This window comes from Eschscholzia californica, unplaced genomic scaffold (genome assembly GCF_041429995.1).
Source record: "Eschscholzia californica isolate CP2 unplaced genomic scaffold, dmEscCali1.0.p SCAF_1, whole genome shotgun sequence".
Classification (NCBI taxonomy): domain Eukaryota; kingdom Viridiplantae; phylum Streptophyta; class Magnoliopsida; order Ranunculales; family Papaveraceae; genus Eschscholzia; species Eschscholzia californica.
The window spans coordinates 77,854,374-77,995,155 of record NW_028238198.1 but is presented as its reverse complement, the minus strand read 5'-3'; the positions used below and the strand labels follow the sequence as shown (position 1 = coordinate 77,995,155).

Sequence of the window (140,782 nt, the reverse complement as noted above, 5' to 3'; positions counted from 1 at the left end):
TCTATCATGTCAGTAGATCTTACAATTGTTTGTCTTCGAAAATCGTCTTAAAAAACATAAGATTGGTTAGTTTAGTTTGCTATCAAGTTGAAGTCAAGCAAAATAGACTTATTTTTTTTTGAATATTAACTAATGTTCATTACAAAGACATTTGATACATCGATACGCAGTGATAAACACGATAACTGTCGAATTACTACTGATCTAAAGCCCGACGAAATTAAATGACCTAAAGCCTAGGGCTGTTCATCGGTTGGATAACAGATTTTTTCGGCTTATCCATAGACCGAACCGAAAGTCTCGGTTATTGGAAAGTTTTAACCGAGCCAAACCATCGGTGGATCGGTTCGGTTATCCAACCGAAATCTACATGGCCGGTTTGGTTCGGTTGGATAACCGAACCAAATCTCCCTCTCTTTCATAATTTCCATTAACAAATTCAGGGAGATTGTGGTCTTGATCGAATGGGAGGGAGAGCAAAAAGCTAGGGTTTGTTTGTTTTATATTTATTTTTGTGTTTGTTCTGATGTATAAAAGTTTTGATGTACAAAGTCAGGGATTAAATCTCAGCCATCCATCCATCACCCAATCATAAATATTTATATATTTATAATATTAAAAGTTTAAAAGTTTTAAATACCGGTTTGGTTCGGTTGCTTCGGTTATCCGACAACCTCATCCATTAACCGATCCGAAGGCTTCGGTTTTACTAGCCGAACCAATCCGAAACACTTTTGGATCGATTCCCGAACCGCCCAAATCCGTTTGGATCGGTTTGGATTGGTCGGTTCGGATAATAAATGTTCACCCCTACTAAAGCCTACAAAAACTACTTTAAATTCAATATTCCTAGATTTGTACTTTCATGAGATCGAACCTGAGTCTTCCGCATCGCATAATAGATACACTTACTAAACGGGCTACCAGTTGTTGGCCAAGCAAAATAGACTTGGCTTTGCTTAGATTGTGTCAAAATTATTAGGTATAGTTTGGTTGGACGTGTTTGGGCATTTTGCCTCTTTTTTCAAGGGTTCAGGGCTTTGGGGTTTTACATTTCTTTAGGCGTCCTCTTCTTCAACCATAGTTACCATACCAACGCAACGACGACACTTCTTCTTCAACCTTGCACCAACGGCACTAGCCGCACTACCCTCTGACGCCCTGAAGTAAGTTAGAGAGAGAGAGAGAGAGATGTGGTATCTGTGCGTGTTCTTCCATAGATTGTTGGATTACAGAAGAGCAGAAGTTGAAGCTCTTGCTGAACTATTTGGTGCTTTTGATGATGAAAACGATGGTGGTACCCATTCTTTACAATGGAAACTTCCACTACTTCACCACCCTGATTGTCCTTTCCATTTCGTCAATCTTCCTTCTGAGCAAATCGCAATGAACATTGCCAAACGAAGTAATTTCTTCTTCTTCTTCTCATTTGCTTTCTAAGTTTTTTTTACTTGATCAATTTATTCTTTCAGTTTTGATGCATATTTTAATCATTACCCTTAACTTATAAGGTCCAAGTTAGGTCACAACTATTAACTTGTGAAGTGTTCTAATTGACAAACAATAAACTTTAAGTTAGCAAACTAAACTAGGGTTACTTTTAAAAATACAATTTTTCATAGAATGGAGTAATATAATCCAATGGCATTAGCCTTTGGAGATACAATTAACTACTAACCATGAAAGAGAAGAAAAAGAAAAGAAAAGAGAAAATTGTGCTTAGAAGCTACGAATACTCAAAAATGGCTCCTACATTAGCACAACCAAGTGCCAAAAATCTGAACAAATTGCAGTTGGAGTGCCCACTTAGACTATCACTTTTTGTTATACGTGCTTAGATACCGAATCCTTGAGATCATGACATATTAGGGATCCGTCGAAGATCCGTCGCACTAGGAATGAAATTCGAGGTGTCAAAACTTCGACCTTCTATTGTTCAGCACGAGAATATACAGACACGTCGATAAAAGAATTGTTCAAGCAAATCAACTGTCAAATAATTTAGACACTTCCTTTATATTATCAATTGACCAACTGCAGGTATCCTTGTGAAGGGAATGTATGAACTCTGGGGCGAAGGAAATAGCTATGAAGAATTGGAAGAGGCTATTAAAGGTTATCCAGATGAGCGGAAAGTACCATATTTGACTCCAGATACCACATTCAGGATAGTTTTTGATAGTTTTGGCAAAGCTTTCAGCTTTCAAGAGCAAAACGAACGTATACGGAAGTTCTCGTACATACCCTTCAAGGTGTTTCTCCTGTCTTTGAGTAGTTCCAAGCATAGTTTCTAAGAGTTATGAGCAACATGGCTGATAAATTTCTATAGTATCTGTTTTGACAACTTCATTTTAAACTGCACATCTTGTGCCGCTGCGACCATGATGTTCCCTTGCCATGTTTCTGAGGCAGGTCTTTAATTTAATATAGCTGAGGATGTGCCTTAAACATGAGAATCTCTACGAAATGGAATTGAATAGCTGATCAAGTGAAACCTTGAAGCGAAAAATAAAACTGGCAGTACCAAATATATATAGATATTGATAAAAGTTATCCATTTATTTACGAATTTCTTTGTAGTGGCGTACAGCAGTATTTTCACTGTTATCGTACACGTAAAATAGCGCTAACCTTTTTCTCGCTACAATTATTATCTTGGAGTTGTCTCACTTTCTCTGGCCTCAACTATTACTTTAAGACATTCTTTACTTGTGCTATATTTTTGTAGATCTTGACCAATACTTTATATGGTTCGCAGTCTTAGTAAACTTTTTCAGTTTCAGTCGGAAGATTGCTTTACTTTAGTATTAGATATTTTATGATTTACCTAGTACCACTTCTCATGTTCTGTATATTTTCAGGGCCGAGTTAATTTAAAGAATCCTGATCATAAGTTTTGGGTTATGGAAACTGATGATTATGGATCAAGCAATGGGCTTCCACCTGTTGCTGGAAAGAGAATATTTTTTGGCCGGGAAGTTGGGGTAGCAGATAGGAAGCTTTTGCCAACCTATCAGTTGAAAAGCCGGAACTACTTAGGTCCCACAGCCATGGATGCAGAAATGGCTTTTCTTATGGCGAACCAAGCTCTGGCGTCCCCAGGAAAACTTGTCTATGATCCATTTGTTGGCACAGGGAGCATCCTTGTTGCTGCTGCACATTTTGGAGCAATGACAATGGTCTTACCTCTCTGACTTCTTTTTTTATTCTATGACTTCTTCAAGGATATTATATATCTATCTGTATCACTTACACTCTTAGCAATTATTTGTCTGAACTGAGCTGGCGTGAATTTGTTCAGGGTGCAGACATTGACATCAGGGTAGTACGCGATGGGCGTGGTCCTGATTGTAATGTTTGGAGTAATTTTAAGCAGGTAAATTTTCTCATTGTTTCAAGAGGTCGAAACATGCTGTGCTGTCAAACTGTCATTGCGCCCCGCATTCACTTGTTCACTCATCCTATGTGCCCGTTGGCAAAAATTGTTTCTCATTCCCAATTACCCAATGAATTGTAGAAAACAGACACTAAATAACCTCTCTACCAACCATATCTTACAAATGTTATTTTAGATGACGGGGGCATATTGGTGAATGTGGAGTGATGTAAAATTCTTGGTGAAGCACCAGTCTCTCGTATCTTCTTTTCTTTTGGTATGATTTCAGCTGTGAGTAGAAAGCTTGAGAAGCGCTCATAGACCAACCTATGGTTTCTTATGTCTTCTTGTTTTTTTGCAGTATGGGTTACAAATGCCAATTTCTCTGTTGAGAGCGGATAATAACCTTCCTCCGTGGCGTTCTGGGCTAAAGGAGGTACGGTTTTCTTACCAGTGCTTGTCTCGAAGTTTGTTATTTTTCTCATGCAGTAGGTAGATGTGGTCCTCTGTTTTGAACAACGCTTAAATATGGTAATTTGGTTAAATAATTTTGAAACTGCATATACGCTCCTAACTCTTTAATATAAAAGAATTGATGTTTTGAGCGTCAGTGTGTTCTAACTTTTAAGCTTCGTTTTTGCTAAAGTATAGTACTCAGCAAATATGCACGAGTAGAAAGAAATCCAATTGAAGTCGAACTTGTAAAGGAAAAAAGATGAGTTGTCTTCATTTGGAAACAAAAGACTCCCTCGAGTCCCTCCTAGAGTCAACTTTATTTACTTTTTCGGAAACCTAGAGTCAGCTTTATTTTTTTTTTTGGAAACCTAGAGTCAGCTTTATTTTTTTTTTTGGAAACCTAGAGTCAGCTTTATTTTTTTTTTCGGAAACCTAGAGTCAGCTTTATTGTTTCTGCTGTTTGTCTTCATAAGCTCCCCAGAGTCGAGTAGTCGACCATCTTACGAAGTGGGATGCTCCAACTTGTGAATAGATGCATTCCTTCTAAGGAGCAGGAAGAGACAACAGACCACCTTTTGGTGCATGGCAAAGTGGCTACAGCTTTGTGGTTCAACTAAATTAACGCCTTCTGCATTAGTTGGAGCCCAAGGTCAATTGATTGGGCAATTATTCAATGGCAGAATATGAAGAACCCGATGGCAGGAAAGGATGCTTTGAAACTGATCCACTTTGCAATCATTTGGCGCCTTTGGAAGGATTGGAATTATTAGATTTTTAAGGAATCCAGCCACCATAATGTAACAGAAGTGGAAGATTTAAAAGGGTTAATATTCCATTGGAGTAGTGACTTGAACTGGGCTAAGTCTAAATCGTATTACGATTTTGTCCACAATTGGGAAGCTATGATGTTATAACATAGCTGTCTGAGTTCGTATTTAGTCTAGCCAATCGAGGATCTATATTTAGCAGCACATAGTTCATGTTTTAACTCCTTACCAAGAACAAAGAATCTTTAATGGTATACTAGATGCCGGAATCCTGATACATGCAAATATTTCTCTCGACATTGTTACCTATCCTCATTGTTTTCTTTCAATTTTTGCCACAGTTGTTAATATTTTTGACTTACTCTTTGTTGTGTCTGCTACACTTATTAGATGTTCGATGCAATTATCTGTGATCCACCTTACGGAGTTCGTGCTGGTGCCCGTAAATCTGGAGGAAGAAAGCTAATGAAAGGTGTAATTGGTCCATACACGGTTCCCGATGACAAAAGGGTAGATCACATACCGTCGACCGCCCCTTACTGCTTAGCAGAATGTGTTCACGATTTACTTGACCTAGCCGCTAAAATGCTTGTAATGGGAGGAAGACTTGTCTATTTCTATCCGGTACTAAGAGACGATGGTTCAACTGAACCCCATTTCCCCGAGCACCCCTGTTTCACCCTGGTTGCCATTAGTGAACAAATTCTAAGTTTTCGTTATAGTCGATATTTGTTGACAATGGTGAAGACAGGATTATACACCACAGAGATTGCAGAGAAAGCTAAGGTTATGCATTTGGATTTCAAAGAAAACCATCTCAAGTGGTTGGAAGAGGGTAATCTTCATTCTGCTGTTTTTAGCCCTGGTGAGTTCCAGCCTGATGGGGCAGGAGAGTTGAAGCCTAACAATGAATCAAAGCCGAAGTACCGAGGAAAGTACGTATAGTCGAACTCCTCACGATCTCTCCATCTCTATTTCTATAGATCATTGAGTCGATTACCATGTGTATGTTAGTCATGAGATTAACCGATACGGTTACTCTCTCTCTCTATATCTAGATCATTTAGTCGATTACCATGTGTTCGTTAGTTATGAGATTAACCGATACTGTTTTCTCTCTTTCTTATTCTAGACCATTTAGTCGATTACCATGTGTACGTTAGTCATGAGATTAACCAATACGGTTCAAGTTTTTGTAGGAAGTTAATTTATTCTAGTGTTGTAAACCTTTATAATTTATATTTCAGATTTTAGTGTTTTCGGAGAGTTTGATAGTTCAGATGAGACTATGTTTGCATGAGCCCTTCTGTTGTTTACTTGTATGGTTCTTTCTTTATTCTAATTGTCTCTAATCTCAATTGACTTATTCAGATAAACCTGAAATCAATCGAACTCAGACGTTCCGGTGAGTATAACAGAGTAAATGTGGGTGCTCTGACGCTTTTTTATAATGTTTTTACAACAATTATAAATAAATGGGGTCTGATTTAATAAGCTCAATATCATATATCATAGTTAGGATTGGGTAAATCAATTTTTCTTTTTCTGTATTTTGTAGAATACCAATTAGTTCTATATGTTATATGGCTTCTAACTATCAAAAAACAGGATTAGCTACAAACTTCGTTCCTACTATTCAATTGATTGAAATCCAAAGGGTAATTCAGAATGTTCTCTGTTTTGAATTCTAAAATTCAATTTCAAACCACCCAGTAATCAAGAACTCTGTATTTGTCAGAAGTGGGCTTCTTCTTCTTTCTACGACCTTGTATGTATTTTAAAGAATTCCTGTATGTCGATTTTTCTGCTTCGGATGGAAAAGGATCAGCTCTGCATTTTGTCGAAAATGGCAGTTCAAAACATTTAGGATTATCCCTTCTGTAACTCCATTTGATACCAGGGAAGAAGGTGGATGTTTTGTGTAATGTTGATGATTCTGAAAATGGGTACGTCGATTTTCGACCAAAAAGAAGAAACAGAACAGAATTAGCCCTAGGGTTTGGAGGGGCAGCATTATTTTTCTCAGTTGCAGTGACTGTTGGGATCGTTAGTTTAGCCCTAGGGTTTGGAGGGGCAGCATTATTTCTCTCAGTTGCAGTGACTATTGGGATCGTTAGTTGAGATCATTAGTTGGTATCGAATAGGAAAGAAAGGAAGCCATGATAGAAGAACTGAAGCTGATCAGAATCTCTGCACAACTGAACAGAACCAAGTATCTAAAAGACTATCACTGTCTGAGATAAAATCAGCAACAAGGGGATTTCATCGGAGTAAAATCATAGGTGAAGGCGGTTCAGGAATCGTTTATGGAGGATGTCTTGCTTCTGGTAAAGAAGTCGCCATTAAACAATTCAGTCGGATAAACAACACCCACCCGTTCAACGATCCATTCAATAATGAATTAGCAGCCATGATTGGTTGCTTAAAACACAAGAACTTACTTCAGCTTCAAGGTTGTTGCGGTGAGGAAGAATGAACTGGTTCTGGTTTATGAATATATGCCCAATGGAAATCTCAACAAGTTCTTACACGGAGCATCTGGTTCGCCAACTGTGTTGGGAAGACGGGCTGAAAATTGTTCTTGGAGTTGCATCGGCATTAACATACTTGCACGAAGAATGCGAAAAACAGATAATTCATAGAGATATCAAGGCTTGTAACATAGTGCTCGATGATGGATTCAATGCCAAACTCGGGATTTTGGTTTAGCAGAGCTTTATGAACGGAGCTCAAATGCAAGAGAAGCAACAATTCCGGCAGGAACTATGGGTTGTGTTGCACCGGAATATGTACATTCAGGTGTACCAACTGAGAAGTCGGACGTTTATACCTTTGGAGTGATGGTGTTGGAGGTGGCTACTGGAAGACGACCGGTGGAAGATGACGGAAATATCCTCGTCGATTGGGTATGGAATAAGTGGAGTAAAGGGAAACTGATAGAAGCTGCAGATTATAGATTGAGTAGGTTTGATGAGAGAGAGATGGAGAGAATGGTAATGGGTTTATCTTGTGTACATCTAAACTGCATAGAGAGGCCAACTGCGAAGGAAGCAGCTAGGGTTCTTAGGGGAGAAGCTCCATTACCTGTCTTACCTGCAAAAAAACCAGTTGTTAGACTCAGTAAGTCATTTACCCGATGATACCGAAGAACTACTTCACCCTAGAGAAGGTATAAGTAATGGGAATTAAAATGTATGTTTTTCTGATACGCCATGGTTAACCCCTCAAAGCACTTTTCTTAGAGTAGCCAGCTATCCAATATAAGTGATGGAAATCAAGATGTCTGGTTTCTTGTAGGCGTGTTCATTTAGTATCCGAATCCAATCCAAACCGTTTTGGACGGTTTGGGGACCGATCCAATAGTGATCCGGATGTTAAAATGACAAAACCGAGATATTTGGATCGGTTTATGGATTTGGTTGACGAATAAGCAAACAAACCGAACCAAACCGAACCATTTATTGTTACTTTTTTTTTTATGTTATATATATAAATATATATGATGGGAATGATGGATGGGTGAGATTTAATAGTAAAGTTAGTTCCATGTTTGTTGATACTGTAGTTTAATGCATGTGTAACAGAAAGTAAATGGCCTGGAGAATTCTAGCTTAATTCAATAGTTAAGTTAGTTTCATGTTTTTAAGTCGAAAATGTGAAATTTTGTTTATGGTAAAATGTCACAGGTGGTTCGGTTATCCAACCGAGCCAAACTGTTCATGCATAGTTCGGATCGGTAACCGAACCAAACCATGAACGGATTGGTTCGGATTTAGATTTGGAAAAACATGACGCCTCGGTTTGGATTTTGGATTGGGCCAAAAAGTCGGTTATCCAACCGATGTTCACCCCTAGTTTCTTGTTTATCTCTGTGTAAGATTTTCTTCAACTCTTAGGAACTTTAGTAGTAAACAAAGAAAAGATTAAGGTGTCGTTTGACAACCAAAAATAGAAGTTCTTTTGCTTGTCGTAGAAGTTCTTTTGCTTCAAAAAAGTAAACAATTATCAGAAATATGTTTGAGGAAAATGTTACTTATAAGTAAAAAGAATCAAAAAGTTAGTTTGATAATGTAATTTACTTTTCTATTTTCTTTTTCTTATAGAGATATCTGATTTCAATTAAATTTATTTATGACTAGGTATAACCCGTGCCTCCGGCACGGCAAAACTCGTTAGTCACACGATTTAGTTAGCAAAAAAGTGTGCGTATTTGTATACTCTATTTATTCATTTTTAAACCGTTTCGATTACTTTAAATGAAATCATTAATCACATCATTATTTGAATCAAAACATAATTTGAATACCTACACTGAACAGATCCAAAAAAAAAAATTCCATACTAATTTAACAAATGAAAAGAAATAAAAATTTAAAATATAACTGCGAAATTACCTAAAAAGATCATTTGGAATACATAATTTTCATTTTACATATAAAAGTGATCACCTATATTAATTAACACCTACACATAAACATATACAAGGAGGGTACCGGTGACCAATGTGAGAACAATAAAAGAATGAAAACGATAGTCTGCTCGAACATTAGGCCCGACCGTAGCTAGTCTGTGAAGTAATTGTCGATAAAAATTATATAATATAGTAAAAAATCAATAATTTGTATTATCATAGAGATAAAAATTTGAAATCAATTACTTCATAGAAACAACACCACAACCATGAGACATGCAAAGAGCAAGCTGATATTAAGCACGCACATGACCAATATTTGAAGCTTTCAACAACCATTTTACTGTCTCCTCCGAGTTAGGAGGTTCCGCTGAAAACACATGGAAAGTGACAAAATGGAAATTACAACATGGAGGAGAAAATAAGAACACTTAAGACATGGGGTTTCTTCTGTAAAAAAAAGACTGTGGGAACATGGATTTTTTCTTTTGTTAAAAAAAGACCATGACAAACTTTTGCGTCCTAATAATTAAAAGCCAGGTATCAGGAAGTTATCATTGAGCAACTTACAAAAATATTTGTTAATATAAAAGTCTCAAAGACATAAATTGAAGAGTGGAGTGATCCCATTTAAATCTTGCTACACCATCTTCCATCATTACATAGTTCCCCTGGAGTAAGCAAAAGATACCTGAGCTATTTCTTGAAATTTACTTATCGTATGTGATCTTCTCTCTAAAAGAACATCAAACCCCATATCTGATAAAATGACACCAAAGAAATCTTTCACTTCCTCTCCCTAGAAGTTGACTCCCTTTTGAACTCCAAAAAAATTCCTAAAACCCTTTTTGAGTATGTGAAAACTATTTCTTTTACTCAGATTTTATTGAAGAGATGGAGTTTTCAATCATTTGACATTCCAAAACTGATGGTATGAGAATACAAAGGAAATATAGATGTAAGTGAATGTTCAAATCAAAAAAGTAAATGACACGGTGTTAATGAGGAGAAGATGTGATCTAAACGTTACTATTAGCCAAGACTATTTCCAATAAACTACAATATTTCTTAGCAATAAAACACATTTAATTCACCATTTAATGTTTTTATCGTGTAGATAGGTCTAATGGATCTAAAGGCTACAATTTAGGCTGAAATAAAACGGATTTATCATGGGACAACAGACGGCTAGATTTATCTCATTGTTTTTCTTTTGTATAGATTTTTGTTTGTCCCCGTCAGCATTCAACATCCTGTTTTATATAATAGATTTTCATGATTACCCTTTTATAAGAGGTGGTGGTGATATTGGTGGTAGTGGTAGTAGATCCTTCGAGATATGGTGATGGAACCGGTGCTGGTTATGATGTGATTGAGGTGTGGTGGTGGATCCTTTGAGATATGGTTATGGAAGCAGTGGTGGTTGTGATGTGATTGAGGTGTGGTGGTAGTGGTGCAGGTTCGATGGCAGGGATATGGAGGTGGCGGAGGTATGGGATGGTGGTGGTGGATGTATGGGGATGGTGTTTGGTGGAGGCACGACGGTGGTGGAGGTATGGTGCTGGATGTACGGTGGAGGTATGGAATAGCGATGGTGGATGTATAATGGTGGTGGTGGAGGTACGGTGGCGGTAGTGGTGATGTGGTGGTCAAGATACAAATGGTGGTGGTGGTGGTTGAGATACAGTGGTTGGTGGTTGAAGTATGGTGGTGGAGGTGCGGTAGTGGTGGAGGTTGTGGTTGAGATACAGTGGTGGTGGAAGTTTGATGTTTGGTGGTGGCGGAGGTGTATAGTGGTGGTACAACGGTGTGGTGGTGGAACGGAAATAAACAAAGAATTTATTTTGATAAAATAAGATGACCAGCGCTTTGGGGAAAGCTAAATAGTTTCCGGGGTGTGAAGACTTGGTTAAAAATTGGTCAATTTTGTTTGACAATTTTATTTTGTAAGTTGTCAGAGGGAAATAAAAACCTCCACCTCACCTCCCTCCACCTCACCTCACTCTCTCTCCACCTCACCTCTCTCTCTCCCACCTCACCTCTCTCTCTTCTCCGACCGAAAAATTTCCGACCGGCGACGATGAAAAAAAAAAATCACTCTCTCTCTCTCTAGAAACTCCGGCGAAGGGAACCCCCTTCACCGGAATATTTTGAGAGAGAAAGAGGTTTTTTTTGGTGGCCAATACGCGGACAACCGATTTTCTTATATGGACAACTATTTTCGGGCCCGATACCAGTCAATTATGCTTGACTTAATTGACTTTGATTTAATAGGCGGACAACTCTATAAGGTTTTAATACTAAAAACAGTAATTAATATGAGGACCTAAAAAACAAACCAGATTAAAAATAGAAAACCTCTTGTTATTCATCTTCTTCGCTAATACAAGCAGTCTTATTCGCGGCAAGACTGAAAATCTTCTAACCAACCTCACCTAGCAGTAACAACCATCATTTCAATATATCTTCTCCTTTGAATAGGCAAGCAGACTTCTGTTTCAGAAAATGTCAAATGAGTCACTGATAAAGATTCCAATTAGAACACGATTTCAGAATGATGGTGGGTAGATTTTATCCTTTTCTGAAATTCTAGTATAGTTCTTACTGATCTTATAGGCTTTGTATTAAGTTAGGAGAAGCAAGTTTAATGCATTAAAGATGGTAGAAGAGATGTGAAGCTTTTTTATGATTCTTTTACTCGGGTCATTGCTTCCAATAGCTCAGGTGACGGTGCCTCTGCAACTACAACCTAAAGGAAGAAAATTTTAAATAGAAATCAAAGTCCAAAAATCCTTCTCTTTCTGAACTTTTACCTCTTTGACTTTAACTTCTTTTTAAGGTCTTTCATGGCTGCTTCATAAGGAGCAAACTTCTGGGGAGGATTTAATCATTTCATCAAAATTTGATGTTGTAAGCAAGAGAGTGCTACTCTATGAATCAGATCGGACAAATTGGGGACTCGGTTTGCAATTTTTTCTTTTGATTCTTCGACCGTTTCCGTTGATTTTTTTTCTTTTGATTCTTCGACCATTTTCGTTGATTTTCTTGGTGTCATGATCAACAATGTCTCCAAGGTTTATCTCTACAAGTTTTATTAGTGATGAAGAAGTAGAAGAAGAAGATTAGGGTTTATGGAAGAAAAGAAGGACTTAAAATAAAAGTTCTTATTTTTAAAGGACATGAGTGAAAAATAATAGAGTGATGTCCCCTTAAAAACTATTGTCCACATAAAATTTTGAATTGTTCTAGTTGTCCACATAAAATAGTTGTCCAAATAAAATAATTGGTTGTCCATGTATGAGCCACCTTTTTTTTTAGAGAGAGAAAGAGGAGAGTTTAAGAAAAAAAATTATGTTGAAGGTCGCCGGCCGGAATTTTTTCGACCGGCGACCTTCGTCGGAGAAGAAAGAAATGAGGTGGAGAGACATGTGTGGTGGAGAGAGGTGAGAGAGAGAGGTGAGGTGGACAATTTCCCCATAAGATATATTTCCCCAGAAAATTTTCAAAATTTTACATATTCCCTTTAAAATTTCACACCCCGGAAACTATTTAGCTTTCCCCAAAGCGCTGGCCAATAAGATTTGTGCATATGCTGAAGAAAAGTTGCTTAACTTTAAAATCAAATCTCCAAAAAAACTACTTTCTCTCTCTAAAGGTAACTTCCGATCAAAGTCTTTTCATAGTTTTCTGCCTAATCCTCACCGGATCCGGCGAGGGTTTCGAGCAAGCTGACTCTCTTCTTCTCGTCTTTATGTTGATATGGGTCTTATTTCTCTATCTTTCTCTCTAATCAAAGTTCCCGGTCAACATTATCGCATATCCGGCAAGGGTTTCGAGCGAGATGATTTTATCGATTCACAGGTATTCCCGGCGTTGTGGCTACGTGTGTTATGGGTGTCATTGTGGTGAGTATGTGGTGGAGTGTAGTGGTTTGGGTTGTTACGACTTCGTGGCAATGGTGGTGGCAATGGTGGTATTTTGTGGTTATGGTGGTGATTGTGTGGAAATGGTGGTGGTGATCATCTAGTTTATGGTGGTGTCCATGGTTGGGTGGTACTGGTGGTGGGTTTTTGTGGTAATGGTGGTGGGGGTTTGTGGGGGTGATTTTGTGGTAAAGCTGGTGGTGGTTTGTGGTGGTGATTTTGTGGTGAAGGGGTGGTCTGTAAGGCGATGGTGAGACGTAAAAGGTCTTTCTACAACACAAGGAGATAGGAATAGAAGACGGATTCGTGCAAAGAAAGGGGATTGGAAACATCTTGATTAGTTTTTTATTAGTATTACTGTAATAATTTTGTCGACCTTTAGGGTCTTTTCATTCTCGATCTTTAGGATCTTTTGTTGGCCTTTAGGGTTTTTTCTTTGAGTCAGTGTCGAGTCAATTTCTGTCCCTTCATGAGACACTTTACATTCGAAAGTTCTATGAACTTTTCTTATGTAACTCTCATAAAGTTGAGGAGAGAAATAACAATTGTCTACCTTGTATTTTCGTGTTGTTTATCACTTATGAATGAAAGTATGGTTTTACTCAAAAAAAAAAACTTTAAAATCAGCAGAGGGAACCCGAGCATAAATACGACTTGTGTTCTATGTAATCTAGAGGCAGAATCAACCCAGCACCTCTTTGGCTCATGTTCAATATTCAGAGAACTCTTGTATCAAGCTTCCTCCCATGAAAATGTCCCTCAACATGCAGATCCAGAAGAGATAATAAGAGAGATGATCAATACCAGAAAAGAAGAAAAGAAAGTCATGTTCACAGCTTACCTTATCTGGGGTTTCTGGAAGAGTCGTAACAACAAGATGTTTAAAGGAAAACCAGTAAATCTACAGGAAATCATCCATCAAGCACAGATCAGAGCAAGAGGTCTTCTTAATAGTCCAGCCGTTTCAACCAATGTAACCCACATTTCAGAATGGCTCCCTCCACCAGATAACCATCTCAAGATAAACTTCGATGGTGCTTTCTCTCAAAGGGGATCGGCGATTGGAGTAGTGATTAAAGACGGTAGAGGAACAAAAATACTCGAAACTGCAAGAAGAATAAATAGTAGCTCAACCATAGAAAGTGAAGTTAAAGCCCTCTTGTTGGCGCTGGAAGTGGGAGAGGATAGGAGTAATGACCTTCTTATAGTGGAAGGAGACTGTAGGGTTCTTATTGATGCGGTAATCGACGGCCAGGATTTAGGCCCATGGAGAATTAGGCCTTACATCCAACTAGCTAGGACTCTCCTCACCAACCCTAATCTGCAAGCACTCCAACATTGGCCCAGATCAGCTAATTCAGAAGCCCACTCAATGGCTCATTCGGTTCTACCATCACCTCAAATTGAGTGATCTTCCTCTTATTTGTACTAAGCTTTGTGTTAGTGTGTCAACTTCATTTGTAATCTCATTTGCCTTTTGGCCCAATGAAGTTTGATTCCAAAAAAAATAAAAATAAAATTGAACATATAAATTTTAAAAGAAAGTCAAATTTTAACTTAAGAGAAGTCTGAAATTTCCACGTTACCTAACTAACTTTTTTACTTTTCTACTTAAATAAGCAAAAATAACTTATTTTAGTGTTGACAAACGACACCTAAGTGCAAAACAATTCCATAACCAACCTAGATAAACTTATATGTACATTATGAGCAAAACTCGGACAAACGTTTGTACCATCCACACTGGTATAAGCCTATAAAGCCTCGTTGAGGCAGATAACTATAAAAGCCAGTGAACTGCAGCAAAACTTGAACACAAAACCTTCTACATACATCGACCTAGTATGTGAAACTTGCTAAGCTATACCATCTCCTCTAATCTTATCATGCATAATTTACTGAAATCAAGCGGCAAAATCCTGCACATAGAAATGCTATAGTTAGATGACAAAACCACAGGCAGATTTCTAATCATGTCAAGAATTCTAGACATGTACATACAGAATAATGTGGCACAATTTTAACCTTTTTATTTGATCATTTGGAATCACGAGTTAATGGTGCAAGAAACCCGAAAAAATATATTGAAAGATTGGGTGCTTGTCAACCCGCCACATCAGTCTGTATCTAGGTAAATTTTTAGTTCATGTCAAATTAGCATATGGTACATACAATAACCAACTTACAGAGTTGAGGGTTCAATACGCCAATAGAGCTGGTTACGCACTTGGTAGTTAGAACTAGAAATGCCGCCTATAAGGGGACGATATATTTCTGCAGCTACCATGTATATCCTGCCTCTCATCACAAACTGGTGAGCGTTTCGAATATACATAAGACGGAGGCTTATAGTCATTTCCTCTATTTACACGACTCCTCTTTGATGATTTACGTTTCACTACTTTTCGCTTTCGCTTTCTCTTCTTATTAGATTTCTCCATCTCCAGCTGAGCTACTTGGTTTTCAAGACGATCAAGTGGGTACTCCTCTTCAAGCTTGTAATCTTTTACGCAACTTATCACGGCTCGCAGAACAGCGGGCTCCTTCACATTTGCTTCTTCCTGAATTGCAAAGAACAGATCGATTAAGTAATAAAAGCCAAACAGGAAAAAAGAAAAGAAAAAACAAACACTAAATTTGGTTTACAGCTTGTAATGAGGCTGAGATGGATAAGGACCTGAAAGCCAACGGCTCCTCCTGCATTCCTACTTCCTTGTATAGTTCTCGAGTTGTTTAAGTACATCTTCAGAAGAGGCACAAGGGGAAATTTATCAGTGAGCTTGAAAGCATGAACGAGACGAACCGCATGAATATGTCTCCCTCCATCAATCAACTTTTCAACTATGGCTGCAATAACATTAAAATGGCAGTGCAATTAGAAAGCCTTCTGGGGGGGGGGGGGGGGGGGGGGGGTTCCTTTTTGTTTTATCTAATGTTTTGTAGGCAATTTTGTGAACTCTTATTCATTTAAGTAACCTACTCTTCTTCTTTCCGGAAGAAAGTAAAATTAAGCATTGCCAAAATAACCTAAACACAAAAAGTAATCCCCAGCAACGAGCAATAGGCAAGAACTAATAACCAACCTGCCATTTTGTGTGGTAGTCCAAGAGATCGACATACGCCGGGTATCTGCCTGAACTTAATAACACCAACAACAAGCTCCAAAAGTTGTTCTTCATCAAAATCTGAAGCAATCTTAAACGTTGTAAGGAGCAGAAGAAAAGCCTGAACTTCCAATCGATATACATTGCAATTATCTAAATCGACCTCAGCCAACTTAGCCTTCCACCCATCAGCAATTGCCTTGGCTCGCTGCTTTATTTCAGGGATCAAAGAAGCATCGGGACCAGGGCCCGACTTTACCAGCAACAGGCCCAAGGATTCTAATAACCTAACACATGTCCTCCGTGTATGATGAAGGAATGCATCCGTCTTCTTACCTTGACGATATGTAGTTAAATTATGAGGGTAGAACTCCCCCAATGAATCCAGCACTAACTGGGCAGGGGCAGTTGCACTTGCCAAGGCAACAGGAATCTCCTTAAATATTGCACCGATATCTTTCCGGTTCTCATTTATGAAACTCAAAAGCCCCTTTACATCCATCTCTTTGCAAAATTGGGTCAATACTGAACGGGTCTGAACATCAGAAACAGCCTCAGGGTGTTCGACACATGTAGAAGGAGAATTCCTTTCCATTCCCGCAGCAATAGGTGAACGAGGATCGACACTGAATGAGTTACTGAAGTTTGTATTTTCTGCATTATTGCTAGTAGAATCAACGAGCTCTGGAGAAGCAGGCTTACAACTCTTCCGTGCCTCCAGAATAGAAGCAACAGCTTTGTCCTTTACTTCCTGAATTCTATCGACCATAGCTTGTTCTTTAGAAGCAACACTTGCTTCTCGCTCAGCTACCAGCGCACGTGTTTCAGATTCTTTCTCCACTAATGCCTTCTCCTTCTCCTCTAAGTCATTGAGTTGCTTGTTCAACAACTTTCCTACTTCACGAAAGTATTCTACAATTACCTCCCACCGAATCTGGTGATCACAAGCACCAACATGACCTTCTAACTCGGCAAGTACATTGCCTAGCAGCTCGGGGATAGAAGTTGTCGGTTCTTCAACATCTAACTTAACTGGCTCTTCAGAAATCATGTTGACACGGTCATCAGGTCGAATTTTCTGCAAAATATTCTGCCCACTGAGGAACAAAAATAGACATCAACATAAGAAATCTAGTGTATAAAATTGCTTGACTTCTTATACTTTTATGAAACATGTTGTAAGAGATAGTCATCTAATATCTAGAGCAGTACAACTAAGTAAACCCATCCTTTTTCCATAATCAACCTATATCGCATCTGGACTGCAATAAAAGATATTAGCATTTACCTTTAGTATTGAACTTGCAGTCAATAGAACTATATTACTAGCCGACAAGTCTCTAGTTAAATGATACTGAAGAGTCAACAAACTCGGATGTGGATATTATGTGACTTACCTTCGTGACTGCAGTTTAACTGTCACCATTCATCACTGTGTTTTCGTTAACACTTTGACTATATTTAAGTGTTTGGTAGTAGATAAATGATTTTGTTTTGTTGAAAAGTAGATAAATGGTGTTTGATGACTCGTATATTGCGTTTTCCTTAAGACTACAAAGATTATATCACAAAAAAAGTGGAATATTTTAATCTGTAAACTGTATCCAGAGTTTATTTGGGGCAAGGGGGCAAGAGATGCAGAAGATTGATATTGAAGATCACAAAGCAGTAAAGAATAATGTATACTTCAAAACACAACCAAATCATCTCTTCTTCTCTATCGCGTTAACATGTCACTAGACAAGAAGATAAAATACCAAAAGAGAAAGAAAAAACAAGAAACTAAGAAAGAAACTGAACACCTAAGATCTCCTAAAACAGCACCCAGAAGTGTCTGATTTACTGAACTTACACACACCCTTCTCAGTTACTCAACACCTTCCATAATTGAAAACCTAAGAGTATTACAAATTGAAGATAAGAGGATAGGCGTTCAGATCCAAAACATGGAACTTGTTATGCAGCTGCGGCACCCGCCATGACTCCTAGACTGACTATTCTTTCTTGATGCACCTAACCAAGGTGTAATCTAATATTCGCTTAACTACTTCATCTCCATTTCTATACAACCAAAATGTTTTTCACTTCCAAAAAAAAAGCTCCGCTGCTCCAGATTCCATATGAGTCTGAGAATTTATAAATGCAAATCTCAATAACATCATCCTCCTCCACATGTCAGTTTCGCATTTTCAGCTCCATTCGCGATGACCTGATTTTCGGAGCACAGTCAGGGGAAGTGTGGGAAAAATAGAATATATACATTATGGGCTATATGCTGTAGATTTGAAGGCATAGTAGGGATTGCTGAATCAGACCTATAAGAACTACTGGTGCTATAGGACTATGAGGAGGCAACTGTTGGGAGCTTTCCTTTAAATACTCCCCAAAGATAATGTTTTCCACAAAATCCTGCAAAAGATTTAGTAGAACTTGTTGGAAGTTGGAACTTATAGAACTACTATCTGAATCAGAGAAGAAAGATTTATGTAGGTTATATAGTCTACTTCAGGCTTATGAGCTTACTCCAATAATGCCGTGGCAATCGATCAGAAGAGAAGATAAGGAGTTCAGAGTTCTCGAACACAGCTCTCAGTGCAAGGTCCAGATCAATCATCTGATGCACCAGGTCACCGGTAGACATAAAATCCCTAAACAATTTTTGAAGGTCAACAAGGAAGCAAGAGGAAGAAAAGAGGATGGCATGAAGTTGTGGAGGTGAACAAGAGACACCTTCGATCTTCATGAAATAAGTAAAGAGCAATATTGTCGTCGGTGGGTGGTGATATATCAAATCTTTTGGGCCATACATCAGTCCTCGATAGCAATTCCAGGCGGAGCATGGGAGGCATCACATTTGCCCCCTTCCACACTTTTAAGCATGCTTTACTTGATATATGGGCCGAAATCATACCATAGAGTTCATTACTTATGTCAAAACATCCCCTATAGAAAAATAAAATCAGTAAAGCTCCGGCACTAACATTTTGTAGCAAAGCAATACCTATATAAACCAAGATAACTTCACAAGACTAACCATGATTCAAAGATATTAATTAGAAACTGAAGGTATACAAAAGAGAAAACTATAAAACAGCCATACCTCCAAACTGGGTCAACGACTGGAAGTCCATAATCAGTGGATGCATTTGTCTTCTTTGAAGCATCTTTACCATTGAAATTTTCGTTCACTTTGATTTTTGTTTGCTCATTTTTCTTGGTAGGTTGCAAGTCGACCTTGTCAAGAGAAAGTGCATACAAACAGTCGTGGCATGACCATATCACATCTTCATCTGGTGGTGGCACTTTAGGCAAACAATAACTGTAAAGGAAAATTACAACAACAAAAAAAAGTAACAGACATTAAAACACTCGCTGAACATAGACATTTTACACATATGATCAAGACGAAGAGAACTACATCTCCACATACCGGTGCTCGGCGGAAACTTGACACGCATCGCAGTAAACTAAGAGCTCTTCGTAGCCTGTGACACCACACATTTGACAAATATTCACCTGCATTGACAAACGGTAAGACGCTAGCAAAACCCATATAGAGCATATCTTAAGGGATGTTTATCAATGAAATTTCGCACTTATAACATTCCAAAATGCAATTAATAGTTTTAAAGAAACACAATTTCATTGTCTTAAAACTTATTAAGTGGGAAATTCACGCCTAGCAATCAGTATCTGATAGTAAGTCATCTTCGTTTCACCCTTTCCTCTCATTGCTCACAACTTTCATCAACGGCTTCAACAACCCAAAATAACTAAAACCCATCGGAGATATTTGAAAACCTTCTAGTGAAGTCAATTCCAAGAGGGTTTATGTCTTTTTAGGGTTTCAAGTAAAACCCAAGATTGGGCTTCAATTTTAAGTTTTTTATATGGGAACAATTGAACTATCCTTGGGTTTGAAACCATTTTCGAACACAATTGAAATAAGGGTTTAAGCAGTTTCAGGAAGTTCATTAACAATATAAAGAGAGAGAGAGAGAGAGAGAGAGAGAGAGAGAGAAAGAGAGAGAGAGAGAGAGAGAGAGAGAGAGAGAGAGAGAGAGATTCTTACACGGTGGTCCATGGAGTTAGGTTGGAAATCCATGAAGAAGAAAGGGTTCAAATGTTCGGAAGGAGGAAGGGGATGACGCTGCTTCTTTTTTGTTTTAAGTCGTTATCATCTAATTCTAAACTTTATTCTGACACGCCATGGGTTAATTCGAGTTTTGCCCCACTAAATATGACCAACTCGCCATAATGATCCCCTAAAGATGACCAACTTCTATTTTGACTCCTTTTTTATTTTTCGGTTAGTCAACTTTAACAGTAAACATGGTTTTTTACTTCTTGAACCTTCATTCTGAAATAGGTTCATGCATTTTCTTTTTTATATTTCTTCATTGGAAATGAGATCGCCAGCAACGACCGATCGACAACTTGTCGTCGACCCCATTACCTAAAAAAATTCTTTTCTTTTTTCTTCATCTTGATTCTCCTAAACTCTGGAGTTTATCTCTACTTCCTCTTTCTACCTTTTATCCTACCACTATAGGCAGAAACTTCAATTTTTTAAATCATTGATAGAAATCCTTAATTGATATTGAAGGAACAAGAAAAAGGAGGTCTTTCAGTGTGAATTTAATTAAGATCAATAATAGCAGCCAACGCCAGTTACTCTTTCAGTATCTTCCAAATTCAACTTCTATTGTTTAGATTACTACTACCTATAAAACATTGGAGATACGAGTTTTATGAATTTTGATCTACAGACTAGAAGGTTCTACAAATATGCAATCTTTGTTAGGATGAATCTTTGAATCAGTTGTGTAAAATGTTTTCTAGGTTACCCCAAAAATTCCACCCTTTCCCCAAAATTTAGTGTTATTAGTTGAGAAATCATGGTGAGAAAACGGAAGGTTGGATCTTTTATGCTCAATTACGTGAAGCAACTTCTTTTTCAGCTAGTAATCCTCTATTAATGTTTCCTTCAACATCTGATGTCGATTTTCTCTGTATCCTAAACATTATATTCATGTGTTTGGAATCTGATTCAATCAGGTATCCTTGTTACCCAGTTTCATCATTTGGAGACATCTCACAAATATGTAATTCTTCTTTTTCTTCCCATGATAACCCCATTTCCATTTTTAAAATATATAGAGGATGTTGCCGAGATCTTCGTCAACGTTTATCATTAGGTCCTTTAGCTAAGAGTTTTTGTTGTTGAATCACACCATGTTATCGCCCCCTCCCCCCCCCCCCCCCCCCCACCCACCATTATTGATGTATGATTAAAGAGAATTATGAAGAACAGAATACTCCCTGTTGCTGGAATAGTAGAGTGAATGAGAAAGAAGAAGGGATAAAGATATCAGAGAGAAAGAGGCAGAAGAAACGAGAAAGAAGGGATAAAGATATCAGAGAGAAAGAGGCAGAAGAAACGAGAAAGAAGAAGGGATAAAGATATCAGAGAGAAAGAGGCAGAAGAAACGAGAAAGGTAGAAGAGATGTGATGGTGGTTGTTGTTTGGTGGTGAAAGGCGAAGAAGGAAAAAAAAGAAAATTTTAAGGTGATGGGGTGGCCGACAAGCTATCAGTCGTCGCCGACGACCTCATTTTCGATAAACAAATAAATAGAATGCCAAGAATGAATGTCTTTTTAGAAACAAGGGTAAAGAAGTAAAAAGTATGTCGATTGTTAAAGTTGATTAACAGAAAAATGAGAAAATGGGTCAAATTATAATATGTCATCTTTAAGGGACCATTTTGTTAAGTCGGTCATCTTCATGAAGTCAAAATGAAATTAAGCCTGAAATGATAAGTACAATTTCAAGGATTTTTCCTTCTAAAATAATATGACCTTTAATTCCTAAAACTTTCCATTTTTGAGATTATTTTGGCGCGAGTGCGGATGAAAACTTATGGCTTGTTATACGTTGGACCTAAGAACTTCCTTTTTGGCTAGCATTACTCCTTCTATATGAGTAATGACAGAGAACAAGAAAAATTGGCGAACTCTTAGTAGAAATCTTATGTAGATTGTAGTGATTTGTGTTTTTTATGATTTTGATCTATTAAACAAGGAATCAAGGCAAACCACATGTAATTTATATCCAAAGTCTGCCTAGTCATTACGGTAATTTCATACGTTAATGTTTAGTGATGGTTTATTTGTTTATTACACATTTTATTATGTAATGATATTTCATTTTTTTTTGTTAAGTATGTAATGATATTTCATGACATTTATATATTTATTCAATCATCTTAAGTGTTAGTGTAATATTAATGTAATATGATGCAAGGACTGCAACCACAAGAAAATTGTAAAGAAAAGCAAACTCAATGTGACTTGATCCTTGGACAGATGGGTTGCACACAAGTGGACAAACCAATCGACAAACTATTCTTTGATGTTAGTTATTGTGAAAAAGTAACAAAATAGGTCCAAAATACTAAGTCTGGAGGCCTTTTAAAATTGGAGGTCCAGAATCACACCTTTAAATTTGGAGACCTTGGCTTTGGGCCAAAGCCATCTCTTGATCAGTTGATCCCTGCATGTATATGTTGTGGTACAGGAAGCATATTTTTTTTTCTTGAAAGGATCTATTGGTTGATGAAATGAATATTGTATACATTATTACGAAAATAGTCTACAATATAGGTAAATTGTTTTTATTGTATATTCAACGAAGATACATCCCCTTGGTTTGTAGTAGACTACGACTATAAACCGAATTTTTCATTTGACAATGAAGAAACATATATGTAATCATCCAACTAAAGCAGACTCCACTTTCATTAACTACGTCAAATGATTAGGTAATTTCCTGTTTAGTCTTATGGTTTGCTCTCGAGTCAAGTAGTCAAGTGAACGCGGTGTGTGTCCTAATGTTAAATTAAGATTTGACTACTTTAACGTTGACCCGAATTATATTGTAAAGGGTTAGGAAAATAGGAAGGGAATAGTAAAATGCAGTGAAACCATCAAGTGATTATTATATAAATAAGTCATGTGATAGTTGACCAAAAAATATTAAATATTAATTTATAATATAATATTAATATAGAAAGAGCTATTTACTCAAAATTTTAATTTTGGAAACAGTACAAAGTAAGAAAATGATCCAAGTCCAGTGGAGGTGGTGCACTTATTTCAAGAAGGGATGTATAACAAATTTCACCCATTCGGGTCATTTTCTTTTCTGTGGATTTTTTATCAGTTGGACATCGACCCAGCTCAATCCTGTTCATTGGGATACGTTAGGTTGGTTGATATTAGATATATAATGGTAACAGATTTTTAACACAAATGTTTTTCAATAACCTTGAGTTGTTTGGAAATAGTTTTCCTAATATCCAACACATTTAAAAGAAAAAAGTTCTAAAAATCATAGTTGTTAAATAAAATAAGGTTTTTTTCGTTAAATGTCAAAATATGGGCAATTTAATTTTTTTTAATCTACAATTGACATCTCTAAAATGCTTCTATTCAATTTTAAACTCATAGGAAAAAAATAGTTAAAAAACTGAAGTTTCTAGGGGAATTTAGGGATACCCACTCACCTCTAATGTCCAATTAGCGATACCCATTTTCGATTGGATATTAGTGAAATCTTTTCTTTCACACTTAAAATTACGAAAATAGTCTTACGAGTTATAATTTGTAAGTTCAATTAATAATTTCGGTCTTTCCATAAATTAGATATTAGTGTAATTTGGTCTTTCCATATTTTTTTATCTAATTTGTAAGTTCAATTAATAATTTCTCTTCTAACATTTTTATTTTCGTTCAATTCGTAATTTCAATTTGCATTTGTATTTTCTGAATGTATACGAGTTATAATTAATAGAAAAAACAACAAATATCAAGAGGTCTTTTCAAATTGATTACACTTGGAAACATTAACTTTAACATACAGCAAAGAACAAATGAAAAGTTCAAATACTTTGTTAGAATTTTTTTATTTCGAATTATTGTGATTTATTATTTTTAAATTTTTTATAAATGTTGTGGTAAAGTAGAAAAAAGATAGATAAGAGAAAAAAAAGTAGGTGAGAAATGAGGATACGTCGGCAAAGCATCGACGGAGTCTAAGAGATCGAAGAAAAAGATAGATAAAACAACAAACATAACGGTGTTTTCGTACTTTTAAGTGTAAAAAAAAGCTAATATCCAATTAAAAAAGGGCAACAATAAATTAGATATTGGAGCATCTGCAATGCAAAACTCAAAAAAATGTCATTAGGTTATGTGTCAACTCTCAAGAGATTCTTGGCTGACTTTAACGTCTTTAATAAAAGTCCTTCTCAAATGCAACACTCTAAAATCTCTAATAATTACACATGTCACACATACATTTAATAGGAAAAAGTAGTTGAGAGAGAAACAATTTTTATTGGTCCTAAATTAAATTTGATGACTTTGACACTTAAGACTCTCAAAAGAGATTCAAAAATAGAGTTTAAATTAATTACTTCCACATCATTTTAAGATCTCAAATGAGTTGCATTTGAGGGGTTTTTTCTTAAAAAAACTCTAAAGTCCTTAAGATTGAATCTTGCATTGGAGATGCTCTTCGTAGTGAGAGGGTATCCCTAAATTGTCCTAGTTTCTCTTGGTTTAAGAGCATCTCCAATGAGACCCTCAATCTCTAACACTTAGAGTGCCACATAGACTTTTTGGAGTTGTTGTTAAAAAATCATCTCCAATGGAACACTTTATTAGACACTCTAATATGAGGTGGACACATTTATTATAAAGTGTCTAGAGAGAGAAACTCTAAAATGAGAGTGTCTACTTGAGACTCTCTAAGTGTTACTTTTAAATTTAAACCAATAGAGAATCTTGCTTTTCAACTACTTTTTATCTATTGAATTGAAGAAGGACATGTGTATTAAGTATAAACACTTTAGAGATCTCCATTGGAGATCAACAAAAATTAGAGTGTCTCTATATTGACATTTAGAAAATTCAAGTTTTAGAATGTCAGTAGGTGACACTTAGAAAATCAAGAGGACACTCTAATTTTAGAGTGTCTCTGTTGAGACTCTCTACAACAAATGCATCCACCTCATAATAGAGTGTCGAACAAAGTGTCACACTGGAAAATAATTTTTAACAAAAATCTAAAAAATCATATGTATCACTCTAAGTGGAAGAGTTTGATGGTCACGTTGGAGTCTGGAGATGCTCTTATAACCACACATCTTCAATCTAATTTTGGAGAAATGGTGTTAGCAAGAATTGCCACTTATCGACTTCTCAGTACCAATGAGTTATCGTCAAGAACTCAAAAGATTTGAACCACTCGGATTGCTCACGAGCTCAACAGTTGGGCTTATTGGGTCGGACATCGGGTGAAGCGTTCTGCCCGTGTCCCTCCCATGTAAGCCCACCTTAATGGTCCGCCTCAGCTCAATTTTCTTGCAAGCCTCTTGCGGTTTGGGCAGACACTTTCCGGTAACAGATTCCCAGACCGTTTTCCCAATTAATACCTGTCATATGATGTAATGAATGATAATCCTTCGGAAGAGCTACCAAAGGCACTCACTTTTGTGTTGTAAGCGGAAGGCTTTATTAGCCACTAGATTATTTTTCGAAAGATCTATGAGCACTACATTTTTTCTAACAAGCACCTATTGACCTTCATACGATACATATAAACGTCAAATAATGAGTGAAAATCGGTAGGGAATTGATGTTGATTATTTTCTAAGTTTTAGGAAGAAAAATGAGACGAGAACACTTAAAATATTGGTGCATATAAAATGTTCGCGTTAATGTTCATTGACAGTAGTCAAAGTCATAAGTCGTCTACTTATAGCACAAAAGTATGATGCTTTCAAACAAAAAAAAATGCTAATATCAGAGCAAGTCCAACCATGAGAGGCTTAGGGCTAAAATCAAATTTTTTTTATTTTAATTAAATAACCAAAAAATTCAACTCCAACCATGAGGAGTTTAGGCCTAAACACATTTGCGTATGTAAATGACACATGTGTGGTGTTTTGTGTTTGTGCGATCTTGTGCATGTGCGAAAAACATGTGTCTTTCCATAAACCTTTCCTCAGACATTTGTTGCACATCGAGAGAATCCATTAAATGAAGAAATCGAGAAAAATGAGATGAATGAAAAAAATTGTAAGAAGATGAAAGAAAATGAGAGACAAGAGCGATTTGTGGGTTGTGTATGGTTAGTTTCCTATTTATAGGGAACCAATTCGAAATTGGACCGTCCGATCTGTTCTAACAGAGGGAGCCTGTACAAAATTGGACTGTCGAATCTGTTTCAACGACTATATTTGATCTGCCCAGCTGAATTGGATTTCGTCTAACTAAGCTGGGCACCCACCAGTCATTCCAACTCAGCTGGCCACTCAATATATGAGCGTTGGGACTCCCAACACTCATATGTAGGGAGGCCTGTAACCCATTTAACCGACTCTACTCTTAGAATCGACTGAACTTTTCTTCGAGACTGAGCCTAAGTTTATTCCAAAGAAAAGTAGGTCGGAGCACGGGGCTAGGCTGAAAATTTGACAATGGGACCTGCTCTTACAACCTGAGAGTTGGTTAATTGAATAGATCATGAAGTACAGGATAAAAACTACAGTAGAAATGATTCAATATCATTCCTTTCCTTCTTTTAAACGGTTCAGGAACCGCCCACGATCATCCATGCGCCTTGCACTCCCCACTTCCCCACTTTATATACTCTCTCTCTCTCCCCACTCCATATCTTACTACTCTCCACTCTCTCTCTCTCTACATTTCTTCTTCCTCATACCCTTTTCTTCTCTCATCAATCCAATTTCCATTCTTGTTATTAATGGATCAAAGATGGAGACCTCAAGCTGAAATTGCACCAAATTGTCCAAGATGTGATTCTTCAAACACTAAATTCTGTTACTACAATAATTACAGTCTTTCTCAACCTCGTTATTTTTGTAAAAGTTGTAAAAGGTATTGGACTAAAGGTGGTTCTTTACGTAAAATCCCCATTGGTGGTGGTTGCCGGAAATCTCGCCGTGGTAAAACTGTTAATAAATACAGACCCGATCGGAGTTCCTTCATGGGTTATAATAATAACAACCCACAATCTGATCAACCCGATTCATCTTCTATTGATGACCCATTTCATCATAATTCAGGAGGAGGTTCTAATATTGATCTTGCTGTTGTTTTCTCTAATTTCTTGAATCCAGTCGGGTTTGTTTCTGAACAACCCGAACCCGAATTATCGAACTCTACTAATTCTCTTCATACAACAACAAATAATGATCAGTCCTTATTCCAGCAAGGACAATTCGGGTTTGAGTTGGATTCGGATCTAACCCGATTTAATGGAGATCATTATAATCAAGGAGATAAACTGATGGAAGATGATTTAGTTACCGGATACGGGTTGGAACAGTTACCATTTGATGGGTTTGATCAAGATGTTTTGTGGTCTGATACTTCTATGGTAACCGATTTTACCTGGCAACCCGAACAAGTTCAAGACGGGTTTGAAGCGGGTTTTGATGAGTTTACTTCTTACCCGAACAATATTCTTAACTGGTGAAGGAAAAACTTTTGTGAAACAAAATTGTTATGTAGAAATTTACAATAATGCCCATGCTTTTTTACTAGTTTTCTTTTGTAATGTTGCAATTCATACTATGGGTAATTAAGGAATATATTTATACAAAGGTTACTTTTCCACTTGTAGTCAACCTATATCCAAATATTTGCACTTTTAATACCGAAAAGTATAAGTTTGAAAACTAGCTCATCATTCTTTTTGGGGAAAATAGCTCATTTAATAATCAACTAAAATTTATTCTTCCATTTGTTTGATTATTCGACAAAAGTGGCAATAACAAGCAAATAGCTAAGTTTCGCTCTCGCACGAGATCAAATAACTATAGTTATGACGTGCCCACAAGATTGTAAATCCAAAACTCCTTCTCTGGCACGCTCATGATATAACTAGTGAAAGATGAAAGTAAGTCAAATAGGTTGAAATTCTCTTGATGACACCAACATATGCCTAAGATTTGTGCATTTTGTATGGGACACCCTTTCTTTTCTTCGTTGAAATTGGTACACCATTTCTAGAGTTGAAGAGGGGAACTGTTTCCATTTTCTAATTTTAGGGCAGTTCGGAATTTTTTTTTCGAAAATGTAAGATTTAAACCGTAATAGTTCAAGTGAAGAAACTAATATTTGATTATCCAACCAAAATGGGTTTGGTAAGGTTGTGTTGTAGAGAAAAAAAAGTACACTCCATTGACACAAAATAAGATCTTGCATACACAAATATGGTCCCCTAAGCAAACTAAAATGGGATTGAGTCCACATAAATCAACTTAATATCAACCTACTCCCCATTTAACAAATCACATGGCCTTGGCTTTTCAAGTACGTCTACGAAAATGACTCAAAACAAAATGACATCACTGCCCCTCAACTTATACGTGTATCTCACCACTTTCCCATGGTAAATGTTGGAGGGCACAAAAGTCATTGGCTATGCTTCATGTTTTCACATGCTCCCTCTACCTTGAGAAAACTTGAGTTATAAGTGTCTGGGCCGTAAGTATGCACATGGAGACAGTAATGTTTACATCAACATTTACTAGTTTCATGTATAAATCCAGAAATATGAACAAATTTTAAATTAAGAGTAATGCCGTGTTTAGTTTTTTTCGAGAATGTGATTTGACTTCTTAATCTTATTTCAATTTAGTTCACGTGATTTGTTCACAAGACTTTTTTTTCTTCTAACCAAACAGACAAAGCTATCACTGTAATGATTTTATTTGACTCAGTACGTTTAGATCGTCTGAGTGACTGAGTATGTAATGTTTATTTAAGTCATTTAAAAAAGTCTAAATGTAAAATCCATTACTTTAAACACCCAAAACGACTATTATGCCCTAAACAAAACAAGTCAGACTCGGACCCCTTGGGCTCATGAGAATATACTTCAGATAATTAGAAAGAAAAGCTACTAGGCTGTGATCATTATAATAACAACTGACTCATTTGAGTCCCATGTTGCATTAGAAAAGAGAGTTTCCGAAATTAAACACATTCAAAAGACCGACAAACAGATAGATGCAATTCAAGATAGAAATACTTGAGCACAGAAACAGTATACCCGGAAAATATTTGTTTCAGTCAAATTTAGTCATCGTGGGAGTAAATCAAATTACAGAATGAAACTCTATAATGTTGTAGGCTGCTGAAAGACGTGGGAACAACACGAGTAAGTTGAGGAGTCTAGCAGAAGATACAAAATGTTCGTATACTATTTTTTGTCGGTCGTATTTGGATTGCACACCTTTCACTATCTTCTCTCATCCATCCTATTCACCTCTATATATCTTTGAAGAAGAAAAAAAGAAGAAACGATAATAACTGTACATTACCATTCATCGCAATTCAAACTGAGAAATTTATGAATCCGTGTTGTTGTTATCAGTGTTGTTTAATGAAGCTACCTGCAAATATATATAAGGGTTTTAAGTGCACCTCCTGTAATATATTGATGAAGGATTAGAAGAATGATTTTACCTGAATTTCTTGGATGAGTTCTTCGAGTTCAATTATTATCTCTGAGAAGGAAGGGCGGTCAGAAGGAACATCTGCCCAACATCTCTGCATTAAGTTTAACAGTCTGGGGTGTCCATTTTCAGGAAGAGTTGGTCTCAAACCCTGAATTCAGATGCATACAGTAAAATATGAGACCCACACTTAATTGAACACTATATATTGATTAGCGAACATGATTAAATTTCTATGTTCTACGTTGCTATCGTGATTATATTACTAATTGGTCTATGATATCATTTAAGTCAAACAACGATAGGAAGTATAATCAGACTCTTCACTCTGAGTTTTCAGCTGTGCTTCCTTTTTTCAGTTTCCAACTCTTTGAATAGTCGATGTACACAAAGACTTCATTTTATATATTGAGCAGTATTTTACTGAAAGAATAAATTTTCCAAATTCACAAACCTGTCTAACTCCTAGGGCAGCTTGCAGAGGAGTCATTGTATCATATGGCACCTGCAATGGGGTAAGGCCAATATCATGGTTAAACATCCTAACCAAAATAAAGCACCGTATTCAAACTCAATAGAGATTGTTGATTTAAAGTTATGTACAACTTAGAGAAGTACCTTAGCTGTTGTGAGCTCCCAAAGCACAATAGCAAAACTGAAAACATCTGCCTTCTGATCATATGGCTGATGGTTTATCACCTTCAATAATACATATGCAAGCGAAAGTGAGATGTATATTAAATTTCGTTCATCACCATAAGTGACAAATATTAAAAGATGGTTGTGACACTCATGCATCAAGAAGAAGTTGTAAATCCTAAAGCTTTAATTAGAAAACTAAGATGGAAGATTAACATTGATATAGTGGTTGGTTGTTTGTATCTCTTCACATAAAAGTAGTAAAGAACTAAAGATATATTATTTGAACGGGAAGAAGAAAGTCAGGGATATGAGGCTGGCCTCATGTTTAAGTTCTAAGTATGTTGCCTTTTGTGCCGACTAAGGTATGTAACATGGATGCAGATAGAAGGTGTCCCCATGTCGGAATGATGTAAACACGTAGGCAAAAGCTTCAAAGAAGGTCTAAACTCTCGTGAGACTGCTTATAAAACTCCAATTCACATCATAAACTCCGTAAGAGAAAACAATGAAAACGGAGACATGGCAGTAGACTATATACATACATATTTCTTGTCTAAGCTATTTCAGAAAAAGTATCATAATAGTAAATTAGTAAGGATAAAATCATTTATATATTCTAATTTAGTGGGTTCAAAAAGTGTTAAATGGTCATTGACTCTTTTCTATTAGATTGCAGATGGCACCATCCTTGGATATTGTTTCCTAGTATACCTCCATACGAATGGCTCATGAAGTTCAGTAGAACAACCTAAAGAAGCTAGGACAAAGTTAGGGATAGTGAACACCTCAGGAGCCATCCATCTGTATGTTCCTGTTTCTGCTGTCATTATCCCTCCTTGGTTTTGGAATCGAGCTACGCCAAAATCTGCCACTTTTACGACCTTCAAAAATCAAAACAATTAATTAGCATTACAAAGCACAAAATAAATCAATTTCGGACCCAATTCAGTTGAACTTCCTACATTTATAGACCAGGAAAGCATGAAGGTGGAATTTGAAATACGATTATGTTTTTAGATCTGTTAAAAGTGGAAATATCTAACACAAATAAAAATATACAGCATTTTTTCCCTTTTGAAGAAAGGTGAAACAATATCCACAATCCTTGCCCATATTTGATATAGAATTTATTCAGCTAACTATTATATAAAGAACTAAATTTGGGTTCGATTAGGTACAGTATGCTGCTACTGATGAATCTGAATCTTGGAAATATAATTTATGTCTTCATATTTTCCAGCATGATAAAACGCTTGATATTAGAAAGCTAAAAAGGAATACCCAAGATTTAGAGTTTAACACTTAATGCGGCAACGATATCACCACTATTGCATGGACAAGTCTACACCAAAATTGGAAACAAAACATCTTATGGATTTTTTTACCCAAACAAAAAGAACTCATTATTAGATTTATTAAACTTGGGCTATGTGGTGGTTAGCACAGAACTTCCCTGCTCGAATATGAGTTGCTTCTAATTCTGAACTTCCCTAATTTTATGGAATTCATAATATTGTTACACAATTTATCGATTTCACAAGCAACTAGGTAAACTAACAATTAATGTGAGTACTGAATACCGATATTAAACAGGCCGAAACTACTTAAACAGTATACCTACATTGTCAATATCCATCAGCAGATTGGCAGTCTTTAAGTCCCGATGAATTATGTTTTTCTGGTGCAAATACTCCATCCCTTTGCAGACATCACTTGCAAATTTCAACAAAAGAGGAAGTTCCAAAACATTATGATCTCTATGCAGAAAATCATAAAGACTTCCCCCTGGCATAAATTCTGCAAGAAAGAATGACGATCATAATGCGTTAAGTATGAAATACAATTTACTTAGAAGACCTGCCCAAGAAAGGAATCATTTCAAGAATTAAACTGAGACCTGGCAGGACAGCTTTTGATATTGTTAGAAAAGCATCAACTTTTTAAAGCCGATGCCAAATGGAATACCATCGATTAGAGGCAGTGGTCCCAAGAGAGCATTTATCAATATTTCCACTCAGCTGCTGATCAATATTAAAGCAGGTTACGGTTTTTGTATCTCTTACTAACAAATTGTTTTTACCTGTCACTATGCACAAGTTCGGAAGCTTTGTGCAGGCACCAATGAAACGAACAACATTCTTATGCTGAACCTCCCTGCAGTTATATATAGATTAAAACTTGGACTCTAGTCAGAGTAACCTACATAATTACAAAAATGAAACTAAAAAGAGGATGTGGCTCCAGAAAGTAAAAAAAAAAAAGGATTTCTACGCGGATTAATAGTTGGATATGAAATAGGACAGTGCGCTTGCAACATATGTTAATGAGAACCCAATGACTGGCAACAATAGATTTACACATCATCTACATTTAAAAGCAAAAGCTATTTCATAGATAACTCTGAGTTCTTTCACGAGCAGAGGTTTAATTACTTAGTATGATCTTCTCTTGATGTATTTGTACCACTCAAGTGGTTCCTGATAGTCCTAAACAACTATGGCTTGACCCATATAACCGGAGAGGCACTATAAGACCACACAAGTTCACCAACAGCCATCCTAGGCGGTCGCTTTTAGTTTCAATGTCTTCCACATCTGTGCTTACAAATATCTGAAATGTTTTATGTTGACTAAATGACAAGGATGGATCATATGACCGCAGTTGACGTCTTATACATGACAGTTGTAATAGATTTCGATTGAAGCTCTATCTGCCAGGCGGCCAGACCTCTAGAAGTCCTTGAAAAACGTGTATTACTTTTAGGAGAAACCTGATATTAGGACGGCACCTCCGTTGGCACTAATCACAAATTCACAATCATGAAATCCTTCTTTCGCGCACTCTAAAACGAGCTTGGTAGTTTTCGATCAGTTTTTCAATGTTGTCAATAGATTGATTCATAGGACTTGGATAATCAGGAATTGTTGGTCGATAAACCTTGATAGGAGTAGGGAATGATGCCCTACAGTCAATTCTGTTAGATGAAGTGGTCGGATATTGACGAATACATACGCTACCCAAGTATAAGCAATATGGTACTATTATCTTCCTCAAGGCTTGACCTAATATGGAGAGCTACAGTCAAAGTTATGAGTAATCATCAGTTCGGGGAACTTATCTTATCATTGAACTAAATGGTTATTTAAGTGATTTTCTGATTTTAATCCTTCTGGAGCAACCACTTGGACTGTCAATTGTTAATGAATTCGGGCAGTTCTCTAATTAGATTGTGGTAAAGAGAACGTAATTGTCGGTCATGTTTGCATCATTAAATCAAAGAGGAAGAATGCCATGATACAAAACAATGAACTAAGAAGCGAATTAGCCACGTAAGATTGATTAGTAAAACAGTATGTATATAACAAAATGTAACTGAGGAAGTGGCCCAGTTAACTCACCTTAATATTGTTACTTCCTGAGCAAATTCTACCTCCACTGCTTCACTTAAATGCTCAGCTTTAAGAACTTTTACAGCAACATCTTGCCCTAGATAAACTCCGCGGCACCTACACGTAATAAATATACGAGTCATGAGCAGTGAAAAGATGGTAAAAAACAAAAACGTAAAGGAAAGAAACAAAATACTGTAACAAGTTAGTTGCAACTCACAAGTCTCCGCAAGATCCCGATCCTATTTTTTCTCCTATCTTCAACAATCGTCTATCAATCTCCCAATCACCACTCTTTGCCTCTATCGCCAATGCCTTTTCTATGGCTGAATGAGACGGGGAACAACCAGACCATGACCCCTACATACTCAATATACTGTTTTAAATTTCTGGTGACCTATACAGATTATATAATTATTGATCGAGAAGATTGACTTCAATCCGAATTTTGAATTTCACTTGTGAATTGTGATAAAAAGAAGCACAAGTAATGCATGGAGGCTTAAGCACGCGAACAAAAAAATGCTAAAGAAAAACGTTCGACATTGAGCTTCAGAAACAGCAAATAAAATTACACCAGACATGTGTTCCTGGCATATGATGAATATAAGTTTCTTTTTCAATGATACGAACACAAAGCACACTCTCCAGCTGAATAAGAAAAAGGACATGTTTGCCAACCCAAAAAGACCCAAAATCTGATATGCTAATCAGCACGATATCCTAAGGAGGTCTCATAGTAGAAAATTATTGTCCTATAGTACTCAAGGTACAGTAAATTGAAGCAGAGCCAGCTTCAAGCAGCTGCCTCAGTGGCCAACACAGGCTGGAGATAGCAAGCATTTGAAATCCTGAAATTATTAATTATTTCCTGCCTAAAGACATAGAGTGAAAAGTAATACTTCCAACACAGAAGCTCCCTCTTATCAGATTCAGTATGGAATGAAACAACTAAAGGTCAGCAATAGAACCAACCCAAACACAAGGAAATATGAAATAGGAGTATAGGACTACAATTAAAAGTGAAGACATTTTACCTCACTTCCAGCAATTGCTTTCTCCACAGCTTCATGCAAGCCATCTGTGTCCTGACCACATTATTGCAAAGTCAGCAACATTTGGGCTTGGCAGAGATCCTGTCATAAAACGAATAGAATCACGATGCCCCTTAAGAAATTATAATGGCACGTCCTCATAGGCTAACGTACAGGTTAGCCATAGTAACTCTAGTTGGTTACCATATTACCAGGCCAAGGGCGCACAAATTCATGTCCTGATTAAAACAAAAGGCAAGACACATCACAAAATGCCGATTTATCTGAAAAGCCTCTAATTCTCTAGATATAAACTTAACAACTCAAACACCATGAAACACTTGAACGCATGCACAAACTCCAAAAGATACATAAAGATCATCCAAATATTAACATAAGGTTTACAATTTCAAAGGTACACTGCATTTAAGAGGACACACTATCAATCCGAAATCCTTTTACATGTAATGTTGGGCAAACCCCTGTTAATCAATGCAGAGGCAACTTCCTAAATTATATGTTGGGAAACTTTTGCGACGATTTATTGCAATAATTATCTGAAATTTTTTGTAAGTGGTCTCCGAAAGATTCTTGTTAGACTAAAATAAGTCTCTCTTGAACAACTACTTTGCCAGTACAATTCGGTTACATTTTTGGACCTTTAATTGGTAACAGATGATATCTCACAGCAGTACGTGGGAACAAACTAAAATTAAGAAGTTACATTATACAAGGCAACATAAAATAATAATTTATTAGAAGAGAATAGGATCTATTACAACTACAATATAGAAACTGAATCTGTTTCTTAGAAACGAGCTAAAAAACTTAAAATTAGTCGATAAAAGAATATCTACCTCAACCTGCCATCCATCTACGACAAACACGTCCAACGAGTACCCATCAGTAGTCGAGAACACATGAGCTTCCCGTATATTTAGTCCTATGTCGGAAAGCAAAGCAGAGAGCTAGGAAACAAAACACACGGTAGAAACTTTAGTTGAAGTATCGGTAAAAGTCAATTGGTGAAAATTGAAATTGCATTTTTCACTTTATATTACTTCACAAGAAATGCCACAAAATGTACACATCGACATAGAGAAAAAGAGCAAAGTCAAACTTTGCAATAGCAGAACTGCAGTTTGAGTGGGAATGTAAGTCAATGTTTTCTTAACCAAAAGCAGATTAAGAAAACGAAAATTTATCTCCATATGCCTCCTAGTGGTCTTTCTAGTTATTGTTTTAAAGGGAAGTAGTTACAGAAAAGAAAAGTCAACAGAAGACATATCTTATAAAAGTCATAATGATAGAAGTCCTATAATTCTTATCACACGTACCTGACTAAGAAGCTTGGGCTTGTCAGTGGTGCAAAATATAATTTCGTGTACTGGAGTATATGACACTTCCTGCCTACATGACAAATCCACCATTGAGATGTTATTCTTTTGAGCTCTTTAAAGATGAAAAAATGAAATACGTTAAACAAAAAATTGTAGTCTTTCTCTATACATTCATAATTGTCATCGATTTGGCCTGCAATCCTACATGTACTATTTTTCCCTCTTCACTTCTTTTTCTACATGGGCTCTTAAGTCTTAAGCCACCTCCACCTTGCAGTCTAAATCATCTTTGCATACACTAATCACATCTTGCAGTACAGTGGTAAAACAATTGATTTACAAGCACCAGCCTCAATAAATAGCATCTTTTACAGTTAAACTTCTGGGAAACCAACAAAAGCTAACAACTTAAAAGAAATTACATACAGAACGCAGAAAAAGTACCTTGCGGACAAATTTTCCAAGGCATAGCCCCTGTCAGTGTCATCATCACTATTTTTAATATCCAAATTTAAGTCCTCAAGCTTTGAACAAGGTTCGACGTCAATATGAGTGTACCTATTTCAATTTAGAAAAGCCATAAGTTAACAACAAAAAGACTCAGGATTGAGCAATATAATCAAAAGTTAAAACAAAAACCATCATAGAAAACTATCACGTCGTCATATAAGTCACAGATTCAAAAGAAAAGATTAGTATCCAGCTATACGAAATCACTTTCTCATTCAAGATTAAACGAAAGACAGCTGAACAAAAAGATTTCAAAATAAAAATAAGACCAAATACCTGTTATTTGATGGAAGCATTCTGTCAGGTTCTGCATTTAAGGTGGACTCTGAAGTGGAGGCAACTAATATTGGTTCAACGTCGCCATTTCCATCTGCTTTTGTCAGTATATTCTACAAAAGATATAGAAAAAGATCAAACAAGAAACAGGTAGTACTTCAACCAAACAGAACTATAGAGGACCAAATATTGGGCCCAACAACTCACTTAATTCAGATGCATAAAAATGAGTACGTAACTCGTGAACACAATTAAGCAAGAATCAAGTAATGCTTACTCCGAACTCCTAATTTTTCTCAAGAACTACTTGAAGACAAAAATGCAACAACTAAACTACTAAAGTAAGATGGGGAGGATCAAAAAAATCAACACAATGTATTCCACCATTCATGTAGATTGATGCTGGGCATCCATAGCATCAGAAATGCAGTTTAGCATTACCATGGATGCTTGGGAACAAACATACATGTAACTTGTGTTGAAGCACAAAGTAACAATCTCTATCAGACAAACAAACTGCTTGTCATTGATCTTCTGATTAAAACAAAAAAAAACTATGCTCATACAAAAGCGAATAGTGAAGTGAGTAAATTCCTCTCTTAAGAAAAGGTACAAGAGACACCATAAGCAAAAGAAATGGTTCCAGTTCAGATAACTACAGGTAGTGGCATTTGCGAGGTAAACGTTGTAGATATGACTCACATCAATCTCCAAGAAGAAAAACCTTCATATAACAACCTATCAATATTACAGTCCAACAGTGACCAATTTTACCATTTAGTTTGAAAAAAATTCTATAGGGTCAATAACAAAATACTACACGATTAACTCAGTGACTACACAATCAATGCAGTGACCAACAAGAGCTTGTGTAGACCTTCAGCAATCTGGTACCAATTGTATAAAAGCAATACCTCCAAAAAACGAACATGGAAAACAGGACACCTGCCTGGGTCCCCTGCTTGAGCAAGAAGCTTTTGATGTAACAATATGTCTTCAACTTTATCCATATTCACATCTAATCCGTAGCTGCAGCACAAACAAAACAGAAGTAACTTCCACTCGCAGTTTACAATAATCCATCCTCAAAGTAATACAAAAAATGCTCCAGAATGACTTCACAACAAAATAAGAATCATCAGAAAAAAAAAATTTGTAGAGATATGCACCATTCACTGTAATACCTACGCCTTTCAGATCACATATTGAAGGTGGTATGGTAATGGTTACTTGGCCACTACAAACCCTAGCCTACACCCCCTCATCCCTTTTAGTTCTCATGGTCACTAGATTTTCTAAAAAAGGTGACAAAGGTGTGTATCAGTTATCAAGATTTCTATTAAAATTTGATTAGGTCTTCAGAATGAAGTTAGGTTTCTAAACTTGAATAATGGGATGTTCACCCTTATCCATGAACCAAGCGGAAATAGTTTCTATATGTGCAGTTTAACCTGCTACTTTTAAACTTGTCATGGTACCTTACATGCAACTAAAGAAATAAAAGGAAAACATCAAATCCCACAAAGAGAGAATCACTATAGCTGTACTAGAAGCAGAAATGTTAGTATGATAGTGGAGAGAGTCGGATTTTGTCTCCTAAAATTTAGAGAGGTCAATAATAGAGTAGTATAACTACTTTTACTGAATCAAAAGGAAAAAAACTAATGGAAATTGGAACTTTTAGTAGCTGTTTACTTTCTAAGACTAGGTTTACAACTATTCCAAAAGAAAACCAAATAAATCTTATTATCAGAAATTTAATCATCATATCTGAACTAATAAAGTGATGAACTAAAAATCTATAAGTGCAAGTATTTCCAAATCACTCTAAACACTGAATAAATCAAATCAAACGCCAATAACTAACAAATTTGAAGTTCATCAAAAAGGAAATAGTGATTACCGAGCAGGAAGACGATTAAAATGAGCATCTAACTGATCACGAAGGTCTGGATTACGAACTACTTGTTCATTTCCAATCTCAATCAATCGATTATAAACATCGACTCTTATATCATAACTAGGATAAGTTCCAAAACAAGTTCGTAACGGAGTAGAACTCTCTCCAACTCCTTCAATCAACTCCATATCTTCTCTGAATCACTCTAAACACTTTTTCCCTAAATCAAGCTTAAACCGCTCTTTAAAAGCTGCAACAAAAACGAAAATGACACAAAAACAGTCGATTCAAGCAAGAAAACAATAAGAAATAGAAAATCGTAAGATCTAATAGGTCGGTCAACGAAGATAGAAGAAACTTTGACAACTATAGTAATAGAGAATATGTATGATACATTAGGTATTATAACGAAATATGAAGGGTAAAGTTGACCGCCATTACTGTGAAAACGAAGAAGCTTTCTCTCTCTAACTCATCTGTTTCTTCAAGATAGAGAGGGAGAAAGGAGGGAATTCTAGAGAGAGAAAGTAAGAATGTTTGACGAATGTCAGGTTTGCTAAAGGGTGAGATAGAGAGAGAAGTAGACAAAGTAGATGGTTTTTTTTTCCTTTTATTGGCGCGATGGAAATAATAAAGGTCTATGGATTATGGATATGGTTTCCAAGTTGAGATAAATAGTGTGAAACAGTTTTTTTTCTCGTAAGGACGGTTTAGAATACCACTGTTATTTCTTTTAATTACGAAACTGCCACTTTTGTTGTATGTTTATTTTTGGTCGGTGTTACGGGGAATAAAAAAAAATTTCGAGGTTTAAAGTTTGGGTGGAAACAAAAAATGAGATTTTTTTATTTCCCCCAAACAACCAAATCTTTTTGAGCTTCTTATTCCTTTCACCTACCACCACCATCTCTGGCAACTTCATCTTCTCCGGCGACTTCCACCATCTCTGACTACAACTTTTTTTTTTTTCTCCTGCTCTCCATCTCTGGCGAAGGGGCTCCTCCCCTTCGCCGGAGATGGAAAGAAGAAAGAGAGAAGAAAGAGAAATAAAAGTGAGAGGAGAGAGAGATAGAGATAGAGAGAAAGGGGAAAGAGAGAGATGATGATGATGTCGTCGGCCGTCGACTTTCTGCCGACGACGTTAAGGTGCGTTTGGTTTCATTTTTTTTTTCCACCGTCTTCCTCGAAAATATTTCTGTTTTCCCCAAAGCGGTGGCCTTATTTTCTGTCGGACAAGAGAGGTATTCTGACCATGTATAATGCAACACTCATACTCTAAAACTTAAGAATTTTTCTTTCAAAATCATCTCCAATGTAAAACTCCACATGAATCTCTAAAATGATGTGTCAATATTTATTTTGAGATTCTTAAAATATATTTTAAAGTTTTTCTAGAGTGCTGCAATGGAGAAGGTTTTCTAATAGAGTATCTCTAACTGGACATATTTGAAAGAGATCGTTTAGAAATCCACTTTTCTTGAGTCTTGCATTGAAGATGCTCTGATTCCAGAGTTCGAGTTTTTTCATATTTCAAAAAGAAAACAAAAAGTTAAAGTTTTCATAATAATTTGTTTTACTCGTAATGTTTAAATCTCCTTGCAACAAAAAAAATGTTTAACTCTCATTTGTATGGTCAGAATAATGTTTTCTATTTGGTTGAAAATGATTTAGATGCAGATAATACGTAAAAAAATAATAACTAAATATGATTCTTAAGCAAATATAATGACATTGGCATACTACCTCAAAATGGAAATCAAGAGAGAGACCAGAAAAGATATGGCACGAGGGTGAAAAAAATAAAAAAGTCATAGACGGGGAAGATGAAGATGGTAGTGGTTGCTGGTAAACGAAAAGATGAAGAATGAAGAACACGATGGTTTGTAATGGTTGATCATGGAGAATTGGAGACTAATGGCCAGTGGTAAATATCGATGGCCATGGTGGAGATAGGTCGATCAGGTTGCCTACCATAAAAATAATTTCAGGTAACTTTGCGTTTACAAAAATATATTATGTACTTGTACAAAATACTTAAGGGTCTGTGGGTGATTCGTCAACAAATTTAATATAAAATTGGTAAAACGTCCAATTTTTAAATATTTGTTTTTGCCTCGTACAAGTACACAAATGTATCACTAATGTGTTGATCATTTAGTGAATGTGTAAATATGTTTAAGAATAGATATGTTTTGTACGCAACACTGACCAAATGACGTGAAGCTCAACAGTAAAATGTATAAAGTTATTTACATTTTGTTTAATGCAATAAGATAACGATGTCATGCAAAACAGTTTAACATTGACATATCTACCATTATATGGTTTTATTCTTATGTTAACCTGTCCCAAACATGAAACTATGTTGATAAAATTAAAAAACAATTATAACAAAAAAGATGATTGTTATTATTAGATGCAAACTGCAAAAACAGAGAACCTATAAAGATACCAATATAGATTAAAAGCAATAGAACAAGGAGGTTGATAATGCATCTCTAAGCCATCACTTTCCTACCTTTTTATTAAAGTATGTCCCCTTTGTTTTAACCTTGAATTGAATAGTTGATATTTGGCCATTTGGGAGATAAAATAGAAAAGAATGACTTTGGGATGAAATTGAAGTCTCGTTCAATTAACTTTGTAATGGAATTGGTGACAACCAAAGATGGATTTTAGTGGAAGCTTTTGTGTATTAACTCTATTTAATCTATAAAAACCCTAATCTCCCTTGAGTTAAATTGTTGATATAATCACTACGATTGTTTATATGTCATATTCAAGAAATATTTCATGTGATTGACATAGTCACTTGACTTATCTACTGAAATTTATTTGAATTTTGAAATGCTATTATTGTATCAAAGAATCTCTAGTCTAATTGTAATCTTATCTTATGATAAATATAAATATATTCAATCTGACTCTCTTTGAAAGGTATGGAGTAAAATTACTTGAATGGTATTGAATATATTTATATTTTGGCAGTAATCTTATCTTATGATGAATATAAATAGATTCAATCCAGTAAATTTACTCTTTTGTTAATAATATATAGAGTATATTATATCTATTATATAAAAAGCGATGGTGTCTTTTTGAGATCAATAATCTCTAAATATTCATGTCCTTAGATTTATCTCAAAATAAAACAGATACCTGGAGAAGAAATGAAAACAACGATTCATGCACGTTTAAGTGTATGTTCGACCCGAACTTACACTTAATATTATAATATGTTTGATCATAACAGATACGCTGACAAGTCACATTTTATAACGTAATGTACTGATAACGGCGCCCAAACACATCTAGTATATAATACACACACACGCGTAAGTATCATTCTTTTCTCTGTTAGAATTCCAAAATTCTAAAGAAAAGAAGTTTTTTTTTTATGAAAGAAATAAAAGAAGTTGATATCCTATACAAAATGCTGGTGTATCACTTCTAGAACAAAATTTTAAACAAAGGCCCAGTTATACTTTTCTATAATCCTAGGGAAAAAAAAGTGATTCTAAAGTGAACTCATGTGAACTAATTCGACTATAAGTATATGTCTAAGTGTAATCAAGATTTAAATATTCATAATCTTTACAATTTGTTCTTAATACCCCATACAAAAATATTCATCAATATATGCAAGGAATAGCATCCAATGCATTTCTTTACCAACATCATACTAGATTTTAGAATCTAATTTCTAAGAAAATAGTTTATATTTCTAGCTACACTTTTTTTATTCAAAACTACTTTTTTTTTATGAAGGATATTCAAAACTACTTATTCTTTAAAATTTTGTTTCGCATGAAATGCCGATTATATTTCAGAAAAATTTTGTCTTTGTATTTTACGGGCACTTAGTTTGCAAAATCTAAATACACCTACCATTTTTTTTTAAACCGTAAGAATGATGTTTATCATAGTCTTTATTCTTTGAAGATTTTTCTTTACGTCCCAAAGTCGTGACAAAAAAATATTATAAATGGTGAAGAAGTCGGCATTTTTGAGTGATTTTGGATTTTCATAGTGAGATGGAATCTGTAGTATAAGAGGTCATTATCCGGTATCTGAGGCCAAAAATGATTTGAGAGTTACACTTTGTTGATTAAATACATGGATTCCATCAACATGAAGGTTTTTTCGTGGAGAAACTCTTAATTTGCTTCAAATTCATTGTAATACAATAATATTTGACATCTATGAGGACAAATTGAACCAAGTGGAAGAGGTACTAGTTTCTTAATAGGATGCTACCAAAAAAATAGTAGTTTCGTATTTTCCTCGAATTGCTATAGAATTACAAAGTTTCAAATGATGATACCGAGTGGAAAAGTTAGTAGTTTCTTAATGGGATGCTGCCAAAAGAAATAGTAGTTCTGTATTTTCCTCGAATTGCAATAGAATTACAAAATTTCAAATGTTGATACTGAGTGCACTAAACAAAATAGAACTTACTTTAGTTATTTTATAGGATTTTTCAGCAAAAAAAACATTTCTTTAAGCAGAAGCCAGCCAGAGAATGTTTTGTATGGAACCGGATCTTTAAGTAGAACCCTCATTTTCTCCACCAGACTCAGGTGCTCCCCCTGTCAACCATAAGAAATATTTTTTCCCGATCAATTTCTCTCTCTTGGAAATATGAGATAAACAAGTCGATCATCTTCTTGTTCTCTAAAACAACTAGTGTCGTTTATTTGACAAGTTCGGGCAGTTCTTGAGTCTCTCTAATCACACAGTGATGTTCTTCACATGATGTTGCGAACTTCTTGCTCTCGGACAATATTAAAATTGATAAATAAGTACAAAGAAATAAATTAAAAATATCCAACATAATATATAAGTAAATAACTAAAGGCTAAAAAACAGGTATCAAGAATTGGATCAAAAAGTTAAATTTAAAAATTGATATGTTAAATAAAAACATAAGATATTAAAATAATTAAGTCTAAAGATATTAAATAAAAAATATCAAGTCTCAAAAAATGTAAAAGGAAAGAAGTTAAATTAGAAATTATGTAAAATATTATATAAATAAATAATTAAGGCCGCGACTTGGGGGAATAAAGAAAATTCTCCCGGGCATAAAGACTTTTCTTAAAATTAGTCAAATAAGATTGACTTTTATGTTTCTTTTTATTGCTAAGGGGCTTCTGATTTTGGGAGTTCAAAATAAAACAAATTTTAGAAGGCTCCTCCATCTCATCACCTCATCTTCACATCATCTCATCATCTTCTCGGGGAAGGTCGCCGACCGGAAACCGGCGACCTTCAAATATTTTTTAAAAAAAAAAAATTATTTTCTCTCTAGATCTGTTCTAGAGAGAGAAAAGAAAAATTTAGAGAGAGAGAGAGAGAAAATAAAATAATTTTTTTTTTTATGTTTGAAGGGTCGGCGACCTTCGCCGGAGAAGATGATGAAGTGGCAGAGAGAACAGATGAGATGGAGGAGAATTTTCAAAAAAATGTATTCTGTATTCCCCATAAAAATTTATTCCCCGGAGAACTTTCAAAAAAATCTGGATTCCCTCAAGAATTTATTTCCCGGAGAATTTTCTTTATTCCCCAAAGCTGCGGCCATAACTAATACTTAAAAAACATATGAATAGTTTTATATAACACAAATACAAAGAGACTAAAGGTTATAAATACTAAACCTAGAATCACATTTTACAATCTGTATGAAGCAATAGTGATGAAACATTAAAAACATGAATCTCAAGCTTACTGCCTTCGAATCTATGATTTAGGACCTCCCATCTAGAATTACAAGCAACATCTACCACTGCAGACGTCCTGTAACTAATACAGATTGCCGAAGAAACAAGAGAGGCTGAGATTACATCAGATTTGTAGAGTTTGCAATGTTTACTGTAAGCTATAAATAATTAAAACGAAAGTTACATTTACTTAAAAACTTTAAATATTAAAACGAAAGTTATATACTTTTAAGATTAAAACTTTAAGTAATAAAACTTTTAAGATTAAAACTTTAAGTAATAAAACTTTTAAGATTAAAACTTTAAATATTAAACTCTGTAAGCTATAAATCAATTGTTGCAGCCCTATATGGTTAGCTATTAGTGGTAGTTGATTATATAATCGATCATTATGCAGTTGTTGATTACCTTGTTCTTGTTGGTGGTTATTTGGTAACCGATCAATTAAAACTCTGGAAGCTACATATACCCAAATCAAAACCCTCAATGGTACAGGTTTAAGGATAAGTAATTATTTTTCTAGAGAAAGTAATTTAGGGCCTGTTATTCGTTAAATTTTTTTTTATTAGATTTTTTTTGTTCTAGACCTCCAAAGATCTTAAAATTTATAAGAATTCTGACACATAAATGTTTAAGACTTTAAAGGTTCGGAAACTTTACAGTTTTAAAACTTTTAAGGGGTTGTTGGGACATTAAAAGTCTTAGATCATTAAGTTCTCAGACTTTTTTATTAAAATTTTAAAGATCCTGAACTTTTTGTTAGATTTTTAAGGGATTCGTTCCAAATTTAAACCGTCCAAACTCATAGCTGAGATTAAAACGAATGCTATATTATTTTAAGAGATAAACTTTAAATATTAGTTGTTTACTTCTCTTGTTTATCTTACCAAACACCACTATTATTTTAAGATTAAAATTTTAAATAATTAAAACGAAAGTTACATTTACTTAAAAACTTTAAATATTAAAAGGAAAGTTATAAACTTTTAAGATTAAAACTTTTAAGATTAAAACTTTAAATATTAAACTTTTAAGATTAAAACTTTAAATATTAAAACGTTTGAGATTAAAACTTTAAATATTAAAATTTTTGAGATTAAAACTTTAAATATTAAAACGAAAGTTATATTATTTTAAAATTAAAATTTTAAATAATTGTGGAGGTAAAGAGTATGTAAGTTGTTACTTGTTAGGAAGAAAGAAATGACTCAATAACACCAAACTTTGAAGTTTTTTAAAAAATATCTAAACGAATAACACAAAACTTTAAAATTCTTAAATAAAGTCTGAACCAATAACAAAAAACTTCGAAGTTCTTAAAAAGGTCGAAACCAATATCGTTAAACTTCAAAGGTCTTAACAACTTTAAAGATCTAAGAAAAGTTCCAAGTGAATAACCCCCATGTAAGGTTTTTACCTCTATTCTCAGCACAAACAATGATCGAGTAGTCATTGAGAGATGCAGAATCGATAATCGCGGAGGCGGTAGTTTAGGGTTTCGCGAGAGATATGGAGAGAGAAGCCCCGAAAGTATCGAGCGGGAATGCGGGATTTAGAAAATAATAGGTTTGTATAAATGACTCTTGTTTAGTCCTTTTTTTGTTGATAATCTTGTTTAGTCCTTAGTCCTTGTATTGTTCGCCATTCTGACTAAAACTAACATGATTACAAATTACTTTTTTTTAAGACATGCTACTATACACAACTTCAATTTTACTAAAGACAACTATGGGACAATAGTAACTAAATAAAACTAATTATAATAGTGTCTTAAATTGCTAACCAACACCATAAACAAAAATTAAGTATAACCGAATTTCTCCTACATTCTACACACAACTAAAAAAAAAAATTATTAGACAAAAATAACTAAATAAAACTAATTGAATATTGTCTTAAATTGCTAAACCAACCCATACAAGAGAGAAAAAATATAATCGAATTTTTTCTCCAAAAATCTTAGGTTCAAATTTCTATTACCATAATTAATTATTCATAAATAAAATTTATTCGAATATTGATTAGAATTTTGGTTTATCAAGTCCAACGGATATTGTTTAACAAAAAAAAAAGTCCAACGGATATTTTTCAACAAAAAAGAAATCCCAACGGATATTCATAAAATCATACTACATTAAATCACTATGTATCTTCTATACTCCTAACTACTATGACTTAGTCAAGCTTAGTTTAAACCTTAATAATGTATATTTCATTAAATCAAACGGGTGACCTAATAGGTCTAATAGTTTATGTTTGTCGGGTCTAAATTGTAGTAATGGTTTTTTAGATTCTCAATATAATATTTGCTAGATAACACTAATACAACCAATTTTATTTTTGTTTAATAATTTAATAAAAAAAAAGTTATGTACAGTAAATAAATTTGGGAAGTTAAAACATAGTTGTATTTAGCAATCTAAGATTCAAAAAGTTATTTGCTAGATAAAATCAATAAATCGATATTTGGTGTTGTTTAGCAATTTAATAAAAAATAAATGGTTGTGTCTAGCAAATAGCTTTATGAAGCAATTATGCAGCTTCGTTTAGCATTAATTTATCATGGAAATATGGGCACTTTGTTTTTTGGTTGGAGAGAAAGGGAGCGACTAAAAGCACCTGTTCAACATGTTGTTAGCACCCGCCCTCTATTAGCCCCCAGTACGAATGTGCAGGAGGCACCCGTACCCACCAGTTCCAATCTCGCGCCCAAATCTCCACCCTTCTCATTCTGCCTTAATTTTGAAACTGAGAGCTGCAGAGACCGAGAGCAATCGTTTCAACTCGATTTCTTCATCTTCTTCCTAAATTTCTTGCTCGAACAAGAAGTTCCTTTACCTCTCGACCTTTCTCTTGCACACCTTGCTTCGTTCGCGGTGTAGAAGGACCTTCAATCTTCATTTTAGGTAAGAGTATAAATTTTTAGTTTTTCTTAGATTCATCTCAGTAAAGGAAGTTTATTTCGGATTTACATGTTAATAATACTAGGTAGTACTTGTATGATGTTTGTTCATGGAAAATTTGTAGTAATTTTGGGTTGAATACTTTCGATTGTAAATCTGTGTACGATGGGACTCGAATCAGTCCGAACTGTTTCAGAGAGGTCGCCCAAACTGTTTCGGAGAGGTAAGTCTGAACTGAGTGTGTCTTGTTCCATTCCCTTATTTGTTTTTCTTAGTTGTGTTTATTCTCCACCCTAGGTTATTCCTTTATTTCCATGGTTGAGCGTGTTCATCCCTTTTGAAGATTGATGTGACACTAAAATGTCACATTTGGAGAGCCTAATTTAGACTAATTATTCATTTTCGAGTGTTATCAATAATATTTTATGTGTTTTTAATGTTAGGCACCTATTTTGAAGTTAGACATGAAAATCAGAATAAAGGGAACGAATTGTCACTATCATTTTATGTGCCGAAAATGAGAGAAAAAGACTTCAAGCAAATCAAATGACAAGTATAGTCAATGACGAGTCCGACGGTGAAAACGGTATTCAATTCGGAGTTCGGACGGGGAAGATATGAAAGAAAGAAGTCCGAGGGTATTCTAGTCCTTTTTGAGAATTTGAAGATGTAGAGACAAGGATGGAGGCACTCTCTTGGTTTCTAAATCAAAGCCCAAGAGCCCAAGGAAGAATTATATGGGCACCCTCTCTTTATGGATCCAAGTCAACATAGTCTAAAGAAGTTGACTAAGTCAAGGGACCTTAGGGTTTGAGTAGTAAACACAAGTTAGAGTTACTATTCATCATCTTCTACCTTGGAAAGAAAGAAACAAGAGAGAAAAAGGAAGAGGCAAGACGGTTGGTGTTCTTCATCAACTTCTAGGGTTTTCAAGTTTGAAGAGAGGGAAAGAGAGAAGAAGGTGAAGGGGGCCGGCAAAGCTTAGGCCGGCCAGCACTAAGGCCGGCCAAAGCTTGGCCGGAACAGTAGCTAGGGCTGCACGGGAGGCTACAGCAGCACGGGACAGCAGCTGCTCCGGCATAAGAACATCACGGGAGCAGCAAGGTTAGCTCGGGTTGCTGCAAATCTATGCACGGGACAACCGGACGCGTCCACGGGAGCTTCCACAGCAGCAATGGAGGTCGCACTGCAGCAACGCACAGCAGCTGCTCCGGGGCGACAGCAGCTTTCGTAGAAGCTTCCCATGCTCGGATCTGCTCGGGATAGCTGCTTCATGGCTTAGGATGTGCGGCTGCGGCTCGGACTAGCTATTTTGGCCGGGAACTCCATGATTTTGGCCGGATCTTGAAACTTCTTTGGCCGGAGATTTCTAAGTTTCCGGCCATAATCTTGGCCGGGAACTCCATGATTTTGGCCGGATCTTGAAACTTCTTTGGCCGGAGATTTCTAAGTTTCCGGCCATAATCTTGGCCGGAAACCATAAGGCTTTTACTCCCCATCACTTTGTCTAGCTTCCCATGTTGTTTGATTTTGGTTTGGTTTGAAGATTGCTACAGAGAGAAAGCTAGGGTTAACTTTAATGGTGAATGTTCTTGAGATAGAGAAGATGATGATGGTCGCTATGGGGAACCCAAAATTTTGCTAAGGGGAGATCGGCTGCAACTAAATACTAATATTTTTCGACGAACTTAGCCTCGAACCACATCGAAAAAGGGGGATTCTCTCATCATTTTCTTTTCATTTCTTATTCAATCACCATGCTTAGCTAACTTTAGTTTGTCGATTATATGAGATGAAATGTGATGAATTCGTGACTATGTTTAATATGATTTGATGTTTTGATTATAAATTGATGTTCATTTATTTCGATTATCGTTTTGATCGTATTTTCGTGTGTCTTGTCAAGCACTTTGCATAGTTAATAGACAAAACGAAGTATTCGATATCGATCGTAGTCTAAGTCATAATTTCATGTGTCTTGTCATGCACTTCACATAGTTAGGCGACTATACGACACTTTCGATGACTCGAGATTAACCGATTTAGACGTTTGTTTGACTAAGTATGATCTCCGGATATACGTAGTACTTAGAGACATCTACTTTAGGAGTCGAATATCGATTGTACCTCGACACATTAAATCGGACTATGCATAGTCGTAGGTTTATCATTACGGATTCCCAGACTTCGACACCTCTCTCACTTATTTGTTGCCCGAATCGAGTCTTATTGTCTCCCGACTCTTGTTCCTCCGACTCTTCTCTCGAATCTCTCTCGCCCCTTTTACTTTTATTCTTTAGTTTAGTTTATTTTACTTGTTTGCTTTATTCTCTTATCACCTTATTCGATCAAACCCCCATTTATCTTTGTTTCCTTTCCTTTTTAGTCTAAGTTAGTTTGAAATATCTAGACCGATGGATAAGACCCTTCGATATCCAAACTACCTTCCTATCCTTGGATCGATCCTGGCTTTGCCGGATTACTACTTGATACCTCCGCTTGGGTGTGCAACCTTTTCGGGTGCATCAAAGATAGACCCAAATCGTACCACTTAGCTCAATGAGAATCAGATGCAGATTATATGGATTGGTTCCGTACTGTCTCCCATCTCAGGGTACAAAACTCTCTCTTTCGGAAATCGGGTCAAAAACCGTACTTAGGAGCGACATAGTTTTTGTTAGTTTTCTTAAGCATCATTCATTTCCGTTCTTTTAATTCGTATGTTAAGATATTGAATTGTTGTATTTGTACTTGTCTTTTAGTTGGATGGGGTTAACAGGTGTATCACTTCACTTAATCTCAATAAATATACAAATGTTCGGGAAACGTTGGAGATGATGAAGGCTCAACAACCCCTTCTTAATATTCCGACTACCTCTCAGACAATTCAGCAATCTCAACCTTCAGAGAGTCAGAGGAGGCAAGTTACACAGAAAACATTTGTGAGAAAGAGGTTGAAAGATATGGATGTTGATATGTTAGATGACATTTTGGATGACAATCTCAACTCAGCAATCTCAACATTTTGGATGTTGATATTTTAGATGTTTTTGGATATTTTGGATGGATGTTGTGGTTGAATGATATGGTAATTTAAGTTGATGTAATTATTTTTTTATATTTCTGGAACGAGTCCCAGTTCGGGCTGATCCAGTCCGAACAATGATAATATCAAAATCCGAGGCCTCCCAATTTGGGGTCGGGGGGACAGTCCGAACCAGTTCTGATAACAAAATATTGATAATTTGCAAAAGTGATTTCATTCTGATAACATTGAACATGTCTTTTAAGTTAGAAGAAGAGCATATGATCATCTCTTTTTGTTATTTGCAAGAGATTCCATTGATAACACAAATGAATATTGCCGCAAGAACATGTAAATGGAGTTCACAATAGGCACACTAGTAAATACATATGATGATAGATAAGTTTTAAAGTCAACATAGGGCGAAAGTCAACATAGGGTGAACTCAAAATTCAAAAGGTCGCGGCTTTGGGGATAAATAATAATCTGCAGGGAATAAATTCTTTAGGGAATCTATTTCTTTTTATATTTTGGGGGAATATTTTTTTTGTCGAAAAACTCACTTGAACAAACATTGCCCTCTTATCTTATCCTCTTTATCACCTTCACCACAACAACTTCCCACCACAGCCATTCCGGCCACCACCATGCCGACCACCATTGGCACCTCTTCTCTTTCCTCTCTTCTCCTCTCTAACTCACTATTACCTTGTCTTTTTTTTTCTCTCTCTCTCTCTCTCTCTCTCTCTTTCTTTCATTGGAGATCACTCTCATTATTTCTCTCGTTGTAGACATATCTTTCTCTCGCAGTCTTTATATATCTTTCTCGTAGTCTCTGCCCCTCTCTCTCTCGGTCTGTATAGATATCTCTAAGGAAATCACAGAGTTCTTGACCACGAAACGTTTTGTGGCCACGAAATGGTTATGGCCACAAATGTTTCGCGGCCACAGAATCTTCGAGGAGGGCTTCACTAGAACCTTCGAGGAATATTTCACTAAAGGCCTCCTCGATGTTAGCTTCCGGCGAGAGAAACATTTCTTTTTGTCGAAGCGGTGTCTTTGTGAGAGAGGGAGAGAAACAATGAGAGATCGATTGAGAAATAATGAGAGATTGAAAGAGAAATAATTAGAGATCGAGAGACATGGACAGTCAGAGTAAGAAAGAGAGATAATAAGAGATAGACAATGAGAAATCGAGAGAGGGACTAAGAGAAGAAAATGGAAAGAATAAGAGAACAAGAGATAGATGGTGCGAGACAGTGGGAGAGAGAAAGCAACATAAGAGAGAGAGAGGAGAGAGAGAGGGAGAGAGAGAGCGATAAGGTGGAGATTAGGGCACAATGTTTATCAAGTCAATTTTTGCACTAAACAAAAAATATGCACTTAAGTCAATATTTATTCACTAAAATCTTTGATCCACGGAGAATTCTTTTTATTCCCCAAAATCGTTGCCAATTCAAAATCATCTGTGTCTCACGGTTGGTGCTAATCCTAACTCACTAAATCAGTAGGTTAAATGGTCCGTAGTGATACTATTTTAAGGGCACCATTACATTATGTCATTATAACAATAACCAGGGTATAATCTGTGGCCGTCGAACATAACTAATTTTATCAAATACGTTAGGTGAAGTGCGTATGTAAAAATAGATCCCACTTGTCTAATTCATTTGAGCTATTACATTAGCACCAAACAGACAAATCTTTCTAACACCACCAAACATGTCAATAATCAGTTACACATTTAAAAATTTCATGTTTACTTTTTTTTTTGAAAGCCAATAATATATATGATATAATGTTACAAAGTTAGACCAAAACCACAAACATTACAAATCCGGAGACTAACTAGTAATCTGTTAACATCCAGTGGCTAGAACATAAACTTTAGTTTCTTGAAGGGAGGACTGACTGAGCCAGGTCATGTGCCGCCCGATTCGAGTCACGTGGGCAGTATTGGAGATCCAGCTGTCCATCACGCGCTTTCTTCCTGAGACCGTTGATATTGTGTGATAATCTCCATGGGATGTCCGGATCAACGGCTGTCATCCACTCCACCAAAACCCTAGCATCCCCCTCTATTATAAGAGGTCGGTTGCTCCACACTTCAGCTAGGGTTATCGCTTCTTCTAGAGCGGCGATTTCGGTGATCAATGGGGACTCCGGTTGGATCTGCTTCGTTCTTATACCTAGTATCTCTCCTTTATCGTTTCTGGCTATGGCAGCGCAGGAAGCTTCTGATTCTTTGAAAGATCCATCGAAATTAATCTTAATCTTACCTTCTTGAGGTGGTATCCAGTTAACCTGCAACAAGTGGTTAGTGTTCAAATCAGAAGGGGAGATTGATATATACCTGAGGGATTCCTTCACACTCCACCAACATCGTTCCAAATTTGGGATCTGATTCTGAAAATGGAGGTTATTTCGCACTTTCCACCATTCCCAGTAAAGATAAGTTACTTGATACCAAATCTCTTTTGAAATATTTGTGTTAGTAAGTATATAGGTCATGGTTTTGATTGGATCTTCCTTTATAAATGGCAGCTCCTGTAGACCTGCATAGTTTATTAATCGATGGAATACTTCACATTCTGCAAATAGGTGGTTTGTTGATTCCACTTCTCCTGTCGAACAGAGCATACACTCCTGATCTATATGAGGGACTCTCATACCTATGTTGGATAAATGAGGTAATCCTTCGTGAACTAATCGCCATATAAATTGTTGAATTTTAGGAGTCATCTGTTTCTGTTTCCAAAAATGTTTCCATGGAAATTGATATGCTTGCTCTCCTATTATTGGGTTCTGTTTGATTTGGGTATAGAATGATTTACTGGAAAATTTACCATTTGAAGCAGGGCACCATATTAGTTTATCTTCCATATTGTTGGCATGTATTGGAATATCTAATATTGTTCTGGCATCATCTTGATTAAAATGCTCTGTTATGACATTTGAATTCCACCTCCCTGTTTCCTGTTCAATTAGATCAGAAACTTTAACGAAATTGTTAGGTAATGTATTAATAAAAGTAAGCATATGATTAGGAGTTGATGGGATCCAAGGGTCCGATCTAATATCAATGTTGTTACCAAACCTTATCTGCCACAGTATGTTACCTTCCATGAGATTCTTAATTTGGTGAAAACTGTTCCAAATATGTGAGCTACCTTGTTTACTGTTGGTATTCCAAAAGTTATTGTCCTTAAGATACTTTGCTTTTAGTAATTGGACCCAAATATCCTCTGGATTGGTTAGGAATTTCCAAACCAGTTTTGCAATGAGGGAAAGGTTAGCCTCTTTTATCGACCTAATACCCAGGCCACCTCTATGTTTAGGGCTACATATGATATCCCAGTTAACAAAATGTAACTTTTTTTCATCCATATTATGACCCCACCAAAAACATCTCTCTATCTTCTCTAGCTTGTTAATGATACCTGCAGGCATAATTTGAAAGCTTGTAGCATAAGTACAGTATGATGCTAGAATGGACTTAATTAATGTGGTTCTGCCAGCTTGTGTAATGAACTTTTGCTTCCATCCTGAAAGACTCTGATTGAACTTATCAACTAACCAATTGTGGCTGTCTATTCTGTTTTCCTTCTTGAGTATGAGGGCTCCTAGATACTTTTCTTTATCAAGCATTAATGGAGCATTGAGATGATGAACAAAAGCATTTACCATATGCTGGGGAACACCTCTACTAAAATAGAGAGAAGATTTAAAGAAATTTACCTTCTGTCCAGAGAAGTAGCTATAGTGATTCATGATTTGTATTACTGCATTTAAGTTTTGTTGATTTGCTTTACCAAAGATTATGAGATCATCAGCAAACAGTAGATGGGTAACACTAGGAGCTGCTGCATTGATCTTAAATCCTGTAAATGTACCTTGATTCTCATAATAATTGAAAAGGAGTGAGAGAGACTGTGAGGATAGTATAAACAGATAGGGCGATAAAGGACAGCCCTGTCTGAGGCCTCTAGTGGCCGTGAAATCTCCAACATTAGTCCCATTCAACTGAATGCTAAATCTAGCAGTGGTAATACATGACATGATTAATCGAAGGATGAGGCCATCAAGGCCCGTAGCTTTCAAGACAGTTTCGAGAAAATCCCAATTGACCCTATCATAAGCTTTGGCCATATCCATTTTCAGAGAGAAATGGCCTTTCTTAGCTTTAGATGAGTTCATAGAGTGCAAGAGTTCCTTAGTTACAATAATATTATCTAATATTTGGCGGGAAGGAACAAAAGCATTTTGAGTCCACATAATGCTATCTTCTAAGTAAGGTCGGATTCTGTTTGCGATCAATTTAGTGATGAATTTATACACCGAATTACATAAGGAGATAGGTCTGAACTCCGAGGCTGAACTCGGATTCCTAATCTTTGGGATAAGGGCAATGGTAGTCAAATTCAACTGAGGGTCAATCATACCTGAAGCAAACGTCTGTTGGATGTATAGGATGAGTTCTGTCCCAATTGTGTCCCAGTGATGTTGAAAAAAGTAACAAGGTAACCCATCTGGGCCGGGACTTTTAATAGAGCCCATCTCCATCACCACTGCCTTTATTTCCTCAGAAGACGGAATCCTAGAGATATTGGTCAGTTGTTCAGCAGAAAAAACCTTATAGTTATTAATAACTTCGGTGGGTGGGGGCCCAACTGGTTCTGCCTTGAATAAATTCTGAAAATACTGAATGAATTCCTCTGATATTATGTCCACATCTCTAGCTACCTCCCCATTTGCAAGTGTAATCTGATGAATCTTATTCTTTTGACGCCTGGTTGACATTGCTACATGAAAGGCTTTAGTGTTCCTGTCCCCATTTTGAACCCATTTGGTGCGTGCTCTTTGTTCAACTTTTGTACGTAGAAGTTCTTCCAAAAAAATGATTTCCTCTTGTATTCTACTCTCTACTTGCAGCGTATCTTCTGTCGGAGTTATTGATTGTATATTTTGGAGTCGCTTCCTTAGGCTATTTAAGCGATTCTGTATGACTCCAAAAGCTCTTTTGCTCCATTTTTGGAGTGAGTCTTTTACCTTATTAGTCTTCTCCAAAAAGGTACCGGTCGACATCTCCCATTTTTCTGCAAATATATTATTATAGTTAGCATGTCGAGTCCAAAATGTTTCAAATTTGGATATGGTTTTGACTGGTTGTCCATCCACCCTAAGTTTAAGTAGAATAGGGGCATGATCGCTATTATAGCGAGGCAAATGGAAAACTCCTGCATCTGGAAATTTCATCAGCCAATTAGGGTCGCAAAGGGCTCTATCCAATCTTTCCTTTGTAAGATGGTGCATAGCCTTATTATTGGTCCAAGTATAGGCCGGACCATTAAAACCAAGATCAATCAAATTAGCATCATAAATAAATTTCTGAAAATTATTCAAAAATGGGATGCTTGAATTGCCTCCCCATTTTTCATTAGGGTTGCAAAGAGCATTAAGATCCCCCAAACAGCAGTACGGGTTATTGGTACTACGAATACGACCAAGTAAATTATTCCAAAAAGTTGCCCTATGTTGTACATTAGGGGGACCATAAATGCAGAAAATGTCCCACTTATCATCCGAAGAGGAAGTAATAGTTGCATGGATTAAATTATGAGAAGAAAAATGAACATCTAAACTAATATCATCAGACCAGTGGAGAATTAAACCCCCACTGCGACCAAGGGAGGGAACAAACATATAATGTGAAAGATTAAACTGCTGAAAACAAGCAAGAGGGATATAGTTAACAATCTTCGATTCAGAGAGAAAAACCAATGACGGTTTAATGGCTCCCAGGAACTGTTTTAACGTCTCTTTTGTCGGGGTGTTCCCAAGCCCACGACAATTCCACGCGAATATCGTCATGGAGAATTCGGCATTTGGGTTGCCGGCACCCTTTCTTTATCTAACACGATTTGATTAGGAGTTCTTCTATAATACTTCAATGAACGTCCTTCAGCGAATTGCCCTTCTGTTTCCATACTATCTTCTGTTGAGGATGGACCTACTACCATTCCTGGGCGTGATTGTTCACCATGGTACTGCCTATTAGAGTACAAACCTGTGGCTGCATAAGACAAATCAATTCCCCTTTTTCTAGTTTTACATAAATTAGACAATACATCTCCAAAATTAGAGTGAATAGAAAAATCATTATTAATACAAGCTTCGCTAGACTCTTCATTTTCTTGACCGAAAGAGGCAATTTCTTTCAATTTATTTCTAGAATTGAAGGGAACCTTATACTCCTCACTATAATTCGGTGTCATGGCTTTTAAAACCTTAGCTCTTTGTTCTTCCGTAAGGTTTTGTTTAAGAAGATCATTAAAAGCCAGCATGGTTGGACAAAATTTAATTGTATGGCCTGTGAATCCACATGAAATACAGAATCTAGGCAACTTTTCTATACGGATATGGACTGCCACCATCTTATAGTTAGTTAGTTTCAGATAAACAATGGCCGGAAACTTGCTTGTCAAACTTAATTCTATTCTAACTCGGCCAAACAGATTCCACTTTTTGGCCTCTTCCACAGTAGTAGGGATAAAGTTCCCTAATGGGGCTGCCAATCTATTAATAGTTTCTGCAGTTAATCTAGTAGGTGGTATTCCGTGCATTTGCACCCAAAACCAGGCCGACTCGAACTTCTGGTCTGCCGGTAACACATCTGGAATACATCTTTGTAGGACTATGAGTTCGTCCTGTATGACCCAAGGAGCACTCTCCATAGCAAGATCTAACTCCGTGCCTGTAGCAAACTTGATGAGATAAACATTATCTTTAACCTCTGCCAAATGAAATTTATGAGGACCGTGTATGACCCGAGATAAACGAGATAAAGCTTGAAGAATGTCAACCAATTTTGTACTTTGAAACCAAACTACTCCTTGCTTTTCAATATCTACCGATTGGGATTGCATATCTTCCCCATCGACCGTTATCGGAGGCTGTTCCTCGGTAGACAAGGCGGCAAATTGTTCTAGAAATGATGCACTTGGTTCTCCCATCGTAAACGAGAAATGATGACTAGTAATTCGAACTGAAAACTAAGACTGATCTCCTAAAGAGCGACTGATTGTAGACCATGTTTACTACATATTGTTTGATGTATATTTCGATCTTCACAAACATAACGACCACATGTTTGTAGACCATGAGACGGTTACATATCTCACCCCTTTTGTCATTTATTTTCTATGTTTCAAATAATTATGTATATAATAATACAAAAGGAAAAAAACTGAGTGGGACAGACATCACTTTCTTAATAGAAAATATTGTCTAGCCACCCTTCCCAAAGTTTACAATGTAGTCCTTCTTCGATTAGAAAAAAGTTCACGTAAATTGGTTTCTTGACTTAATATATACTCGGCCAAATTTATATTGTTTTATTTATCGTTACATTTCTAAATTTATGGACTTAATATGCATGATTGACATGTGTGATTTCGTTCCGACCAGTCCTTCTTTCAAAATAATGCAACGTCACACTGGAAACAGTTTCTTACACCATAATCTTTGTGACATTGGAAGCGGTTTCTTTCATATACTAGACGAGGGTGGAACCCGTGGCCACAGGGCACGGACAGTAATTTCGAACGATATGCGAGTTTGTGTATTTCCTCTTTTGATTTGATTTTGCAATTTCACAGGAAAAATAGGCAAAAGGAAGTTTAAAGTGCAACTTCAGGAATATAAAGTTTAAAGTGCAATTTCAGTAATAAATTCAAAACTAATTTAAGTAAAAATATTCAAAATCAATTCATGAACTCATTTCTTGTTGCGGGGGACATTGAATCTTCGTCATCTTCATATGCCTCTAGAGGTTGGTTCATCCTCATCTATTCTTCGATGTTCACAACTTCTCAGGGTTGGATTTGATGAGCAGCAACCTACTGTCCAAACGGGTTAACATAAACTTGGGTGATCCTTCTGCAACACTTCTGTAATCGTCTCAGATTGCAAACAAAAGAAAAAAGTTCACACCATTTCTAGAACCGACATTCCACCATCCATATCTTCATCTTCTTCATATGCCTCCAGAGGTTGGTCCATCCTCATCTAGTCTTCGATGTTCACAACTTCCCAAGGTTGGATTTGATGAGCAGCAACCTACCGTCCAAACGGGGAACACAAACTTACGTGATCCTTCTGTAACACTTCAGTAATTGTTTCAGGTTGCAAACAAAAAAAAAATTCAAACCATTTCTAGAGCGGACATTTCATATTTGAAATCCTACTTCAGATCTGAAGACTCAAACCTTATTTCAGAATAGTTATTCTTTATATGACTCGTTTGAATATAACTTAAGACTCTTGGTTCATCTAAAACAAACATCAGAGTCAAATTAAGAGCTCCTTGTCTACAATAACCTGACTCAAAGTAACAATAAAAGACCGACTTCACCTGTAACACGTAAAGAAAATGAGAGACCTAATGGAATGAAAGCTAATATTCTGTTGCCTCTAGCCTCCTGAAGGACACAAACTGACAACCACATACAAACACCATTATCTTCTAAGGAGTAAATGTGTACCACATACAAACACCATTATCTTCTAAGGAGTAAATGTGTTAGTCCCTTGAGGACGCAAGTCTTTGCCATTAATGGTCTCCCTGAACACCTTGGCAGTCCGGACACTTTAATAAGGCACCAGATTTTGACCATTTTTGAAAACATAATAAAATTTAACATCAAACATTGACTTTAAACAATTTACATCACCCCAAACTTCAAAACTTTGATACTTTAACACAAAAAGATGCCATGAACAATATGAGTCAAAATAATACCATTGACAAAAAAACAATGTTTCGAAGACTTACCCACTACATTTGGAGCAAACGACATTTCTAAAGAGAGAAAGTTTCTTTGATGTGCCACTGTAAAGATCCTCTGTAGACACCTGTAAAGGATGCATACGATCTTGTCCCCTCATCTGCTTATGCTGCTGCCACTGCCTAATATGAACCAAAAGAACTGTTCGCAATGTTAGTAATAATCACTTACCATCAGTCCAAGAAAATCAAAGAGATCGAAGAACTCTTAACCCTTACAACCACAAAGATTTCCCCCACCAAAGAAGAATGAGAAGATGCGAAAGGGGTCATGGCCAGCATCACGTCCGACCATTCCTTCCTTAAGCCTGTGCTAACTCCTTGAACTGGAATCATAAGTTTCATTATCACAGACATGAAGTGTAACAACAATAAGTTAAAACTCTTGGTCCATCTAAAACAGACATGAAGAGTCAAATTTGATGGCCCTGGTCTTTGTCATCAATGGTCTCTCCAGTTCTCTTGACAGTCCGAGCACTTCATTGAGGCACCAAACTTTGACCATTTTCTACAACAAAATCAAATTCAACATCAAACACTGACTCTGAATAATTTTCACACCCCAAATTTCAAAATTCAAATACTTAAACACAGAAAGATGTCATGAACAAAGTGAGTCAAAATAACAACATTGACAAATGTTATCAAAGACTCACCCACTGCACTTGGAGCAGATGACATTTCTAGAAAGAGAAAACTTATTTGATGTGCCACTGTAAATTTTCTATAGAAACCTTCAAATAACACATAAAATTTTCTCCCCTCCACTGTTGGCTCCTTCCTCTGTTGCTGTCGCCGCCTAAAATGTAACCAAAGAAATTATTGACAATGTTGGTAATAATTACTTACCTTTAGTCCAAGAAAATCAAATATATTGGAGAACTCATGACCCTTACCACCAAAGGGTTTCCACCACTAATGAGAAGATGTCAAAGGGGTCACTGTCACCACCACCTCCAACCACTCCTTCCATAAGCCTGTTCTAACTCCTTGAACTACAATCATAAGCTTCACTATCACTCTAATTGGTTTAAACTACCTAAACAAAGTTCATTAGTGTAAGAAGAGGTGGCAAATCAAATGCTGAAAATCCTATAACACAATATCATGCAGCCAAATAGAGAAGCCTATGAACTCTCTAGTATGGATTCCCATTATTGTAGAAATCCCAAATCAAGCAATCTAACATCGAGATACCCTCCTCCCTTATTATATAAATTTTTGACTTAATATTATATTGCTTAATTACCAATGCTCAAACATTCCACAAAAATATCAATATACTTCTTTTCTTATACTCATGTGCCTTCATATTCAGAATAATGTATGTTTGTTCATAATCATGTATGAACGTGTAATTTAAATTTTAAACCGTTCAATAAAGATATCTGGTAGCTCTATGATCAATATAATGGCCTTCAACATTATCTCATTTCGACGAAAAATCTATTACAACAATTATTTGTCTTTACCCATTTTACGTGGTAATTCCAATTTCTAATATAGTAATTGATAGCTCTTTCAAATGCAAAGTTTAGTTTATTTTTCTATTTATCTCTTTCATATAATCTGACTAACGGTGGTTTGGAATAAACAATTTGTTGAATATCTGACATAATTTCATGAGTTATTGTAAGTATATTCTAACTTTATTTCCATCTCTACAATTTTCAACTACTAATAAAATAAAGGTCTTCTAATGTAAGTCCTATTTGCTAGTCTATGTTAGTTTGTACTAATGGGGTTGATAGTAGAAAACTAAATTTATTTCCTTAATGTGAGTCCTATTTGTTCGTCTATGTTAGTTTGTACTAATTTTGTTGATAGTAGGAAACTAAATTTATTGTGGTTTCCTATGCTACTTTTCTAAAAGAGTTAATTCCTATTTGGTTCCCTACTTTGTGATCAGCTTTCTTTATGGCCTCATTTTTTGGTGTAAATGTCATAAGTACCCTTTCTATATATGTTTTTTTTCAAAATAAAATTATTTCCAAAAAAGAAAGGGTCCGTGGGTATAAGGCCCAAAATAGTGTTCAAAAAAGGTTTATGATCCAATCTTCCCAAAAAATAGATTTTTAGTCCTTCTACATTATGGACAGAAAAACCCATACTTTATGAAACAACTACCGCCTATGTCCCTGCTACAAAAATCGCGGGATTTTGATTTGGGAGGACTGGATCTGGAAAGTTTCTTCTTAGTTGGGCCTGATTTGAGGGGTTTTTAAGACAATAACGGTATAAACCAAAATCGATTTTTCTGTCTCTTCTAAACCGTTTTGGAAAACAAATCTCTTCCCCAAGTCGATTCAAAACAAGACCCTAACTTAACTTTCAGATTTGGAAATAATATATTTTTTGAGATCAATTAGCTTGATTTTGGGTTAATATTCAAAACGTATATATCACTTTCTCTCACTTAACTTTCAGATTTGGAAAGAGTATATTTTCTGGGATCAATTTAACGTGATTTGGGGCTTTATATACAAAACGTATATATCACTTTCTCTTGATTAACTTTCAGATTTGGAAATAGTATATTTTTCTGGGAACATTACAACAGCATTTGTTTTCATTTTTACTCATACATAAATACACATTGAATACAAATTATGAAACAATTACGTAAATTATGTGTTATTTATGACGAGGAAACCATCATTTGTCATGTACACAACGTAATTTATCAAATGTATGTGTGTCATGTTCAATTAATTACACATAATTTCTTTTACATTACACATCGTTTACATTCTGTTACGAAAAAACGTACAAAATCTTCTCTGGTTCAAAAATGGTGTCCATCCATGTACTCTCCATTTGTAGTCTTGAGTAGGACGAACATCAGTAACACTATATTGTCGAAGAGCATGTCGAAATGCTTTCGCACCACCAGGAAACAACTGACCAAATTCAGTAAATATATTATCCCAACCATCAGATTTTAGTTTTGTGGTCTTACTTAAATTGGATGATTCTGTAGGAAATTTCATAAGTAACAGCAAAACTACAAAAAGCACATAAATTTGTCAACAAAACATATAATTTACTAGAAACGACATGTATAATGGAGTAAATTATGCATACTGTTTGTTAAACTTCATAATGTGTTGGGAGACAAACAGAACTTTAGTTTGAATCAAAAGGTCATTGTTATGTGAAAAATATGTATAGTGTGCAATAAATTACATATAATTGTTGGAACATTATATTGTACTATAACCGACAACTGTTTTGGGAAAAAAGTATGCGTAATGTTGAATAAATTATATATAATGTATGCACATTTATAAGATGCTTTTGATATTATCTATAAAGTATGTATAATCTATATAATAAAATAGGTTGAAACATGCTGACTAGGACAAACCCCTAGATAAATCCAGCCGTCCGTTCAATTTATCATTTAATATTGGCCTTTAGATCTCTTACTTTCTAACAAACCAAAATTATTCGTTCACCTTCTCTTATCAAATCTAAGGTGAGTATTCAAACCCACGGAAATCTGACCTTTGTTTTGGGTCAGATTAAATCCTGCCCTTTAGTTGTATCCGTTGCGTCTCTATCCTTAATAGGTCTTTTTACTTCCCTCATCCCTCAAACGCTTAAATCTTAAATCCTACCCTTTAATTCCATCCGTTGCGTCTCTATTGAAGAGGTGTCTTTAATTGCCTGATCCCTCAAATGCTTAAATCTTTATGTTCCTCCTTTACGCTCTGATCAGATTCATCAGAAGCCAAATGATCTTCTTCTCCGGTTAAATTTCGCTGGTTTACTTTCGTCTGTAAATTAAAGCCCTCATCGTTATCGGAGTTGTGAATCATGAAAGAAGGCAGCACAGGCGTGATTGATGGGTGGTTTGGTTAGAGAGGATGAAGGTATTTCTTCTTATTGGAATTTTTTAAAACCATCGCGTATGAGGTTCATACACTTTTTTGCTTCCCTTCAGTTCACCCCGACAAGGTTAGTGTGTTATTCCTTTCAACCGAAATCTCTATACTTTCTGTTTGGAAAGATCTGTATTTTGTTTGGTTTGTGTTCCTTTCAATCAATTTTTGTTTGGTTAGAGTTCGTGGTCAAAGTAGAGTTCTCTGAATTTTGTTTTGTTTTGTGTTTCTTTCATCTTTTTCAATTTTATTTTGTGGAGTTCCAAAATCTAATTTAGTGTGTTTGGTGAAAGTTGAGTTTTGCTGATGAAGTGCTTGATGAAATGTCTCATCATGTAAAATGAAGTGTAAAAGATGCTGACTCCACATGTTTCAAAAGAGAAGATTTTACTGTCATCTGTCTATGTTTCAATAATTTGAAGTATTCCATGCATTTACTTGTGCAAATAATTTGTTTGCTACATTACACATGACCTAGGCATGTTTCATAAAAGAAGCCATGACCTCATAGAAAATATGGATCTTTAATTGCTATCACTGATCAGCATAGCTTTTCTCTGTCTGCAAGATTGTTGAGTTTGGATTTCCACAGAACAATTGAATGAATGAAGTGATGTAACTATGACCCGTGAAATTGGATAACCCGAAAAATATAAAGAGGAAGAACAAATCAGTAGAGAGATTGAAAGGAGAAATACACAAACAGTGATAGCGACCTCTTTTTTGAAGTGTATTTTTTTTATCTACATGCTTCTTGAAAAACTTCCCTTTAGCAAATATTGTTATCTTACTTTTTTGATTCTTCAGGCAGAAAATGGTAATATTGGGCGAAACCTCTTCGAATCTTCTCTGGCACATATTGATTTCACCACCTAGCAGGTATGTTTGATGATGTTGCAGTATGTTTTGTCTTTCTGGTAAAAGGTCTTGCATTATGTTATTTACAATTTAGTCGAAGCCTCTTCAGAAAGATAATAATTCAAAAATCTTATATTTTACTATTTAATTCAACTATTTTAAATCTTTTCGTTCAGTATTGTCAAATTTCCACCCAATTTCGATTCTTTTGAAAATTGGATACAAAAATTTGAAATTTCGAATGATTTAGGTGGACAGCTGACACAAAATTTCTATAAGTAATGTTTCGTATATATAATATGAAAAATAGAAATATTTCGGTCGAAATTTCTATAAGTAATATTTTTCATTCCTTGGTTCTACTTAATGACTGGTAGGTAATACATTTCCATACCTAAAGAGGTTCTTTGAATTACTAATTTTTTATGATGTCCTAGAACTTTGATTACTAATTTTTTTATGGAACGATAGTAATTTTTTTATAGAATATGTAAGGAAACACTAAAACATAACAGTATTAGACGAGCAATGAGTTTTACTCTTTCAACAAATCAAACAATAAACTCGCTGAACAATGTTAAGTCGTCATTTCCTTTTCTGAAAGTTGGATATGTTTTTTTTATTGTTGTTAGCTTATCTTCTTTGAGTTGTAGTTTATGCAACTCTATAACAATGATAGGTTTTGTTTGTTGGTCATTTGAGGAAATTTTATCTGTTTCCATTTTTGAATTGTGGTCGTTCCTAGAAGGTTACCAAAATCACAACACTCAGAACGGCATGATGATGCCTATAAGTTACCAGTCTATGTTTTCCATTTTATCAATTAGGGGTTTATTTCTATCTTCGGTTATTATTTGATCTTAGGAAGCATTTGTTTGCTTGATGCAGGTTGGTGCAGCTTCACCTGTTTGTACTTAAAAATCGGCGAAGAAAGGTTTTTATAATTTTGGTTGTCTTTAAATTTTAGGTGATCATCTGCACACCTGTTTGTACTTAAAATTTACTCTACTTCGATTGAGGTTTTAAATTTCCAGCTCTGTATTTTCAACTTGCTACTAACCTTCTTTTATTGGCTGCAGATATATCATCATTCAACTTATTTTGAGTCTCACCAGTTAGGTTGCCATCTTGAAGGTACATTCATTTTTTTAATCTTTAATCGTCTACATTTCAATGTTTATGACTCATAAAGTTTCCCTCCAATTTCATTGTTAAATAGTTTAAGAAATTTTATCTTTAATCTTTGCTTAGAAAGTTTCATCCTGATCGTTCTCTTGCTTAGAAAGCGTTTGATTAAATGTCAATGTGAAACTGAAATGGTTTTGTCTTGCTTATAAAGTATACTCATCTCACTTTACCCAACACTATCTCACTTTTCTCCTTCTCCCGCCGTTACATTCTCTAAATCTTGCCCCATTAAATCTCTTTCTCCATTATTTTCTCATTCATCAAAACTGGTTGGATCATCTTCACTCTCTATGGAAAATTTCGACCTGCATTTTCATTAGATAATATTTCCTTCTATTTGGCAATTTTCGACCTTGACGTTTGTGCAGTGATGTGAGATCTATGGAAAGCTAGGTTTGGACAAAACCTTCTCTTTTGCATATTTGCTTTTAATTTTCATTTAATCGTACCTCATATGTTGAATTATCAATATAGGGAGTGTTTATTGCTTTTTTATCTATAATTAGAACTTAGAAGAAGTACACTCAAATTTCTTCAAAATGTTGGTAAAATTATGAGTGATTCATGGCCAAACACGACAGTCTAATTAAGCTGGTTCTATATGTATGTGTAAAATCTTAACTTTTCATTTCTTATGTTTGCTACAATTGGTTTGGACTATTCCTCTCTCACTCTCTTATTTAATTTTTCCAACGGAAGTCCGATGTCTTGGCTTTGTGTTGTGGACTGGCATAATGAGTTGCTTGGAATTTAGTTGCTCAGTTAGTGTGAACCTGTTATAAAATATATTCTATAGTTGGTAATGAAGAAAAATTTATTTTTTGGTGTTCAACCCTATATTTGATCTTGCCGGTATCATGTGTGTGAAATTCGGTATTCCATTTTGGAAGTTTTTCTTTGTAAGTTACAAGTTACAACATTGATCAGTACTAATTGTTAAGGCTCATTTATAGTTGGAGCTTTGATTTCCCAGAAATTTATGTCCGACTATATATTTAAATGAAAAGAGCTTCAAGAAACTTGCATTAGGCGGTATTCCGGTTTTGTTTGTTTAGGTAATGGTGCAATCCTCTCTGGGCAAAGACGAGAGGAAAGCTGTTATTTTAACAATAAGGTGGAGTAATCAGTCATATATTTATATACTTTAGATGTTATTCTGCACTTATTAAACTATTCTTACCTTGCCTCATTACCGAACTACATAAGCTGATCCATTTTAGATTACAAGGCACAGCCTTTGTGTCACTCTGATGCAGAACAGACTAAAGAAAATAGTAATTTCTTGCTTATAACGGTCTGTGTTTTCTTTCATTCTTTTTACCCACACAGGGATGGGTGATCGTCAATAGCTACAATCTGGAATCCTATAGTATGACTCATGCTTTTACACTTCTTCTCTACGATTATAACAGGTTATGCTTGGAGATATGTCAAGAAGAAAAAAGTGAAGAAAATTACATAGTTGATTAAGAAGTTGAACGATGTTAGAACAGTGGAGTAAATTCGGGTTTCTGCAATCAAAATAGACTTACAACTTAATTAGAAAAATTTAAATTATGACTCCCTCAAATTCTTTTTTCAGGAAAAGTCAGTACTTAGTTAGTCAAGGATAGATTACTACAAATTGGAGAAGAAAAGGCCAAGGTTTAATAAGCTTGGATTAAAGGCGTATCCCGAGTGGCTTCTTAGATATCCCTTATTTTGTAACTTTTTTCTTTGTTAACATCCTTATTTTGTAACTTGATATTTGATTACTCAACATACTTTTTTTGTAAATGAGTTCACGTAATTGAAATTTAGTTTTTAAATCTTTACGATAGAGGTTGTTTTTATTTTTGTCTGAATTTGATTCAGTTGAACTTGAATTTTTTCTACTCAAATCATATTACAGGGTATGGTCTAATAACTTCATCGTGCCGAAGGCACGGGTTATACCTAGTTTGTAACAAAATACATATATTTTACATTCTGTCATAAAAATATTGTACGGAAGATGTTTGCGTAATGTACTAGAAAGTATGAAAATGTATTGTGAACTACCTATATTGTATATTCTGTTATTAGAAACCGTATGGATAATCACCTGGTTCGAAAATTATACGGATAGGAAAATCTGATGTAAAGAAATATCAGAAAACACAGAAGCTTAAACATAAATCTAAAGAAATATGATATGATAATTGGATGCAAACATAACATACTCGATTTGAAGGAATCATTGAATAAGGAGTAAATAAATATCAAGATCTTACACAATTATGAAAATTTTAGAGAGAGAAAATAAACATCTCACATTCGAAGTTAATGAATTAGTAAACAGATCTTATAGAATCAGATCAAAATATGTTATGTTTAATAATAGAGCGAGATAATCTGATTCTTTAAGCTGAGAAACAATATTAGACCTTAACAATGGTACGAACAAAGACTTTCACAGTGTAAAACCTGATAAAGGATGAAGGTTTGCACAGCTGCTCTAATGAAGATGCAAAAAGATTTCTGAGTTTAATGGAGGTTTATTAAGTGATTCAGTTTTAGAGAGAGAAAATAAAGAGGTTTCCGTTACTGAAGATAATGTATCTAACCTTACTTTGAATAGAAACGTGATTGGAGAGAGAATGTGGAAGATAAAAATGGAAAAAGATATTTGTGGATTTTGAAGCTAAATCAGTTATAATATATGAGTAAGGTTAGATTAGGTATTATGATTTAATATGTATTCTAGGGATTTATGTTTTCTCTTTAGATGTATACAAATGGACTAGATATCCATTTACATTAATATTTTGATTTTGAAACCCTTTATAGGATTAGAGAGGTCTAAATGTCATATTAGGGCCCGTTTTTTGGGTTATAAGCTCAAAAAATCAAAAAGAAATTTCACCTCACTTACACCTCACATCTCTCTCCACCTCACATATCTCTCCACCTCACCTATCTCTTTCTCCCTCTCTCTCTCCAACTCACCTCTCTCTCTGTCCAACTCACTCATCTTTCTCTCCAACTCACTTTTATCTTCTCCGGTGAAAGTCGCCGACCGGAAAATTTTCCCGCCGGCGACCTAAACATTAAAAAAAACCTCTCGTCTCTCTTTACACCCCTTCGCCGGAGTCATGAACAGACCGACTTCGGCGAAGGAAAACCCCTTCGCCGGAGTGTAGAGAGGGATGAGAGGTTTTTTTATTTTAGGTCGCTGGCCGGAAAATTTTCCGACGGCGACCTTCGTCGGAGAAGATGAAGGTGAGTTGGAGAGAGAGAGGAATGAGTTGGAGAAAGAGCGGTGAGGTGGAAAGAGATGTGATGTGTAAGTGAAGTGGAATTTCTTTTTTGGAAATAATTTTATTTTGAAAAAACATATATCTAAAGGGTACTTATGACATTTACATTAAAAAAAGGAGTCGTATTTAAATTTATGAAAAATAGGGGGCCATAAAGAAAGCTGGTCACAAAGTAGGGGGTCATATTTGAAGTTACAGTGAAACGAAAAAAACATATTACTTTTTCTTCCATGAGGTCAATGTTGAATGTAGTCCTTTTAATGTTTCGTTATCTTTTACCCCCTACTCTTCATCTCTTTTTCTTTCTCTTTAGTTATCATCCTCTCTCTATTAGTGTTATCCATTATTCTGGTTCTTTCTCATTCTCTCTCTCTCTAACTCAGACCCCAGCAAGATTGGTGTCATATTTAGCAAAGCAAGCAAGCTCTTTTCTTTCTCTAAAGCTAACCGTTTTCTTCTAGAAAACTTTATGTCGTCACTACTTTGGATCACGACTAGGGTCCCGCCTATGTCTCTTCCTCTTCATTGGTTCATAAACAATATCTTTTTAATGATCCACAAATGTTCATGTATTGTCCTCGTGAAGCTAATAAAGTGGCGCACTTACTAGCTAGGAATGCTTTTATTTCAGAAAATTCTTCATCAAAGGAGATGTTTCAACCTCCTAATTATATTGTAAGTCCGTTAGCGACAGACAAAGCTAACATTTGTCTTTTTAATATTGAATAAATATTAGGCGGATGCCACTTTCACCAAACAAATAAATAAACAGTATCTTTCCTTAAAGAACCACCATTGTTAAATTCATCTGAATTTATCTTAACTAAATAACTACAAGCAACTTTACCATATTCCATCTTTACAATCAAACTACCAAATCTTCTCAATGGATTTCTCACCTCATGCAACAACCAGAAATCGTTTTACTTCATACTCTTTCTGATGGCGACCATCTTCTATTGGGCCTCTCGGTAAGATCATTAGTGGGCCTAACAGTCGGGTTACTACATTAGCGTAGTTTTCAGATTTTAGTATTTAGGATTTCCATATTTAAGAGTCCTAGCAATCAGGGAAAGTATCCTTAGTAGTTATCTTCTTTCATTATTTGAGTCTAACTAGGAAAGTATAATCTCTATATAAGAGAATTCTAGTCTGTCTTGTTAAGGATGAATTGAATTATCAAATACAAAACCCTCCTTGATTGCATCTTCTTCCTTTAATTATTACCGTTTATCTTCGTTTATTGTTATTTCTAACTAGGTTTTATCAATGAATTCTTCTACTTTTACGCTTCCGCAACAATCTACATCACTTTAACTTTACCCCTTCAAACTAAGCCATAAAGAACAAATCACTATAAGAAACTGAAATCCTAGAACAACGCAAAAGCTGAGATAGAGAAACCCTAAAATCATCTCAGACTTTGTTTTCATAAATCAAACAGTTGAAATATAGATTTGGTGAACTTCACAAAGAAAACAGAGAAATCGACGCAAAATCAACCGAGATCAGTATCATACCCTCGAAAAAACACAACGTATTAAGTGAATCATGATGACAATCGAGTGTTCTTGAGATTATTTAGGGTTTGTGAGATAGGGAGTGAGAGAGAAAGAGAGAGACAGTGAGAGAAAGAAAGAGCACCGAGGGAGAAAGAGAGAGCAGCGAGGGAGGGAGAGGGAGAGGGAGAGAGAGAGAGAGAGGGAGAGAGAGGGAGGGAGGGAGTGGGAGGGAGGGAGTGGGAGGGAGGGAGAGATGAATAGATGAAGACTAGGGGGCAAAAGATAACGAAGTCAAGTTTTGGACTCAAAATAAAGATGTTTTTCAAGTTGAATCATGTTGCCCGAAGTCTTTATTCCCTGGAAAAAAAAATTTATGTCCCAAAGCTATCCATATTACCCTATGACACTTATCTAATGCGGAGAATAAAATGATCTAGTTGAATGACAGATACATCAAAGTAAATATGTTAATGCTATAATTCGAAGACTTGAAATTCGTTTTACTCACAAAGGAATTTCTTGGATAGGCTAGATGAATATTAAGTACTGCATAAAATCTATGTCGAAATAGGATACTGAAAAGCAAAATGACAAGGCAACCTCGAAAACAATATCTTCCTACATTTTGAGAACAATAGGTTCATATACAAAATGAGGATTTTTTTTTTTTTTTTTGATGAAGAATACAAAATGAGGATTAGGACGGAGATTGTTATATAGTCGGCTTTGCTGCGGATATTTTAATAATGCAATTATAGTGCAACAAAATAGTCGTTATTTGTCATTGGTCTCTCTCCAAAAGAAACTAGTTCAAGATGTGAAGTTTATCCTCACGCGTATAATATCCTTGTTATGACGAAGATCTAGGGAACCATAAAAACAATAATCATACCAATCACACTGAATGCAAGAGACTTATGTGGTTCAATTGTACAACCTACTCCACAACTAATAATGCCACATTGAATTTCACTATGTATGCAGAGCAAGATTGCAAAGATTTTAATATATATGTAACGCACTAAACCCTAGCACTCTGCCCCCTTTGACTCTCTACTTAAACCAAGAAAACAAGAATACTCTCCTTACGATAAACGCCCTTTATATTACTATGATAAACATAAATAAACGGGTCGGAACAATTACTCGGATCACTTTTCAAGCTAGATATTGGCCAATATTCAAGGTACTTTCAACCATCCCAACAAATAGTTGTCATGAAAAAACATTCAAGATCTTGGAGTAACTAAGGTTCATGGGGAAAAAAGAGAAGCCGAGATAAGAACTAAAGAAGAAATCCCCCTCAACTCAATATAATAAGCTTTACTAACAGAAGAAAGCTAAATTTACCCCTTGACTTTCTAATTGACCCTAAGTCATCATACTGTGGCTTTTATAGTTTTCGCCATATGAAGATCCAAATTTAACAATGAAGGGTGAGATGAACCAAAATTGTCAAGTTGAAAAAGTATTCAATGAATAAGCAATAATAAACACAAGATAATATAATGCAAGTGCTCAAAAGGTTGAATAGCTCAAATCAAGTTGATAACGTCACAAACTTAAACAAATTGGCAAATCCTAATCCCACATAGAAAAGGTCTCATGAACTTCATCAAAATATTCTAGTAATGGTAAATAATGATAACAATTGCATAAAAAGGAATGACAAAGATAACGATTCAAATAACACTAGAATTGCGCATAAATGAAACTTTCGCTCAAATACAGAAAATATTATACTTTTAGGTGTCAAATGCATTTCACTAAAAACATGAGAATTTCTTAAACTAGAGCAATAATCTTAAATATCACGTACCAGTATTTGCAGATAGGTTCTAGTTCTTCGAAGAACTCAAATCCATTAAGGTGTAGCACTAAGTGTAGCTTTGAACTCTGACACTGTCTTTCCATCTCCAATAATCTTTTGTCGACTTTGATGAACAATCCCACATTACTAGTATACAAAGTTTTTTGGCCAAAGACAAACTCTTTCTCCTCCACCAGACTCAATCATTAAGGTGTAGCAGTAAGTGTAGCTTCAAACTCAAACCCTCGATATAATCCATCGCCATTTCCGGGAACACCATTAATCCAGCTCCAATCATCTTTTCCCGACTTTGACGAATAATCCCACATTGCTAATCTACCAAGTCGTTTAACCGAGAAACACACTCTATCACCTCCTCCAAACACCTTAAACTTACTAGATTCTTGAAAGCTTCTAAACATATCAAATGGCATTCTACCACCTTCCTCCCATTCTAATGTATCCAAATCCAGTCTCAATATCAATATCGTCGAACACGAAGCATTCAATGAAAATGATGATTTTAATCCACCCACCATTAAAATTTTCCTACCAGTTCCAGGAATTAATCTAGGTCTTCTTAATATATCAAAAACATCACCCCATTCATGTTTTTCTAATCTTTTCCAACCTTGAGATTTCTCAAGTTGAGTTAAGGAACATGAAAATAACTTCCATTGACTTCTCCATGGTGACCCAATATCACATAATGCAAATAGTGAATCAGAAACTAAAATTGGACTTCTAGGTTTTGAAATCAAATTTGATGAGAATTTTAACCAAGACCCAGAACCAGAAAAGTAAAGACAAGCAAGTTCAGAGAGTACCAAAACTTTACCAACAGGACCAACCAGTACTGTTCCATGTCTTGACCAGGCCGATCCAAGTGGTGGTAATACCTGAAATTTCCGAGTCAATGGATTACAACGAACAAGTACTTTACTTAAATCGGGCGAGTCAGCCCATAAGTAAACGAGTCCAAGAGATGAAGCAACAGGAATTGGGGATTTGAAAGGTAAGAAATTGAAAGGGAATTTGAGCCATTGATATAGATCAGGATCGAAGACGTGTAAGTAAGGATGATCTGGGGAAGAAGAAGAATGGTGGTGGTGGCGGTGGTGGTGAGATGGGCGGAGGGCGATGAGATTAAGAGGTGGTTTTAGAGAAAGAAGGTGAAGAAAATGAGATGAAGTTAGGGTTTGGTTGAAAAATTTAGAGAGGGAACGACAGATTACAATTTGACGAAGAGAAAGAGAGGAGAAGATTTGATGAAGAGTATCTTGAGGTAGGTGTTGGATTAGAGATGACCCATCTTCCATTTTTAATACTAGTAGTAGCTGATAAAACGGGCAAGAGAGAATGAAATCGAAAAATGGGGCTGGTTTTCCGGGAGGAACTGAAATCCCTAAATTCCAGTTCTTTAATTTCGGTGTTTAGTTTGGATTTCCGAGAGAGAGAGATAAGAGAAATGGTGTTGTCTGCGTGGTGAATGAGGAAATTCCTCCGTGATGACGGAAGGGGGAAAGAGTAAAGAGAAAGGGGAAGGCTCCTTTCTTTCCGAAATTGCCCTCATGGGGACCAAGTAGTTATTATGGCCCTGCTTTGGGTCATCCTAAAAACTAAAAAAAAATGGAATTCATAGTTATTGAATTTGGGTTATTAAGGATATAAATAATAAATTGTCGGACTTTAGGTCTCTTTAATATGCTGTTGGGATTTAGACCTCTTTCATTCATAGTTTAACTAATACATTTGTCGTGTTTATCACATCTTCATGATCTATCAATGTCATGTAACGACTAACGCAAATCGTAATCCATATTTTTACAGGAAAAAAAAAAAAACTGAAACAGTAACTTCTTTTTTTCTAAAAGGGAACAAGGGTAACTTGATGATAGGTTAGGAAGAAATAGATAAAATAGAGGCCAGACGTGTAAATTGCTCCTATTAGACTAATTTTCTATTTAATATTATCTTTGGGTTCCAAACCTATTGACCCAATGATTTTGAATCTTAGACATATCTCTTGTTATTTCAAGAGATTAATAAACATGACAACTTTTTTGCTTTGTTATTAATTATAAAGGATGCTACTATATGCAACTTCAATTTTGCTAAGGACAACTATTAGACAAAAATAACTAAATAAAACTAACTAAAATTGTGTCCTAAATTGCTAACCAACACCAATACCAAAAATCAAGTATAACCGAATCTCTCCTCCATTCTATACACAACTCTAAAAGAATTATTACACAAAATAACAAAATAAAATTAATTGAATTTTTTCTTAAATTGCTAAATCCAACACTAAAAGAAAAATAAAATAAAATATAATCGAATTTTTTCTCAAAATTCAAATTTCTATTACCATAATTAGTTATTCATAAATAAAATTTATTCGAACATTAAACTAAAAGGTTAACCAAATATAAACAAATAACTAAAAAATATTATATTTCAATCAAAGCATTCCATGCTGTAAAAATCATACTACATAAAATCACTATGTATATTTTTAAGCTTAGTTTAAACCTTAATAATGTATATTTCATAAAATCATATTACATAAAATCATACTACATAAAAATAATGTACATTTTTTTAAAACCTATAACACGTTTAAGTATTTTTTTTTTTTTTTTTAAATATTAGATAACACTAATACAACCGATTTTATTTTTGTTTAATAAGTTAATAAAAGAAAAAATTGTGTCTAGTAAATAATTTGGGGAAGTTAAAACATAGTTGTATTTAGAAATCTAAGATTCAAAAAATTATTTGCTAGATAAAACCAATAAATTGATCTTTGGTGTTGTTTAGCAATTTAATAAAAAAAATAAATGGTTGTGTCTAGCAAATAGCTTTATGAAGCATGCAGCTTCCTTTAGCATTTGTCATTATATAAAAGAGAGACGGGATATTATAACCAACAACTTGAACTCAAATTTGAGTGCCATTACATTTTTTGAAAAAAACAATGTGTTAACATGGCAAGCTTTCGATTTTCTCGTTCTTCTTTGATATGAAAGATTTGCTACCCGAGTTGCAGATCTCCACTCCCTCTGTCTATCTCTATTTAGAGACAATAACTTCATATATATTCTTTGGGACAACAAAAACTACTTTAACAAAAATAAATTTAATTTTGAAATTTAATAATAGATTAAAAGAATTTTGTGAAGTAGATAAATGTATATCAAGTGGCTTGAACTTGAGACCTTTGGGGTGGTATAATTGTGTTTCACCAACTAGGCGAAAATTACTTTATGTAATAACTTCGCATTTCCTTTTACATATAAACTTCTAAACTTTGGGGGCCTTGACACTATAAAAAGTTTGGGCCCAAAGCCACTGTTCTGGTGGTTTTAGGCCTAGACTGACCCTACTTGCAAGATGTTGCATTCCTTTTACAAGTTGTTGCAAATTACGAAAATACCTAGAGAAGACTAAAAAAATAGTCATTTTCGTCAAAATAATTTTTTTCATGTGACGCTATATAACTTCAACATTGGAGTTATATGTACCAGTCTACCAAAGTATAGATCCTGACACATTGTATTTGTTGAAATGAGAAATATTTTTTGGTTGTCAGGCGGGCCTAAACCAAGTTAAAGCCTACCATGGGGTATCAGGAGATGGAGGGTAGCATGTTACCTGCTGACTTATTAAAGATTGCTTTGGAAGATAAAAATGGTATAATTAGAATAAAAAACATGATATATTACCGTGAGAGTTAGGACATACTTTATTTCCTTTGCTTGTTTTTTGCAGTTGTTAGTATTGTTTCCATTACTTTTATTTAGGGTCGGGACCTCCAACCCGTTTATTTATTGTAAGTGTCGGGCACATTAACCCGTTGACAAATTCAAATGAAAAACAAATTGGCCAGAGGAGTCTGTGGTTCAACCTTGTATTGCAAAAGAGGTAAAAAGAAAATTGTGCTTGTTCTCGGCATAAATGAAGTTCTTCTAATATAGAGGGCTCTTGTGTGTTTTTTGTAAACTGGGTACTGCTTAAACTCTGAGAATTTGATAACATCCCAAGTTTGATTCAAGAGTTAGTAGGAATTCAAGCTAACCAGTTTTGAAATAAACCAGTTCAAGTGATCAATATCTTAGATAGTGTGTTCTATTTCTAAGTCAAATAAGAAATTTGACATGGGAATTTAGTTGTAAGAGTCCTATTTCATAATACCATGACTCACTAAAATGGCTGCTTTGAGTTCGTTTGATTCAGTTAATTGGGACAATGAGAAAAAAAACATCAATGTATTTCAATTGTGTTGTTTTCCATTTAGCATAATTTGGTCGGAGGAGTTTTGTGGCCCTCTTTAAGAACCATACTCATATCTGCTAAAAAGAAAGTACTTTTAGCTGGACCGATAAGAATAATTTTTATTATGATTTTCGTAATTGTTCGAAATGATTTAACATTTGAAGTTAGTAATCAACTAAAGTCTTCAGCCGCTATGAAATTTGAATTGGACATAATCACTGTTATGATGAGGATATTCATCTGATGTTATTTACATTAGACATAGTCATTTTTATGATTTGGATATTCATCTGAAGTTATTCATATTTGAAAACAAGTCCTTACTGGTAACCCGAATCATTTGAATTATAGACCGTAAAAGTCATACTACACCATCGAGTTACAGAAATAATCTGTCACTGAAAGAATTTTCATTACCAAGTATATTATATCTGCAATCTTTATAATCCATCGAATTTGAGTTCATAGGCACCTGAGGCTTACAAGTGATTGGGTAAACCAAATATATGTGCGCAATAACAGATCACTCATTGATAGGGTCAATTTAGGGATGGTCTGTGAGTCCTTCCCAAGGAATGAAAAATCGAAATATTTCAGTCGAAAAGACCAGAATATTTCGGTTTTTTAAACTAGGGAAATGAAACATCACTTATAGAAATTTCGTGCATGATTTCGGCAAAAATAATGCGAAATTTCGAACTGTAGTATCCAAATCTGGAAAAAATCGATGAATCTACAGAAACACTAACTATAGAACCGAAAAATCAAAACATACTTACCTTCATATCTATCTTCTTCATTTTTTTCAGTATATATCTCCATTGATTGCTCCCAAGTATTTATCAAATTCTTCATTTCTTCTTAAAATCAAGAACAAACCCTAGAGAGAGAGAAAAAAAAGAAGAAGAAGATGTCGGTTGCTATTTGTGGCTATGTTGTTATTAGGTTTCTTAAGGGTTATTAATCATTGCCCCTATAAATTTGCTTTTGTTAAAGTTAACCCCATAACTAAAAATTGTAAATTAACGTTAAAATTAACAAATTAGTCCTCTTATTAACTCCCACAATAACACTAGAAAAGTTATATTCATCCCTCCATTTTGGTCTCTCCCCCAGCCCTCCGCCGATGTGGCGACATATCACCGGAGTATATTTTCTCAAATTAACGTTAAAGAATCCAAACAACATTGTTATCTTTTGGGTGTTATTTGTAACAAATAATTCTTTTGAGTGTTATTTGTTAATTTTAGTATTATTATCTTTTTGGGTGTTATTTTTTTGAAAATTTGAATTAATAATAAACGAAGAAAATAACTATACAAGGGTTAGGGAGGACATCAGATATTTCACGATATCCACGCCTCCCAATTTCTCACTATATCTGCAAATAATTTTTTTAGGTGTTATTTATAAAAATGTTTTTTGCAAATCTATTTTCAATAAATAATTCAATTGTGACGCCCCGTGCCCCAAAATAGACACGACCACGCCCCGGCAATTCACAGACGAGACAAAAATCCGGCAGAGTCTCCTCTGTAAATCGAACCGGTCGCACCTGTAAAACCTGTCATGCAAACCATACATTCGCATACACAAGAATAAACTAAAGCGGAAGCTAAACAAACTCAACTCAGTTTCGGGTCGAAACCCGAATCACAAAAATACAAACGCCTCATAAACATCGATACAATCTATAAACAACTCTAAGTGTTACGTATATACATATTAGAGTTTGGTTTCTGCAATAAATACATAACTTGAAAATAACGAAAAACCATATAGAACGACATAACTCCACTAGCCTCGTCAGACAAGATCACCGGCTGGAATACAACTCCGCCTCGAGGCTACGACAAAGAACCTGCACACTAACAACTGGTAGGGGGTCAGAATACTCACCGACACGAGTTATTCTGGTAGAAGACCAATCCAATACCCATCACGTTTTCAAAATTTCCTTTAATAAGTTGTAAACATCATGACAAAGCGAGTTATCAAACCAGTTACCGTATATACTATATACAAAACCATTTTCCTTAATCTAGCAAGCAATAGCAGTGATTAGCTGCCCACCCATGGTGCGCTCCCAATAAGAGGAGAGTACCTCAGGAGAACCTAGAGTGCGTTAGATAGTACCAGCCCATTTATGGCACTAGCTAATGCACTACGTCTCCTCGAGAAAGAAACTTACCCCTAGCCGGTAAGCCTCTCTCCCACTAAGGGACTCCGCAATCATTGAAGAGTTTACCTCATGATACATATATACCTTAAGTATCTAAATACGTTTTAGATCACCGAGTTCGAGTAATAGAGCCGTCCCCCAATACCCATGGTAGGACCTGAACCTTACTCTCTTCGGTACCCTGTCATGCATCTAATGCAATCTTTCAAAATCCATTTACTTTCGTATATCAAAACCATATTACATTCGATTCATTATCTTATCAAACACGGAAGTGGAACAACCAAGAGTCATATCGCCACAAAGCAGAGGAATCCCAATCAATGTCACCTCCCAGGCGAGCGGTCAGGGTGTACGGCCCTGAGCCTCGAACTGGAGGCATGAGCACCAATGGCCAGCAAGTGAAGCACTCTACTCCCACAGGTCTCATGACTAGTGTCGTCCACCTCACCGGTCTCACACGGATCACAACCGTGTCCACATGTCATCCTACCCTCAATGGCTACGTGCCCGTAGGTTGACATAATCCGCAGTCGGGTACATACAAGAAAATCCCAGTAGTTCACAATCATCGTAAAATCAGTTCGAAAACATTTCTCATATCGCATCAAAACATTTCAAGCATATTTCAGTTCATCACATAAATCGAGTTTCATGCTACCTAAACTCTAGTTATAATGGCGCATATATAACTGTATAATCTAGCATATTCATTATCTATAAAACCATGCTGAGAAATGGATTCAAAACCCCTACCTGGCGGTACTTCTGCTCCGCCGAAACCGTAGCATCATCGTCAACGATAAGCTCCGGCTCCCCCCTCTACCAATCCATAAATAAAAGAGATAAACATTAGGTTCTTCGATAAGAACCTTCATACGACAAAAACAATAATTAAAAGAAAACGATGAAATCTTTAAAACAATAGCAAAACCGCTAACTCACGAAGACTTCAACTATAACCGAATATCGATCCATCGTCTAACTTCATAACCATGCCCAATCGGGGTCGATCAATCACTGTTTGAACTGACTTATAACCTTAACATTTAGTCATTAGATGTATTCCCCAAAATCCAAGTGAATCGCCTTTGAAGTTTGCAAAAATACGAACAACAAAGCAGAATTTTTCCTAACTGCGCACTGTTCGATAAAACAGTCATAATTCTTTCGTCCGATATCGAAATGACTTGTACCATACCTTTTCGGAAAGCTAACAACCTAAGATACGACTTTCGTGTTTTATGAAAGTACGTACGAGCAACATATCAATCCCAGATTGGCTCGGACAGTAGGTTTAATTCAGTCCCTCGAGTTGTCGTTCGATCGATAACCTATATCACATAATCTCTCTAAAGTTTCTTTTATATCAAAATTGTATAATTCTCAACTAGATAAACCCTAAAACAACATGAATCATCAAAATCCCCAAATTCCATAAACCTTAAACCCTAGAATTAAGAATATTTACATCAAAACATATAATTCATTGGTTTGTTACCTTGAACCCTAGGTTGTCTTTGGTTTACTTCCTATCTTCATCAATTCCTTCCAAATTTCCTACAAATTCGAATTGAAACTCAAACCATAGAAACAATGAGTTCTAGAGAGAGAAACAGTAAATCTCTTACCCAAATTCCATGTAACCATGCTTAAATCATCTCTTCATGCTTGAATTCGATAAAATCAAGTATTCCCCTTTGAAATCATCCCAACTCCTCTCTTGATCAAATTTTGCTTCCTCCAAACCCTAGCCTTGCTGAAAAGTCGATCAGAGAGAGAAAGAAGTTCTGATTTTTCTTTCTTTTAAGAAGTTTCACGAAATTCCTGTTTGGTCCCTGAATTTGGCTGGATTGCAAAATAACCCCTAAATTGTCCTCTTTGCTAATTTAGCCCCTGATTTGACTTGACCCAAATGTTAAATAGCCCCTAAACCAACCTTTTAAAACACGGGATGTTACATCAATTATAACGGATACTTCAATTGTTTCCGTATATTGTAAAAATTTCCACAGTCACCGAAATATTTCCACAAAACGTTTCAATTTTTTTACCGAAATCGAAATTTTCACCGAAACTGAAATTTCATTCAATGGTCCTTCCAATAGTTTTAGAAGTGTGAACGGGTGTTTGAACGACCACGAACCGAACTAACACAAAAACAATATATTCCGGTTCTGTTTCTTGACTAGAACCAATTTGGGTGCCTTTTTTTTTTTCTTCTGTGGAACCGATTATGCCAAACTGGTTCTGTTCTCCCACATCTCAAAGTTTTATATAAGGTATCCGGATTCGGAGGAAAACCTGATTAGCTTCTTCTCTTTCACGCGACAAGGTATGAGTTCCTTTCTCTCTCTCTCTCTTAAACTCTGATCTAGATCGTAACAACCTCCTAGTAAGATTATCTTTCTGCTTCTTTCTAACTTTGATTTTCTTTTGAGAATCTATTTCATTTCACTCGCTAATACGAAGAACTGGAAGTTCTGACCACTAAAAATGTGGATCCATCTTATTAAATGGACTCTGTTTCTTCAGCTTGATATTAGGGTTTTGGAAATTGTTGCTTTTGGTTCTAGATGCATTTCTAGTATAATTTCTTAAATTGAAACGAATTGTTTGATTGATTTTTGACTTATTCAATATCATCTCTGATCTGTTTGTGAAATTTATTTAATCTAAGATAGATGATTTTAGTGGCTTAATTCGTGAAACCCTAAAAAATGATGAATTTTATATGTTATTAGGTTTCTATGTTTACATGATTCGATCAATAGTTACCTGTAGATATTTGTAAATTTGTTGAAAGATGATAACTAGCCCTACCTATGATGTGTAAAAATGGATGTATACCTGAAAATGTGAAAATTGATTAGGTTCTTTCTCGTTTGATCCAGTAATTCTTGTACATTAGCTTCAACCTGATACCAGTGAAGTCATGTGATCGACTAAGATAGTGTTTTTCTTCCGGAGTCGTATATGTAATCTAATTCAAAGCCTGAATTGCCTCTGCCAGATTTTAGACGTTCTGTTTTTGTCGGACTCATGATGATTAACTACTCTGGGTGACTGATTTGGCTCCATTTTGGGTCTATTTGGTTAAGTCGATTCAGATATAGACAAGTTAGACGAGTCAGTTTTACATAAATAGAAGAAAAGGAAACACCACTTATGGTTATGCATATATCAGTTTGGTCGTTTGGAAACTTGCATAAATTAAAAATCGTTCTTCTCACGAACCTTGACCAGTTTAACAACAGGAAAATTTAATCTTATCAACTCTTTGTAGTGACTTATATGACCTGTTCTAAATATGCTTTTGCCATTGACAATGTTTGGGTGGTAATGTTTTTCTTTATGCAGGTAGAACCAGTAACAATTTTGATCTAGCTGTTGTTATCCCATCTTCATTCAAAATGTCAGTGATGTATTCTATTTCATATTCTGAATTTCTGATACAGTTAGTATCTAACAATGGGTTGTGGTCGTCTGAGAATGGCCACCTAACCCATTTAGATATCATGACTCACAACCCGTTTATAAGAGAAAAACGCCTCGTCTAAGGGTAATGCTAGGCGGGTCCCTGACATGGCGACTCGCCATAGTATGTTCTTTAAATTTGTTTCATAAGTTTATTCTTCTGGTCAGTCGATTCTGATTCTACACCTAACATTGCACATGATACACTAGGATATAATTTTGCTTCTTCATCTTTATATGATTCTTGTTGAGAGACGTCATTTGTTTTTGAAATCCCTTAATTTTCTTTGCCCAATTTAGGTCGGACGAGGAACCCGTTGATCAGAAACAATACTTTGAGGAGTCTTGCAAACCAAAATGTGTGAAACCTTTGATTGAATATCAGGTAAATGCAGCAGTGTAATCTATATGTCTTGAGCCTAAGCAATGTATGTTAGTGGCGCATGCTAACAAGGTTTAAGTAGCTTATGTTGTTTGATATGAAGTCCACTGCCCATATGAGGCCAATAGGTCTGATAATAAGAATACGTTTGTGATTGTATGGGATCTTTCTTTTTATCAGCAACACTCGAGTTATTGAACACAACCAGCGATAGTATACTAAGAAGAGATCCTGATTACACCATTTACCTTTCACTTCCCTCCATGTCAGCAGATAGCAATGAACCCGCTTTAAGTTTCAGCGAACATTCTATAATCAGAGCTGTGATTCCTAAAAAGAAACAAGAATTTTGATAAATTTGAACTCTAGTCATTTTATTTATGACTGGATTTTTGAAGCTCTGTTTTTGTAATGACAGGCATGTGTGAAGAGGATCCAAGGTGACGAAAGTGGGAGCAAACACTGCACAGGACAGTACTTCGACTACTGGTCTTGTGTTGACAAATGCGTAAGTTCTAAGTCCTATTCGTTAGATCGATTTGACTTGTAATGGAATTTTGTCTGTCTTCTTTTTCCTGAAACTGTCTTTTTTGAATCAGGTTGCACCAAAGCTCTTCGTGAAACTGAAGTAAGGAGTAAAGATTCGTTCAATTTTCGTCTCTTCTCTTTGTCGATCTCTAATAACTTCTTCAGAACACACTATTTTGTTCCTTCAGTGCATCTTGGTTAATTGTTAGTTTGAGAGATGGAGGTAAATTTGAGTTGAAATAATATAAACAGATTCGGTGTTTACCCGTTTTTTTTGTACCTTGCTTCCTGCATGTAAAATGCAGGAATCTGAATTCGATTGATATTGCTGTTTGGAAATGATTAAAAACTAATTTCAGTGTGTTTTTACCTTCACAATTTTATGTTTCCTTTTTATATTTGCTTTTGCTTTATAAACATTATTCTTTTTTACCTTCAGGCAATTTTGGGCAAATGTGAATTTTAAAAGCTTTTAGGTCAAATATCATATTTGCGAACTCCACCCGGTGCTAGAAAAGGGAAAAGAACCATTTCTTAATCGGTTGTCTTAAACTTGCTTGTATATCTCTAAACCCTAAATCATTGATTGATACAGAGAGCTCATAACCATGTGCATGTGAATAAAACAAGAAAAGGATTGATACAGAGAGCTTATAACCATGTGTATGTGAAGAAAACAAGAATCTTAAATTATTCACAAGAAAAAGAATTGCATTTATGGAATCAGTATTTTGTGGTTTACTAGATGATTGCGTCTGATGAAGATCTTTCTAATATGAAGATGTTGCCTTTATCATCTCTTCCAATCCTCATTGTTTCATCAACATATCTAACAACACCTTGAATTAAAGAACAAAAAACTTTGACTTCTTAAAAAACTGTAGAGAATGGAAAATATATATAATCCTGAGTAATTGATAGAAACTGCAGGAAATGAACACAGAAAGAGTTGCAAAAAACTGGAAGATATGAACAAAAAAAAAAGTTGCAGAAAAGGATACGAGATATCGAGCCATCCATCCGGGTTGAAAATACTGAGTAGAAGATTGTAGTTCTTTTGGAATAGATTCATCAACTGTTTTATCAAAATCAAACACTTAGTGATAGAATTCAATCAGGGTCCGGACCAGGCAACCACAAATGTAGTCACAGAGGGGGTCTGGTTTATATAAGCTGCTCTAATGAACAGATTTAGCTCAGGCAATTAGTCTAAAAAAACTGTAACTGTTAAGCCCCTCTTGAAGGGTACCACCCATAAGTTCGAAACCAAGAGAAAAAAGAATAATACCTGGTCAGGAGTGATCGTTGAATTTTCGTATTTAATATCAACTCTCTGCAAAATTTAGATGAAAATTTGGATAGAGTTTGATTATCTAGCAGATAAAGAAATTTCAGAAGCTTTTGCGAAAGGGTAAAAATGATCACTAAACTGATTCAGATGCAATCTTGAAAGAGGCCTCAATTGTTAGTTCTCCATTTAACATTTTCATTCCCCTGGCATTAAACTTGATCACATTAATGGCCTTCCCCTGCAATTAGTCCTATCAACAAAAGCTCAGGCAAAAGAAGATGAAAATAGCCTAAGATCGAAAGTAAAAACAAAAAGGAAGAAGAAAAATTGGAGGATTCAGAAGTGTAAAACTTTTAGCATTGTCCCACGTCACCTAGGTGTTAGAATTTCGAAAGCAGATAAGCCTCTGGCTAACCGTTAGGAAGCTAGGCACCCAAAGCGAGACGAGCCTAGTGAGGTCCAACATCGTACCGAAGTTGGTCTACCAGGGATGAGTAAATACCTCGAAATCCTACTCATGATTCGAGGAGGATAGCCAAGTGACTCCAATCCCCGACATTGAAGGGCTGTTAGCATTATCCCACCTTACCAAGGCCTTAGAATCTCTAAAGCAGATAAGTCTTGCGCAATCATTTCTTTGGACGATTGTTCTCAAAGTAAATTTAGGCCCTATGAAATCTAACATACTATTTACTATTTAGTGTGTCAAAGATAGGTCGAGACGTCATAACCTCTAGCCCTGCATGAGGGAAGTGTCGAGTGACTCCATTCCTGAAGTTCGTCTGGGTATTAACATAATCTGACATCACACGGGCTTACGGCCGTATAAAAGCCCGCGACAGTCGTTTCCTCTCGAGCCAGTTTTGGGGGAGAGTCAGGCGTAATGGGCTCCAATAGTATCTTAAGAAACAAGAATTCATACCTCTGCGACATTAATGATTTGTAGGAAATCCCCTAAGGTGATGAAATCTCTCAACCCAAGCTTAGTTCTTTTGGAACCCAGGATTGAAATTGTACTGTAAATAAGCTTCCAGACGCCACCCACCTTGAAAATTACATAAAAATGACAAACCAAACTAGTTCAATTTCATAACTATAACTCATACATAAACAATGAAGAATCTTATTATTGATTTTTACCTTTTCTAGATTTTGTGTAGGTTCAGGAGTTGGATTCAAAATCTCTAATTGCTTCACTAGACTTTCAATTTCAGACCTTTTCTCTGAGGTAGCTCCAAATATGGCTCTGTTAATCCCTTTACAAATGCTCATAGTTAGAAAGAGAGAGAGAGAGAGAGAGGGAGAGATGAGAAGCTTATGAATCAAAATGGGTATACCTTGTAAAGCTTGATAGAGACTAGATTTAATCTGGGAAATTGATTTCTCATCCCCAGATGCTACCCTTTGGTTCTCTTTACTAACTGAACCAGCTGTGCTTCTTATCCCTTCAAAAGAAGCAGCTTTAATGGCGGAAAAGGATTTGAATCCAAAATCATAGTCTCCTAATCTACAAGTTTTGAACTTTGAATGTCTGGGTAAGATTAATGCTCTTTGAGATGTTAAAATGTTTGTAATTTTGGGTTTAGACAGAATAAAATGGAAAGGTTGGATTGGTCTACTTAGAGTGATCTCAGTAGCCATGAATCAAGTTAGTGAGAGAAAGGTATACCCACTTTTTCAGTAGATAGACCATAAGAAATATGCAAGACCACTACTTCTTTTCTTTCTATTTTCTGATAGATATAGAAAACCAGTGACAACTGAAATCTTACTTAAATTTGACATAGGGTTGGTATGCTTGTGATAGGTCTAGATGATATGTGGTTGGGTTTTGTTTGAGCTCTCAATGTATTTGGTTAGTCAAGTGGATCTAGAATTCCCCAAATATGGGGTCATGACCCGTTTTGCGGCCCATGGTGTGTGTCGCTTGGCACAAGCGGACTCCGTCATGCTGTTGGTAGACCATGAAGGCCTCACGACAGCCTAGCCCATGGGCATGCTGTGGTCATGCCCCTCCTTTTGACCTTGATGTGAAAGGTTTGGTTCTTTTATAAGCCTCAAACCTCTCTCTCAACCCATATATGGCAGATGGCGCACTTTAGGACCAATACTCCAAAGGGGTTGTATAAATGAAATGGCCATAAAATGAGTAATGCCAGTCTAAACAAATTAGCGAAAACTTCAACAAAATTTCAGTACAATAATGTAACCATAGGCCATGGAACCTATAAATGGAAGTACAGTCGGGGCAAAGTTATATCGAAATAGAGTTTGAAGAAGAAAAGATAGTAATTTGTTTCTAGCAATTGAAGTGAAAGGTCTGAATGAAAACAAGAATTCAGCCTAAGCTTGTACAAGTCAACAACTTTTTTGCAGGTTTAATACAAAACTAGTTCTACTATTAGTATCTGTTTTGGGGAATGAAAGATTAAAACTCCCATGAGAACTCCACCATTGCTCAATCTTCTTTTTCATTTAAGCATCAAGCTGTCCTTAACGGCGGTGAAACTAAAATTACTCCATCTCCTCGAACAAAGAGAAATGGAACAGTGCGCTTTGTCGTCTGAAACCATAAAAAGAACGGGGATATAAGAAACGCAGTCCAACATAAAAGACATGGAAGCAACATCGAAGATAGAGTCAAAAAAATATTATCTTTATGCACATATCTATCCTCTACCAAATTGTAATATTTTACTCTGATATTCACAGTTGAAGTTGGAAGAAGTTTCAACTCCAAATTGTATGATCGAACGGGTTGCAAAAGTCTATTTGAACAAGCATATAATAGGGATCTTACAATGACAGATGCATTAACCATTTCATGATTTTACCCTGTTTCGTGGTTTAGGGTTGCAGAAGTTTATCCGGAACAAGCATATAATAAGGATCTTACAATGACAGATGCAGTAACCATTTCATGATGTCACCCTCTTTTGCGGTTTAGGGTTTTAGAATGTCCTCAAAGGGAGACAACTGGATTACAAACTTCAATGCTCAAAACTGCATTAAAACTGTAACTTGTGTTGCTCTAAACTCAAGGATGATTTCTTTCGACGAGGAAAATAGGGATACGAATATATGAATAAATTTGCTAACAACCACCTTTCTCTATGGACACCTAAGTTTTGATTGTAAAGCCACCCAATTGAGTAATCAAGATATAAGATGTTTAAAGAATGAGTTGAGGAATAATGACGTCGGAAGTACTTTCAAAACAGATCAGAAACAAAATCACGAATCGGTGCTACTAGATTGAGAGAGTTTAAGTAATAAAAACAATGACCAAAAGACACGCCAGTAAGAACGATTTCAAATTACTAAGAAGAAAGCCCAGGTACGAAATGCTAAATAGGTTCCGCAACCTTGTGTTTTAAGTGAATGAAAGTAAGGTGCATATGAAGTTAATAGCTTACAAGAAAGAAGTGAAAAGCATAGTAAGAGAGGTTTCACTTTTGCTAACCGATGCACCTTATGTAAATGCGACCTCGAATCTTTTTCTCATCTTCTTATTCATTACAAGGAGGCCTTCAAGGTAGGGCCTCTTTTTGAAGAGCATGAATTGTGTGTGGTGTGTGCCAGGCTATATCGCTTTGTGCTAATGGACGAAAATCAAGAACACCAAAGAGAGGTAGGCAGCTGCGTGATCTTATCCGCATGCAACCATATGGTGTATTTGGGAAGGCAGGAACAAAGCTACTTTTATGGAAAAACCAATAGATCACTCTACTGTCATCTTGATCTTCTCCACCAAGAGAACCATATACTATTGGAGTAGGGGTAAGACGTGGGGGTGAGATGTCTTGTGTAGATTTCATTTATAGTTGGGAGCCTATGTTTGCAACAATTTAATTCCCTCGGACATTGTCCATTTGTAAATTCTCATTTTTCTGAATAATATATTAAGTCGCAGTTTCAAAAAACAGTTATCTTTTTTTTTTACAAGTTCATACTGAACCATGAATATGTTAGATCTTCCAAATAGAAAAAACGAATGTAAATAATGTCTAATACTGCTTACCCGGACAATTTCCTCGTAAGTTTCATCATCAATTTCAATCGTCGTAATGATTTCTTCAACATCCCCGAGTATCATATTCAAATGCTGGTCATAAGCCTAGAAATAACAAACATACCCCAGCACGAAGAGCATTTAGATAAAAGTGTTAGCACCTCCAAGAAGAATGCTAGGGGGTAAACAGCTAAATAAAGTAAATCCAACTAGAAAATAACTTCTCAAAATGGACTCAACAAATAGAGACTACCCCATTCAGGATTCAGGAAAAAATTTTTGACAAACCATTTTGTAAAGGAAAAAGGAAGATCTTCCAGAAATCAGTTCCCTTTTACCTACCTGCAACACACCTACACGTCTACAACAATGGATTGCTCTAGCTGTTCAGAGCTTAGCCTAAAATTTTATGTGTTATGAATCAAAACTGTCTTTTACCTACATTTGTTGAATCTTCGGAGATTCTGAGTTCTGACAATCACTCAATTCTCAAACCTCAATTTTCAACATCAGGAAATTCAACCATTTGTTCTGACAGAACTCGGAAACGTAAATTTCAGATGGTGTTGTTTAATCTACACAAGTAGCGATATTGCGCTGAGACATAATACATTAGTAGTCTCATTCCACTTTGTTATTTTCGTTATGAAGGTTATCTGTTGTCTTTAAGCTGCCGAGTTGCTTTACATTTAGATGTCAGTTTCCATTTGGTCCTCATGCTCATTGTGCATGTTTTCTCTAACTTTTATTCCCCAACTTGAACCGGTGTTAATCAGGTTCCCTTGAGGGGAGTCCTACAGTGAAACTATATAATTTTGAATTTCTTTATTTTATTTATTAAGTTCATGAGAAAATTATGGATTTAACTACGAATTTAGAGAATTACAATGGCATTTTATCTTTATTTAAAGGCTAGTAAGCCTTCATTGAAGCTTCCCCTATGAGTTTTTACATCATGAACAAAATGCTGAAGTTATGAACGTAAAGAACATATCTCTACATCCTTCAAGGAAAAAAGGAGGGAAACACTAACTAGATAACGGGATACGAATATATTAAATGCTAATGATATATCAAGCTCCCATTTAGATATCAAACAAAAAACATCACTATGGACAGAGCCACAGAGGCCCCACATTTGTCAAGGACTAGAATTTATCCCTTAATACGTAAACTCTTTCGAAGTTCTTTAACTACATCATAGGTAGAGATAAGAGATTTTTCTACTACAGATAATTTCTCGAACAACAAAACTGAAAAATATATGTTTACTGAAAAGGAAAAAAGAACCAATAGAGTCATAGACTAATAGGTATCTTGGAGATTTCATGCCCTATTGTATTTCAGTTTTCAAGCTTTAAGTTTAGCAGAAACCATATTTTCTTTTCTAAACAAATTAAAATCCAAGTTTTTCTTATTACCTAGATGAAAAGATCCACCTTAATTACTATTTAGCTCCACAATCATCTCTAATCAACCTTTCCACATTTCCCGACGACATCTTACTTCAAAAAAGTTTAAAACTTTGACATTCTAACACTCTCATGGGACTCAGTACTACCACTATAACACCCAAAAAAACCCTAATTTTTTAGAAACCCTAGTTTCAACCTAGGAAAATATAAGAAAAAAAAATCTACTTTACCACAGTCATCAATGAAACAGAAAAACCCTAGTCACCAAAACAACTAAATAACAAAACTAGAGAGAGAGAAAACGGAGAATCTTACATGTAGTTTTCCTCTGAGCTCTCTATCTGACCGGAGCTTAACGTAAATCCGTTCGTCGAGACTGAGTCTGATGAGATCGAGAGGCTCTTTCACGGCGCTCTCTTCTTCGCTCGCCATTTTCTTCCTTCTTTTTCAGTTGCCCGTTCTATTGACTACGTTTTAATGGAGAAAAAGGGCAAAGCAAGTTCACCCGGGTGAGGTCTTGGGCTTAATTTCTTGGGTTTATAGTTTAAAGTCCAACTAATCAAGCCCAGTAAAGTAGCCCATGGACCATAAGTAGGGCCTCTCGCGTTTCTTAGGTAATAGTTTTTTCTTTTATCGTCTCGTCTAATCTGATTCGCCTGAGCCAAATGGACCTAACTCTTTTTTTTTCTTTTTGTTGAAGACTCGACCTGAATCAGTCATTCCTTCACACGAGTCGGTACAAAAATAAACATTCACAAATATGATTTGTGTGGATTCATATAAACGAAGAAGTGGATAAGAATCATTTTCTTTTAAATTTCGAATCAGAAAAATGATTTCTTTTTATTATTGGATCAGAGGTCACACAATATAAACGTTCACCTTGACGTGTTGTGTGTGATTCTTCACTAAGTAGGTAACCGTGATAGTCGATATGTTTTGTGTGTTGTTTATGTCAGAATTATCAATAGAGGGACTTGGGCTCTTTGTTGTACTTGTGTATAAAAGTTTTACAAAATCAGTTTGTAAAGGAAGGATTCTCTTTGCCAGTATTTCCTTTTCGAATGGATGTTGTTTGTTTTAGTTTTTATTTATTTCCTTGGCAATTTGGAGTAACAAAGGTGGAAGATTAGAGGGAGGATGAAGTCGTTTCATTATGAAGAAAGAGATATTGCAGTTTGTTAGTGTGTAATGACGATTCTTTCGCTCACACTCGACATCAAGAAAGACTCAAAGCATAGCTGACATTAAGAAGAAAATCTCATCTCCGATCAACAACCTCAATCCACAGACTCGTCAATTCTCCAACTTCTCCACTATTTATTATGTTAGATGTGCAGCACTCTGAAATCCAAGAGATCATGGATTCGATTCATAAGGGTGGCCTTCATTACTCATATGTAAAAAGTTTGTGATTATATGGTATGAATGAAGTATAGATCTTCTCTAGGTCTTTGTAATGACCGTTAAGGATCTTGGTATAGCCTTTTAGAGTTTTGCTATGACCTTTAAAGGTCCTGGTATGTGTAATTATGACAGTAAAAGTGTTATCTCAGATCATCATGATGTTATTTATTTTTGTATCCAAATGAAGTAATCAAAGTCATGTAAGTTGTTTGGATTTTACTCCATCATTGATGAAATGAATATTTCTTTTAAAAGAAACATTTTGGTGGGCAAATGTTATGTCAAATTTTTTTATTTTTAAAAGTTAAAATTCAGCTTTATCTATTGGTTTTTACTAATTATAAAACTCTTCGTGTAAAAAGGAACTGACTTATATTTGCATATACTTTTATGCATTTTACAAGGTTTATTTATTTACTTTTCAGTTAGTTATTTTATGGGTTATTTTCACATCTATTCCATGACAAGTACACATTTTCACAAGTTTTCTCAACTTTAAACAGTCTAATTTCACTGCCTAATTATTTATCGACGCCACGTATTGAGATATAAATTTTTTAAATCTTTAAATCATAAATTTTAGAATTGATACAGATGTGAGATAAGTAATACTATCATTTCACAAGAAAGTTTATGATTCACTGAAATATACTAATGTCGATGTTCTTTAGTTAAATACTAATTTCAATATTCCTTAGTTTAATATGTAAATAATACATATATTCACATGCTTTGGATTTCAAACCAAGAATCCTCACATTTGAATGGCATTGATACATTATGAATATAGAGTAATGTGCAATACATCATGAATTGAACGAGCACTATATTTGTCGATTACAACATTTTAGAATCTAAAGACCATACAAAGTTTTGAACAAAAAAAAACCATACGAAGACCCTTAGGGCAAAACCAACGTGGGGCTCGGGCTCCCAATTTTGGGAGTTCCGGGATTTTTCTCAATTTCAACATCGGACTCCCAAATCAAAATATTGTACGTGTGCGAAATTTTGATTTTAGATTTCGACTATTAATTATTATATTTCGACTATGAATTAAAATGTGATATTATTCGAGAGAGATTTTCAAAAAGATAAACACAAAGAAAAATTTGAGAAAAATATTTAAAAACGAAGTATTTAACATAATAAAAATATTAAAAAAATCAGTTTAAAATAAATAAAAATAAAAAAGTGGACCCCAAATATGACCGTTGGGACAGACCAATGATCATATTTAGGGGCTGGGAGCCCCCCAGCTCAGGCTCGCATTTGAGAGCTCGGGAGCATGGGCCCCCCAGCCCCACCGGGAGCCCGACCTCGGGGCTCCCGAGTTGGAAGGGTCTGGTTGGGGCTCCCAAATTTGAATTTGGAACCAAGCCCCACCCCGCCCCACATTGGTTATGCACTTAAGGCCATCTTAAGAACTTGGAAATCCATCTATTTGTAATCTTACTTTATTTATTATTTAACTTAAGTGAGATAAATCTTGATGATAAGTTACTTTAATCGAAATCCAATCACAGGACTTCGTAGACTTAAAAAAAAGTATTGAGCCACTCCACGTAAAGGTCGGGGAAGGATTTCAAATTTCACACGAGTAGTAAGACTGATGACTTCAAATTTAGACACAAAAAAACAAGCAAAGCCCATACAAGTGGATCCACTTGTCATTAGCTAGAATTGAAAACTTTTTCTCCTAGTAGAAATTTAAATAAAAGAGGAAGTGTCAAACTAAAATAAAAAATTAATGATCAGGTATAGGAAAAGGAAATCCTAAGTCATTACATTTGATTGACATTGATACACTATGAATAAAATATGTAAATACATCGTGAATTGAAAGAACACTATAATTATCATTTAAGACATTTTAAAATCTAAAGACCCTATGAAGACCCTTAAGCCCATCCTAGGAGCTTGCAAACCATCTATTTGTAATCATACTTTATTTATTACTTAATTTAGATGAGATAAATCTTTATGATTAACTGCTTCAATCGATATTCAATCACAGGACATCATGGACTTAAGGAGTATCGAGCCAATGCACTAAGGGTTGGGGGTAGGGATGGGAAACAGTCCGCACAGACAACTACCCATCTGGCCCAAGCGGAACAGATGCAACTCAAACTTGTCATTTCGAGCAACCGCACAAAACGAAGCAGTTAATATGACATGGCTTAATCTAATCTAACACTACCGGACATTTAAGGATTCACATTAATTATGGACGGGTAAACGGACAACCTAAACTAGCGGGCTCGGACGGTACACCAGTTAGACCCCCTTGTCCGTATCTGTCTACTAAATATATATCGGCCAGATTTTGACCTACTCGCTCATCGGACGTCCACAGACTCTTCAGACACGGGTATATACTGAACCGCGAGCCAAAACGCCGGCCCTAGTTGAGGGACCAATTTTCAATTTCACATGAGTAGCAAGACTAGATAACTTGAAATTTAGAAACTCAAAAGCAAGCAAAGCCCATACAAGTGGATCCACTTGTCATTAGCTAGAATTGAATACCTTTTCTCTATCGATTTATAGTGGAAATTTAAAGAAAAGGGGAAGTGTCAAACTAAAATAAAAATTTGATGAGCAGGTATAGGAAAAGGAAACCCTAATAATTGATATAGTAATATTATAAAGACTAGATTGTACTAATTATGTTGTCATTAGCCCTACCCTGGCCTTTTTATTTGGAGCGGTGACATAAACTATTTGATTCAGGTCCTCAAGAATTGTTCTCATTCATTGAATCTCTCACTAAACAAAACCCTTTTTTTTATTTTGTTTATCTTTAAACAGGGGATGGATTTTCTGAAGTGATTTTAACCTGGATTCTCGCCGAAGATGATGCCTGTAATAATTTCACGAAATGGGTATTTTGTTGATTAACAAGTACTTGATTTCTTCAATGTTTTGATCAAGATGGGTAATCTTGTTAATAATGGTTGAAGATTATTAGGTGATAATTTATTTCTTCTCTTTAAGTTTCTCCTTTTGAGTCACTTTTTTTTTTCTTCTTCAAAGATTTGCATGTGTTTTGGGTGAATTCTTTTGGAGAAGATTAATGGGGTTTTATGAATTCTGATTTTATTTGAGGGGTTTTATGGAGTAGCTTAAGATCTTTCTGATATTGGGGTTAGATTGTGTTTTTGTTGTGGTACTATTAAATTGTGGATTTGTATTTGGTAAGGGTTTTTGAAGGTAATAACCTAATGTTGTTTAAATGTCTGGATCCCTAGAGGATTTTGGTTGAGTTTTTTAGGGCTTTCTTCTGTTAATCTGTCAAATAGGAGCTTCTACTACTGGGGTGGAGAAACATTGGTTAGCATTTTAGTTGAAGATTTTGGATGGTTTTGATCCAAAATTGTGATATTTTAGTGAGAAAATGGAAGGAAATGTATCAGCTGGTTCTTATGGGGTTTTAGACTTGCAAGGATCCATGCATGTTCATCACCAACAACACTCACAAAACCTCCATCAACATCAAAATTCTCATTCTCTTCAAGAAGCCATGGTTGATCCTCCAACTCATGATGTTTTTCCGTTATCAGTAGGAAACATTCATCAATGTGATATGTCAATGGTCAATTACAACAAAGGTGAAAGAGTGAAGAATTGTACGAGTGACGAAGATGAACAGAGCTTAAATGAGGACGGGAACGATGGTCATAATGAAGCTTGTCGAGGGAAAAAAGGGTCTCCGTGGCAACGAATGAAGTGGACTGATAAAATGGTGAGACTTTTGATCACAGTTGTTTCTTACATGGGTGAGGACAGTGTCACTGAGTGTAGTAGTGGGGGAAGAAAGAAACTTGCAATTTTACAAAAGAAAGGTAAATGGAAATCAGTATCGAAAGTTATGGCTGAGAGGGGTTGTTATGTATCTCCTCAGCAATGCGAGGATAAGTTCAACGATCTGAACAAACGATACAAACGACTCACAGATGTTCTTGGTAGGGGTACTTCTTGCAAAGTTGTAGAGAATCCTGTATTGTTGGATAGGATGGATCATCTTTCAGAGAAAGCTAAAGATGATGTAAGGAAAATATTGAGCTCAAAACATTTGTTTTATGAAGAGATGTGTTCGTATCATAATGGAAATCGTTTGCATCTTCCTCCTGATCCAGCCCTTCAACGATCCTTACAATTAGCGCTTAGAAATAGAGATGATACCGATACTCATGATACAAGGAGGAATATACAAGATGATATTGATGAGGATGAACAAGATGGGGAAGGTGAGGATCACGATGATGAAGCCGACGAGATTCATGGAGGTATGTTTGGGGTGACTGGGTGTTTTTCAAAGAGAATGAGACAAGGTCCTGAACACGAAGAACTGAGTTTTGGGAATCCATCAAATTTTCAGGATTGCGGCAAACGACCCAGTTCACATATGCAAAATACCCCTGTTGATATAAATCAAGTGTACCCAGAAGATGGAAAAACAGCTTCGATGCAGAAACAATGGATTACGTCTCGCTCACTTCAGTTAGAGGAACAGAAACTACAGATTCAGGCAGAGACTTTGGAGTTGGAAAAGCAAAGGTTCAAGTGGCTGAGGTTTAGCAAGAAGAAGGATAGGGAGCTGGATATACTCAGGATGGAAAACGAGAGGATGAAGCTTGAGAATGAAAGAATGGCATTGGAGTTGAAGCATAAGGAACTAGAGGCTAATTATAGATGAATGGCATGGATGCTCGAGGCTTCAGAGAATATGTATGTATCGTTAGTAGCAGTCATTAAATTTAGTATAGCATGTCTCATGATTATGAAGAATCCTCATTAATTTCTTTTTTGTTTTGCGTGTGCTAGGTAAGCAAGAAAGGATATTTGACTATCGAAGAGGTTCGCGTGTGATGGTATGATGTAGAGTCAGTGTTTTTGAATAGTACGGGAAAATCTTCTCTTCCCTCTCCCTCTCTCTCTCTCTCTCTCTCTCTCTCTCTCTATCTCTACCTCTCTCTCTCTCTCTCGACCTCTCTCTCTCTCTCTCTCGATCTCTCTCTCTCGACTGGTTCTGTCATGTATGTGGTTCTTAATTTAACCTTTTGGATATCAGGTTGTCATGGTTATAATCGTTGGTTTACCTTGAATATACTCACCTATTATGTTGGATGAACATGAACTAATTGGAAATGTGTAGTTAGATTAGATCTAATTGGAGGAGTTTTCAGAGAATTAGTGTTTCTTCTGTTTCTTGCTTTTCTTTTTCTTCTTTCCAATTGTTATCCTCCCACTGAAGTCATCCTGATCTTGACATGCATGAGAACTGCATGTACCCTATGTATCAGCTTACTTCTTGTAAGCAGGTGCAGAACAAGGAACTTCCGTAAAGGGTGCTAGTTTATATAGACTACTCTAATTGATAGATTGAGCCAGGTTACTTGGGATAGACCAGGAATCTTTTGATTCCTCTAAAGGGAACCGTAAGTAGGTTACTTGGGCTTACCCGCCTTGTAGTTCCGACACCTGCTTTCAAGTTCATAGAGTAAAGTTCTTATTGTTTTTTTTTCATCTGGAAGATTATGTTTTTGTGTACATATACTGACATGGATTGCTTTACTTTTGTTAAATATATGCAGCTTGAGTTGATGTTCTCGAGTACTCCTCTAGCTAGCTAAAATGATATTGGTATATAATGTGTTTAATTATACTGTACTTTTAGGTTATTTGCATTTGTACAGAAAAGTCTAGATGAAATTAAGGATCGATTTGTCGATACAGAAGCCCAAACTCTTGGAGGTGCTCATTGATGCCAGTCCTCAGGTAAAAGTAAAAACATATAATTTGGGTTCTAATTCGTTACGAAATTCATGAAGGTTCTTCCGTATTTAACTTTAATCATTTGATTAGGCACTTTACATTGCTACTCTTCTTGCTTTATTTCGATATATGAATAATTTCCTAGTAAGCAGTTTCCTTGTTGTTGCTTCTTCGAGTTTGAGACATATTTCACATTTCTTATTCTATAAATTTTTTTTTTTTGAAAACTGCTTATTCTATAAATTATGAAACTCCGACTCTCACATACTTTGCAATTCTGATCTAAATAACAATGTTGTAGAGTATTTTCTTCTGAAAATAGTTGGGATTACATATTTACATGTACGAGCTATTAGTTAGAAACTCCTTCAACGGTCTTGCTCCCAGCTGACCTCGAGTGCTGATCATAGTGAGGGTGTTCTCTAGGTAAGTTCTCATAGTCGATAGTCGATACCTCTCTATGATTTGTCACCATCATCCATCACTGTCAGAACTTGGAATCATTACGAGTTCTTGGGAGGTGCTTGTTGAAGAACTATCGCTTTTATGAAGTAGTAACAATCAAAACATGCTAGGGATATTTTGAGATTTTCAGAAAATAGTTGTGGGAAGTCAAAATGTACTTAAACTTGTGTAATTTGTAAATATTATTCTATAAAAAGTAAAACTCCCGAAATCTTGGCGAAGCTTGTACAAGGACATGGATTCTGCCTGCAGTGTTGCAGATATATTGGTTACTCAATCAGATAGATGCTTTAGGGAAGAAAGTGCAAAAGTTCAGTTGGATTATTCATCTGAAAAGGAATGGGTACTCGTAATAAAGAGGCAAGGCTTTAAAAAATACATCTATAAAGCATATGAATGGATGAAACCTGGCTTTACTAATCGATTTACTCGTGCTATGATATGGGCTGGTGAAAATGATAGGAAGTTAGAGTTCCCTGATAGACGAGATTGGGTAACTTTTAAAGAGTTACACAGGAAGTGTGTCGAGAGGAACATACAGCAACGAATACCTCCTCCCCCTGTTGCTTGTACTAGCCTATAGTAGTTGAAGTACTGGATTATGAAAGCAGCAACTATGTGCCATTTGATCATATCCCGACGAATACAGTACTGTGCATCTTGATGAGGTAACAAGATTATCGACGCGTGAGAATGCAAATTATGATGTCGATCCAGGGGATGAGGAATGGCTTCGAAAACTTAATAATGATTTCACGGGAGAAAATTTGGGTCTTGGGGTTTTATCTGTCGAGAGGTTTGAGAAAATGATTGATATATTAGAGAAGGCTGCATATTATAAGTCCAAAGGATGCTTTTGATGAGATCAAAGCTGCGAGTCTCTGCCCAGAGTCAGACTTGATATTTAAACAAGTATATCAGTACTGCTGGTTGCGGAAACGAAAGGAGAAGGTTTCCACATTGCTCCGAGTTTTCCAGGTGCAACCCTTCAGAAAATCTAAAAATCGAGTTTTTAATAAGCCTGTTCTGCGTAAAAGAGGTTCAACAAACTGGCAAAGCCAACCCAACCGTCACAGCCAAACCAACCATCAAAGCCAAACTTTGAGGGCCAATCAACAATGTAGCTTGCAAGCCCTTGAATGCAGGAAGTAAATAAGACGACATCGACATGTTAGAAGAAGAAGAAGATGATGAGAAGCAAATAAGAAGAGAATAGAGGAAGCCAAAAAACAGCAAGGATGTTGACAGAGAAAGCTATATCGAAGAGAAAACATGTTCAGATTCTTATGGAGAATGCTGACTTAGCTTCATACCGAGCAACATTGGCAATGAGGATTGCTCAAGAAGCTCAAGTAGCAAAGGTGCCAACTTCACACTTTCTTGATGAGGTACAGTCAATTGATGAGAAAGAGATCATGTTTGGCTTACATTTTCTTAAAGAGCTACTTGTTGAGGTTCTAACTTGGATCTTTCTTACCAAATAAAATACTTTGCCTGTCTTTAGGCGCCCTTTCATTTTATTCTCGGGCCTCTGTCTATATTCGCGCTCCACGGATTGGACCAGTCCGAGGACATTAAGACTACTCAGTCTGTGGCCCATTCAGAATGCCAAAAGAGAGTTAAGGTAAGAGCAAAAGGGCGGTGCATCGCGGTTAGACGCACTTCCATTATTATATCACGACAAAGCTCATTAATATAGTTGGTATAAATGCTAGAATCTCATCCTAAATGATATGGACACTTTCAAACATCAATTTCTAATTTCAATTATGTACATTAACAAACTTTTCTTATCTTTATCGATATTGGGCAATGCTAGAAAACAATAAGCAAGAACACTTCCCCATCAAACCAATGGGGGAGGCGGGAAGCCCCCGACCTTCACCATTAGATTTGCTCTAATTTGGGATTCTTCTAAAAAAAAAAAAATCCAATCCCATTCTATGAAATATTTTTATAACAAATTAACTTTATTTTTGTTTAACTCTTTTTACTTTTTTTAGTTTTTAGTTTTTGTCTTTTAAAAAATTTATGGAACTAAAATTTCGCCCTTGCACAATATGTATGTTTAAGTTTGAATTGGGAGCCTCTGGTGTTGGAGAACTCTACAAAAGATTAAGAGCTCCAAAATTTCTCAAACTCCCGTAATGACATGAAAGTCTATAAATTTGTGGTGTGTTTGGTTGCAGGATTCCTAACTAGGATTCCTATCAAAAGTGGAATTTGGTAGGAATCATGAATCCTTGGTCTGTTTGGCTACCAAGAATCCTAGGACTCTTGAATCCTAAGTATTCCTAATTCCAAAATTTGTATTGGACCAAAATCCCACCCCACCTCCTAGGATTTTGGATTAATAAACCTAAATTTCAAACTAAAAATCAACAAAACAGTATTTCCTTCTACAAAATCATTATTTTTTTTCAAAATCATTATTTTTTTCAAAAATTATATTTTTTCAAAAGACGTTTAAAAATACTTAAATAATAATAAATCATAGGATTCTTAGTTGCCAAACAAGCCAAAAAAATATTACTTGGATTCATGAATTCGTGGAATCATGAATCCCAAGGACTCATTCATGATTCCGCCATCCAAACACCCCATTGGTGTTTTTCGTGGAATTGAAAATTTAGGGACTTGTGAAAATTTGAAGACACCCCTCATGAAGTCCATTTTGACCAAGTACTTGACAAAGTACACAACAACCTTGTCAGACATTGAGATACCCATCCATCAAAAGGTTGTACTCCTTTATTAATCAGCAATGATGTCTCAAATTTTGAAGACCCCCACCCAAAGTAAAAGATGGTATACTCCACTTTAAGACCAATTTCAAACCTAGAAGATAGAAGAGAGTGTTTGTTTCTAGAGAGAGAAAAAGAGCATAGAGTGTGTGAAGTATTAGAAAGAGAGAGAGAAAGAGAGAGAGAAAGAGTGAGTGGCAATGGCAGACTATGAACACCACCATCCAACAGTCCAAACTGAAACAACCCTACAAGCTCTAAACACAATCATCCAACTTCATTTTGAAAAAACACTAGAAAAAAAGAGAGCTGTTGATCTTCAAAAGAAAGAACTATGGAAACTTTTCCAAATCTTCTTCCTTTTCTTAGCTCTAATTTTCTCAGCTCAAGTTCAATCATCTCGTCTTCAATGTCGACATTGTTGGATACCCATTGTTCTTCTCTCACTATCTCATCTAATCTTCTATGTCTCAGTTGCCCAAACCCTAAGATGCATTAATGGTTTGAAATACCAAAGAAGATGTCATAAACTCACTTTGGCTGTTGCTACTGAGAGATTCAGACAGATCAAGATGAGAAACAATGGTGGTGGTGGTGGTAACGCTAGTAATGATGGACTTGGAGATGATGAAGATTTTGAGATTCATTATCAAGAACCACCTGAAAGTTATTTTGGTAAGTTAAAGAGGAATTGGGCTTTACATTTTCTCTTCTTGATTCTCACTTATGGATTCATGGTTGCTTCCTCTGTTGTTATTCTTTGCTTCTAGGTAATGTTTCCTGAAAAATTTAGGTGTTCTTAGTTGGTTTATTGATTTGGTGGTGTAATATTTGGATCTTTTTAAGAAATGGGTTTCTTCAAGAATCTCTTGTTTAATTTATTCTTCGATAATCGAAAGGGTTTCGAAAGGAATTCTCTTTTATAGGTATATCATACATACCGAATCGAAAACTAAGATAAAGTAGAAAACTGAAGCAAAGAATGATAACTTTGTGATTTACTCTAATACGATAATCAATAATTATGATGAAGAATGTACAAATTGATGATCTTAACTAAGGTGGAACCTTTTCTATCCCTGTAAAAAGGCCCTAAGATATCTAATAAAATAAATTATTTGAAAGAAAAAACATTCATGAATGGGTTCCCCATTGGTAATTTGGGGTTTGAAAAGAAAGATTACAACAGCTTCTTGACGAATAAGAAGGTTTTTGGACGAGTCAGTCTGGTTAAATTATGCTGAAGAGAGAGCATTGCAGAGAGACTTGTACGCGTCAACGCAGAGCTTGAACTTTTCTTCTGCCATTGCCTGTATCCCACAACAAGTAGAGTGAGTCATCAATAACTTAACATGCCAAAAAGAGAATCAAAGTAACCGCTGAAAACTAAAGGGAAAAAAATTGAATCTCTCTGCACTCTGGCGTGATTTAGAGAGTACTCGGCAAGCTCTAGCTCAGGCTCAGCCACTAGGTTACTGGGACGTGCTCAATTCGGGTAAGTGCTAGCCCACAAGTCTGTTTCGATCATGCATTGAGGGAATATCTAAAATTTGGCTCAAGTCGTAAAATATACTGTAGTTGACTCAAAACTCTTAACAAGTTCCGAAGGTGAAGCAATGGCGAGTTATATATTGTTACTGAAGCAAAACTACATTAAGCAGATAATACTAATGATTTAGTTATTTTATATTTTGTTACTGAAGCAAAACTATATTAAGCAGATAATACTAATGATTTAGTTATTTTATATATTGTTACTGAAGCAAAACTACATTAAGCAGATAATACTAATGATTTAGTAGCAAAATAACGAAGAAGATAAAAAAAAACGAAAAAAGCGAAGAACGAAAAAAAATTTACTTGTGAAGGGCCTTGGTGCTTATCGGGATGCCATTTCAAAGCTGATACTCGGAAACTGCAGAAAACAAACAAAAAAGTCGAGCAAAACTATGCAATAAAAAATGTGGAGACAACTGACAGTACGGAAGTATTAATGAATCGAATAAATAGGATCAAAGTACAATTTGTTGCAAAAAACTCGGTGAACTTACGCGCTTTTGACATCCTCGAGCTTTAATGTGCCCGTGGTGGGCAAACCGAGAACTGTTCTTTCCGAATACGAGCCTATAACACGCGTGTCATCATTATCGGAATCAGTCCCACTTGCAGTGTCCCATGCTTTCTTTCTACTCTTCTTATCACTTGACCAATGTGGATTATGGTCTCTCCATTCAAATCCACTTTTGGAATTCTGAAAACCAAAATCTTCCCATGACCTGAAAGACCAAGTAAAACACTTGTTCCCGAATGTAGCTCTAAAAATTGTCTCTGGGTTCACATCAAAGTCATCAAAGTTCTCCGTTTTAGGGTTACCTACAAATAACATGAGAGTATGTATCAGGTTCGCAAGAAAGCCACCAAATGTCTCTCAACCGAACAGCGCAAGTGAGGCAACTGTAATAGGAAAAGTCACGTTCCTTAGAAGAGTAACCCATGATTGTTTCTTTCTACCGGCTCATTTTTATGTGAAGAGAAGCTGAATTTATAGACGTCGAACGGTCAAAGGAGCGTCTCTCAGTGGAAGTATAGCTATTAGGTGTAATACTCAGTAAAACAGTTATTTAAAGATAACCACTACCCAGAGAATAAACTCACGATAATTGCTTCTTGCAGAGTGTGATGAACGGCGAGATGCAGATTTTGAAGCTCTCTTCGACCTAGATTTACGAGGACCACCTGAATCGGTCTCCTCATCTATATTTTCGTTGCTTGATTCATAACTTCTCCATGTTGGACTTTCATCCTGTGCAAGAAATAGCAGATGTCACAACGAGAAATTTCCAAAACAATGTTAATCTTCAAATAATTAAACCGTTAGGAAAAGGATAATAATGACAAAATCTGGTGGACTCATTCACCCAATGTTTGACTGAAAATCTCTGTTGCAACTCAAGCACACGAGCCTTCTGGACATTAGAACAAGCTTATGTAGTGGCTAGATTGGGTTGACATTTGATACTAGAACTCTAGACTTGGAAAAGATTTGATAAAATTCTGTCCTGGTTTTTTAATATTCTCAAATAGAGGTTGCGAGATCTACCTGAAATGGTATCTTCGTAGACCCACTTTTGTATAGAAGATCTTTCAGAGCTTTCTTTGCATCTGCACGTTTTTGACGTGTTGCATATCTGATATAGTTCTGCATTTGAAGTTTATTGTTCCAAAAAAAGATAAAATAGGATTAGTTACTCAAAAGCTTGATCCAAAAACCATAATTTACCACAGCTTGTGAATATGTGTTTTTTTAGATTTTAGGCAAAAATCAGTTCTGCTTTATATCTTATATTCCTATAAAGCTCAAAAAACCGTAATTGACTACAGCTTGTGAATATGATATCAAAAGCAACCACTTTAGAAGACCAAATATGCCGTGTATCTTGATTTGTGTATTCTTCTGGCTTGAACATATCAACAGAATAGAACTTTAGATTTAACAAAAAGAAGAATTTGGAAAAATTTTACAACTGAGGCAACAGAATCAAAAGCAAACTACCAAAAAGTATTGGTTCAATATCTGCATACCTTAGATGGTTGTGGTTCTTGTGGCTCTTTTCCTACATCCTGCAAACAGATATTTTACAGCTTAAGCTTCCGATAAAATGTATAAACTTGGAGTGATCAACCAAAAGCAAAAAGAAAATGCAAAATACTAGAAACGAAAAAATAGCATTCAAAAAAGGAGAAGTTAGTAATTGAACAAATAAAAAGAGTTAATATCTCATAACAAAAGCATATCCTCCTAAATCGAATTCTTTGTAGTTCCCAATACAAGGTTAGATATGTGATGATCTTGTTCGTGAACGCGAGTGGTTCTTTTACAGACTCACTTATATTGACACACCAACCCTTCTTTACATCTAGGGTTACTCAAGATTGTGCTTATGCCTCCTCAAAGCGTTTCAATTATATCCATCATATCTTAAGTGCTCATAGAGTCATATGGACATATTATCTACAATGAACATCAACGGTTGCCTGCCACATAATTGATAAACCATTCCATTATTATCTCCTAGTGTCGGCAATTTCAAGTGTCTCTCAAGTTATATATGTAAGAACTACAAACTTTCACTTCCCCAAAATTGATTATCATGTGAGAGCATAGAATATACAGTCTCGAGGTTTATGCTAACTAAAACATTTCTTTTTGGTAAAAAGATGAAACCTTTTCTCAATACTTATTTGTAATATAATGAACATAATATAACAAATGTGCCAACTTTCTTTTGTTACAATCTTGTATAGTTATGATCCAAACTATAAAGCCTAGTTAATTCCCTTCTCCTAAACTTCATTTTGAAATTTGCACCATAGTCACATTATAACCAAGAAAAGCTCTGATAGATGGACAACCTTCAAGTCTTCAACCATATGTACTAAAGGGTTACTTAACATACCATTGAAAAAGGGGTAACTTGAACCAGAATGAGACCATAACAAAATAAAAATGAACTTTACTACAAACTTGAAAGAACTTATTTATTGAACTCTATATGAATGTGAAAATGACTGAAAGAGAAAAAGAAGAAAGCTTTAACTAACCGATTCCCATTTGTTCTTCCATTTAGCAAGAGAAGTTGGAGTTGAATGAAAAGAAGCAATATGAGAAGATGGGTAGAAGGAATTTCTGCAAATCAATAAGTTTCTCCATCTGGGTATTTGCATATCTTCCTCAAAATCAACAAACTATCAGCCCCCCAAGCACCAGAATCAAATTCAAAGAAGAAAAATAAAACGAAACCCAGATGAGAAAAGGAGCAGTTTTAATCTATTTTTTGCATTGAAATCGGCTCCAATTTCGTGGATAGCTAAATTCTTTGGTGGTAAAAAAGGGGCTCCAAAAAATAGTTATTACCCCTAATTTCTCTGTACAAGAACAATGGTTGGTGTTCATAGGTAATTAATTTAGGTACTCTAGCCTCTAGGTAAAGGAAGGTGGACATGATTCGGGTCTTGTTACAGTACCAAGATGGGTCGGGTCTAGATTGTCAAATGGGCCTTATGGGCTTGTGATGGTAGTTATGGACATCCCCACTAAAGTCATTGTCGACCACCACCATTGTCGAATGTCGACCACCGTTCTATCTCCCTCAACCCCCTCACTGGTTCGATTAAAGAGAGGTGGCGGTGAGGGGAAATGGTGCTGCATAATAGATATGGAGGTGGTGGTGGACGGTCACGTTGCTGGTTGATGGTATGCCTCTCCGCCAGTCGTCATTCGTCTTCTTTCGTTTTCATTATTATTATTATTATTATTATTATTATTATTATTATTATTATTATTATTATTATGTGGGTTTAGCAATTGACTTGGTTCACTTAGACCGCAGTCCGCAGGTAGGTGTGGCCTTTGTCAAAACCGGTGTGCGCCTAAATTATCTCGTAATGGTCTGTTTTTAAGGCCCAAATCATGAAGACTCTAGTTAGGTTGAGGCTCAACCATGCCCTCACACATTTGAGCTACACAGCTAAATCAGTAATGGGCCTAATCTTGGACTTGTTTTCAAGGAAGTTTTAGAGCACTAAGAAATGGATAACAAAGGAAGCTTCTCTTCTTTTATTCTTTGCAATCAAAGGAGGGAAAGAAAACAGGGTGGTGACAATTTTCTTTTTGAAATTTCCATAGTCAAAGGAAGTAGGTGTTTTTCATGTTTTTTTTTTTTTTGGGTTGAGAAAGGTGTTTTTCACGTTGGATTAGCTAAGTGATGTTACCAAATAACATCTCCTTCCATATACCCCCCTTACCATCACATGTATGTTTATTGATGTGATATGGATGTGATATGTGTGCATCTCACCACTCTTCCTCGAGTCATTCATTTCATAAAAGACCTTAGTTTTAGGGTGTCTTACATCATTTTCAAGTTGTACGATACACTGAATGAAGGTATCTATATGATATGATCTAGTTAGTCAGTTACGACTCTGTACATAAATTACAACATAAATGTCTGAAAAATATAAGTGATCCCAATTTACTAAATCTTTTATTAATCGAAAGTGTTTGCGAAAATTACCCTGTTAAATTAACTTGATATATTAGAAATGAAGGTGAAACAAACTCTTAATGACTCATCAATGATTTCAATTAATAATGAGATATCCCCAAAATTGGGATTCATGAACAATACTATACTTAAAAAAATCGTGCAAGTGTGAGGACCTCCACACACATAGTTGTTATTTGATGTGATCTTTCAAGCTCAATTACTTGAAGTGTGGCATAAGTTTTTAAGTGGCCAACACGATTTATATAATTATTGGAGACCCACTAAACACTATTAAAAATTGCCTTATTTTTTCTACTCTTTTAACCCTCTCATTACTACTTCAATATAAAAATCTTATGCACTAAATATAAGTTTAAATGATTGAAGTTTACTTAATCATCATTACTAAAGGAAATGTTGGGGTGTGTTATGAGCTATACTACTTTAAGTAATAGCCTAAAGGGGAGGTTTATTAGTTTAGTAATTATTGAAATGAACATTACCATTGAGTTTATCTGGCTAATTAATCTGGATTAAACTATCGTTCTTGTTAAATATGGGTTCGTGTGAGTTTTTTAATGGGTTGCAACAATATAATTGGAAAGTATAATGATGTTCTCACCATTCAACCACAACAAATGAAAATTAGTTCAAGTGGTTAACAACTAATCATATAAATAACTACGTTTTGGTGAGAGACTAGTTCTACATGAGAAAAAGAAAAAAAAATTAACACCGGATCACCAATTCAAACATCTTTGATATGTACCCACAATTCTATTTTCCCACAATAACAATCAAATATAATAAGAGATTGAGTTCTATTAACATCTGATTATACATGGTACTCTTTCAATGTTTGCATTTGTGAAATTCAGTTGATTATTTTTTAATGCTTCATTTTGTTAATTGAATTTTACCAATAGTATATTATTTTGGTTAATGCTCAATTTCAATCAACTAAGTCTAGCTTAGACATTGTTGGTCCTTTTCTTGGTGGGGGACTAACCAGACCAACGAGCCACCCATGGCGGCAGCTCACGCCAACTACAAGATCTGGGCCAGGTTGGGTCCGACCCATTTGAAATGGGCAGCCCAACAAATAAAATTTTTGTTTTTCACTCAAATTTTCTTATTTTTCCAAAATATCGACCTAAATCATTTAATACCAAAATTAAACTTCCATCACAACAATGGTTTATACCAAAGCATCAGAAGAAATAGAAACGGTTAGACTAGAAACAACTATTTTACAGGAGGTAGGAGATTTATTTAGTTTGACACCTTATAGATGAGCAAGTTCACCACAACAACCTCTAACGATGTGACCAGCTTTGCCAACAACTGGTAGCCCAGTTGGTAAGTACATCTACTTCGCAAGGTGGAGGTCCATGCCAGATTCGATCTGACGAACTGCAAATCCATAAATATTCAACTTGGGTATAAATAAAGTAGTTTCTGTAGGCTTTGGTCCATTTAACTTCGTCAGATTTTTAGGCCAATTTATTTCGTCGGGCTTTAGGCCAGTAGTAATTTGGCAGTTCTCATGTTTATCACATTGATATCGATGTACTAATGCCTTTGTAATGACCACTGTAGTCAATATTAAAAAAAAAGATGTGACCAACTTTTTGAAGTGAGCCCTTTTTTTTTCCAATTTTTCGTTAGACAATTTAATACTAGTTGATTCTTTCTTTCGCTTTTTACTCTTCATTTCAAAAATTATTTCCTTAAGCCATATTTTCTCTTTTTTTGTCGGAGAAAAGATCGATGACATTACAGTCGGCCGACACGACTTCCAGGTCGCTTTACGAGGAAAAAGATTCTTCTTTTTTCCTCTCTTCTCCTTCCACCATCTCCTCTACCATAGTTTTTTTGTTTTCATTTCTTTTGTCTCCATTAATCCTTAGCAGGAACGATGAAGACGAAGGAGAAGTTCTTCTTCATCGCAGTAGAACAACATGATGAAGATAATTTATTGAAAAAGAGGGTGATTACGTAGAGAAGAAGATAATTTGAAGTGAGATAATGGTGAAGGAGATAATACCAACGGTGGTGGATGAGAAGAAGATCTTTTCTCAAATAAAGGGTCATCAATAGCTGACAGATCGCCCTCGACAACCCTTTCTCAAGTGAAGAATGAAAGAGATAAGAAAATATGGAGGTGATTACTTTCTCGAAGTGAGTGTAAAAACAGGAAAAAATAACGGTTAAAGTTGACTAACAAAAAAACGGATCTTTTCTTGGAAACATGTCATATTTAGGGGATTATATTAGACACTGGTAATTTTTAGAGCCTATTTTGGTGAATTGATTATGTTTAGGTACCAAAATGGAATTAATCCTGTTAATAAATAATCTCTTGACTTTCCCCCGGCTTTTCAGTTTCATATTACTTTCTCTCTCTAAATTTTAGTGAATGTGGTGAGTTGTATTTCTTTAAATTATTCTTTAACCATAGAAAGAATGTCGGAACATTCAACGAATTTCATCTTCTTTTCTTATATATAAATCTCTTTTCTTCTCTCTTGGTTTTCTCACAAACTCTCTTTCTCTATCTCTCTAACTTCTCCATTTGTTCTTGAATCCTCCTCCTTTTCTCTCAACATTTACATAATTTTTAGAGAGAGAGAGAAAAGGGTAGATTTTTAATTATATCTTGTTAAAAATGGGAGGTTGTGCAACAAAACCCAAAGTTCTAAAAGATGAATTTGATGAAGCTAAAGCTCCTGAACCAATACCAGAAGTGGTGGTTAAGGAAGAAACAAGTATAATCAAAGAAGGTGAAGAAGAATCAAAGGAGATTAGTGAAGTTAATAATAATGATGGAGAGGGAGTAGTTGATGAGAAGGAAATCAAAAGCAGATCTCTCAGTTCTTTGTTAACAGAGGTATTATAATCATATCTTCATTAAACTCTTCCTTTTATGTGGCTCTCTCTCTCTCTCTCTCTCTCTCTCTCTCTCTCAGAAGAAATGTTTTCATTGAAATCAAGGGTTTTTTAATTTAGTATCAAATTTGTTGTTCCTTACTCAATATGGGTATTTTCTCTTTGGTTCTATTTGGTTTGGTTATTGTCTTATTGATAAAGATCTATGATTGATAAATGTCTTTTTCAAACCTTTGATAGTTTTGAGGAGTCTTTCCGGTTCTCAAAATCTTTGATTGATGACTGATTTGTATTCATTTTGAGTCTATTTGAGTAAGAAGATTCAAATTCAGACTAGTCATTTTGAAAAGATGACAAAAATACAATTACCACCTCGTTCCTATACGTCATCATATTTTTATTGTTCAAATATGATTTTTAACTTTAACGTTTAGCGTTTGAAATTTTTTTATGAGAGCTTTTGTTTCTGCTTATCGAATAGATGCAAAAAATAGAGTTTCTTTCGTATATGGATTGATTGTATAAATGTGTTTCCTCAATCCTTTACAAAAATTCAAAATAGTTGTAGGTATAAACATGTGTTAGTTCCTTGATTGTCAAAATATCATGCTAGAAATCTTCTACTATCTGCCTTTGGAACATAAACCATAGAATCCTATTCGCTCTTCGTGTCAATGTTCATTTCGGTTGTATCATTGAGTAACTAACATTACTAACAATCTAACGAATTTAGAAGATCGATTCCTTAACTTGTTTTCATAGGCTATTCTATACCTCCCCATTTCATTTGGTGTTACAAATTTCTTACTTTTGAACACATTCGGACAAACATCATTTACAGAGTGCAGGTGTGAAAGAATCGGAAGAGAAGGTTACAATTCCATCAGAACCCGCTAAAGAAGTCGAAGTAAAAGCTGAGGTAGCCAAGGCTGAAATTCAAACCGAAGTAAAAGCTGAGGTAGCCAAGGCTGAAATTCCGACCGAATCATCTAACACCAATGAGACCAAAACTGCCACCATTGAAACGGAGAAAAAGGCCGAAATCTCTGAAGAAAAGAAACCGACCGAAACAAAAGTAGAAGAACCAGCAAAGGATGCCAATGTATCAGAGAAGAAAGATTCTGCACCAATTGTTGTAGAGGAGAAAAAACCCGAAACCACTGAAGAAAAGAAACCAATTGAAGCAATAGTTGAACCAGAGAAGAAGGAATCCGTTGAAGTGATCAAGAAGGAAGATACAGTAAAGAAGTGATGAATTTGGTTGAAAAACGGAACCCGTTTTCCTTGATGGTGGTATAATTATAAGAAAGGATTTGCTTCAAATGTTGATTATTATATACAGGGTTGTTTTTATCGGTTAATCGTAATTAATTCTTGTTCTTTAATTGTTTCTTTGGTTAAGAGTTTTTTTTTCTCATGTACTTTGTTTCTTGGTTTTGATCCAATGAACATAAATTGGGTTTGTTAGAGAAATTTGATATATCACTATAAATAGTGTTCTTTGTTTTCTACTCCTCCAGTTTTTAGTGCATTTAATATAACTAGAATACTAGATTGACATGCTAATCTTTGGCATCTATGGGGAGAAAAAGACTGAATATTTAAAACATAGTATGGCTATCTTATATCTTGTTTTTTGAAGCTTAATTTTCTTTCCTACTCTTGGGCTTATATGTTCTACTACTTGGGGCACCCTTTTAATCATGGACTTTACACGCGAGCGTGGGTTTTATTCCTGATGGGCCAACCATTTGATCCTGGTAAATTAATTAGTTATATTACTCAAGTTATTACTAGAGCTGTGTAATATTCCTGTCATGGAGCGGCATACATCCTTTTAGTTACCGTTCGAAGTAGATTTGTCCTTTACTTGTCATGGAGTACAACTTTGTTAACACTCTCTCCACCCTTAGTAGCCTTGCTACATCTTTTTGCTGATTCAATCGAGTCTTTTGACTTGAAGTGGATTAGCGACCCTAACTACCAAGTATTCAATTTTTCTTCCTTTGGTATGAAGTTGGATATTATTTCTCTATCGAGAGAAGTCTGGAGGGTAATCCTGGAGTCAATCGATTCCATACTTCAGAACTTATATATCTTTTTCAAAGATGTTAAGTTCTTGTTTCATCCACCCTGGGAGTTATGCTTTGTTGTGTTTTTGGTTCAAGTATGGACGGATCTGTTTGAAAGGTACATGGAGTTGTATTGGTTTATAGGGATCCCATGCTCGAGTCCGGATTGGTTGCAGTGGACAATGGCTTTGCTACACTCTTGTTTGTTAGATTCCGTTGCCATTGTGCCACTTTTGAGCGATGGTCTGACAACTGCTAGATATGAAACAGCTTGTCTGACGGCTTACGATAAAGCCATGAAGGTTACAATTAGGAGTATAAGCTTCAACTTGTATTTTTCGATTTTGAACTCCATTGTTGTAACTGTGTTTCTCTTCTGTAAACTCTACTACTATAAATAATACAATGTTTACAGTTGTCTTAAAAAAAAAAAAAAAAAAAACTTAAGGTGAACATTGGTGACAACCTTGATAGTCTGCCCGGTTACAATTTGTACCAACATTAGGGGATGAGGACAAAACCATGATTTTTAGAGATAAGAAATGACTTTTTCCCTCAAAATTGTGTCTGTTAATATTTGACTATTGATACACAATTGAAATGACAGTCCAACATCAAATTATTTGATTTCAACCAAAAAAAAAAAAAAAAAGACCGTGACTTTGGGGGAATAAAGATACATTCATTTTCAGTCCAAAAAAGAGTTCTTTTGATTTCTGCCTCTAAATCTTCATCTCCTTCTCTCATCCTCTCTCTCTAGCTCGTCCTCTCTATCTCTCTCATTTTAAACCCCTTAACATAATCGAACATTGGGCTGTACATATGTTTTGTAATTCTCGTATTAACTCCTTTGCTCGATCCTCCACAGATCCAAGAACCAAATTCATATATTGAAAGTAACTTTCATTAGTTTAAGTGTTGTGACTATGGTGGTTTCGATCAAATCTTAACTCCTATAGTCTTGTTTGATTTTGAGTGTGGTGATTGTGTTGTTATAGCTTATGGATCCGACTAAATTTTATCATTAACAATTCGAAGATTTAGGTTATTGGTTCGAAAAGAAGATTCAATTGAATAAAATTAGGGTTTATGGGAGATCTAGGTTTTACTTACCAGATCCAGTTCTTTTTTGCCTATGTATGTATATATTAACTACTTCTAAATTCTAGTTGAGATTTGTTAAGAAATCCTTCTAGATTTTTTGCTTCTTCTTGTTTAGGTTTTGCAAATTTTCACCCTTTCTTTCCTTAATTTCTAGTAGTTCATATTTAGATAGCATGATCTAATATATGTATTTTGATGTTATCTTATGAATTGCAGTAGAGGGTTGTTTGAGCTTCTTGGGTCTAGGGTTATTTTGGCTTCTTCAATCAAAACTAGTTCTAGATCTTTTATTTGGTTCCGTCGTTATTTTCAACTAGGGTTTATAAGTTGAAGGAGAGGACGAGCAAGAGAGAGAGAGAGGATGAGAGAAGGAGATGAAGATTTAGGGGCATAAATCAAAAGAACTCTTTTTTGGACTGAAAATGAACATGTCTTTATTCCCCGGTGAGTTTTCTTTATTCCCCGAAGCCGCAACCAAAAAAAAAAACATCAAATTATTTGGACCCAATTTTATGAGAACTCAGCCAATTGTTAACGTCTGACTAACATTTTTGTACTGACGGATACACAGTTTATATTTTTTTCTCCCAGGCAAAAAAGGTTAAGATAAATTCACATCTTCTTGTAAGAAATCGACTACGATCTACGTTAGTCGTTACAAGACATTGATTCATCATTAAGATGTGATAAGCACAATAACCGCTTAGGTTAAACTAATAATTAGAGAGGCCTAAAGTCCGACAACAAAGAATCTGAAGTCCGACAACATTTACTTTATTTAGTGTCTAAGTTACAGGGATAAATCTTGGCGATAAACTGCTTCCGCCGTGACTCGAACCGAAGACCTCATGAGCTTAAGACGGATGTCCTACAACTATACCAAAAAGTGGTGGACAATTCACATCTTCTTATTTCTCCTCTCCTCCTTTCACCACCACTATTCTCTCTCTATCCAATGAAATGGCCCACTACTCCGTAGGAAACTCGTTTGATTTAGGGGAAGCCCCAAATTATAACGTGTTCTAGTTTAGGAAAAATTCTCTAAACAAACATAATACAGAGAGCGAGATTATCCCCAAACCAAACGCGAGGTCCGACGAAGGAAACTCTTCCCTTCGTCAGAAAAGAGATGGAGAGACAAAGAGAATCAGATGTGGTGGTACTCGGCCAATCAGTAGTAGTGGTGCGAGCGAGAAAAACAGGAAAAAAAATTGATCAGTTGCCATCATGTGTGAGGATGCAGAGAATAAGTGGTGAATACTAGGGGAAAAAAATTATATTTTTCACCCAAAAAGTTTGTATCAGTTGTAAATTAAGCAATCTCACATCGGTGGTGAGACAGAGTGTGGTGCTCCTCTTAAGAGGTTAAGCACCCTTCCTTAGTGGTGCCTTTTAAAACTGTGAGGACCAGCGGTGCCAAATCGGACAGTATCGCTAGTAGCCAGAAGACTGGTCTGTACCATCCTATAAACGTTATCAGCAGGATTCGCTCTACTGTGATGTAGTTTGGGAGGGTGTGTTGTAAAACAACCCCACGTCGATGGTGAGACGGAATGTGGTGCTCCTCTTAAGAGATTAAACACCCTTCCCTAGTGATGTAGTTTTGGGAGGGTGTGTTGTAAAATAACTCTACGTCGGTGCTGGTGAGACGGAATGTGGTGCTCCTCTTAAGAGATTAAAAGATTCAAGCCAGCGCCACCCTAAAAGTGTACCATATATTTGGAAAGTTATTAAACCGATCCCGTTGCATTTTAATGGCGTCTCTCTTTCAAGACAAAGTTGAAGGAGCCGCCTTTAAAACCCACTAGTGGCGCTTTCCCTAAACTACCACCATAAAGTCTTTTCACTGCACACCTACTTACTCACACGCTTTTGACGCGTCCACTAGACAGCAAGTAGGTCAACCAAAGTTCTTTTCGACGAGTAAAAGGGACTTCAATTCTGGTCAAAATAAACAAACTTCACACAAAATATCCTTCTTCATTTTCAACGGTTGGATCATAGTTTGGCTCCACTAATAACCGTTAGATTATCATCTAACAAAAAAATTGCATCTTCATCGTTTCATCCCCTTTATAAAATCTCTCTTTCTTCTATCAGTTCCTTCAAAACATCATCAAATTAATCTTCTTTACTTTCTCTCACTAGAAATTGCTGCCATGGAAAGTAACCCAGATCAACTTCAATCCTTGGGTGTTTTTGGTATCTACAAAGAATCATTCAAGATTGTAGCTTCTTGGAAGAAGATTTTTATTCAACTAACCCTAGCCCTAATTCTTCCTTTATCCATCATTTACTTATCTGAAGTCCAAATTACCAACTTCATACACACCAAAATCAATCATAATAAAAATACCCTAGTTGTGATTCAAACAGGAACTTCTCTTTACTCTAAGATTCATAGTAGAATTTCATCTCAGAGGATTGCTTTATGGATAATCAGAGGAATTTACTCAATATTACTCTTGATCTTCTCTCTTCTTTCAACTTCTGCTGTGATCTATACTGTTGCTTCAATCTATACCCATAAAGAAATTTCTTTCAGAAATATCATGAAAGTTGTTCCTAAAGTTTGGAAAAGATTGATTGTTACTTTCTTATGTATTTTCGTCACTGTGGTTATTTACTCATTAATCACATTTGGGGTTTTATATTTACTTGCCATTATTATTCTTGGAAGTGGTGAAAGTTCAAATCGTACAACTGTGTACGTGATTGTTGCCCTAATTATTGGGTTTCTTTACTTGATTGGGTTGATCTATATGTGTTTAGTTTGGAATTTAGCTTGTGTGATTTCAGTTTTGGAAAATAATTATGGGTTTAAAGCATTGAAGAAAAGTAAGAACTTGATTAAGGGTAAGATATGGGTTTCTTCTGCAGTTTTTGTCAAGATTGGGATCTGTTTTCTTGGGTTATTAGTACTTTTTGTTGTAGTGGTTGTTAATGGAGGGGAAGCAGTGAAGCTGGTAGGGAAAGTGTTTTTAGGGATTTTTTGTTACTTGTTCTTGGTAGTTTTGGTTCTTCTTTCACTCGTGACCCAAACTGTTTTATACTTTGTCTGTAAAGCTTATCACCATGAGAGTATTGATAGGTCTGGTTTGGCTGAGCATCTTGAGCTTTCTTATGTGAGGATGGGTGGAGATAAAGATGTTCAGTTAGGTCAGATACCTCCTGTTTGATTTTGGGTAGTTGTAAAAAGGATGGAGTTTTAGTGTTTTATTTCCTCTTTCTATCTAAACCTAGATCTATGATGTGATTATGTAAGTTATTATGTAATGGTTAATTTTATAATTGAAGTTTGTTTTGAAGAACAATGAGAAGTTGTATATGGAATTTATATGATAAAGTTGGTGATTATGTTTTGGAAGTTACATTATCAGTAAGATAGTTTTTTTTTTTGAGAAAATTTATTAATCAAGTGATTAAAAACTCATATTACTATATCATGCATATATCTCCAACCTTGATTATTTTAGTAATCTCTTTGTCTATCCATTGATCTTATTCCTCCATATCTCTCTCTCTTTTGTTTTTTTTTTTGTTGAAAGATCTCTCTCTTTTGTTGGTGAGCTTTTCTTAAACTTTTTTTTGCTGAAAGCTTTTCTAAAACTGAAGACAAGTTTTAAAAGGGCCCCCAAAATTCTAAGGTGGCCAGACATATGAGCAATCAACTTTGGTATGTGCACAAAGAAACAGGTGGCATAAATAAATAAGACAAGAAGTTGAAGGATCCAAAATTAAATATAGTATTTTTTTTCTTCCCCCTACCACACATGTGCACTTATAATATCTCTTCACAGGGCCGGGCTTGAATTTTTGGTGGCTGGAGGGAGATTACAAAATGTGACCCCTTCAATTATAGCAAATTGTAAACTTCTATAGCAAAAACTTATAAGCATCGTGAATATTTTTATTACGTTTATTTAAGAAAAATTGGTGATAATTACAATCACTTGAATATTGTCCGGATAAAAAATATTTAAAGGACCATTTCCTTCGTGAGCGAGGTCTTTATCGCTTGTGTTATCATGCATAGATTGATTGAGATTATCATTCATATCATCCTCATTCGCGTTGTTATCATCGGTAACATCCTCTTCAATATTTTCATTATTCTTGTCTCTATCTTACTTAAAAAACTTATCAAGTGTATCGGCTTTTCTTTGATGAGATAAGTGCATCAGCTTTTTTTTTTTTGTTAAGATGATAAGTGCATCAGCTTGAGTCTTCAACTTTGAAGTTTGAAAACTAAGTATATTACAAACAAATATGCGAGAGAAAATATTTAGATTTTGCTAAATCATATATATGTACTTTATTATAAATATCAAACATATATAAATATATAAAGAGAGTATTTAATAATTACCTCTTAGAATGTCGAATGTTGGTTGTTGAATAAAGCTACGAAGCAAGAGATTGTGACAATACTTATTACTTGATTCGTAGTAGTTGTTGTTGTTGAAGGTTGAGTAAGAATAAGGATTTTAGTTGTAGTGATTTGGATATAAAAAACATATTCCGTATAAGATTTGGTAAAAATTCAAGATTAATTTTGGAGTTTTGTATTCCTGAATCTTGGGATGGAAGAAAGAACAAAGAAGAAGTTTGAATTTTAGTTTGTCATATGCAACACTTGATTGCGGTTGTACATGAATACAACAATATACCTACAATCTCGTACAACTTTGTGAACCCTAGCTATGTTTGATACATCTTGACACATGAGATTCACACAGTGTGTTGTACATGGATCCAATAGAGATTTTATTTCTTCTCTTCCATCAACAACTTTCCTGCAAGCTTGTAATTTGATGCATTATCTGTTACAACCTACAATCAAGTCAAATATGTCAAAATAAGAACTAAGATATACATGATAAAGACTTGTAGACATTAAGGTGTGCGAAGTAAACGAAGGGTTAAACTCTTATTTGAACCACATTCTCGGGACCCACTTCCTCAATGACTTCAGTCAATAGTTTGAAGATGAGTTTTGCATCCTTTACATGTTCAAAACCATCAAGTGATCTCAGAAAGACATTTTCTTTTGGACAATTCACTAGAAAAATGATGAGGCACCTACCTTTTCCATCTGTTCGTCCATCAGTCATAATAGTACACCCATAAGAAATCCAAATGGGTTTAAATGTATCTATCCATGTCTTGGTGGCATTGCTGCTTTGACCAAAAGATGAACTCTCAACTCATGATAAGTAGAGATTTTTAAACTCGGAACAAACTGTCTAACCGTTTCAATCATCATGGCAAAACTAAGACTTTTGATTACATTAAAAGTTGTCCCGTTATCATAAAAAGAACCAGCTATATACTTAGTTTCATTGTCTATTTTTCTCCTCGTATGCACATTATCAATAGGATGTTGTACTAACTTTGTGAGGTTTGGTTTGAGATAACTATCCATTTGACCATGTGTCTTAGGTGGTTTTGGAGTCATCATACTAGTTGGTGTCCCCGACCCACTTCCACCACTACCTGTACCTTGGGTATCCTCTAAATCTATGTAATCATCTTCTAACTCCTCATCAACCTCATAAGGTGCATTAGGTGATTTATAAATATTGACCCCATCAATTTGACCTATCCTCAACCGAGTCTTTTCTTATATCTTTTTCTTTCAATTGGTCATATACTTTTGTATCAATTTTTGCACAACTTTAGTCACCTTAGAACATGCTCTTACATCTCTATAGCCACCGACAAGATGTTGCTTATGCCTATTAATTCCTCCATTTGTGGTCAATCCACACAAGTCACACGTCACCTTATTCTTGTCACCACCCATGGGTTGTCTATAATCCCAACTCATTGGTTCATGCCAGGTGTTTCTACAGTTAGCATCTAATTGGGTGTTTAATGCCAGGACTAAACACATTGAAATTGATTACCATTTCATAAGGGATCTGGTTACTGTTGGTACACTCAGTCTTGCACATGTTGCTTCTTCTACTCAACTTGTTGATGTCTTTAAAGGGTCTTTCTCAATCTGTTCTTCAAGGTTTCAAGGACAAATTTATTCCTGCCTTGCACTATTAGTAGGCACTATTAGTTTGAGGGGAGACTGTTTGAGCATAAAGGTGTAAGCAGAGTGTAATAAAGAAGTTTATTTTCTTTAGTCTAATAATGTAATTAGGAGTAGCTTAATTAGTTTAAAAGTTAGTTAAACTAATTATAATGGGCCACGATTCTTCACATCGACAAGCTAATAATATAAGTAGACAACGAGAACATTATTTCGCATCTATAAAAGGGAAATTCCAATACGCAATGGACGTTGCAGGCCATACTATCATATATTGAAGAGAAAGGAATCTTTCACAAGTATGGCGTTCTCTTTTTGCAACCTGAAGTGTAATTGGTTAGCTAACAATTTAGCTAGATCGGTTATAGCTCTACAGAGTACCAAAAGCTCATCATATGTAATAGCTCTTGATTTTCCTTTCCCTTGATCATAAAAACAACAAAAAAACACAAAACAAAATGGATATCATATTTCTTGACTTGATCATAGCTCTTGATTTCTTTGTCATATATGAAACCAGAGCTTCTAATGTCTTTACTTGTTTATATTGAAATGTAAACCTATGATATTGAATTTAAACAGCAAAATAAGATGAAGTAGTCGAATACACTTTTAGCCATTTTCTCAATTAAATCAACAGATGAAATAATATGATCCCTAATTATGTAATAGTTGATTATGTAATAGTTGGGAGAACCTAATAAGTTTATCATTGTTGTTTACGGGTCCATGGGTTTTAAGTCCAAAATAAAGTTCAAAAGGGGTTTAAGGTCCAATCTTCTCAAAAAATAGATTTTTAGTCCTTTTCCGTTTTGAAGAAACATTGTTGATACATAATGTGTTATGTATAAAACATATAAAAAAAAAATGAAATAAAGTATGAAAAAAATGAAATAAAGTATGAAACTTTAACAATAAATAACAGGTAATTTATGAAACAAAACAAGAATCAATAAACAGAAAAACATTTTAATCTTGACATATAAACATACTTTAACTAAGTTGGACTAAATGTCCATTATAATTATTATTTTGGCTTAAAATCCTATATTAATATTAGGGTGGACTAAATGTGTGTTTAGGGGTAGATTTTTGGACTAGAAACCCAAAATTTGTCTAAAAAATAGTCATCAATTGACTATGGTCTATAAGTCAAGAAAAAAAAAAATCAAAAGTCAATGTGTCAACTCATATCAAGTCACGAGGAAGGTTCAATCTGAAAGAGACCAACCACTCACTCATGCCCAGAACTTGGGGTCAGTACAATTGTCCTCGGCGCTTAAGACCATCCTCTGGCTCAAATACAACCAGGTCTGCCCAAGGATTTAAGAGAAGACAAGGGTGTCTGTGTGTTTGTGTAAGTGAGACCGAAACCTCAATACCAAAAATTGGGGGGGGGGGGGGGGGTGTAAAAGTGTGCCTAATGCTTTACTGACATAATCCCTAATCCCATTAAAGATCCAGTCGGTGAGGATCTTGAGTATTTATTAAACTTGAGATCCGACCGACGACCTTCATCGGAGAAGAGACTGGTGAGGTGGAGAGAGAGAGAAGTGAGTTGGAGAGAGAGGTGACGTGGAGAGAGATGAGTGGTGGAGAGGGAAGTGAGGTGGAATTTAGGTTTTCTTTTTTATTTTATTTTGAAAATACTTTAATAGGAGGGGTAGTTATGGCATTTGTATGAAAATATGGGCAATATTTGAATTTATAAAAATTTGAGGGTCATATTTGAAGCTGGTCACAAAGTAGGGTGCCAAATAGAAATTAACTCTTGTAGTCTAACTGACAAAATAAAGACAGGAACGAACTTCATTTGTTCTTCCGGTCACACCTGAAGATGTGCCTAAGGTTTTAAGCCCTAACTCTTACTCCCAAACTGCATTTTGTTTCAAGCTTCAAAATTTCATTTTTGTGTTTATGGTAAGGATCTAATCTTGCTTAGTTAATGTTATTTCTTTTTTGAATATTTTGTACGATTCCTTCACGAGATTGCTGTTTCCTGAATTTGTATGATGTAAAGTTTGAATTATTACAGTATTAAGTTGTGGTTTGTGTTTAAGTAGAAACTTTTTAATGGGATTAGGTGTTATATTTGAATTTTTTTTCCACAATAAACAGCTACATGAGTTATGTAATCACGGTTTATGATTCAAGTCAAATTTCAGAGTGTTCTTTTCGTAGCTGACTAGCTGAGTGACTGGCTCAGGCTGATTTGTGTCGGACGTAAACTAAGTCTAAATTAAGAGTCGATTGTCTGAAGTACAATCAGGATTGGAACAAGCTTCTATCTCTTTGGTAATTCCATCTATATCTTGGGAAATTCTACATATGAGTGAAAGGTTAGGTTTAACTAGTTGGGACTTGTAATCTATTATAGATAGGGACGGAGTTATAGGCTGTCTAACCAGTGTCTAGCGGGCAATATGTTTGGCAGTAGTTAGGATTTTATGTTTTTATGGAGATAGAATGTCTAAGAAGAGTACACCCATCATAGAGTCTGCATCCTCTAGAAAAATAGTGCAAAATTCATCCGACCGATACTCGCACTGTATGGGTGGTGAAGATACAGATACCGTACGAAGTGATATAACCCTAGCTTCCGATACACATACTGTTTGGGTGTTGAAAACACCACTGATCAGAGTAACAGTTTGTAAGCATTGAAAGGAATAAAGGACGGAATCTGACTAATAGCAAAATTATAAAGGGTAATGTATATAGAACATTGGTTAATTCAGATGTAAATCATCTATATAACAAATGGCATAGGTTCTGGTGGCATGTCATAACTTTGGTTTATAAATCTGGGTCCTCCAATTCTTTTATGTAAATCACGACCCTTCTTTTTAACAGATTTTTAAAGGATGAAGGTGGAAAAGTGAGAATAACTACTCACTCTCTATAAACTCTCTAGCTATTTTTCTCTCTTTCCTCTTTTCTCCCTTCAAACAACTAAATATAATCTCTGTTATTATTTTTAATATATTTTTATTACTTCGATATGTGTATAAGACCAAAATATTCGATAATTTTGTATAACATAATATAGAAATTTCCGTGCTCTACGGGCACGGGCTATACCCTAGCCCATATACAAGACTGTATTTGCAACCCAAGGGGCTCAAATTCACTTTTACATAGAGAAATTTTATATACACTCACCGTTATCGATCTGAAGAACAAGACAATGTGGGCGGCTCTAATTGGCCAGTTCATTTATCTCTCTCCATGGTTTGACCAATTGGACCCAGCCACATCACCATTCGGCTTGTGTCCAACCTCAATTATTGGGTCATTTTGCACTTTTGAAAACTCATAAAGTACATATACTTCTTAGTAGATCCTACTTATCTTGCCCTTTCCGAACGTTTTTTATAGACAACTTTTACAATTACTTTGCGACTACTAGTTCTGGGTATGCAAATTACGCGTAAAGTTTATGAAATATATTGAAAAAAAATTACTTCATTTTTCTTTACATTATATGGAATTGATTCGAACTTGAATTTTTTTTCTTTCAAAAATAGAATTATTATTGCATAAAATATACCAAAATATTTTTCTTATTTCTTGAGCATAAAATAAACTAGAATTATTTTATATGAATATAATATTGTCTATTAAGTGGACTATTTTGAAAATTGTTGGATTCTTATTCCACACTCTTGTTGCTACAAAACATAGAAATAGAACACAGTAAAGATAGAAGAGGATATATTGGAGAAAGGTGATAAAGATAGGGGTCATTTGTGTAAAATTGTAAATGTTGTACTCTTCTAATCGAACGGTTGAAGAAAAGCCGAGTTAAATTGCGTGTGATTTTAACGGCTGATATGAACTGAAGCAAGCTATGAGTGGGTGTTTCAAACCCACACGATCAAGAAAAGAAAACTGACCGGTAGAGTTTAAATCGAAAGAATAATCTTCACTCTCAATTCTGATTAACATCCAATTACTAAATTTTTAGAAACCACAAACCCTAGAGATAGAAATAAACTTGAAAAAGAAGTTGTCCAAATAGTTTTCAAGCTGAATTATTAGGGTTTCAAGAGGTTTTTCTATATATAAACAAAATGAGTTAGTTGAGGAGGCATCACAATAGTAAAAGAACTATCTCTATTCCTTTGCTTTGCTCTATCAAGATTCAAGAAGAAGATTAGCCAAAAGTTCAGAAGAAGAAGAAGAAGTTTTTGAAGAATGGGTTCTGATTCTATTAAGGGTTCTGATTCGATTAAGGGTTCTGATTTGATTATGGGTTCTAAGGTTTCTAATGCGATGAAGGGTTCTAAGGTTTCTGATGCACTCAAGGGTTCTAAGGTTTCTGATGCACTCAAGGGTTCTGATTATATAAATGCTGAAATTGTTGCTTCAAAGGTTTATCATGAACAAGTAAGAATTGCAAAGTTGATGTATGGATATATGAGTATTGCAGAATTGGAAATAAGAAGACCCGAAATCGAAAAAATTCCTGTTGATGCTAATTTCATTAACAGTATTAACGTTGAAGAAATAAAAAAACGTACTACTGTCATCTCTGAAATTACAGAGTGGGAAGAACTTGGAACGGTTAGAGGTATTAAAAAAAGACATAGACCTCATGTTTCCATTCACTATACTCAAGTCGGCCAACCTGCAAGCAAGGGAACCACTCAACGGAATAAAAGAAGTAGGTCTAATTACGACCATGATGATTATTTCGACCGTATTCGCGTGATTCCTCGAAGACCAAGATCCAAGCGGAGAAGAACTACACCACCACCACCACTACTAGCACCAAAATTAGCTGCACTACCACTACAAGTACTAGCAGTGCAACTACAAGTAGCAGCAGTACCACTACAAGTAGCAGCGGCTCCACCACAACCACAGCCACAAAAGACGCCTACTATAACAGCACCACCAATTCGAATAGATGCACGCAGACAACAGCGACGAATTCGAATAGCAGCCCCGCGACAACCACCACCACGGGAAGTGCCTGCTGTAATCCAAAAATTAATCGCTAGAAACAACGGCACCAACCTAATGTGGGTGACAGAGAAGATACTTGAGAATAGCGATACGAAAGCACAACAAGGGAGATTCTTTTTCCCATCTTGTAAAGCATGGAAATATTACTTAACCACAACAGAGAAGAAGAAAATGTATGATGGAGACAAGGAAGGACTGGATGTAATGGTGGTGGATTCAGAAGGAGGAACATCTCATCTTCAATTTAAATTTTGGAAATCTCTGAACAAACATGTATTTACTAGTAACTGGAATTCTTTTGTTAAGAGATTGGGACTGAAAGGGCAAACCCATAAAGTACATATCTGGTGCTTCAGATTACCTCCTGAGAAGGGCTCCAAACTTTGCTTCGCCATTGAAAAATCAGAAATTGTACAATGGCTCTAATTTTTTTGGTATCGAACTGTCATTACTTTGTGTAAATAGAATTCTTTTGATTAAAACATTTTCCTTTAGCTTCGTTGATCTTCTGTGTTCTTACTCTTTCGAGTCACTATTACTAATTTATGCATAGTTTAGCAAACTTCAAAAAATTCTGCTGGTAAAAGCTTAAATATCCTAATCAATGAAATTTGGTTGGGAAATTTTAGATTTTTGTATAAGTTGTTAAGTTGAATATAGGCGATCATTAATTCTAAATGGCAAACGAATTAAAATTTATCATCTTATGGTTTACGGAGTTAGCCGCAAAAAGATCTGGTTGTGTTGACTGAAAATCTTTATTGTGCTATGATGTAATCACCTTAAGAGGTTCAAGAATTCTGATGTTTGTTCTTGCGGTATGATATGGCACGGAACCTATTAACTTACTCTAGTAAAATATACTTTGAAATTTAAATCAGTTAATGTGGGTATGGAACTTTATGTTGATTGTCCTAGAGACTTCTTTTTTCGCCCATCAATGTTGTGCTTGCCCAACCAAAAATGTTTTTGGTTTTGCAGTACTGATATTAGTATCGAGCTCAAAGTTAATGTTATTTCTTTTTTGAATGTTTTGTACGATTCCTTCACGAGATTGCCGTTTCTTGAATTTGTATGATATAAAGTTTGAATTATTACAGTATCAAGCTCTGGTTTGTGTTTCTTGAATGGGATGGTGGTGGTGGTGGCTGTAGTGTTGTCCAACCATGAATATCTAGAGGAGAGTTGTTATTCGCTCTTTATTATCTGACCGGTAGTCTGTTGTTAATCAGAGAGTTGAGGAGTTTCAACAGCAGCTACAAGAGTTCCAGCAACTTGGGGACACGGCAGTAGGAGGCATATGGTCAAAACTACAATTAGGCGTAAGACAAAGATTGTCTGCACTATTGGTCCTTCAACTAATACTCGCGAAATGATATGGAAGTTAGCTGAGGCTGGTATAAACGTTGCTCGTATGAATATGTGCCACGGAGACCACGGATCCCATCAAAAAGTTATGCTGAGCAGTGGACAGGAGTTTACCTTCACAATTCAAAGAGGGGTTGGCACAGATACCTGCGTCAGTGTTAATTATGATTATTTTGTTAATGACGTTGAAGTTGGCGATTGTTGATGGTATGCAAAGCAACATTACTGTGTTCTTATCACAGTGTGATCGTTGATAGGCTCAAATCGAGCTTCAATTGAATTGGGCACTCTTGTGCTGGCCAAATTTTTATTTTACTGTTTTGCTGCAGAAAAGGATTGGGATGACATAAAGTTTGGAGCGGACAACAAAGTCGATTCCTATGTTGTTTCCTTTGTTAAAGATGCAAAAGTAGTCCATGGAGATCAAAGTAGCACTTTTTTTTGTTTATTATGACACTTTGCAGCACCGACTACGTTAACTTTACATGCTGTTTCCGTTATAACAAATTTTTTTTACAAACAATGTTGAGCTTACAAGGCGTTTAATCAACATTTTAAGTACTCCATTAAATTGGGTATAAGAATCATCATCTGTTGTTTTCTGTGTTTAGAAGCAAGGGATGGTTAAGGAAGGGGAAGAGGTTGCTCTACTACAGAGCAGCAAACAACCAATCTGGCGGTTTCAATCGACACATAACATTCAGGTCAGGAAAGTCTAAATCCGGAAAGAAATTAAAGTTAATTTAGGTAGTTTGTTGTGGTTTTTGAGTTTGCAGTGACACTCACATTGTAGTTATTCTAAATTGTTAGTTGAATTATAATGAAAGTTCATCATATTTTATAATAGTTAGCCCAAAATATAAAATAAGTTAACAGATCATAAGAGAGTTGTCTACTTTGTTTCCTACTTAAGTTTCAAATCCTTCGACTCTCCTAATCTCACTAGCTTCTAAGAGTCCCTTTGGTTCCATCTCTATATCTTGGGAAATTCTGCATATATGAGAAAGATTAGGTTTAACTAGTTGGGACTTGTATTCTAGATAGCAACGAGAGTTATGTGTTGTCCGACCAATGTGTGGCGGGCGATACCTTTAGAAGTAGTTAGTTTTTCAAAAATGATAGGGAGACCGACAAGCTGTACAGACGCTGGGCAGATGGCTGACGTGGTTACGCCACGTCAACCATTTTGCCCAGCTGGCGCGAGAGAAGGAAACCAGCGATTTCATTTAAGTTTAGTCCCCGTTATTTTATTTCTTTTCGTTTTCCCCCTCCGTAGGTAATGATCTGGACCGTGGTTTTATCAACGGTCCAGACTAGCCAGTCCGAAGAGAGGCGCCTACAGTTGTCTCAAATTTTGGTTCACAAATTTAACAAGAATATAATAGAAGACTATAATATCAGAGTTGGGTCACCAAGAATATAATGTCTAATTCCCCTTCACCTATTGTCAACTGGTTCTACCCATTGCCAAAGGATTATAAATTGGGTGATCACAAATTTAACATTGTTAGACCTGGACGGAATTAATTTTCGGTTTTGCAAAACATATTATAATAGAAGGCGGTTATAAAAGATAAGCATGATGCCAACAACTGGTTGCCCAGTTGGTTTATTATAAGTATAAATAATATACTAATAAATTTGTCAGAGTTCATGCTTCTTTCATCTTGTTGGGCTTTAGGTCTCTTTCATTTCTTTGATTTAGCTTAGGTTGTTATCGTGCTTATTACATCTTCGTGATATATCAATTTCATGAACGACTAACGTAGTTGATTTCTGAAAAAAATAAGCATGACAAAATTATCAGAAATAAGCATGAGAGAGAATTCCTTTGTGGCATTGGAAATGTTGGAGTTGCTACCACATTCTTCCTCACTAGAACCTTCGATCAATCCTTAAGTTCGTCTAATTACTTTCCCAACGGAGTTAAGAGATCTCAAGATCACTTCTTTATCAATAATGGTGGAACCGTTTCTTGGCCTAGTCGTGGATACAGAAATTCTATCGATCTCAAGATTTATGTTCATAATGAGAATGAAATTGATGGATTGAAGGAGTAAAAATGGATTTCTAATGTAAAGATAAATGCATAGAAAGTAAAGTCCAAATTCTTATAATTTAAACTTCATAAAGAAATGTGAATACCCATGGACTAGTCTTCACCAGAAGTGATTTTTCATGGCTATCCTAACTGAGCCCCTGCCGTCCTTCTGGCACCATATTTGCTTTTACAAACTGAGTAAAGTCTTAATGTTTCTGCTCATATCTTATTGTGCTGTTCTAAATTGAATTCATGTACAGATGAGTTTCGACTTCTTACATGAACTTCCTTTGATGCCCAAACAGGGAAAGAGTAAGACAGACTAGCTTTATAAGGGATTTGTCCGATATACAACTAGCTTTATAACAAGGGATTTGTCCGATATACATGGAGTTCATGATGCTGACGAAACCTTCACAAACGCCTATCTTTATTGTATGTAACTCAACTTCTTATGTGCTCTTCTCAAGAAAGGCTAGCCTGTCAGATTAACCCTCAGACTTCAACTTGAACGTGGATTGGGACCTTTGAGTGAACCGTAATGTATACGTCATGGACATAACGTGGATTAACCCTGAATGCAATTAAAAGAGGACATAATGAGCTTCTTTGTAAACTGTGACTCTCCTAATCACTCTCTTGTAAGAGTCTCTTTTTTTTGCATGTAAGGGAAAGATTAGGTTTAACTAGTCGGGACTTGTAGTATAGACAGCAACTTGGAGGGAGTTATCGGCTGTCCAACCAGTGTCTACTCTAGTGAGCAATAAACATGAAGTCGTGAATGACTACGCCCCCTTAGAATCATAAGAGGTATAAAACAATGACCTAGACGTCATGTTTCCAACCACTACCCTCAAGCCTGGCGTCCTGCAAGCAAGGGAACCACTCAAGGAAATAAAAGAACTAGGTCTGACTACCACCATGATGATGATTACAACCCTATTGGCCTCATTTCTAGAAGACAAACGAATTACACCACCACCGCTAGCAGTAGAAGCAGCTGCACCACCACCAATAGCAGTACTACTACCACCACCAATAGCAGTACTACTACCACCACCAGTAGTAGCACCACCACCACTACAAGTAGCCGCACCACCACAACAACAACCTCAACAGCAAGAGGTGTCTACTATAGCAGCACCCCAACAACCACAACAACGACCTTTGCCTCCTATCCGCCAACAATCAATCGTTCCGCACCAACCTAATGTGGCTAACAGAGAAGAAACTTGAGCATAGCCATACAAAACATCAACGGAGGAATTATTATCCCATCTAGTGAAGCAATAAATTATTATATTATGAGTAACATTTGTTAATTCACAAGTAAATCAACACACCAAAAGAAGAACTAAGAAATCCCATAATAATTATAAAAAAAAAAAAAAAAAAAAAAAAAAAAAAAAAAAAAAAACTTAATAAATTATCCCTAAAATTTCTTATATTGATAAACTTTGCCAAACCTAGGTACGATATGTGGATTTACTACTAATTTTTTTTCTTCGGCTGCTCTCTTGCGGTTCCGTAGGTTCCACAGTTGGGTTCGAGTTGTTTTCATTATATTGAATTTCATATACATTGTATGACGACTAGCAAAACCCTCTTCAAGAAGAAGACCAATTGGATCATCTTTTTTTTGTATCGTCTCCTTATCAGTCGTCGTCTCCACAGTTGTTATCATCATCTGTCTCACATGTTCTGTTGTCGCAACCGAATCATTAATCTCTCTCACCATCTCACTACACTTGTTTTTGTGTTCTTCTGTGTAAATCTCTTGTTCATTCTCTAAGAAGAATCTAGTAAATTCTGTTAATCTATCTATTAATTCTGAACTTCTTAAAGTCGATTGTATATACCTTTTAATCATGAACTCCGCCGAGTATCCTCCTCCGACGACGACCCCTCCTCCGACTCCTGATTCGCCCATTATTATTTTGCTCCCAAATTGGTTGTTCAGGTACAGATGATGAAATTGAGTTAGGGTTTTAGGGCTTTACTACCAATCTATGACTATCCTCTTCTTAGGAAAGAAACACACACCTTTCTTGAAGGACAAGAAAGTATTTTAGGGGCGCCTAAACAACTAAGAATTATTTCTGTAAAAAAAGAGAACCAAAATTTCAGACAACCAATTTAGGCAATGATTTGGCCTCAGACTAGCCAGTCCCAAGAGAGGCGCCTACAGTTGTCCGCCCTTGACCACGGTTGAACCCTTTTTGTGAGGCGCCAACAACAATTTTGGAGGTGCCTTTAGACTCTCCCTCCTTTATAAACCATCTCTAATGCGAAACTTAACTTGGATCTCTATAATGAGGTGAATGTAGTTATTTCAGAGATCCTTAAGAGGACACTCTAAATTCAGAGTGTCCTCTTGAGGACCTCTAAGTGTCACATAAGTAAATCAATTAGTTTTATAGTAAAAAATATAAGATTTACCGTTTCTCTTGAGTGTTGCATTGGAAAATATTGTTTGGTAGTGTCTCTCAAATGACCAAATAAGAAAAGAGACCATTTAGAGAATCACTTTTCACACTTGACACTTAAGATAGACTATAGATCATGATATGTACAAATTTCACCCTCTAGCCATTTTTCTCTCACCTTGTCACATATCTTTCTTCAAGTCTCTCCAGGAGGCAGACGACACTCTACTTTCCTTGGATGAGGGAGATAGAGAGAAAAGAGTAAAAGATACATATATGAGTTTTCAAATGCTTGGTTCGATTGACCTTGATAAGAATAAAAAAGTGACTGAAGATCCAACGGCCGGATTTCACATGGTCCATTGAGAGAAGGTGGCTTCAAATTCTGCCGTTAGATTTGGATTTTGTCGCGCCAAAATTTCATACTCCCATATCTTTTTTTGTTTATAGAATTGGGCTTTGTGAAAGTGGGATTCACTAGTTTACAAAAGAGGTCAATAGCAAACTAGGTTGGTTTAAGAAGACTACAATTCAACCCGTTCACAACTAAAAATTGTGTAAGTATAATGTTTAGATATTAATTAATGGGGTATTTAGCGTTTGGGTCAAGGATAAGTACCGGCATTAGTGTTTAGGTCACAAGTTTGTCCGTTATAGCCTTTGGGTCACGGACTAACAGTTGACCGCGTTGACCGTCGACGAAAACTAACTACCGTTTCAATTCAAAAACGCTAACGGCGTCACGCTGACGAGTTAACGGTCGTCTGCTGACGTCATGTGACCGTTTTTTGAAATTGATCTGGATCGTCCAAATGAACGATCCAGATTACTCACAAATCATACCGTTTTTTCCCAAATCTTTTAAATACTCTTCTTCCCTCTTATTCATACCTCAATCTCATCATCTAATTTCAACAAGTAAATTGTGTTTTTTTTTCTTCAAGTTAGGAGTCTGCTAACATCAACATCAACATCAACATCAATTGGAGTTAAGAGAGAAATAACAAATATGGAATCAAAGAAGCAATTGGTAAGTTTTATTTTTTCTGCCATTTTTGACCCAAATACTAACATTATGCACAAACAGATGTACCAATGCCTAATTTATACTTAATTTTCAGATATGTCAATTGTGTGATCAAGCTTCACATTCTGCAATTTCCTGTTGTTGGATGTACTCTAAGTGCTCCAAGAGAGGATGCCCTGGTATTAGAATGCTATTGCAATTTGAAGGAACACTTGTTAAGGGAAAAAAATACCTAAAATGTCAATTTCCTTCATGTGATGGATTCCAATGGTTAGATGAAGCTCTTGCAAATGCAAATGGGTCATCTTCATTCTCAAAATGCTACTATTGTGGTGATGATGATCATAAAGCAAGAGACTGCCCATGGGATGGATGCCCATGTCCTAAACAAGGATGCAAGGGTATGATGCATATAGGGATATCACATTCACATGAAAATGAAGGGAAAAAGTTTGTGAGATGTGAAAAGTGTGAAAAGTTTGAGTGGTTGGCAGATGCAATTGCCAAACATGAGGCAACCACCAAGCAACAATCCTTGTTGAGAGGGAAAGGCATGCAAACACCAAGTCTACATATGGATGAATTATGTGAGGAATATGAACAAGTCAAAGATGCCCAAGTGCTGCTACTGTAACTCATTTGAACATCATGGAAGTAATTGTCATATTTTGCTTACTAGATGTGTTAGAAATTCATGTAATGCAGAAATGAAACTAGGAACTAGTGGCAGAGCTCATAGCTATGGAAAGAAGTTTTTTTCATGCACTAAACCATCATGCTCTGGATTTATGTGGCTTGAAGATGTATTGAAAAATCAAAACAAATGAATATGTTATGAACTACAATATGAAAATGCATTCAAAAGTTCTAACATCAATATTACTTCAAAAGTTATAACATTAGTATCAAAATGCATTCAAAAGTTATAACATCAATATTACTTCAAAAGTTATAACATCAGTATCAAAATGCATTCAAAAGTTATAACATCAACATCCATTGAAATACTAACATGAAAGAAACCATTGTGACCATAGTAACATAACATCCCATTTCAAAAAACAACCATCAAGAAACCATTAACTACACAAAATACTTAGGCAAGTTTTGGAGTACATACCCATTTAGTCATCAATGACAAATGTCTTCCCATTCAGAGCAGGATTACTTCTGAAACCAATTCTTCCACTTCTGCGCACAAGAGCCAACTTTTGTTTTTTGTTTTGATTCCCTTGTGATATCTGTGATTGTTGTGTGATCTGAGACTCTTGAGTTGTCTGGGTGAAGGTTTGAGATGGTTCAACTGACTCAATAGCATTACCTCTACCAACTGATCCACTGCCCCTACTCAAACCAACTAAACCAACTCCCCTTCCCCTACTCAAACCAACTGAACCAACTCCCCTTCCTTGAACCACTCCCCTTCCTCTACTCAATCCAACTGAACCACTGCCCCTACCCATTCCAACTGAACCACTGCCCCTACCCATCTCAACTGGACCACTGCCCCTACCCATCTCAACTGGACCACTGCCCCTACTCAACTCAACTGGACCACTGCCCCTACCAATCCCAACTGAACCAACTCCTCTACTCAAACCTCTGCCACTGCCCCTAGCAATCCCATCTGAACCAACTCCTCTAGTCATACCTGTGCCACTGCCCCTGCTCAAACCTCTGCCACTGCCCCTTCCTCTACCACTAGATTCACCATTAACTTGTCTAGTCTGATTCCTTATATGTGGGCCTTCATATGGACCAGTTCCAGCAGCTGAAACTGTATTAGCTGGTGCACCTTTACAAGTACTCCTGTTGTGACCATATTCTTTACACTTTCCACACATTTTCCTATCTCTTACAACTCCATTTTGCTCATCTCTGTCTCTTCTTCTCTGAGTTCTTGGTCTTCCTACTGGTCTTACAAGGGGTGGTGGCTTCACATTGTATGTTGGCTACACAAGTAACCTTAAAGTGAGTACACAATAGAGTAAGAGTTATAACATAAGATAAGATGCAAATGAGTACACAATAGAGTAAGAGTTATAACATAAGATAAGATGCAAATGATTACCTCTCCCCATTCTGATGTATGGTTTAATGGTTCAATGTGATCCTGGTAGCTTCTCCTATATGCACTCACAGTGTGTGATTCATCCACATACCTGTCAAAACAAGAAACAACATATTAAGAACAACCACTAAGTCTATAAATTCAAACTTACTTCATAACATTAGAAACAACATATTAAGAACAATGATATTATAAATTCAAACTTACTTCATAACATTAGAAAGACCATAATTTGGAAGAATCACTGCAATAGCATGAACACATGGGATTCCAGACACTTGCCAAGCACAACAAGTACATGTCATCTCTTGCAGGTCAACCTTCCATGACATCTCCTTGTAATCATCAACTTTCCATTTTGTCTCTGTGGATGGCTCAGTCTGATACAAGTGGTAATTCTTCTTATGAGCATTTATAACCTTCTTCACTCTAGGAACCATATCATTCACATCCCACTGTCTCCCCTTCATTTTCCTCTCATAAAACAATCTCATTACCATACACTGATATGCATCCACAAACTTACATATTGGTTTAGCTCTTTGCTCAAGAATCCAAGAGTTGAAAGACTCTGAGAAGTTGTTAGTAATGTGATCACATTTTGATGTTGTATCAAAATGTGATCTTGCCCATTGAGATGGGTGTTCTCTGTCCATCCATTGCCTTGCTTCTTTCTTTGCCTTCTCTAGCTCTTCCATTTGTTTCTTGAACTCACTTTTGCTATAAGTCTTTGCAGCCAACCAAGTAATAGTCTCAAGGTTTGAACCAGGGTGATATCTCTTAAAGTTCTTATACATATGTCTGAAGCAGAATCTGTGGAAATGATTCACCTCACCAAACACATCATTTACTGACTCAATCAAACCCTTTTGTCTGTCAGAAATGATTGTTAGGGGTTTTGGATGTAGCTTCAGATAACCAGCTACAGTCATAAGAAATGTAGTCCATGTCTCTCTGCATTCATTCTTGCATATATAAATAGCAATAGGAAACATACCATTGTTAGCATCAAGTGACATTATGCTAAGACACATACCCTGATACTTCCCCTTCAAAAAACAACCATCTAAACCTAAAATAGGCCTACAACCCCTAACAAATCCATCTAAACTTGCTTTATAGGCAATACACATAGCTTTGAACTGCTCAGTTCTGTCATCTCTGCTACAGGAGGCTATTGAACCAGGGTTTGACAGAAGTACCTGCATACAACATTCTGGTGCCATCCTGTAAGACTCCTCAAAACTACCCAAGATCTTCTCCATGCATTTGTGCCTAGCCAACCAAGCTGTCCAATATGAGATCCTTACATGATGCCTTCTCAAGATGATCTTTCTGATGTCTTTGGGTTTATGCTCAATGTTTTCCCTCAGATCTTCAAGTATCTTATCTGCCACCCACTTGCTGTTTGCCATGGGATTTTTTAAATCCCTAAGCCCTTTACAAGTGTGTCTTAAAACACCAGTCCTAAGCCTAAAGGTTTGTTGGTCTGGCAGTACAGAGCAATACACTCTCCACTCACAGTCTTTATCTTTACACTTATACTCTTGTTGAGTTCTGTGATTCCTTACTTGAGCTGTCACAAACTTCTTTGAGATGGAGTAAGCTCTTATAAAATTTCTACAGTGGGTCACACTCTGCCATTCCATACCAATGAATAACTCATCTGTCTCTGTGTCTGTGTCTGTGTCATGTGTTCCCTCATCATACACATCTTGTGATCTACTCACAAAGTCTTCATTAAACAAATCTTCTCTATCAGAATCTCCTCCTATGTACTCATCTTCATCATCTGCATCTGTGGGAACAGATTCTTCACCATCACTACTTCTTCCAGAATGGTATTCCTCCTCAGGTTCAATACCATCATCTTCATCATCTTCAACACCACTATCTAACACATTTGTATGTGAACCTCTTCTAGCAACTTGATCTTCACACCTTTTAGCAAAATCTATGATAGGAAGCCAATCTAACTCTTCCTCAGACACATAGTCAATGCTCTTGCCCTTTCTTTTGCTTTGTTTACCCAAACCCTTATTGTTTACTGTTTCTTTTGAGGTAGACCCCACCATTTTTCTGCAAAGTTATTCATGATATAACAATACAAAAGCATTGAAACTTACAACCACATTCACAACCACACATAATAAACAATACAAAAGCACAGTGACAGAATTTCAAAGTTACAAACATGGAAAACAGTGAAAGTGTTTCAAAATTACTAAGTTACTAAACCTTTTCAAGTATGGTAAGTGTTACAAACATGGATGACAGTAAGGTAAATGGGATTACAAGGCAGTAAGGTAAGTGTTACAAACATAGAAGTAATTTTGAAATTAGGCAGTAAGGTAAAACAGTGAAAGTGTTTCAAAATTACTAAGTTACTAAACCTTTCAAGTATGGTAAGTGTTACAAACATGGATGACAGACAAGCCTAAAGGTAATTGTTACAAACATAGAAGTAATTTTGGAACAGTTCTAAATAGAAATTAGGTCAATCTAAATAGAAGTAATTTTGGAACAGACAAGGCAGTAAGGTAGTGTTACATGGTAATCATTAGGTCAATCTAAATAGAAATTAGGTTAATCATTCATATGGAAATTAGGTTACAAACATGGTAAACATGGTAAAGTTCGAAATTTTGGAACAGTTCTAAATAGAAATGGAAATTAGGTCAAAAATTCACATGAAACTCGATGAACACTTACCTTACTGCCTTGTAAACCCTAGAGATTTGTCTTCGAAGTAAACAGAGAAGCTCGCACGAACATGTAACCAGCCGGAAATTGACCTAATCGCAAGAACCCTAAACCCCCAAATCGAGTGAAATCGCACAAACCCTAAACCCCCAAATCGAGTGAAATCCCCAATTCTGTCGCGGGAAATAGATTAAGAAAACCCCCGATTTTTTGTTTTGATCCTCACCGTCCATTCAGAACGAATCCAGGCCGTCGGATTCATTCCGTCAAGATAACGGAATTAGGTTAGGTTATTTGGTAATTTATATTTAAGAGTTAGGGTAAAACAGTAATTTCGGGTGAATTGAAACGGTAGTTAGTTTTCGTCGACGGTCAACGCGGTCAACTGTTAGTCCGTGACCCAAAGGCTATATTTGTAATGACTTCATTCCATAATTGTGAGTATAACCCATGATGTAATGATATAATTCTTCCCAAGAAACTTATTATTAAGTTTATAATGTGATATCCATGTTCATTAGTTTAAGTTTACCATACTTTTCAATAGTGAAAGTCTACCAAAGTCTTCTATTTAATTAATCTCTCTTAAATTAAAACTAGTACTCTCAAGCATGTTAGCCTTAATCCATTCATTTAAATTAGTTTCCTACAACAATCAAATTAGTACTATTAATTACGTGTTCTCTCATAAACTCGTAGAATTTTGGAGAACGAAAAAGCATAAACATGGAGGTTTTTGGTAGGATGATGAACCTAGCTCTTGGAAATAGGAGTAATGATATTCTTTCGTTCGGGTTGGTTATCGTATTTCTCATCTTCATTTCCACCATTGTCTACCCTTTCTACATCTTCATCTTTACAACAAAAACAATATCATTCAAGAAAGTCATTAAGGGAGTAATGAAAGTATGGAAGAAACTTATAATAACTCTTTTGTGGTGTTTGTTTATAGTTTTAGTTTCAAGTGGTTTGGTATTCGGATTAGTAATCTTGTTCTTATCTCACATGATAGGATTAGAAGGTAGAGGAGGATCGAAAAAAGTTTTGAAATTTGTTCTTGTTTTATCAATTCTTTATTTCAATGGTTTAGTGTATATTAGTGTTGTATGGAAGCTTCCTAGAGTGGCAACTGCATTAAACAAGAGATTATGGAACAAGTAGATACGAAGAAGATGAGCTTGAAATTTGTGAAAACTGACACGTAGTATAATATGTGGGTTTGTCACTCTGTCTGCTTCAGAAAGCATTGCTTGAATCTTGGTATTTCATAAAGAAAGAAAAAGTTTCAGATCGAACAAGAATGAGTTCCGTTACAACTGATTCGGTTCGCTTTGTAATTCAAGCTCACTACCACGACCGTATATATCTATTGGTTTCTTATAAAAGGTACTATACAAATGTTTGTTTTTGCTGTACTGACAGTTTTTTTTAGAGTATCTCTGTGAATTTGAAATTCTATGTAAATGACTTTTTTTTTTACATATACTCAATTTTAATTTTATAATAATTTCAGATAGTTTCATACCAAGTCTCTCCACTTCAAGTAAACCTATGTTTATTTCATAAAAAAAAAAAAAGTAAACCTATGTTATGAAGTCCACAAATGTCAGACAATCAATTTAGGAAAATCCAAGAAACGAGTGAGAACTTTTTCTAGTAAACTAAAGGGATGAAAATTTTGTAACGTTGAAGAAACACCCAAAAAGGGTATCAACATCAACAACAATCACCAAACTATAGGGTTTCTATCTCCAGTGATTTCGTGAATAAAACTGGAAGTTCATCAATATCAACCCATAAAAAATTCTTACACATATTTCCTTTCATTTTCTATAGTTTACCTGAAAGAATAGTTTTCTAACATAAATTAATTATTATTCACGTATTGCGGGTTTCATGTATTTCTCGACACTATATTACTCTTACACTTTATTTAAACAACATATAACAATCTAAAGACATTTTCAAATGCCAACTAAGGAAACCACTTTGTAAACAATTTTTGAGTGCAGTCTATTTTCAACCCATCATTATAAGTGAAAACAAACATATGTAGGATGCTCTTTATTTGTGTCAACCCCAAATATGACATGTTATTTGACTCAAGGATGTGACAACCAGAAAATATATTATCTATCAATATTTAGATTAATCTCTGGTGACATTTCATTTTTGAAAAGGTCTTGTACTTTTTGCTACTAAATTATCCTACTAATACCTAGTTCAACAAAAAAAAAAAGTTATCCTACTAATACCTTATGGGGTCAAATAAAAATAGAACTAGTCCATAAGCAGGTTTGGCCTTTTTCACCGATATGATTCTATCATTGAACCAGTTCAACGGTTGAATTATCGGATGGTTAACGCAACTGGTTTGATGAATTGAACAGAAAAGAAATACAAAATCATGATTTTTTTTTTTTAAACCTACAAAATCATGATATTGTTAGTAAAGAGATGAACTTTTCTACTGTTTCATAGATTACATAAAATCGCCCAATACCTAAAGTTACAAATAGCCGGAGGAGTTCAAAATTACGGTAAACTATATTTTGCTTTGTGGACCTTAGTAAGGTGCCTTCAAATTAAAGATGCCCGGTCATAACTATCTAATTGTGGCGTGTAACATAAATTAATTCACGGTGTTGAGGCCTGCTAAGTCTTTATCAATGTATTTGCCCCTTGGTATAACTATAAGAGTACGAGAGCTTAGATCGATTGAAGAAGATGAGTCTGGTCTATTCCGCTAAAGGGGAAGAAAAAAAAAGGTTAACCAAAACCATCAAAAAAGAACATTATATTGACCCCAATTTAGTGAAAGAGAATTACATAAATAGGATTTATTTTACTTTAATTTTATAATCTCCAAGTAAAATCAAAATGAAGAGAATAATACATTACCTCCTTCGAACAAAATTTATGATTCTTAATACCTTGAAGCGAGCGAACATGTTGCGGATTCCCTATTTCATGAATGATTGACCACTAAAAAATAAAAACTTTATGCCTCCTTCCTGTATTTTTTTTTTTGTTGGAAAGCCACAAACATAAACAAAAACAACCCAAACTACAAGTTCAGAAAGAAAAACAGAAAAATATCCCAAACCCGTTTACAATTGTTTTGACGAGCCCATTTAGTTCTTAACGGCTTAGTTAGTGGCGGATTTTCGTAGTCACACTCAAATATAAAACTACGACTGACGAATATACAAGTACAATCAAAACGTAGGATCAACTTTGGACGTAGCAACTCACATGGTCTTACTGTTACCAAAAAAAACTTGATCTAGGTCTTGGTCAATCGACGTTCTAGTCAACTTTTACAGTTGATTCTACTTTACATTTCTACCCTTATTTTTAAATTATTCCCTTCCATGGTATGGCCTCATTTCTTCGCCTTAGATTGGTCGTCGGCAGACGGTCGGACGACTACCAGTCGGTGACCCCTTCTAAAAAAAGGGTTACTTCCATTTTTGTCTTCTTCATATTCTCTCTCTCTTTCTCTTTTCTCAAACTTTAGGGACCATTCTCTCTCTTCATCTCTCTCCCTCTCTGTCTTCTTCTCTATTCCTCTCTCACTCTCGCTCTCTATCCGACCAGATCTGGGGTTCAGTCCTAGCGTCTAGAATTTGGTTGAACCAAATCTTCTTCTGGAATTTGGTTCAACAAAATCCTATACAAATTTGGGATCAAATCCCAGATCTGAGAAAGTGACGATCTTCAACTTGAGCAAGAATGTTCCAAGGACGTACCTAGAATTTTTTAACAAAATCCTCGAAAGTGATGATGTTCGACCTATAATATTCATTCAAATCTTGGAAATTGAAGATCTTCAACCTAATTTAGCCGATTTAGAATGTTCCAAGGATATACCCTAGAAAATTTCTTCTTGAGTAAGAAACCAAAACAAGGTCATTTATGATCTTCAAAAGTTTCAAAATATAACAAGTTTAGGCAAAGTTCCGATGATTCATTCGATTGTCATTTACTTCATGAGATCCAGGTAAGTAAATGGTTGAAGAAATTACAGATTGTTGGGTTTGTCATTAACAAGTTTAGACAAAGTTCCAGCAATTCATTCAATTCAACCTAGAAGTCACCAATGTTAGCCAATATGAAAGAGAAAGAAATTACTGGACACACATAATGTTACGTTTCTGGAGAATTTATGATTATCCTCCCAAACCAGATCCTATGCAGCCTTTTTATCTAGTTTAGAAAATAACATAAAGCAAATTAGAGAGGGAAATAGGTTTGATCATTTATTTTTAGGTTCTTACCACTGAAAAATTGAGTTTAGTTGAAATGCAATTTAGGGGAAAATGTTGGCTCTCGATCTCGAGGATGAAAGTAACACTATCTTTTCGACTCTATTTCCTTTCTATCTCTTCTTGTTTAGATCATTTATTTCTTGGGGTTGGTTCATATTTATGAGAGAGAGAGAGAGAGAAAGATCCTTAAAATTTGAGAAAACAAAGAGAGGGAAGAAGAGATAAAAGGAAGAAAAGATGGCCCCCTATTTTGTGACCAGCTTCTTGCCTGACCTCCTACTTTACAAGAAATACCCATATGGCCCCCTTCCGTTATAACACCGTTACTCTCTCTCCTCCATCTCTTTTTCTCTCTCTGCCATGTCACGCCACATCATCTATTACGCCACCTCATCACCTTCTCCGGCAGAGGTCGCCGGCCGGCCAAATTTCCGGCCGGCGAACTTCAAACTAAAAAAAAAATTCTCTTCTTCTTCCTCTCTCTCTCCTGTGTTTCTCTCTCTTCTTCTTCTTCTTCTTCTTCTTCTTCCTCTCTCTCATCTTCTTCCTCTCTCTCTCTTCTTCCTCTCTCTCTCTCTCTCTCTCTAAAATGGTCGGCGAAGGGGGGAACCCTTCGCCGGCCGTCGGTCTGGGAAACCAGACCGACGAGGTCTGGTTATCCCAGACCTTCGAAGGTCTGGTTTCCCCAGACCGACGAAGGTCTGGGAAAAACCCAGACCGACGAAGGTCTGGTTTCCCCAGACCTTCAGATCTGGGAACTCCCAGATCCGGGAATTCCCAGATCTGAAGGTCCGGGATAACCAGACCTCGTCGGTCTGGTTTCCCAGACCGACGGCCGGCGAAGGGTTCCCCCCTTCGCCGGCCATTTTAGAGAGTGAGAAGAAAGGAGAAGAGAGAGAGAGAGGGAGAGGAAGAAGATGAGAGAGAAAGGGAGGAAGAAGAAGAAGAAGAAGAAGAAGAGAGAGAAAACAGGAGAGAGAGGAAGAAGAAGAGAAAAAAAAAATTAGTTTGAAGGTCGCCGGCCGGAAATTTGGCCGGCCGGCGACCTCTGGCGGAGAAGGTGATGAGGTGGCGTAATAGATGATGTGGCGTGACATGGCAGAGAGAGAAAAAGAGATGGAGGAGAGAGAGTAACGGTGTTATAACGGAAGGGGACCATATGGGTATTTCTTGTAAAGTAGGGGGCCAGGCAGGAAGCTGGTCACAAAGTAGGGGGCCATTAGGGAAACAACTCAAAAAAAATATTTGCGGTGATGGTCGTCGCTGATGACCGTTTTCTGACGATAGAGAGAAAGATGATAAATAGGGCCGAATATCTTAAAGGAGACTAAATTTACTAAAAATAAAACTCAAGAAAGGGGTTATATTGGAGCTGGTCATCTATAAGGGCTATTTTAGTGAGTTTTTTTTTTTTTTTTTTTTTTTTTTTTTTTTTTTTTTTTTTTTTTGTGTTCTTGAATAGATTACGAGTTAAATTACAAAAGAAGAAAAAATTACAATTTCAGAATTCATACAGACAACCCCCTCTAATATATTTTCTTACCCCAAACCAACATGAGAAAACAATTTTTGTGGTCCATCTCCACCAACCTTTAACCTTATTTTATAGTAGGGGAAGAAAGAAGATATGATAATGTATTAGCAACACTCCAATGGCTTTAGTTCCATTAATCTCTTTTTGCCGACAAAGTTCTTGATGTCGCTTGTGGGTGTTGACATGACTCTGGGGGTGGCATGTGCATTTTGTGATTTCCTCATGCTTGTGCTTATGACTTCCACTACTTTAATCGAATAAAATAAACAATCTGTCTATATCTCTTTTCTATTTCTTACTAGAGAAAATGACTATTTGGGTTCAAAATATTATCATAATAACTATAAAAGCAATTAACTTTTCCTATTAACTTGAACTTACCAAAATGTTTGAAGTAATTATATATAAAGTTTAAAATATTATGGGTAATTATCAATGAGGTCATTTTGTATTTAAAATTTTCCTAAATTACCCCTGGATAAAACATATCTATTTTTTTCTTTTTCCTCTCTAAAATCAACCGATTCTCTCTCGTTTTCTCTCTCTAAACTCAGTC

General features: G+C 35.7%; 15 protein-coding genes, 3 long non-coding RNA genes and 1 pseudogene across 31 annotated transcripts; 9 read left to right on the top strand and 10 right to left on the bottom strand.

The window, feature by feature from the left end:
* Positions 1-926: 926 nt before the first annotated feature.
* TRM11 (tRNA modification 11 protein) lies at positions 927-5,896 on the top strand. Of its 3 annotated transcripts, XR_015231278.1 has the most exons (7): positions 927-1,405; positions 2,041-2,252; positions 2,862-3,179; positions 3,302-3,376; positions 3,738-3,812; positions 4,990-5,683; positions 5,741-5,896. XR_015231278.1 is itself a non-coding variant. In XM_086655950.1 (6 exons), exons 1-6 carry the CDS (start codon positions 1,192-1,194, stop codon positions 5,542-5,544), a joined length of 1,449 nt encoding a protein of 482 aa, XP_086512076.1. In that variant the 5' UTR covers positions 967-1,191; the 3' UTR covers positions 5,545-5,896. The 3 variants fall into 3 exon arrangements, 2 of the variants coding, with proteins under 2 accessions (XP_086512076.1, XP_086512077.1); XM_086655950.1 differs by having other exon boundaries at positions 967-1,405; positions 4,990-5,896; XM_086655951.1 differs by having other exon boundaries at positions 992-1,405; positions 2,055-2,252; positions 4,990-5,896.
* A 645-nt stretch (positions 5,897-6,541) lies between these two features.
* On the top strand, positions 6,542-14,344 carry LOC147569456 (L-type lectin-domain containing receptor kinase S.6-like; annotated as a pseudogene).
* On the bottom strand, positions 8,455-20,248 carry LOC147569455 (uncharacterized). Of its 7 annotated transcripts, XR_015231272.1 has the most exons (8): positions 20,110-20,248; positions 19,468-19,553; positions 19,138-19,356; positions 16,017-17,134; positions 15,611-15,780; positions 15,120-15,494; positions 14,589-14,852; positions 8,455-8,577 (listed from the first exon to the last, which is right to left on the bottom strand). XR_015231272.1 is itself a non-coding variant. In XM_086655949.1 (6 exons), exons 1-6 carry the CDS (start codon positions 20,140-20,142, stop codon positions 15,174-15,176), a joined length of 1,947 nt encoding a protein of 648 aa, XP_086512075.1. In that variant the 5' UTR covers positions 20,143-20,248; the 3' UTR covers positions 14,988-15,173. The 7 variants fall into 7 exon arrangements, 1 of the variants encoding a protein (XP_086512075.1); XR_015231276.1 differs by lacking the exon at positions 20,110-20,248 and having other exon boundaries at positions 16,017-17,115; positions 19,468-19,886; XR_015231275.1 differs by lacking the exons at positions 19,138-19,356; positions 19,468-19,553; positions 20,110-20,248 and adding exons at positions 17,340-18,246; positions 18,353-18,446 and having other exon boundaries at positions 16,017-17,299.
* A 6,620-nt stretch (positions 20,249-26,868) lies between these two features.
* Positions 26,869-27,603, top strand: LOC147569454 (dof zinc finger protein DOF3.5-like). The gene has a single exon (XM_086662745.1). The coding sequence runs from the start codon at positions 26,869-26,871 to the stop codon at positions 27,601-27,603; it is 735 nt and encodes a 244-aa protein (XP_086518871.1).
* A 1,578-nt stretch (positions 27,604-29,181) lies between these two features.
* LOC147569453 (serine/threonine-protein kinase STY46-like) lies at positions 29,182-39,366 on the bottom strand. Of its 4 annotated transcripts, none has more exons than XM_086655943.1 (17): positions 39,123-39,366; positions 38,685-38,931; positions 37,696-37,810; positions 36,782-36,894; positions 36,440-36,553; positions 35,993-36,065; positions 35,513-35,623; positions 34,659-34,709; positions 33,842-33,981; positions 33,631-33,738; positions 32,313-32,386; positions 31,854-32,029; positions 31,018-31,113; positions 30,209-30,289; positions 30,045-30,095; positions 29,601-29,741; positions 29,182-29,527 (listed from the first exon to the last, which is right to left on the bottom strand). In XM_086655943.1, exons 2-17 carry the CDS (start codon positions 38,867-38,869, stop codon positions 29,483-29,485), a joined length of 1,674 nt encoding a protein of 557 aa, XP_086512069.1. In that variant the 5' UTR covers positions 38,870-38,931; positions 39,123-39,366; the 3' UTR covers positions 29,182-29,482. The 4 variants fall into 4 exon arrangements, with proteins under 4 accessions (XP_086512069.1, XP_086512070.1, XP_086512072.1 ...); XM_086655944.1 differs by having other exon boundaries at positions 39,076-39,353; XM_086655946.1 differs by having other exon boundaries at positions 36,440-36,469; positions 39,076-39,328.
* Positions 39,367-62,728: 23,362 nt separating this feature from the next.
* Positions 62,729-66,934, top strand: LOC147569452 (uncharacterized). Its single transcript, XR_015231269.1, has 5 exons — positions 62,729-63,049; positions 63,866-63,937; positions 64,805-64,883; positions 64,996-65,050; positions 66,517-66,934. It is a non-coding gene; the product is annotated as an uncharacterized LOC147569452 (long non-coding RNA).
* A 4,616-nt stretch (positions 66,935-71,550) lies between these two features.
* On the bottom strand, positions 71,551-73,287 carry LOC147569451 (F-box family protein). The gene has a single exon (XM_086655942.1). It carries the CDS (start codon positions 73,011-73,013, stop codon positions 71,901-71,903), a length of 1,113 nt encoding a protein of 370 aa, XP_086512068.1. The 5' UTR covers positions 73,014-73,287; the 3' UTR covers positions 71,551-71,900.
* A 4,315-nt stretch (positions 73,288-77,602) lies between these two features.
* On the bottom strand, positions 77,603-79,951 carry LOC147569450 (uncharacterized). Its single transcript, XR_015231268.1, has 4 exons — positions 79,786-79,951; positions 79,656-79,714; positions 78,911-78,976; positions 77,603-77,847 (listed from the first exon to the last, which is right to left on the bottom strand). It is a non-coding gene; the product is annotated as an uncharacterized LOC147569450 (long non-coding RNA).
* A 413-nt stretch (positions 79,952-80,364) lies between these two features.
* LOC147569449 (cytochrome b-c1 complex subunit 6-1, mitochondrial-like) lies at positions 80,365-82,919 on the top strand. Its single transcript, XM_086655941.1, has 5 exons — positions 80,365-80,489; positions 81,515-81,569; positions 81,932-82,016; positions 82,432-82,521; positions 82,613-82,919. Coding segments are annotated over exons 2-5 (210 nt in total). The 5' UTR covers positions 80,365-80,489; positions 81,515-81,567; the 3' UTR covers positions 82,646-82,919.
* Positions 82,920-83,143: 224 nt separating this feature from the next.
* LOC147569448 (Plastid-lipid associated protein PAP / fibrillin family protein) lies at positions 83,144-85,928 on the bottom strand. Its single transcript, XM_086655939.1, has 7 exons — positions 85,170-85,928; positions 84,973-85,088; positions 84,755-84,877; positions 83,972-84,070; positions 83,830-83,874; positions 83,543-83,616; positions 83,144-83,370 (listed from the first exon to the last, which is right to left on the bottom strand). Exons 1-7 carry the CDS (start codon positions 85,471-85,473, stop codon positions 83,283-83,285), a joined length of 849 nt encoding a protein of 282 aa, XP_086512065.1. The 5' UTR covers positions 85,474-85,928; the 3' UTR covers positions 83,144-83,282.
* Positions 85,929-86,102: 174 nt separating this feature from the next.
* Positions 86,103-89,765, bottom strand: LOC147569447 (sm-like protein LSM3B). The gene is made up of 3 exons (XM_086655940.1): positions 89,575-89,765; positions 87,854-87,949; positions 86,103-86,395 (listed from the first exon to the last, which is right to left on the bottom strand). Exons 1-3 carry the CDS (start codon positions 89,689-89,691, stop codon positions 86,315-86,317), a joined length of 294 nt encoding a protein of 97 aa, XP_086512066.1. The 5' UTR covers positions 89,692-89,765; the 3' UTR covers positions 86,103-86,314.
* Positions 89,766-93,151: 3,386 nt separating this feature from the next.
* LOC147569446 (uncharacterized) lies at positions 93,152-95,862 on the top strand. Of its 2 annotated transcripts, XM_086655938.1 has the most exons (4): positions 93,152-93,274; positions 93,481-93,640; positions 93,921-95,400; positions 95,497-95,862. In XM_086655938.1, exon 3 carries the CDS (start codon positions 94,067-94,069, stop codon positions 95,366-95,368), a length of 1,302 nt encoding a protein of 433 aa, XP_086512064.1. In that variant the 5' UTR covers positions 93,152-93,274; positions 93,481-93,640; positions 93,921-94,066; the 3' UTR covers positions 95,369-95,400; positions 95,497-95,862. The 2 variants fall into 2 exon arrangements, with proteins under 2 accessions (XP_086512064.1, XP_086512062.1); XM_086655936.1 differs by having other exon boundaries at positions 93,198-93,274; positions 93,481-95,400.
* A 3,965-nt stretch (positions 95,863-99,827) lies between these two features.
* LOC147569445 (uncharacterized) lies at positions 99,828-100,518 on the top strand. The gene has a single exon (XM_086655935.1). The coding sequence runs from the start codon at positions 99,857-99,859 to the stop codon at positions 100,424-100,426; it is 570 nt and encodes a 189-aa protein (XP_086512061.1). The 5' UTR covers positions 99,828-99,856; the 3' UTR covers positions 100,427-100,518.
* A 116-nt stretch (positions 100,519-100,634) lies between these two features.
* Positions 100,635-104,639, bottom strand: LOC147569444 (Chaperone DnaJ-domain superfamily protein). 2 transcript variants are annotated; one of them, XM_086655934.1, is made up of 7 exons: positions 104,259-104,639; positions 103,239-103,277; positions 102,757-102,855; positions 102,312-102,459; positions 101,708-102,029; positions 101,517-101,571; positions 100,635-100,966 (listed from the first exon to the last, which is right to left on the bottom strand). In XM_086655934.1, exons 1-7 carry the CDS (start codon positions 104,379-104,381, stop codon positions 100,892-100,894), a joined length of 861 nt encoding a protein of 286 aa, XP_086512060.1. In that variant the 5' UTR covers positions 104,382-104,639; the 3' UTR covers positions 100,635-100,891. The 2 variants fall into 2 exon arrangements, with proteins under 2 accessions (XP_086512060.1, XP_086512059.1); XM_086655933.1 differs by having other exon boundaries at positions 100,635-101,353; positions 101,415-101,571; positions 104,259-104,614.
* A 3,520-nt stretch (positions 104,640-108,159) lies between these two features.
* On the top strand, positions 108,160-110,087 carry LOC147569443 (uncharacterized). The gene is made up of 2 exons (XM_086655932.1): positions 108,160-108,596; positions 109,437-110,087. The coding sequence occupies exons 1-2, from the start codon at positions 108,375-108,377 to the stop codon at positions 109,845-109,847; spliced, it is 633 nt and encodes a 210-aa protein (XP_086512058.1). The 5' UTR covers positions 108,160-108,374; the 3' UTR covers positions 109,848-110,087.
* A 3,552-nt stretch (positions 110,088-113,639) lies between these two features.
* Positions 113,640-115,138, top strand: LOC147569442 (uncharacterized). The gene has a single exon (XM_086655931.1). It carries the CDS (start codon positions 113,931-113,933, stop codon positions 114,948-114,950), a length of 1,020 nt encoding a protein of 339 aa, XP_086512057.1. The 5' UTR covers positions 113,640-113,930; the 3' UTR covers positions 114,951-115,138.
* A 1,400-nt stretch (positions 115,139-116,538) lies between these two features.
* LOC147569441 (uncharacterized) lies at positions 116,539-117,601 on the bottom strand. The gene is made up of 5 exons (XM_086662724.1): positions 117,466-117,601; positions 117,023-117,372; positions 116,858-116,866; positions 116,712-116,774; positions 116,539-116,604 (listed from the first exon to the last, which is right to left on the bottom strand). Exons 1-5 carry the CDS (start codon positions 117,599-117,601, stop codon positions 116,539-116,541), a joined length of 624 nt encoding a protein of 207 aa, XP_086518850.1.
* An 8,792-nt stretch (positions 117,602-126,393) lies between these two features.
* LOC147569440 (uncharacterized) lies at positions 126,394-128,162 on the bottom strand. Its single transcript, XR_015231267.1, has 2 exons — positions 128,054-128,162; positions 126,394-126,768 (listed from the first exon to the last, which is right to left on the bottom strand). It is a non-coding gene; the product is annotated as an uncharacterized LOC147569440 (long non-coding RNA).
* A 2,454-nt stretch (positions 128,163-130,616) lies between these two features.
* LOC147569439 (uncharacterized) lies at positions 130,617-133,918 on the bottom strand. Its single transcript, XM_086655930.1, has 3 exons — positions 131,926-133,918; positions 131,719-131,809; positions 130,617-131,599 (listed from the first exon to the last, which is right to left on the bottom strand). The coding sequence occupies exons 1-3, from the start codon at positions 133,791-133,793 to the stop codon at positions 130,772-130,774; spliced, it is 2,787 nt and encodes a 928-aa protein (XP_086512056.1). The 5' UTR covers positions 133,794-133,918; the 3' UTR covers positions 130,617-130,771.
* Between the last annotated feature and the right edge of the window lie 6,864 nt (positions 133,919-140,782).

Excerpts from the sequence above, each read along its gene's own strand:
- TRM11 (XM_086655950.1), top strand. The coding sequence starts at position 1,192 with ATGTGGTATCTGTGCGTGTTCTTCCATAGATTGTTGGATTACAGAAGA. Across the intron at positions 3,180-3,301 it reads ATTTTGGAGCAATGACAATG|GGTGCAGACATTGACATCAG; the intron begins GTCTTACCTCTC and ends GAATTTGTTCAG. Across the intron at positions 3,377-3,737 it reads TTTGGAGTAATTTTAAGCAG|TATGGGTTACAAATGCCAAT; the intron begins GTAAATTTTCTC and ends GTTTTTTTGCAG.
- LOC147569455 (XM_086655949.1), bottom strand. The coding sequence starts at position 20,142 with ATGGATTTCCAACCTAACTCCATGGACCACCGT. Across the intron at positions 19,554-20,109 it reads CTAACTCCATGGACCACCGT|GTGAATATTTGTCAAATGTG; the intron begins GTAAGAATCTCT and ends TTGTCAATGCAG. Across the intron at positions 15,781-16,016 it reads ACTACCACACAAAATGGCAG|CCATAGTTGAAAAGTTGATT; the intron begins GTTGGTTATTAG and ends ATGTTATTGCAG.
- LOC147569454 (XM_086662745.1), top strand. The coding sequence starts at position 26,869 with ATGGATCAAAGATGGAGACCTCAAGCTGAAATTGCACCAAATTGTCCA.
- LOC147569453 (XM_086655943.1), bottom strand. The coding sequence starts at position 38,869 with ATGGAGTTGATTGAAGGAGTTGGAGAGAGTTCTACTCCGTTACGAACT. Across the intron at positions 36,554-36,781 it reads ATGCTTCCATCAAATAACAG|GTACACTCATATTGACGTCG; the intron begins GTATTTGGTCTT and ends AAATTGAAATAG. Across the intron at positions 31,114-31,853 it reads TGCTGATGGATATTGACAAT|GTCGTAAAAGTGGCAGATTT; the intron begins GTAGGTATACTG and ends TGATTTTTGAAG.
- LOC147569451 (XM_086655942.1), bottom strand. The coding sequence starts at position 73,013 with ATGGAAGATGGGTCATCTCTAATCCAACACCTACCTCAAGATACTCTT.
- LOC147569449 (XM_086655941.1), top strand. Across the intron at positions 82,017-82,431 it reads AACCTTTGATTGAATATCAG|GCATGTGTGAAGAGGATCCA; the intron begins GTAAATGCAGCA and ends TTGTAATGACAG. Across the intron at positions 82,522-82,612 it reads GGTCTTGTGTTGACAAATGC|GTTGCACCAAAGCTCTTCGT; the intron begins GTAAGTTCTAAG and ends TTTTTGAATCAG.
- LOC147569448 (XM_086655939.1), bottom strand. The coding sequence starts at position 85,473 with ATGGCTACTGAGATCACTCTAAGTAGACCAATCCAACCTTTCCATTTT. Across the intron at positions 84,878-84,972 it reads CTACACAAAATCTAGAAAAG|GTGGGTGGCGTCTGGAAGCT; the intron begins GTAAAAATCAAT and ends GTAATTTTCAAG. Across the intron at positions 83,371-83,542 it reads GATGGATGGCTCGATATCTC|ATATGTTGATGAAACAATGA; the intron begins GTATCCTTTTCT and ends AGGTGTTGTTAG.
- LOC147569447 (XM_086655940.1), bottom strand. The coding sequence starts at position 89,691 with ATGGCGAGCGAAGAAGAGAGCGCCGTGAAAGAGCCTCTCGATCTCATC. Across the intron at positions 87,950-89,574 it reads AGCTCAGAGGAAAACTACAT|GCTTATGACCAGCATTTGAA; the intron begins GTAAGATTCTCC and ends TGTTATTTCTAG. Across the intron at positions 86,396-87,853 it reads CTTACGAGGAAATTGTCCGG|ACGACAAAGCGCACTGTTCC; the intron begins GTAAGCAGTATT and ends TTATGGTTTCAG.
- LOC147569446 (XM_086655938.1), top strand. The coding sequence starts at position 94,067 with ATGGAAGGAAATGTATCAGCTGGTTCTTATGGGGTTTTAGACTTGCAA.
- LOC147569445 (XM_086655935.1), top strand. The coding sequence starts at position 99,857 with ATGGCAGACTATGAACACCACCATCCAACAGTCCAAACTGAAACAACC.
- LOC147569444 (XM_086655933.1), bottom strand. The coding sequence starts at position 104,381 with ATGCAAATACCCAGATGGAGAAACTTATTGATTTGCAGAAATTCCTTC. Across the intron at positions 102,030-102,311 it reads CTCTGCAAGAAGCAATTATC|GTAACCCTAAAACGGAGAAC; the intron begins GTGAGTTTATTC and ends TGTTATTTGTAG. Across the intron at positions 101,572-101,707 it reads CTCGAGGATGTCAAAAGCGC|TTTCCGAGTATCAGCTTTGA; the intron begins GTAAGTTCACCG and ends TGTTTTCTGCAG.
- LOC147569443 (XM_086655932.1), top strand. The coding sequence starts at position 108,375 with ATGGGAGGTTGTGCAACAAAACCCAAAGTTCTAAAAGATGAATTTGAT. Across the intron at positions 108,597-109,436 it reads TCAGTTCTTTGTTAACAGAG|AGTGCAGGTGTGAAAGAATC; the intron begins GTATTATAATCA and ends CATCATTTACAG.
- LOC147569442 (XM_086655931.1), top strand. The coding sequence starts at position 113,931 with ATGGAAAGTAACCCAGATCAACTTCAATCCTTGGGTGTTTTTGGTATC.
- LOC147569441 (XM_086662724.1), bottom strand. The coding sequence starts at position 117,601 with ATGAGTTGGGATTATAGACAACCCATGGGTGGTGACAAGAATAAGGTG. Across the intron at positions 117,373-117,465 it reads CTATAGAGATGTAAGAGCAT|GTCAAATTGATGGGGTCAAT; the intron begins GTTCTAAGGTGA and ends GGTTGAGGATAG. Across the intron at positions 116,605-116,711 it reads AAGTGGGTCCCGAGAATGTG|GTTGTAACAGATAATGCATC; the intron begins GTTCAAATAAGA and ends ACTTGATTGTAG.
- LOC147569439 (XM_086655930.1), bottom strand. The coding sequence starts at position 133,793 with ATGGTGGGGTCTACCTCAAAAGAAACAGTAAACAATAAGGGTTTGGGT. Across the intron at positions 131,810-131,925 it reads GGTCTTTCTAATGTTATGAA|GTATGTGGATGAATCACACA; the intron begins GTAAGTTTGAAT and ends TTGTTTTGACAG. Across the intron at positions 131,600-131,718 it reads ATACATCAGAATGGGGAGAG|CCAACATACAATGTGAAGCC; the intron begins GTAATCATTTGC and ends TTACTTGTGTAG.